At 27.0% G+C, this 122,896-nt stretch overlaps 7 protein-coding genes and 1 pseudogene across 11 annotated transcripts; 6 read left to right on the top strand and 2 right to left on the bottom strand.

Annotated features, from left to right (window-relative positions):
- Nucleotides 1-3,220: 3,220 nt before the first annotated feature.
- On the bottom strand, nt 3,221-12,074 carry LOC132941064 (phosphorylated adapter RNA export protein). Of its 3 annotated transcripts, XM_061008919.1 has the most exons (8): nt 11,582-12,071; nt 11,252-11,454; nt 10,674-10,745; nt 10,354-10,595; nt 8,755-8,846; nt 8,456-8,648; nt 5,629-5,692; nt 3,221-4,399 (listed from the first exon to the last, which is right to left on the bottom strand). In XM_061008919.1, exons 1-7 carry the CDS (start codon nt 11,618-11,620, stop codon nt 5,676-5,678), a joined length of 858 nt encoding a protein of 285 aa, XP_060864902.1. In that variant the 5' UTR covers nt 11,621-12,071; the 3' UTR covers nt 3,221-4,399; nt 5,629-5,675. The 3 variants fall into 3 exon arrangements, with proteins under 3 accessions (XP_060864902.1, XP_060864901.1, XP_060864900.1); XM_061008918.1 differs by lacking the exons at nt 3,221-4,399; nt 5,629-5,692 and adding an exon at nt 6,169-6,794 and having other exon boundaries at nt 10,354-10,592; nt 11,582-12,074; XM_061008917.1 differs by lacking the exons at nt 3,221-4,399; nt 5,629-5,692 and adding an exon at nt 6,169-6,794 and having other exon boundaries at nt 11,582-12,070.
- LOC132941065 (6-pyruvoyl tetrahydrobiopterin synthase) lies at nt 4,285-6,001 on the top strand. Its single transcript, XM_061008920.1, has 3 exons — nt 4,285-4,485; nt 4,946-5,025; nt 5,631-6,001. Exons 1-3 carry the CDS (start codon nt 4,427-4,429, stop codon nt 5,906-5,908), a joined length of 417 nt encoding a protein of 138 aa, XP_060864903.1. The 5' UTR covers nt 4,285-4,426; the 3' UTR covers nt 5,909-6,001.
- A 6,154-nt stretch (nt 12,075-18,228) lies between the features above and the next one.
- LOC132941116 (breast cancer type 2 susceptibility protein-like) lies at nt 18,229-34,592 on the bottom strand. Of its 2 annotated transcripts, none has more exons than XM_061009019.1 (16): nt 34,474-34,592; nt 32,235-32,363; nt 31,226-31,377; nt 30,961-31,060; nt 27,887-30,895; nt 27,460-27,539; nt 27,211-27,399; nt 26,527-26,677; nt 24,884-25,060; nt 24,097-24,310; nt 22,871-23,106; nt 21,677-21,823; nt 20,537-20,688; nt 20,208-20,460; nt 19,953-20,147; nt 18,229-18,715 (listed from the first exon to the last, which is right to left on the bottom strand). In XM_061009019.1, the coding sequence occupies exons 1-16, from the start codon at nt 34,474-34,476 to the stop codon at nt 18,410-18,412; spliced, it is 5,493 nt and encodes a 1,830-aa protein (XP_060865002.1). In that variant the 5' UTR covers nt 34,477-34,592; the 3' UTR covers nt 18,229-18,409. The 2 variants fall into 2 exon arrangements, with proteins under 2 accessions (XP_060865002.1, XP_060865003.1); XM_061009020.1 differs by lacking the exon at nt 34,474-34,592 and adding an exon at nt 33,681-34,294.
- A 427-nt stretch (nt 34,593-35,019) lies between these two features.
- Nucleotides 35,020-41,262, top strand: LOC132940300 (deubiquitinase OTUD6B). Its single transcript, XM_061007813.1, has 2 exons — nt 35,020-35,459; nt 38,645-41,262. The coding sequence occupies exon 2, from the start codon at nt 38,651-38,653 to the stop codon at nt 39,494-39,496; it is 846 nt and encodes a 281-aa protein (XP_060863796.1). The 5' UTR covers nt 35,020-35,459; nt 38,645-38,650; the 3' UTR covers nt 39,497-41,262.
- Nucleotides 41,179-43,702, top strand: LOC132940563 (UPF0669 protein v1g209471-like). Its single transcript, XM_061008296.1, has 5 exons — nt 41,179-41,187; nt 41,272-41,414; nt 41,476-41,598; nt 43,369-43,564; nt 43,637-43,702. Exons 1-5 carry the CDS (start codon nt 41,179-41,181, stop codon nt 43,700-43,702), a joined length of 537 nt encoding a protein of 178 aa, XP_060864279.1.
- Nucleotides 43,543-51,209, top strand: LOC132940299 (DNA repair endonuclease XPF). Of its 2 annotated transcripts, none has more exons than XM_061007811.1 (17): nt 43,543-43,564; nt 43,795-43,983; nt 44,053-44,232; nt 44,417-44,597; nt 45,447-45,599; nt 45,669-45,782; nt 45,855-46,003; nt 46,131-46,285; nt 46,341-46,477; nt 46,563-46,790; nt 47,335-47,481; nt 47,543-47,680; nt 47,764-48,000; nt 48,061-48,234; nt 49,269-49,418; nt 49,609-49,704; nt 50,280-51,209. In XM_061007811.1, exons 2-17 carry the CDS (start codon nt 43,916-43,918, stop codon nt 50,550-50,552), a joined length of 2,580 nt encoding a protein of 859 aa, XP_060863794.1. In that variant the 5' UTR covers nt 43,543-43,564; nt 43,795-43,915; the 3' UTR covers nt 50,553-51,209. The 2 variants fall into 2 exon arrangements, with proteins under 2 accessions (XP_060863794.1, XP_060863793.1); XM_061007810.1 differs by lacking the exon at nt 43,543-43,564 and adding an exon at nt 43,637-43,672.
- Nucleotides 51,210-51,604: 395 nt separating this feature from the next.
- On the top strand, nt 51,605-52,568 carry LOC132940564 (uncharacterized; annotated as a pseudogene).
- Nucleotides 52,569-54,501: 1,933 nt separating this feature from the next.
- On the top strand, nt 54,502-65,275 carry LOC132941599 (flotillin-1). The gene is made up of 11 exons (XM_061009725.1): nt 54,502-54,867; nt 55,677-55,752; nt 56,936-57,026; nt 58,357-58,500; nt 60,218-60,337; nt 60,699-60,829; nt 60,900-60,984; nt 61,891-62,078; nt 63,750-63,960; nt 64,061-64,230; nt 64,607-65,275. The coding sequence occupies exons 1-11, from the start codon at nt 54,816-54,818 to the stop codon at nt 64,614-64,616; spliced, it is 1,278 nt and encodes a 425-aa protein (XP_060865708.1). The 5' UTR covers nt 54,502-54,815; the 3' UTR covers nt 64,617-65,275.
- The last annotated feature ends 57,621 nt before the right edge of the window (nt 65,276-122,896 follow it).

Genomic DNA, 122,896 nt, shown 5'->3' on the forward strand with positions numbered 1-122,896 from the left:
ATTTTTTAAAATAAAACAAAAAAAACTGTATTTTTTGTTTTAAATTGATTTTCTTAAAACATCGTTTTAAACAAAGTAAATTTTTTGAGTTTTAAACAGTTTAAAACAGTGTTTTAGACAGTATATTTAAAATAACTTAATTTTAATTTAATATGTAATTTACTAATTATACCTATGCCAACATGGCAATATGCGGTGTACCTATACTAGTATATACTATATTATGTATCACTGTTTATTTATTACTTATTTTAAATAAAGTACCGATTTTAAATGTATTTTAAATATTTTATGAATGGATGTTTTATGTGGACATTATATTGTGTATAATACATTAATTATTGAGTAAAAACATTTTAAACTTGATAATCAATTCAATAAAATTAAAAAAAAAAAAATTAAGAATGGTAATAGATATAATTATTAAATACTTAAACTTTTTTTCTAAAGGAACAAAAAAAACACAATATTCACTTGGATTTTACACTGTTTTAAACATATATTTATTCGTTTTAAACAATGTTTTAAATTCATGTTTTAAACAAAACAATCCTGCGTAGGATAGAAGATTGAGAGGGCTTGTGATTTTTTTTCAAGTAATATATTATTTTAAATATAATTTGTTAGGTTGCACAACGTCAGTGTTAGAAATAGTATCTGTCGGCCGGCCTCCTTTTGATATTCTAATGGATTCATATACAATCCTACCTAAGGTATATGAGTTGTGATAAATTAAAATAGTTATTTAATTAGAATTTAGTTACTTACATAACTTAAAAAAGAATTATTCAAATAATGAAAGATAACTCAAGGAATACAAATAAAAAAAATGATTTATAGAAGAAAAAAATATAGTGCTTGATATATTAAACCAAACTAGGTACTTTGGTTTGGGTGCAATAACAAGAATTTTTAGTTTGTCATTTAACACTTTTAGCGTTTTGTTTTCACTTAAACATATGAGGTACGTACAAAATACGAATATATAGGTAATACCTATATATCTACTATAAAGTATAAAGGTAACGTTCAACACTCCTAGTTCTTACAAATCTTACACGTCATATAATATTATATTTTTTCGAAACCATATAAACGTGATATTCTAGAACATGACACGCGTATACATTACCGTTATTCGACTGCTATTACGTAATTTAAAAATAATCCAGGCAGACATTCGATTTTTCTTTAATTTTAAAAACCCCATAAGGAGTTTCAACATTTTATAGTATGCACCCAATTTTTAATAGAAGTAGTAATATATTTAATATATACAGTAGAAATCATTTATAATGACACCGTGGTTGTATTGACATATATTATATCGGGTTTTATGAACTTAAAGTAAAAGACCCGAAAAATGCATAGGTAAGTTTTATAGGTATGTAAAAATTTTATCGGTAGTTATGACTATCGGTTATTACGACCTATTTTCCTTGGTCTCTTGAACGTCATTATAAAAATATACATACGGAGTCGTCTATATTACAGACATACTACAGTACCTAGTACAGTCAATACAATCGTGTAGGCTATAAGTATTAAGTACATGAGGATTCCCGATTCCTACATGTACAAAATCAGTGGGTACTACTTACTAATTACTACTAAATACTTAAATTATACATACGCGGTATTTAGGTATTATCCCAAAAATGTCTGAACGAATTGAGAATTAACCGGACTGATATACAAAAAAAACAGGATATAGGTAGTCAACATGACAATTTACACAAAAACGATTCAGCGTGAAGACATTTCGAAGGATATTTTGTGATTTATATACCTACATTACTAATAGCAGTTCATTTTTTTTATCCTACGTTGAACTAATTTTTACAAAGTTCATCGTATATTTTGCAGGTAATAATAATAATTATAATAATGTAAGTAATCATTAGTAATTATAATATTGTATTGATTATTATACAAATTTGACTTACCTACCTACCTACAACCTACATATTTGAATAGTCATAACTCATAAATATTATTAGGTAGTAGATACCTAATATATTAAAGTATAATATATTTATGCATACAATATATGGCTTAAGTATAATATATACTTCTTAAAAAGATAGTAATTAAGAACCTATATATTTTTTTAGTTTTAATGCCTAGGTAAATACTGTGTGGATTTTGAATACCGAAAAGGTAAAAATTACCAATCGTACTGCATCGATGATTATAATATATAGGTACCTATAGGTATACCTAGGTACCTAGGTATTAAGGTATCTATAATTCGGAATTCCTATCTATTATAATTTATAACTAGCTATTTGTGTCTTGTGAGTCGTGATTATTGTGTTGAAATTAAAAAGACGGTACTCTATAAATTTAAATACTTAATAGGTAGGTAGGTAGGTACTCATTGGTAGAAATCAGGGGGGGGCTTGAGTGGCTTAGGCCATCCCCAAAAAGCCCGTCAAGCCCCTCCACTTTTAGTTTTGTAGGCTCGAACCTCCCCCCCGCTCATATTAATGTAAATTATTTTTAGCCCCCCTAAAATTTTAATGGTTTTCCGCCTATGTAGGTACTTACCGGACTGATTACTTATTGACAAGTGACAACATTATTATTGATTGCTACATTGTTTTTATAAAATAATTCAAATTGTTATTTGTTAGTATCTTTACGACTTAGGTATACCTAGTACCTACCGGCTACTGTATACTACCTTATACAATTAATTTGTAAGTATATTTTGATAATGTTATATATAGGTAATCTAAAAAGGTAAAAAGGTCATAAGTCTTCACAAATAGTTGGTAATTACCAAGATATTTGCTTACTTTACATTAAGTAAAATATTACTATCCATATTATTTAGAAACATAACCATATATATAGATAGGTTAAGATGGTTGAGTATAGGTAAGTTATCAAAGGGGCGTGCTGGGAATAAAAATTGGCCCTGGGGATACAGACAATTTGGCCCAGTTTTGGGCTAATAACTAATAAGTAATAATAAAATATTTATAAGTTGTTGACCTAAATTGTACTCAAGCAGCTCAAATTTTCGCCAGGCCCAGGAGGGGATCCACCCGCCATCCTAGCCAGTTCACCCCTGGGTTATCTAGTAGGTAGGTACTAAGTATAGGCGTATAGTCATTTATATAGCCATATAGGTAGGTTTGTAAGTATGGTAGGTACCTTAACAGTACTGCTCAGTGGTCCTTAAATACGATAAAATAAAATTTAATTAGGCAGGTATGCAAAACAACTTTATTTATATTTTTAAATAGGTACAAAAACATAACAATTGGAGTTGAAAAACAGAACAAAAAAATAAGGAATAACAAAATGTTGGTAAACAAAATTTTTCTACATTTCTTACATAATAAATTACTAATTTACTTATTAGACGATCGATTTACGTCTACATTTGGTTCTTGCAAATGTGTCAATTAATTCTTTGCAATTCAATTTGCTGAACATTTAATTCTCTATTAAGAACAATGTTAAATTATTCAACTTGTCATCAGTTTGGGTAGACCTTAAATAGTTTTTTACGCGTTTGAGGCATGAATACGATCTCTTGACAGTACAATACTACAATAATTGGACACTGGTACACTCACGGAAATTCTCAATGCTGTGTTAATGTTTGGAAATATTTCAATATGTAAAGATTTTTCTCTCAAATACTGGCACAGTGTGATTGGAGTTAAATTATCTATGTTAATATCGATATCACTATTTAGTAAATAAGATTGCAAATGTAAGCATTCTGACGAAAAAGTATTATCCAAATCATTCGGGTACATTTTTTGCAATTTTTCAGCGAACTCAACTATTTTCAAAGAATTTAAAGATGTAATTTTTATTAGTAGGTACTTAAGTAGTACTTGTTGGCTGTTATGGCTATTAGTTGTGACTTTATTATATATAGTTGTGGCTATATATATATTATATTTTAAAATAACAGAAAAAGAATATAATAAGTCTATCGTTGAGTCAATATGCAATAGTACCATCAATATCGGAAAAATAATGAAATCTCTTGAAAAATTTGCCGCCGTAGGCACGTACCTATAGTGACTGCATATAAATACGCCACCGGTTATATTGTGTACGAGCATACGACGTATAAACTAAGTTTAAACTTTAAAATATATAGAGGTCTATGATGTAAGATCCCCTATTCCCCTCATTGATGTACAATGTGACATCGACTGATCAACTAGATGGCAGTGTTGCTTCGTTGAATATTACTTTCTATCGATTCTTGATAAATATTAAATTTCATACTTCGTCAAGACAGTGAGGCGTGGCGATAACTGTAAACTGGACATAGCCAACAGACCACTGACTGTTCAGTGTTCAGTAGTTACTAGTCAGTACTCAGTAGTCAGTACTCGCTGGCTAGTCTGAACTCTGCAGTAGTTACCTAATCAACAGACATTCAATTAAAACAATGCCTTTGGCGAACATAACTCGCGTTGAGAAGTTTAGCTCCTGTCACCGGCTCCACAGGTGGGTACTCATACTCATAATATTATTCGTTGTATAATTATGTATAATTTATTAACCTTATACAATTACAGTTACCTACCTATTTCCCTTTTAATGTATTAATGCTAGAAAATTGTTTTTATACAGATTAACTCAATTATTATTTATTACTCTAATGAGTATATTGAGTATTATAAATATTTATAATTCATAATATTAACTAATTATTATAATAACAACACTAAAAATAGATATTTTATATTTTTATGTCCTGTATTATTTTAAATGTTGGATATTTCTTTTTTAATCATACCCAATAGGCAATAGTGAATAGACAATATTTAGATCAAGCACCTACCTACCTACTTATTTATGTAAAATTAAACAAAATAATGTAGAAAAATATGTTTGTCTTTTTTAGATGTATCCAATAGTGAATACTAAGTAATTAATTATAAAAAAATTATTATTTATATTATAGCAACAATTTAAGTGATGAAGAAAATATAAAAATTTTTGGTAAATGTAACAATAAAAATGGTCACGGACATAATTATAAAGGTATTTCAAATGTTATTCTTACTATAAAAATTATTCTCAGAGTTTTCAAAATAATTATTTATTACAATACACATTTTAAATATTAAAACATATTTTGTGTAGGTACATTAGTGATGAAGTTTATGCAGACTTGGGTAAAATACTTTTAAAAAGTATTCCCAATACTTTTAAAATACTCTTTAATTTTTGTTTTAAATATTAAACCAATGATACTTTTTTCGGGAAAATTTTCTAACATTTATAATTTTATAATTCTAAATATAATATAATTTAAGTTGTTTGATACTTGATTTAAAATTTTAAAATGTGTGTAATATTGTAAAAATTTCCAGAAAAATGAGAAAACAATTATTATTGTAAATAATAAGTACTTTTTTATAGGATTAAAACACTTTAGTTATTTAGTTATTGAAAATACTGTTGAAAAAAGTATTTTAAAAGTATTCGGAATACTACCGAAGACTGAGTTTATGTACCTACCACTATACTATGTTAAATTATATTATAACAATTATTATATTTTACTAAACATAACCTTATTGTATTTATTATTGATTAATATTAGTTATGAAATTATTATTTATTACCCATGGTTATACTTACAGTTGAAGTTACAGTTAAAGGTCTAATCGATGAGAACACTGGCATGGTTATGAACGTGTCTGACCTAAAAAAGTATATTAACATTGCTGTAATGGAGCCATTGGATCATAAGAATCTGGATATGGATGTACCTTACTTTAAACATCATGTCAGTACAACTGAAAATGTAGCAATTTTTATATGGCAAAGTTTGAAAGATGTTATGCATAATCCTAATTTGTTGTATAAAGTTAAATTATTTGAAACTGATAAGAATATTGTTGTTTATAAAGGTGAATAATTTATTATTATTGAGTAAATACTTACCTGTTGGCTGTTGTAATAACAATTGTATTTTTATAAAATATATGTTTTTGTAGTTTAATAAGGAAAAGTTTATTTTTTTTTTTTTATCAGTACCAAAAATAATAATTAATAAAAAATAAAATTATTGTACTTACTATTTTCATATTTAATATTTTTAGATCTTATGCAATTAAATCTATTTAAATTTTATATTATGATTTATATGTAAGCTTTAAACCAAAATAAAATATAATGTTCAAAAAAATAAACAACAAAATTATATTATATTACAAATAACAAATAAGATTACTATATTATGAAAACCATTTTATTATATTCTTAGAACTTTTTGAAAATACAGTTGAATGTCTTGTCTACTACCTTGAATATTATTTTTAAATCAGTTTATAATCATAAAAGTAGAATATTTTACTGCACTTGGTTTACATTACTTAATATAGTTTTTAACATTGCGGACATAGGGGGCTCAGGGGTACTTATGCCCATATCCTTATCTATCTTGATGATTTTAATACAATACATTATAAATCTTATATTTTTGTTCACAGAATGTTGAAATCCACAGAAACTTATATATTGAGCTAACATAATCATTCTAAAAATTCTACTACAATTAATAAATGTATATAATGTTGTTTATTAAACAAAGTAAATTTAGTACAAGGAATAGATTTTTTTCTCAACTTTTAATTTTTGGAAAAAATTAATAGTTAACATATTATTATGTTGATAAGAAAACAAGTTATTTTTCATTTTAAGAATCATATATATAAACAATTAATCTGATAACTCTTCATTTTCAATAGTATAATTTGATGATAATGTTTCTAGTTCTTCATTTAATGTTTTCAAAATATCCACTAAAAACATAATTAAGTTTTTATGTATTAGTTAAATTAGTTAAACTACAAATGTTATCAACAACAAATTATAAATTAACTATTTCATATCTACAAAAATTAAACAAATAAAATGTTTATAATCATTGTAAATTAATTTTTTTTTATATACATTATAAGTTATAACTATGGCTCTTGGAAGTAGTAATTTTGTGAATTTGTAAATAAATCTTCCACAGTTGCATAAAATGGTATACTAGGTGAGATAGGCACTATTATCAAAGTGACAGAATTCAATATATGCCATTTTATTTTGTATATAAATTAATATTTTAAGATTTTTATCTTATTTCGCATATTTTGGAATAGGGAATCATGAATGTTTTTTATTTTTTGTGCATTTAAAATTAAAATGTTTTTAATTTTTAAAAGTTAAAGTTAATTCATTTTGATATATGACAATAATATGTTGCTGTATTCTTTCTTCTTAATATAAATCATATATTTTAATACTTTTTACTAATTTTGGTAAGGGCCAGATTTATTAAAAAGTAAATCAGTTAGGTACAATTTTTTATTTAGTGTAATTCATTATCATGTGTAGGTTACATTCAAAATTGTACACTACTTCTTTCTGTAAATGGTTTTAATGTAACTAACTTCATGAAAATGTTCATGTCTATATAGCTGAATCAGATGCTATTTGAACAATATCAAATATATACGACACTGTCACTACATATGGAATATTGAATGCACATTATAGGTGACCCCTTATCATGGTTATTTTTCAATATAATTTTGTAGTCAATGTTTTCTAATATTATTATTATTGTATCCCATTTCCCTTTTTATTTTATACAACAATACATATTATAAATTATAAATGCTCGTAAAGGTCATGCATAAGAAACCCTTGAAAACATAATTGAAAAAAAAATTATATTAGTGTATTTTTTAATTTATCAGCAAAACCGAATCTCATCCTAATTTTATTAATTTCAAATTTCAAATTTGAATGAATGAGTACATGTTTTTTGTTTAAGCGTTCGTTTATAATATTTATTAGGCTTGATTCTTGCACTAACATGAATTTACAAGCCCTGATAATAGCTCTATTATTATAATATTGTATAATACGGTTTGTTATATAAAATAAATGGTACACAAAATAAAAATATATTTAATATATACCTTGTGGCTAATATAATATGTGAAAATCATTGTCTACTAAGTAATATTGAAAAGCAACCATGTTAAGTTTAAGAGTCACTTACAATATGGATTCTTCTATAAATAGTAAGATGATACAGGCATAGAATAGATTAAATTTAATCTATTCCACGGTACAGGGTTGTTGATATTTGATATTTATAGCAACGAGACATGATAATGTTTCATAAAGTTAGTCACATAAAAATAATATACAGAGAATAAAGTAGTAAACAAATTTAAATACAACCTACACAAGATGATAATGAATTAAAAATACATTAAAATTAAGTAAACAAAATACTTAGCACTGAAAAAAAAAACATCCAGTGTTTTACTTTCTAATAAGTTTTTCCTTTACCAAAATAAGGAAAAGTATTTAAGTATATAATTTATATTAAGAAGAAAGAATACAGTTAGGTGTTATAACCACATATAATATGTTTAGTAAAAATTGTTTAGGCAATTACCTTTATTATCCTGAGCAATCATTTTTCTTAATTTTTCTTTTTTACGTTTCATTTTTTCACGCTTCTTTTTCTTTTTTATCTCTTCGTTCTGAGGACAGCTAAATAGATCTTTTTTTGCTGAATTTGGAATTGATTTATCTTCTTTAATTAAATTAAAAAATATTCCTCCAGATGTTCGTCTACGGTTACCATTCTAAAACAAAACTATAATAGCTAAACTACGATTCTTAACATCAAATAACTAATAAGTTAAATATAATAATAAATTAATATAACTATTAATTGAATGATTGTCAAACCTTTATCATTTGGCCACCATTAGCTTCTATTAAACAAGTTTTCTTATATTTTTCAAGAATGATTTTCCTGTCAATTTTGGATATTACAGATACTACAAAGAAAAAATTATAAATATTTCATATTGTAATACATATATATCAAATGCATACAATATATTGCATATAAGATATTGTTAAGAGGATGTCAGCGCATTATAATATGTTTTCTCTCTCTGGCTCACGTGCAACATAGATAAAATATATTTACGCAGAATCATTATTTTTTATGTTTTTAAGTAACCTTGAATAAAATCACCCATTAAAAAACCGATAGAGAATAATATTTTTGAGGTATGACAAATTGATTAGTCTAAACATTGTCTCAAAACAATTTAAACATCATTTAAATATACATTTTATTGTTTATTTTGAAAGTCAAATAACAATAAAATATAAAATCGATATCACACCCTCAAAAATATTATCTTCTATAATTTTTGTAATAGTTGATAAAAGTAATTACTAATTTGTAAGAGGTTTTTTTAAAAAATCATAAAAAAAAATAATTTTAGGTGAAAGCGTTTTATCTATGGTACGCGTGGATCTCAGAGAGAAAACAAATATTGGGCTGACAACCTTAGTATGGATTACTAAATACCGTAATATTATCATAACTATTTTTTGTATCATTAAACTCAAAGTATGATAAAATGTAGTTTGTACTAACATGTATGTTTTTTCAGGGCCGGCTCAAGCAAAAATAGTGAACAAGGCAAAATCAAATTTTATCGGACGTCTATGTGACTAATATTAAAATATTAAAAAAAGAACAGAACTATATTTGTTTGATTGATTGGGCTCAGGGCTGATCAGGCATGGCACTAGAATTTTTTTCCAGGGGTGGCAGAGTGGGGAAAATATTTTTTTTACATGGGCTTAGGTTTTTTCAACAAATGCTGAGGTTATTTAAATAAAATATAAGTATTTTCTTATCATATTATAACATAATATAGCTATTAGCTATTATACACATTTTTATATTTTATGCTCTAAAAGTCTAAATAGAAATATGTACCTACAAACTTTTGAATAGTTAAAAATATTTTAAGAATAATGTTAAATATTTTTTATGTACCTTATGTATTTACATAATGAATAATGATGTACAAAAATGATAATTTCTTTATACATTTTTTGATGTAGCTCTTTTAAAATGTTTTATGACTTTATTATATCGTACATATTTTTCAGTGGGAGAGCTGGCGAGAGAGCTTAACTGTTTTCTGGGGGGGCTAGGGCTCTTTGGCGCCATGCCTGGGGCTGATACTTAGTTATGGCCTCCTACTCCTTAGAGGTTTTTTACATGTGGTTATAAGTTTAAGGTATTTATGAAAAAACATGCATAATTAGCAAATATCAGCCTAAAAGAAAACATGAAACTTTCAAAATTCTACATTTATCACAAAATATGTAATTTAAAAATGTTATTAGAATTTATTAAAATTTGATTCAATTAAGTACTTTGAGTTTGAGTTTTAAATTAACTAAGCTAATATGATAGGAAGATAATAGACCTGAAAATATTAAATATAAATATATTTAACCTTTAACCTAACTTACACATTAAAATTTTATTGTGTTCATAAAGATTTGTGCACAACTCATCCAAAAACTGATCAATAGTCTTTTCTTCAGATTCACAAATATCAAGTAATATTCTAGACTTTGATGTATTGTCATTATCAGTTCTTTTTTCCTCAAATCCTTTTGTATTTCCATATTTGTAATGACATTTCTTAAAATCATTTCCATGTGAATATCTTTTTTTTACAACATGATCAGACTCCAAATCATATTCTCTACTGAAATAAAACAATATAATATTAATATCATTTTTTTATGATTCGTTTATGATAATTTCATAAATAATAATTACTTACTTTTCTGGTATACCAGTTTTTTTATTTGACTTATTTGATGAAAAAACACGTTTCCGTTTTGGTCCATTGTTCCTGAATTGAATTAATTTTTTTTAAATTAAATATTAATTATTATTAAAATAAAATGTAGAATTATGTGATATAATCAAGTTTATAATTATTAATACTTAATTCATATTTCTCAAAAAGTGTAATGGTAATATTGAAACAGATATGTTCAATAGTTTCTTATTAGAGAAAAATTTAATAAATGTTTTTTTAAATATTTTGAATTTTGATAACACAAAATTTAAAATGTGGAATATTTTTAAAATAGAAATGTTGGAAAAAAATTAAATAAAAACTATAGGTACGTAGGTATTATATTAATTGGGTTAGTTATTAGTCAGTGACTTATGTCATGCACATAATATTACATCACTGTGGGATTCACAATTAAAATCAAAATTAGTACCCATAAAAATGAATGGTTTTGTATAATTCATAAAATAGAATAACATTTTTTATTCACTTTTTGAAATTTTAAAATCTTCTTAAACATAACATAATAATTAATAAATAAATTAACATAATCATACTTGGGCTCATAGTTTGGATCATCCATATCAGTGTAAGCAGCTGTCTTAGGGGTTACTTCAAGACGGGTAAGGCATCCCTCCATCTGTTCTCCAACAACAATATCTCGCCAAACCGATCCCCCTTTATGGTTAACAGTGGTAGTTGCGTTTTCTTCAACATCGTCGAAATCGTCTGTATTCAGATCCAATACATCTGAAATGGACTAAACACAAAATTATTTAATACGAAAACAACAGGCAATATTTTAAACAATTACTAAGGTATACAAATGTATATTTTTACGGTTTATATAAATTGTGACAAAAAATCTAAGCACACTGTACATTTACCTCGTTATCAGAGTTGAGAACCGGAGATGCCGAATCCATTATAAGGTGTATGAAAATCTAAATATCATACAACCTATCTTTTTTATTATCAAACAAAGTTTAGGATATTATGTAAAAACGTATTTTGTACATTAATAAGTACAACAAATTAGATTCACAATTTCGGACTAGGTATATCATGGGAATTTCCGAACTTCGGAAGTTTTCAGTTGATACTTGAGATACTTTGATACGTTACGTCTTGATCAAAATTAATAACAATTAAGATTAAAATCATAGACTTATCTTAGTCCATGATTAAAATTAACGAAAAACTAATAACGATGACGAATAAATTCGTTCAAAAATCGACCATCAATGTGGCCATAAACTATAAAGGTATGCCGGTACTGCCGGCAATATTACATTGTTAGTTACAACAATTTCGTATATATTTCTTGTGCTGCAGCGGCGCCGGGCGCAGCCAAACACAGATGTATAGCACTTATCTTTTATCTATGCTAAAGTCTAAGATAATAAGATATAATATATAATATATTATTGTTCTATGATAATCAATGTAATGATGATAATATAATATGATTGGAACACGGACTAAGATATCTTAGTCCGTGGATTGGAACAATGTGGATTTATAAATAATTTATAATTTATAAGTCCACCTTGGATTGGAAACAACAAACCACACGGCGCATTAATTAACCATCAGATATCAGATAACAAGTATATAATATGATAACAACTTGGAATTTTTTTCATTTGAATTTTGTTATTAAATATTAATATTTTATGTTTATTAATTATTATTTTATTGAGATCTAAAATACTTAAGTTAAATTTACAACGAACGATGGAAGGTTTAAATCCTAAGATACCTGCTAAGATATAATTAATGATATTTAATTTGTATATCAGTTTTTGTGGATGACATTTCCATGGCTGTATTTGAAGATTTTGTGCCCCGGGGTAACATATTTTTCCGCCCCCCAAAAATTTTATTTCTTAAAATGTAAGGTTCTTATTATTTTGGGTCATAATTTATGACTCATAAATGTGGTTAGATTTTGAAAATTGGAAACCTTGGTTTTTCAATGAGTTAAGAACAATCAATGATGCAAACAGAATTTGTCGGTCGGACTTAGTTTCAAAGTTTGCAAATTCCCCTTCATCGGGGGTTTTTTTTTATTAAATTTCTTCATTAACAATATAATATACAGTAAGTATAATAGGTAATTTCCGATTTCACCAAAATTATAAGGATAAAAAACTTACATTTACAAACAAAAAAAATCAAAAATGTTATTTTTGGTATTTTAATAGGTAATAAGATTTTAAGGTTTTGAAGTTTTTTCAATCTTCTACAGAAAATTTGACCGACTTTTTTATAGTACCATCATTAAACGTAGAAAACACAAATTTTGAAGAAAAAAATGCACGAAAATCGATTTGCAGCTAAACCTCATTCCTTCCAATATTTCATATTTTTATTTATTAGTTATCTCTTAAATCTCTAAGAAAACCAATGTTAAATAAAGTATACATCTCATATATTTTATTAGCATACTTACACCTTTTTTAGTGAAGTTTATACCTTAGATGGCTAGATATAGGTATTAAATGTTTTACAATTATATATTTTACAATAATTATTATTTTTCATTATAATATAATATTACAATACACTTTACATTAAATTAGTTGTTATATTAAGACACACAGTCGTAAAACCAACTCTTTTCTAGACGTTTTCAAAACGGATTGTGCTTAAAAATAACTCGTGTGTCATAAATTAGGAAATATTCTTGTTTTTTTTAAATAATTTTTTCGAAAAATAGAGGAAAAATATATGTAATATGTAAATTGTAAAGCTCATACAATTAAGAATTTATAGTTAATAGAAGTTCGATGTTTATACTTCATAGATATTTTTTTATTGAAATCGTGTAAATAATTTAATTAAACAATCGGGTAGATACCCATCGGCCATCACTAGTATCAATATCATTATATTACGTGTAAAATCACCGGCACAAGGTGCAGACTGCATTTTAAAAATTAAAAAAGTAAAATAAAATATAAAATAATGTTGTAGTAGAAGCTGGAAACTGTAGTTTATTCTAATTTATAATCCAATTAATGTAACTATTAAATTCATTATTGAATTATTATTCAGAGATCACTTTGGGATAAATTATGCGAAACGTATAATATACATACATGTAAATTAAATTAAGAATAATTAAAAAACATTTTGTGAAAGGAACAAGATTACTGCTTCTTAATTGTCTTAAGTCTTAATTATTATTAACAAATAAATACAAATAATAGATATTTTAATAGCTTTTTACTATTAACATTCATATGACTCCATTTTAACTTTTTAAAATTTAATTTTCAATAATTTAATTTTTAACTTACCTTATTTTAATAATTGTTATAAACTTAATAAATAACGAGTTACTTTTAATCAAATTCAAGTTAAGTTAATTTATAAATAATTAAATAGTAAATATATAAAAATTGTTATAGATGTTGCATATTATTACATAACCATTTACTAGAATAGGAAATTAGAAATATAGTTAAATTAATTTCTTGTTCCATTAACCAGAATTTATTCTTCAAGAAAAATAACTTAATTAAATAGTAAATACATATTATAACAATAGCCATTTAGGTATATATTATATTGTAATATATATATATAGGTGTATTGTATATATATAAAGATATACCATATTACCATACTACAACCTAACCTACTACTAACCTAACCTTTTTTGTATATTGCGGCATACGGGCATATTGTAATAATAATAATTAATAAATACTAATAACTAATAAGTAATATGATATTATCTTATTATATTAATCTGGATACAAATCATAAATGTACAATTCTCATTCTCAAGAACATAATATAAAATATTTTCGCCATAAATATAAGTTATTTATTTACATATTTATAAATCAAAAGATTGTATTTATTTTGGCATTTTCAATTTCGTATGCTTTTGAGTTTTGGTACTACATAATTCTATTAATCCAGTACCTAATAATTTAATTCTATGTATAGAAAAGCTATTGGCTATTTCCTGTGTTCAATAATATTTATGATTTTTATTATTTAAAACCATATTACTAGGTATTTAAATAGATCTATAATATAATATTGATATTAAAAAAAAAAAAAACTTAACTGAGTTAAAAAAAAATAGGTTAACTGTTAACTTTAAACTTTTTAAAATGTTTTCCATCAACTTAACTTAACTCAGTTAAAAATTATCATTAACTTGCCCAGGCTTGCTTATAATATGTAAGTATCTTCCATAAAATCCTAACAATTTAATGCAAGGATTATCATAAATTGATCTTACAGCAGCCTATAACACCAAAAATACATTTGTACATCATTATTTTATACACACAGTACTACACCTACCAAATAAAAATTTTACAAAATTTTAGTTCCCTATTATGGTGTAGGTACTTATACAAATAATAAATTGTTATTCGAAAATACAATTTCGTATACTTATTATTATTTACTAAATACCTGCTACAACTAAACTAAAAATAAACATATGATTACATAGGTACTGAGTGCCTAAAATATAATATGAAAATTGAATCTTTATTACAAATACTTATCGTTTACACAGTCACAGACCACAAGAAAAAATAATTAAAAAAATTAAAGAACACATCATTGTAAAATCGATCTGCTCAGAATCTAAAATCTAAAATATATCCGATACATTTAAAATTAACATATTAAATCATTATTATATTAATTTCGTACTCTGCAGCAGTATTCGGAGAAAATGATAGACTTGGAATTTTACAAATCTAGTTGGTATTATAGTCGGTATTGTAAATTTGATGCATAGGTACCACGGAATGGTCAAGTGGTCAACTGCAACCTATCCTGACGTGCAGTGTGCGCACTTTTGAATAATATACTAATATACTCGTATAGGTACCTATATAAATAGTGTAATACATACACGAATGCGTTACCTATCATTACATATAGGGCTGACGGTATTTCGGTATACCGGTATTTTAAAATTATTTTGGTAAACGGTATACCGTAAAAAATTGAACTGTTTCGGTATACCTAAATACCGATATGGTACGGTATACCGAAATAATAAATACAATTTAACTAGTAACGATATTTTTTACTTTTATTGTTTCACATTATATACTTTATTATATACTATCATATATAATATTGCCATTGATATACAAGAAAACAGCACTAAAACCGCTCATTTGGTTTTTTACGGTATACCGAAAATACCTCGGAAAATACTGTCAGCCCTAACCGTGCCATATCGGTATTTAGGTGTACCGAATCATTTCGGTTTTTCGGTATACCGTTTCAAACCGGTATTGAAATCAATACCGTAATACCGAAAATTATTTTCAATACCGCCAGCCCTATCATTACAAGACTCTATTACTCTAATTAAAATAAAATTTATTTTTATTTTCTCGAACATAATGTTTCAAAAATTATTAATTAATATATAATGTACTGGTATAGTATTAAATAAATTAATGGATGGGGGACGGAGTGGCCGAGCGGACTAAGGCGTTGGTTGTGACGCACACTGGCGCTAGTTCAAACCTCGGTTCACGGGCGGCATTTTTCTTCGGGCAAGTCACAGTGTCCGGAGAGAAGTGCCGCCATCTCCCACCCGGGCATGGCAGATACCCACGGGTGCCCACTAAAAATCTGCCAAACTAAAAACACAAGTGTTTACTAACCTACAGTTCCTCCCCTACAGACAAAAAACAAACAGCTAATGGTCATAGTGTTACGTATTATTGTAAAGTCAAAACATTCATTGCTCCCGTAGTCCGCTCTAAAATACAAACTAATACATAATAGTGAGGTAGGTATAATAAAAATTAAACATTATACACATAAAATATAATATCTGTAACGCGTAGGTCATAAGAATATTGTTGAACATTTTACTGCAGGCTGCGTGTTATTTTAGAAATGGTATTCATCAGTAAAGATTTGTCAACTGGGAATAATATATCATAAGCAGACTGAAATGTGTGAACTTTGCAGTGTTCAAAGACTAAGTTTTGTAGCAGATTTTGATTCGGACACGGTGTATGTATTTTCTTATTTTTCAGAAGGTTTCTTTTTATTTTTCTTAATTGATCAAAGGATGTATTGCCCATGGGTGTATTTACGGGGGTGGATATGAGGACAAATCCGCCTCCATGGATCGTTAAATACATGTGTATTATTATATTATAATTATTACATCGTAATCTGTAAGCTAAAATTCTTGTCATCCCCCCCCTACAAAAAATACTAAATACACCACTGGTATATTGCCCGCAACTTTTCAATTATTTGTTAAAAATAGGTTATATAAATTTATGGTAAATATTTAGAATTTCTTAATTTTTTTAACAAAATAGAATTTGCTTATGTTAAATATATAATATTTTTAATAAAAACATTAGGTACTATCCTTAATAAATTGTATTCATTTTTATACATTTTTTAATACATATATTACGGTTATACACCTCTGATCATAATAACTGTTCGTTTATTTTAATATAAACAATATCTAGTTTTTGGATTGTAGTTAAAATTTACTGGAGTATTTAACTCCCAACGTATTCTTTTGTAAAGTATTATTATTTCACCCAGGTTCCACCTGGAGGTTATAGACTGCAGTACTTATCCTAACCTAACCTAGTCCATATAGCTATATATTTTTTAAGTTTTTTTAAGAGTATTTAAATATTTTAATTTTATCTAATTTTTTTTTTATTTTTTATAGTGCAGTTTCCTGCAGGTTTCATGTTCCCCTTCAATTTTTTTTTTTTATATAATTAACTTTTTTGATCTTTTTATATAGATTGTTTAAACATTGACATCCATGGGCCATCTAAATTTTTTATTTAATTTTTTTGAATAGTTTTTTCTGTTAACATTCTGTACATTTTAGTTTGAACCTTTTAATGTGTGTTCCTACTGGATTATTTTTTCTTAACAATTTTTTTGTTTTCTAAATTGCATTTGCCTGCGCCCACACATTACTTTCAATTTTTTTTTTTATGAATTTAACTTAAATTTCAATTTAGTCATTGTAATTTAGTACCTATATATATCTACTCATAGTATTACCCGACTTTATTGGGAATGGTTTTAAGCCCTGGTTATAGGTCTAATATTTGCTATTGTTGACACTTTGATAATATTTTGGAATTAATGTGATGATTTTTTTGTACATTTAGTATTAATTTTAAAATTTTTTTATAGATTTTCCCCTCCTCGTTGCCTAATCGATTTTTTATTCTATTCAGATATTCTCGTATTTGACTGTGTACACAATGTCAAACACAAGTATCATACTTATACTATGTTTAACGAGCAAATGTCGTTACTTTGTGTATATGAATGCGCATGTGGATTTGGTTGTTTGCGGCAAGGTGCCTAGGTACGACTCTTTTTGTATTCTGTGCAACCACTTTCTTCAGGGAAACAAATAGACTTGCAATGAACAAAATTTTTAAATCTTTAATTGGATTGTATATTCCAAATTGTCTATTAATATTTTATTAGGTAACTATTTACTTTTTAAAATAAATTAACTAATATTCCATTTGTTTTAAGAATTCAATTTTTGAATAACACAATTTTAATTAACATAAAATATATAGTATAGTTATGACTACAAATAATAATTTCATTATATTCCTACTTTTAAACAAAATAGTTATCATACCAACTATTATAACTTGAATTAATAGTTGAACTTATGAAATATCTTCATTTATAAATTTCTACAACCGGGTTGGTGTTTTGAATTGACCCATCAATTTTTTATCTGGTGGTTTAGTGTGAACAATATTTAACGGTGGTGTTTTTCCAAAAGCATTTAACATTTTTATTCGTTTTTGAGCTGGAGAAAATTCAGATTGAGATGTACTAGAAGTTCTTACCACGGCGACGGGTAATTCACTATATGACTTATGCAATGCATTTCTTGATTTGTTTAAACATTGTTCATTATTTATTGTCGCTGTTTCTCCATGTCTATTACAAATTTCACTAAGTTTAGTTTGGCAGCATATCAGAAAATTTTGATTCTGTAAATTTAATTTAAAATTAATACATATTATTTTATACTGAATATTAATCCGTATAATCAACAAATTATAAATTCAAAATGTGAAGTAATTTTATGTTATTTAAGTTTAATAGTATGTATCATATTTTACTGAAGCATGTGCAAATATAATATTATTTATTCAATTTATTATAATAAACATTTATAAAGGTCAGCTGTTAAACAGGTTTTTACCAGCCTTTATGCTGTTTAAAAATCAAGGATAGAAAAATGTAGAAAAACAATTTAGACTATAAATATAACTTGCATTACTTTTTTAAATGTTTAAACATTTAATTCAAAATATTATTCATATAGTAGAATAATTAAGTATTACAATTTGAAATATATAGTTAAAAAAGTTATAACTATTGCAAAATGTTGCATTAAAAAAGATAATTTGAAAAAAGTATATGCTTATAGCAGGGATGGAAAACGTTTTTAAAAAACGTTATCAAACAAAAAAAATCATTTAATAAAATAAAAACAAAAGACAACTGTAAAACGATAATGGAAAATCCCAAAAACAGAAAAATATAACAACAAAATCAAAAACGAAAACGAAAATAAATTATAAAATTATACCACAAAAAATAAATAAATATATTCATGCTATTGAAAAATTGATAACCGATAAATAATAAATAATTGGTGACAATAAATTTTATTTTTATCAATGTTTATCTTTATTTTGATTTTTAGATGTATTTTATATTTTTATTTTGTATTATATTGTATATTTAGGATTGTTTTTATTATTTAATTATTTACTCTAGAAATCTTAAATATTGTTTCACTTTACGTCTTTAGCCGTAATCAATGCACTTTTAAAAAAAAACCTTGCAACTTGAAATTTTTAATTTTCATATAAATTATAATTTTGGTTTAAAATTTAAATACTAAGAAAAATTTTTTTTAACTTTTAAGTGCATTCCAGTATTGCGCGTTTCTATTGTAACTTATAAGTTATAATTTATAAGAATATATATATATAAAAAAAAAACCAAAAATCAAGTTATCAAAAATGTTATTTGGAAACATTATAGAAATATAATGTTTTTCAAAAACGTTAAATCAAAATAAAACCAAAAAAAATGAAAAACGTTTTCCATCTCTGGATTTTAGGACAATCTGAAAACCTATATATCATACAATAATTTTTAAAACATTTAAACATAGGTAATTAAATAATAAATTATATTTTTTAAGCCACTTACTTCATGTTTTTTCATAAACATTTTATAATCATTAAAAATATTTAAAATATATTCAGTCTTAGGAATTGTTGTAAATAAAGATTGCTCTGTATTATACAACTTAGGTATTGGAGATATTTGATTAAATCCTTTAAATTGAATATTAATCCCTGATATTATACTACCCGGGTACATCATGTCATCATATCCATATTCCTAAACAATATTAAATTATATTCTAAATTATAAAAATAGTTTTTAGTTCTAATAAGCTACCTTAATATTTCCTCGGAACAAAATACTGATTATATTCATTTCTTTGTCTGATACATAGATTTCATTATACGCATTATTTTTATTAACATCTGATACTACAATACCAACTAAATCTATTTCACCAAACAATGGTAAAAATGTACCGGAACAAATACTTTTAAAGCTTACTACATCACGTTTGACATATTCATTTTTATACCCTTTAAAATCAAAGCGAGTATTTTTGTTAGCTGATAATTGAAGTTCACCATTCCTAAACAAAGTGTTATTAATATAAATTAAGTTAAATCTATACAATATTGATATATTTAAAAATTTAGTTTTCATACATAAACCCATTAGTAGTAATATGGTGAAGTGTACAACATTGACCTTCAGTAGATTTATTCAAGATTTCAGTGACATCTTGTGACGGATTCCAAATTGTAAGTAAAGCAGCTTTAAAACCAGTAGAAACATATTTTTCATCAACCACACGTAACTATAAAATTAAAAGCAAAATTATGTAAATATTAAAAGTGATAAAGATTTCTATGACTGAATATAAAATTTGAATAAAAAGTAATGATATGAATCACACATTCAAAATACAATTTTAAGTTATGTCGGTACATTTTTACAATGCTTTGAAAAACCATTGAGAAAATGGAAAAACTATAATTTAAAATACCATTCAGCTAAAATTTACATTATAATATATTGGCTGCATTAAATTAAATTAAATCCATTTAACCCTGTTATGAGTAAATTGTCAAATCATAAAATTTTCAAGTAAGAATATTATATAGTGAATCTTAAAGCTTTTTTTTTAATAAATTTATTTTAAAGGGAGTTATGCTAATTTTAAAATGTACAAGTAATTTAACATATTTAAATGCTAATAATCCGCTTTAAAATTAAAATATAAATGTTATTATGATATTTTTGGTAATAGTATGAGGCTAGCAGGATTTTTGGAATTTTAAGGTCTATGTACTTATAAGGTAAGGTTTTTACCAAAGAGCATTAGTTATAAGAGGAAATCATATTAATGAGAAGAAATGAAAGGTACTAGAGTCTAGAATATTGATTTATTTCATTGTTTAACCTTTTGTAAATATACATTCATACATGATACATACACATAACATACATAATTATTATTTATATACATATAGTAACATATAGTATACAATTATTGTTGTTTCAAAAATGTAGTTAATTTCTTTAACGTAAAACATAGTTATGTAGATATATACCGCATATTTAACAGATATTGCAGGAATGATCCAGATAAAACAGCTCGCACAAAAGGTGATTAGACACTACAGCAACACATAAGTGTGGCACTTGAAGATTAACCGAGAAAGGCGGTTAATCGTGGTTCTACACTTCTACTGTATATATAGTTAGATGTAACCAATTTATTTAGAAATAACACATTAATGTCTAAAGTTAAATAACAAAAAATATATATAAATTATATTTACCTTTATCATAGGTATAACTTTACGAGAATCTTTAAATTGATCATTAAACACTCTATTGACCCTATTTTGAAGTTCATTATAGAATCTTTCTTGCTCTGAATTTTTAAAATCTTTAAGAGCTTCCAATTTTTCTTGACTGAGCAATGACTATAAATAATTTTTAAGTATAATATTATATATATTTTAATATAGTATTTCTTAATGTGGGGAGGAATTCCTCCCTAGGGTGGTATTGAGGTAGCTACTACATGGGGGGGGGGGGGAAACAATTAAAAACCTCGCATTAACCTGTCGTTGGTATCGCTATGACATTGGTATTGAGTGAGCGCTGCGCTCATCTTGTTGTTTTTTCATCTTTATTTATTATATAATGAACATAAAATATTGAAACCAACAACAAATTATTTATAGTTTAATCTATTACAAAAAATTTTCTTACAATTTTTCTTGATTATTAATTGTTAACCACTAAAAATTAATTTATACTTTTTTATACATAATTATATAATAATATAATCATTATCATTCATCTTGGCCTAGTGGTCTGAAATATTTTGCTGATTATTATTCAGTACGCATATGAACGTTGTGTACTCCTTAAAAATAGGTCTGAGTTTACAAAAAAGTATTTGGTTGATCTATTGAGTGAGTGCAATGCTCAATTTATGGGTATTAATAACATTGCATGTCGATATCTAATCAAGAATTATTCATAAAATTATTATATTTGCAAAAGTATATTTAAACATGTGTCGATTGAAGGTATAAAATATAGTATCAGATGAATCAGAATGCGAGCAGACGATACCTATTATAATTATATTTTCAAGTGTATTAATTGTTTTGTTTGCAAATAAATTCTAATTCTAAATTCTAATTCTAAATTCTAAATCAAGTAATAAATAAATAAGTGACTCTCAAAATACTAACGAGGTGAGCACCGTGCTCACATCATGACCACTGACGGGTTAAAATAGAAACTTTTTTACATTAGTACCTAATATTAATAATGAAATCATATTGTATAGTTTAAATTTTAAAAGAAATTAAAAGTTACTAATCAAGAAAAAAATGATTACATATTTTTAAATTTAAAACGGGGGAGGTGTGCGATTTTCGAAAATCTACAAGTGGCGTTGAATTAAAATTGGAAAACACTGGTTTAATACTATAATTAAAAGATAAGTAAATTACTTGGATTTCCAAAGGATCAGTGGAATTATCTATTATATTGCTCAGTTCATCTAAATTTAATTTATCTAAATTTTCTTTTTTCATACACGAAAAGTATTTTTTTGACACTTTAGTTTTGGAAGCCATTTCAGCAATCAATTCAGTTTTTATCTTATTTGAAATTATTTCTAATGACTTTTGTTGGTATGCTTTATACTTTTCTGCTTCAATAGTTTCCATTTTCTCATTCCTAAAAACTAAATTAATAAATTAATACAGTTCTAATTATCATACCTATACATATTCAGTGGTGGGCCAAAACTCTTTATCCAACTCTTAGGTCTTACATCATACATGTACAATTATTAAAAAAAAATTGCTAGAGCTTATCTATATTTGTTTCATATACAAATACATGATTATATTAATTTTTTTAAATAAACAGGCAGATGTCCAATTACAAAGTATTTTAATTAATTTGATAATAGTAATAGTTATGGTATACAACAAAAATAAATATAGAGTAAGTATAAAGGCAATATGTTTAAGACAAGTAATAATAATATAATATTGATATTGACATAAAACTACTAAGTTAATTTTAGATTATTTCAAAGTTTTTAAACATGTTATAATCGGCAAAAATGAAAGAGTATATTCAGTTAATCAATATGAGTCATAATACAAATTGCATGAGACCATGTGGCGTAACTTAATTGTAAAAGGAATGTAAAATATGCATACATTGAGTAGAACACTTGTGTTGGAATGTGGATGGTCACAATGAATCAATAGTCATAAAAAGAAATTAATTACACTCAATTTGACCAAAAAGCACTTTATAATGAAAAAAAATCCTGCTTTAAGCTTATAATTTTTTAAATATTATGTTTAAAAGTTTGCAGTAGATGCTCGTATGGATCAAAAAGCTGTCTTGAGATAGTACATAATAACTGCAAAAAATGATGCTGCATTCCTAATATCATTACGACCTCAAAGATTCATGCATTTCCATTAGCTTGTAAACATGTTACACATATGATATATATATATTATTTTTAATTGAGTACTCATTTTTATTTTACTTTGTAAATTAATAGGATATAAAAATCATCTATAAATTCTTTAGGATACGATAAACTGGCACTAATAACTAGGAACTTGCCAATAACTTGCCTGGCCATAAAAGTAGAAAATCTTGGCACCACCACTTAACATATTTATTTTGCAATAATTACTATACATACTAGATTTTGAATTTGTTTTCTTTTCAAGAAACATTATAGGGTATTTTCTAAGTATTACAAGTGAAAGAGATCCTATTATTCCGCCGTGTGGTAGAACTGATTCTAAAGTAATAGGTATAGGTAATGTAGAGTTTTTGTAGAATCCTAATTTGGCATACCAGCGTACTCTTCGTGTACTGTTTGTTGATATTTTAAGCTTTACACTATTGTGAACCTTACATACACAAAAAAAAATTTAAAAAATTGTATTATAATTTAATGAAATTAAGGGCTAGCAGTATTTAAATTGTACAATATAGCTATATTAAATTTATTAGCATGACAATATTCAAGATTATAATATAAAAGTTTGGTAATACCAGTATAGTATAGTATGAATATTATTAATACCAATTTTAGATATTTTAGATATTTTATTCAAGATATTTTAGTTCATCAATATTATATGATGCAAGTATGCAACACTGAATAAGTACTAAAATTATCGAATGTTAAAGCAATTTTTGGTTAAATATTGGTAAATTGATAGTTACATTTAAATAAAATGTAATTTTACAATAGAAAAAAAATATTAAAATACCAACAAAAATCATAGTACGGCAGTAAGGTTACTAACCTTACTATTTTTGTAGGTATTTAAATATTTTTTTTCTATTGTAAAATTACATTAAAATGTAATTATCAATTTACCAATATTCAACCAAAAATTGATGTGTAACTAAGTGTAAATAAATTAATTGAAGTAAAAATATGTATTTTTATTTATTTGTAATCATAAAATATTTACATCTAATGGATCAATTCCTTCTCCAGCACCAATAAGTTCTGCATTATATATTATAAGTTTAGTACCAACTTTTATAATGCCTTTATGTAAAAGCATATTCATCTCATAATCAATAATTCCTTGAACACTATACCAGCCATCAGTTAGTTCAATAGTAAAAGTTTCAGCTAAATCTGTCTAAAATACATAATACAATTAAGTTACAATAAAGATATATTATTCTTTAGTTAATAAATTAAAGTTATTTTATAGTTTGTTTATTTTAATTATAAATAGAATCTGACATTTGATTCTGAGCGTATCGAAATAATGTATTGTATTTACAACGATGTGTGTTTTATTGTTATTGCCTGTCATCAACATTTAGAGTTATAAAAATGCTCCGATTTTCGACATCAGTATCTTTTCTGATAGGAGAGTGAATCTAGTTGGCAAATTCTCGGTGATTTTAGAAAGCGTCGGGAAAAACAAAAAAAAATGTAATTTTTACGCAAAACCAATTTTTGATATTTTATTGGAACTCAAAAACTTATAAGTAACCAGACACTTGAAATTCTCACCAAATATTTATATTAGCATTTTCCATACATGGAAATATTTTTTAGCAATTTATAGCCATGAGAATTTTTTATTTTTTTAGAAATTCATAAGTTTTTCTTTTTTAGCTAATATTAGAAATTTTAATAGAAGATTCCCAACAAGTTTTTTACCTTTATCAAACAAATAAAATGTTCACTGGAAAGTTTTGCTATTTATAGCCATGAGATATAATTATTAATTTTATATTTAATTATTAAATTTGATTATTTATACAAGTATGCTAAAATGACATTAAGTCTCGGCTCAGAATCGTTTTTTGTATGTAACAATTTATCATTGAATTCAAATATAACACATTTATTGCAATGACATACTTGACAACTACTGTACAGCAGCTCAGTAACTTCATCTCCACCTTTTTTTTAAAATTGATTTTAAAATAGATGTTTCAAAACGTATTACATTTTATGTTTTTTCATTAGTCAAATAACTGGGAATTATTTTAGTTAAAATAAAAGATAAATGTATTGTATGGTGTAATGTGTAACTAAAGTTGTACTTAGATGGATACCTACATTAGATTTTAAATATGATGTGTAAAACAAGAATTTGGCGTTAATTTATAAAAATGTTTTACCAATTATTTTTTGTATGCACAATATTTTAAAATATCAAACATTGTATATTATACAAAACCAGGTATATTGTTTATTAATATGCAATATATTGATTTAAAAAAAAACCTCTAAGTATAATAGTAATACATTTAAAAGTTACATATTATTTAAATGTATTTTTTATAAATGATTGCCAGAAATATATATAGATTCATAATGATTGTACTATATTTAAAAATATCTAGTTCCTACTTATATGTTCTCTTTCATAGAAATTAAAAACAATGTACTGAAAGTTAGTAAAACTATACGGTTGATAAATCTAAAAAATAATGTTTAACTTAAATATGATTAAATTTAATAAAATATGTTGACTGTAAGCTAATACAAGGGCCATAAAAGGTAAAACTATCCAAAGTCATTCAATATTGAAAAAACTGCCGTTTTCATAAAAATATGCTTAGTGAAAGATTATAAAATACTTACTTTATTAACTTTTGAAACACATAAAATTATCCTTTTTGATGTAGTTTCATCTTTTTCGAGTATCTTTTTTAATGCAGATCTTTGGCATTTTTCTATTTCTCTATAGTATCTATATAATAGTTGATGAATAATGTTTTTTGCAGTTAATAATCTAAACATTTATAAACCAATTAATCTTTAACTTAACAATAAAATGGTGAAAATAGTTTTCGTTATAACACTAGTTGTGGAATGGTAATTAAAATTAGACTTAGTAATACTGGACATTGAATGTACAAACCAAGATTATAGTCAAAAGTCAAAACAAATAACTGTTTTACACATAGTGATATTAAGAGATAAGCGATATTAAGAACTGAACATATCAAAGTTTTTTGGAGGATTTTGAAATCTTACTTCAACTTAAAATGTTTAGTAAATAGCCCAGCAGAAAAAAAATTATGGTAGAATTTGTGACGAAGTGCCATTTATGGACGGTAGTAAGTTTTTTTTTAAATTTAAAATTTATTTTTTAATAATCTAAAGTTAAATGATTTCCCAAAAATATTTTAATAAAAACATAAATATTGAGTAAGTACCTATTGAATAAAAAGTATTTTAAACATTTAAAGCTTGGATGATCAGATTAGTGGAATTCAAGTAAAAGAGCTTTGACTCAAACATAATAATTGTATACATATTTACTTGTTTCCAAAATGATCAGGAAAACAAATTTCAGTAGCAGCTAATTTCCATACTATAAAACGAAAATGGTTTTCTATCCATCCTTTAGGAATAAGTTTGCCATCAACAAAATTGTGTGATAAAAATAAGTATTTTAAATCTTGAAAATTGTACATTTTATTTTTATGACCACCAGATGATTTATAATTTCTGTAAAAAAAAAAATGTTATTATGTATTAAATTTAAAACCAAAGAAACTTAAAATATACTTTTCCCAATACAACTTCAACTGTATAGCATTATCAACATTCAATTTGATTAATTCTTTTGCTACACCATTCTCAGGAAACTGAAATCATTATATAATTATTAGTTAATACAATTATATGTTAAATTGTTATAATAAAAAAAGTTGTAACTAGGGATGGAACTTAATAGTTTTAATGGGATATAGAATAAAATTCATAGTAATTATACAACCCGAGTAGTAACATAATAAATCTATCTTTGATAAAATACCTCACATCACATGCTAACATTATAATAACTCATCTTTAATATATTTATAAACAATAAATTGTTGCATGAATGTGACATATTATATAACTATTTATACTAATATAAATATGAAAATATATAATAAAATATACTTTAATTGAAATACTATTACATTAATATTACATTATAAATAGATACCTGTTTTATAGAAAATACTTTTGGTAAGACCCAATCAACAACTTCTGGTAATGATACTTTGGGGCCATTCAATTTGTTTGATAAGTAAACACTAAATGAAGTATTTAAATCATCAATTTCCCATCCATCATTATGTACTGTTTTTTTAATTTTATAATTTATTTTTTGTGTATTTATAGGGCTTCCTGGACGTTTATTTCTTAGTACTGGCTTACAAATAATTTGATCTCTTTCAAACTTTTCAACTGTGTTAATCAAAGACAAATCATCTTCGAATATATTTTCTTCCACTTGTTTTAAAATTTCAAAACAGTTTGATTTTGTTTTTAGGTCATTAGTTAATTTTGAGCCTTTGTTAGAACTACTGCATACACTTGAAATGGTCATTGTTTCCAGTGAACTATCAAATAATTGTGTATCATTTTTAAATGTTAGTTGATTATTTTTTAATGAGTTATCTGATTCTTTAATAGATTTATCTCCACCATTCAAAAATTGATTACAAATGTTAGACTTTGAATTAGTTTTGTCCTTGGTAACTGATGATGAATATTCATCATTTAATATTGTTTGAACTTTTTTTAAAGCCACATCTGATACTTTGATAGATTTACCTTTTGCAGTTGCAAAACCTTTACATAGATTAGGATTTATAACAATATTGTCCTGAGTAACAGTTGAAACTTCATTCAATTCATCTTTTAACATTGTTTGAACTTGTTTTATGGCCTTATCTGATACTCTAATAGTTTTACCACCTGCAGTTGAAAAACCTTCATGTTTATTAGGGTTTGGGACAATATTCTGTTTAGTAATTACTGAGGATTCATTTAGTTCATCTTTTAACATTGTTTGAACTTTTTGTAAGGACTTATCTGATATTTTAATAGATTTACCTCTAGCAGTAGAGAAGCCTTTGCATAATTTATTAGGATTTATAACAATATTGTCCTGAGTAACAGTCGAAACTTCATTCAATTCATCTTTTAATACTGTTTGAACTTTTTTTAAAGCCACATCTGATACTTTAATAGATTTACCTCCAGCAGTAGAGAAGCCTTTACATAATTTATTAGGATTTATAACAATATTGTCCTGAGTAATGTTCAATGATTTATTCAGTTCATCTTTTAACATTATTTGAACTTGTTGTATGGCCTCATCTGATACTTTAATAGTTTTACCACCTGCAGTTGAGAAACCTTCATGTTTATTAGGGTTTGAGACAATATTCTGTTTAGTAATAATTGAGGATACATTTAGTTCATCTTTTAACAGTGTTTGAACTTTTTGTAAGGACTTATCTGATATTTTAATGGATTTACCTCTAGCAGTAGAGAAGCCTTTGCATAATTTATTAGGATTTATAACAATATTGTCCTGAGTAATGTTTGAAGATTCATTCAGTTCATCTTTTAATATTGTTTGAACTTTTTTTAAAGCCACATCTGATACTTTGATAGGTTTACCTCCTGCAGTTGCAAAACCTTTACATATATTAGGATTTATAACGATATTGTCCTGAGTAATGTTTGAAGATTCATTCAGTTCATCTTTTAATATTGTTTGAACTTTTTTTAAAGCCATATCTGATACTTTGATAGGTTTACCTCCTGCAGTTGCAAAACCTTTACATATATTAGGATTTTTAACGATATTGTCCTGAGTAATGTTTGAAGATTCATTCAGTTCATCTTGTAATATTGTTTGAACTTTTTTTAAAGCCACATCTGATACTTTGATAGGTTTACCTCCTGCAGTTGCAAAACCTTTACATATATTAGGATTTACAACGATATTGTCCTGAGTAACAGTTGAAAATTCATTCAATTCATCTTTTAACATTATTTGAACTTGTTGTATGGCCTCATCTGATACTTTAATAGTGTTACCGCCTGCAGTTGAGAAACCTTCATGTTTATTAGGATTTGAGACAATATTCTGTTTAATAATTATTGAGGATTCATTTAGTTCATCTTTTAAAATTGTTTGAACTTTTTGCACAGCCTTATCTGATATTAAAATGGATTTACCTCCAGCAGTAGAGAAACCTTTATACATATATTCATTTGTTAAGGTATCATCCTGAGTCATTATTGGAGATTCATACAGTTCATCTCTTGCGATTAATTGAAATATTTTTAATCTTTCATTTGAATTGTCTTTTAATTGATTACTTTTTATTATATTCACTTTATGATCAATAAAATCTATTGGTGTGCTCATCACTGCATCAACATTTTTATTCAAATTATTATTTTTTGGTTTATTGCTTAAATTAGATGCATTACTAGTATATTGTTGTGTCCAATGATCATCAAATGATTCTAATGGTTCTGTTATATCAGCTATTTCACACATTTGTGTATTTCCAATAGGATTCATTTCTTCGTGATCTAAAAAGTTACATTTGGAATCACTTATACATGTGTTCAACCTACTACTTTTAGATTGTTCACTGTCATTTTTAGATAAGTTAGTTTCCTTATTTTTAAGTTGATTTAAAGAAGTAAATTCTCCTTCAAAATATAATTTATTCTTTAATTTAGATTCAGTTAATACATTGTCTTCCATACTTAGTGCCAATTGTAATAATTTGTTTTCTTCTTCCGTGTCATCAAGTTTAGTGGTGCTATTGCCGTAAAGAAAAGAAGCTAATTTTTTTCCCTTTTTATCAGTATCAACACTTATTTTTATTTCTTCAGTTAAACTATCATCCAAAATTTCTGACATTTGACACACTTGTTCTAATATATCCAAAGAAATGTTAAGCGAATCTTGATCTGTTTCCAAATTAGACATACTAATTGCCTTTTCTTTTTCAAATAAGCATCTTTTAGCTTTTTCATTCACATTATCTTCATTTGTTCTTCTCGTATTATCTGGTACAATTGGAGAATCAATAATAATACTTTTATGAGATGGTCCAATTAAAGTTTTGTTTGTTTTCCATTTGTTTAATTCATGTTTTTTACAAAGATTTGATGAATTCCGGTATTTTAATGGATTCTAATTGAGAAAAATATATAGTATATTAATAATATTTCCGAGTACAAATATAAATATATGTTTACCAATGAAAAATCAATTTCTGCATGTGATTTATGTTGAAAAATATCTTTATGATTATATAAATTTGTTTTTAAAGATGACGTAGACATTATTGGACTGAGGCTGAAAAATAATTAAATAATATGACTTACAAGATGCCATTATTAGAAACTTCTATAGTTCTACACTTAAGTACTACCTTAGACTATAACTTTAAATATTATTAACTCAATTAAGACAAATTAAGGACTAGATGATTTTTAAAAATTTTAAATATAAAAATCTTACTTCATTATTATTCTTGAATCCATTTCTGGTTTGTTAAATTGTCGAGTATTTGGTGTTGATTGTAAATTACTAAATAAACTCAAATGTCTTAAATTGTTTGGTGGATGAACAGATGGAGTTGACAGTGTTAGGACTTCTGTTTCTTGATTTTCCTAAATTATATTAATTTTAACATTACACAATCACTTATATAATCATAATTATAATAATTAAGCCACATAAATTAGATTTCTACAAAATAATTTATTGCTGATGAATAAAGCTTAAAGAAGAAAACAATCTTTAATATAAAGAATATTATATTATAAAAATTAAATTAACACAGCACGCATCTTAACAACTTAACCTCAAGAGTCTTGGGACAAGAGTAATAGTAACTATCACTCTTAGGAGGAGACGGAATCAAAAATAGTCTTGGAATATTATTGTGCAAATTTACCGAGTTTCAAATAGAAGTGTTTTAATTGAGAGTCTAACGTGTTTAGACTTTCTGAAAAATGTAATATCTGTAATTATTTTTAAATTTTTTTAATGTATATTTTTAAATATTTAAGTTATATTATTATTTATATATATATTTTCTGTACCATTGTAATTTTTAATGTTTAAAATTATTTTTTTTAGATATTTTGACGTTTAAACAGAATATTTACCTAACTAATACGATAAATATCTAAAGTTTAAATAGTATTAAATTAACTTTGCAATATAATGCAACAGCATTTTGTGGAACATTCCATTATAACACAATTTCACATGTTAATTTCATGAAATATGTAATGTACTTATAATTTGTAATAGAAAAGTTTATAATAATATGTGTTATAAATTCTTAAATATTCTATGTAGGTTACATGATTTCAGTGGCGTATCCAGGGGGGTATAAAATTGTTAAATAATAAAAAAAATTTCATTAATAAATCATGTTCAGATAAAATTTGTCAAAAATTAATTCTGGATATACCACTGCATGAGATATAAATACTGTTTAGTGTTTACTATTTCATACCTTTATTATTGGATTTAAGTCAAGAGGATTTGGAATAGATAGTACACTACAATCCAATAAAGCTGATTTAATTGTAGGGCTTTTAGCCCTTAAACTTTGTTTAAGTTCTTGACTTTTTTGATTTTCCATCTATAACAGACAATTTTAAAACTTATGAAAAAATAACAATAACAATAAATAAAACATAGTTAAGATTTTCATAAAACCACTTTAGAATAACTAATTACATTTCTTAATTTTGCAATAAAAACTCAAGTACAATTATATTAACTTTACAGTATGAATAGACTCGGCAGTAACATAGCCAGAAATCCATTAAAATTTCTGGGGACTAACGATATTAACATCAATGTGAGTGAGGAGGGGGGCTTCGATCCTACAATACTAAAAAAGAAGGGAGCTTCACGGATTTTTAGGGGTGCTAAGCCCCCTCAATTGGCATTAAACAGTTACATGTATCAAAGTTATATTTGTAACTTGTAATCTGTTATAAGTGCATCATTATGTAATATGGTCTAACAGTCTAACCAGGCTTATTACTTACCTATTACCATTGATTATAAATATTATTGTTTCATAATATTCATAATCAATGCTTTTAACTACATTTTGTGACAATAGGCGCAACTAGAGAAATTTGGGGGGGGGGCTTTAGCCTACCTAACAAAATTATTAATTTAAAATAATCCATAGGCGGCTTATATCTAAAGCAATAAGGAATATTTTTCTGGGGGGCTAAATTGTAGTCGGGAGGGGCTAAGCCCCCTAGGCCCCTCTAGTTGTGCCACTGTTTATAACCTATTTTATTATTAAAAATTTTAATATTTCAATATGTTTAAATTTTAGTTATAACTAGGGCTCAAAAGTTGATAACTTTCCAAGCTAAAAATGTGTTTCAATAACATACAAATCTAAATAACTTATTTTTTTGATTGTTTTACGGTACTTTTTGTTATTTTATATGTATTTATATAGTAATTTCAACTAATTTTTAACCAATTCCCATTGTTAGAAAGAAAAACAACAACTTTTTTTTTTTTACTTTGTACAATTTTACAAATAAAATAATTTTTATAATTTGAAAATCAAATAATTTTAAATTTATTAATTTGACAAGATATTTGTATTTCTAAACATAACAAATAAATATTAACTAACTCTTTCATAAAAATAGAATTACGTAAACTGTATTAATTTGATAATTTGATTTACTTATGAATTGAAATAGGTATGTTAAAATTAATTAAAAAAAGTATTGTTTATCTTAGAATTATAATAATTATTAGATATTTTCCAGGACATCGACTTTCAAGCCCTAGTAGTAGTTGATATTAGCATTTACATAGAAACATAGGTAGTACATATTTTTCGTGAACCCCTCATACAAACAAATATTTAGTAGTAAATATCATTATTTACAGAATTTATATTAAAATCAATTATTACCTTATCGTCCTTATTTATGAATGATAACTTATAAACAAATTATATAACGGCAATTTTTTATTATAATTTTTTTTGAAGTATTTGGGATAATAAATAAAACATTTAAAAATTATTCGTCATTTTACTCTTAAACATTATCCACAATAAATATTTATTCAATACTTATTAGTTTCGTAATGAAATATTGATATATAGATACTTCTGAGTAATAAGCAATGAGAATTGAGTAAGTACTGACATTTGACTTTAGTCTTTAGATTTTAAAATTAGAATATATAAGTATTGAGTATTGAATAGAAATGATAATCAAATAGTTTAAATTCATTAATAGAGATAAATAGAGATTAGAATAAATAGTAATAATAAATAGTTATAAATCATAAATAACAGTAATTCTGTATGCGTTTTTTGCATTTTGAAACATATTTTAAACAATATTGATACTACGGTAACCGATAATATCGTAATAATTTGTTACTGATATGATCACGATTTAAGATAGTACTATCTTAAGCCATGAGATGACTGATGGGCACATAGATATACAAAGTGTAACAAAAAGAACTGACCAAAAAAAAAGAATTGATGCTACTTGAACGTATGACAAAAATTGATAACATTATAAGATTAGTAAATACTAAATAGTTTTAGAAATATACCCATGTTGGCAAATTTCCAAAAATAATATTTTTTAAATAGTTATTGCGTTCCAAATTAATTTATTCAAAAAAATATTGATATTTAAAAAAAATTCTAAAAAATAAACTACTAAGACTTAGATAAATGTTTTTACCATCCAAATCGTTCTTATAATGAGATTCACAAATTGGCTATTTTGAGTTTATTCAAAAAAATTTAAATCAAATTTAAAATGTTTCGTTTTCAGTATTAAAAAGTAAAAATAATTTTTTTTATACACGTGTAACGCAAGTGGCTATAAATTATATATAAAAAAAAAATTTTTAAATATTGATTAGAACAAGTTATTCTAAAAGTCAGTTTTATCTGTAGTTACACTCTGTATATAATAACATAGATATATATAATAATATATTATATATTTATATATATGTGTGGATATGAGCGACCAGCAGTATAATATTATCGTGGCGACGAGTCTCCGAATTAGGTGAGCGATGTGCGCATGTGCGAATGAGCGATGCAACTTCTCGCATAATTATCCTTAGGCAGTGATGTTATATTGTGGGAAATTTCCCTCCAGAGCACGTTTTGTTAATTTTCTTCTCTGATGGCCAATAAACGAATCTTTACATAAGTATATCTAAAGTCCGTGCTGTTAATTCTGTTATCAATACAAATAAAGTTTTTGGTTAGCGTTATATTTTAATATCTATTATCTACGGTGGATTGTGATTGTGTACTGTACGAAGTACAACTACACCTAAAAGTTACAACTTACTGTTGCCATGATTCACATGATACTGTTCTAAAATAAGTAATGCATAATACAACTTTATGAGAGAACATTCTATTGTTTTATGATATTGTGTATTTGTGTACTTACCTATAACGTTGTAAAAAAAACCTGTGAAGGTACATATTGTCGTTTTTATTTGGATGTGTTACCGTACCTATTGTAATCCATATTTTACAAATATATCTAAATTGTTTCATGAATTTAATTTTTTTCTAAAAAATTTATTAAATAAGACAACACTTCAAATAGTTTTATGAAAATGTTTCTTTAATAATATATCTACCATTGGACTAAGTTGAATTATGTCAACTTTTTCATTGTTCAATTGCACATTAATTCATGTAAGTATATATTAAAATACTTTAAAGATAATAAATTGTTTATTTTACTTTCAGTTTTTACTGTATACGGGATTTTATTAGGGCTGGGCCATCATTACATATTCATTCTAATCTTAAATTAGAATTAAGGATAATGATGGTAAAAATTATTAATTATTATGATTTAAACCAGTGGTTCTTAACCAATGTTCCACGGAACATAGATGTTCCATGAACTTAAAGAAAGTATTCCACCCTCATTTGAAAATCAGTGAACAAATAAAAATGTTTGTTAAGAAGAATTTTTAGTTTTATTGTTTACAATTATATTATTTTATATTGACTTACCTATATGTTAACTGTTATTTACCTACCTATATAATTTTTAATTTATCAGGCGATTACTGTTTTATTTTATACCTATAAACCACAAAAATCTAAAAAAGTGATACCGTTATTCAAAAACAGTTAAGAACCATTGGTTTAAATAATTAAATTAATTTACTTGTCTTTAATATAAAATAGCGAATGTGTAAATAAAAACTAATTAAAAAAATCTTTTATATTTACATAGGTAGGTAGGTAATGTTAAATCAATAAATACATACTTCTATCTGGTATCAAAACCTAGTTAGCTAGAAAATCATAGCTTATATATACTATACTCCGGTCCATGAGAGATCATTACCGTTTTGCTCATGTAAACTGATGGCATTCTCCCACTTTGTGCCATTCAGTGTATATCAAATACGTGGGGATGCCCGGAATTGATCGTGTTTCGGTTGGGACAAAGTAATGATCTATTGTAGGCCGTAGTAGAGACATGTATAAAATATTATATTTTGATTATAGTTGTAATTAATGTATTATTTATTTAATATCTATATTATAACACATATAAAATACATATAGGTAATTAGAACCTATTTATATAAAAATCAATGTTTATTTGTCCTGTATAGACCCAAAAACTACTGGACTGTTTTCAATTAATTTTATATCAATAGTTTCCTTGAGATTCTGGGGATGTTAGTACCTTAACCCCTAGGTATAGAATAGATCACACAAGTAATACATTTTGGCTCTCAAAAATTGATTTTTTTTTTTTAAATTTAAATAATTGTCATTGGGTACAAAGTATATTACTATTATAATCAAAATAAATATTATGTTGAACAAACATTTTAACAAATATATTTTTAATAAAACATATTTAAATCAAATATTTATGAATACAATGACAATGATTATTTTTATAATTTGCTTTCTTAATTTTGAACATATTTTTGATTTTTTTATGTAAACATATAAAGTCAAATATCAATATTAACAATATTTGATTTACGTCAACCATTCATTGAATCTGTCTTCAGTTTTTTATGTGAAGTGGAAGTGAAAAATCATTGAATTGTTCATTGTAACTATGTTTCTATTATATAATACAGCTGAAGCAAAACAAACAAAAAAATATAAAGATAGATTAAATTTAGCCCGGGCGAAGTCGGATAATACAACTATTACCTATTCTATACAAATTGAAAAAAAAAATGTAGTTTATAAATAATATGCCCTTAGTTAGTTAATAGTTGTACTATTAAGATTTTTACTATGATAACACTTTATATCTATATTGAAGTTGGTATTATGGGTTTAAAAAAATGTCAACTCTTATTATGATTGTATGCCAGGATCAATTTTTTCTTCAGTCTAATATGCATATATTAAGGTTGGAAATTAAATCTAATTAATCCCAAGGTCTTAGTAGGTACCTATTGAAAAAAAATTAAATCTGGATTAACAGATTTCCTTATTATAATTTATATATTTCTCAAATAAAGAATACTGGGTACCTCACTGAGTATTCTTGTGTGGAGGCCCAGGGAAATAGGAAATATTATTTTATACATTTTCTGAAATTAAATTTAAAAAAAAAAAGGAAGGTCGGTACTTACTTACAAAATAATTGGTTTATTATTTATAGGTACAATAAATATTATTTGGTTTATTCTTATCACTAATGTTAGATGTAATGACCTATTAGATTAATTATTAAAATTATTTTTATTCAAATTAATATAAAGAATTATAATTTATTGATAGTTATTGAAATCTAATAAAAATTTAGATAACATTTTATTTTAATTATATTAATATTATAAATAAATATAATATACTATTGTCAAAGAAATTTTACATTATTGTGAAAATTATATAGAAAAATAAAATAAAATATAAATTTTAAATCAAAGTTTTTAAAATGTTGGTTATTTTGAAATATATTTTAAGTATCCAAATATTCCCATCCCTAGTACCTAGGTTTAAAAATAGCAATATTAATATTTTATTTTTGTATTAAGCTAGAGTAACATTAATTAAAAACTATATTATTCAAGCTTTTATTAAATTATTTATGGTTGTTTAAAAGCTAATACGTAATAATCCAATTATTTGCTAAATATACAAAAAAAATAATTTAAAGTAGTATAAATATAAATTATTCGTTGTTTTAACATAACAAAAATAATGTGGTAAAATAAAATGGTTCAGCTCAGTTTAGGCTCACTTGACTGATGAAAAAAGTATTCATTGACAGGCGTTATAAAATAAAATAATTGAAAAACATTTTTTTTTGCTTAACTATTGTAGGATAAATACATTTTTTGACTCTTACATATATTATGACGTGTTGTTTCTTAGTATGGCAGATATATTTTATGATTTAAAATACCTACTATTGTAATAGCTCTAGAGAAATAATCCAAACATAAAAATATTGTCTATACAGTTTTTACAATTTACCCAACCAAAAGTGTAATTTATTTTATATTATTTATGTTTAATAAATGGAGCTTAACTTTTCAAATAGTTTTAACTTATTACCTGATCATGCTAAAAAATGGCAATGTATTATGCTTTAAAATTTAAATAGAATTATCTTATATTGTATCATTAAGAATACATTTTTCAGCAGCCATGTAAACTAAAATAATTATTAAAATTGCAAAATTATGTTAGATATTTAGTAGATTATTGAGATTTGCGTTTATATATTTAATACATTGGCTAAGTTAAAGCCCAGCCCTAAATAACAATGAAATTTAATTAAATGTGATATTTTAAAATTACACTTATTCTATTGGAAATTATTATTTAAATTTTAAATTATTTAGTGATTTATATTATAAAGTAACATACTATATATCTAGTGCTAAATGGAATCAGTAAACGTCGAAACTAAAGAAGACATTTTGCAAAGACATAGAAATGAGAAAAAAGACATGCAATGTAAGATTCAATCAATGAAGAAGTCTGTAGCAAAAGGTGATCGGAAGAAGAAAAAAGAAGTTGCTGAGCAAACAGCAGAAATTGAAGCCAAATTAAAGCATAAACATTTGGAAGAACTAAATACATTTACAGAGGAAGAAGAAACACCATCTCTGATAAAAAATTTACAAGAAGTTAAAATTAATGATACTGCTGCTAAAGTTAGTAGAGCTGAAAAACGGCGATCGAAAAAAATCACTCAATTGAAAGAGAGGCAAGCATTAATTGAAGAACATGATATTAAAAACATTGGTGGTATACGACATGTAGAAACTCAAACATTAGTTAAGAAACTCAAAAATCTAGGTTTTGTTATTTTTGATATTCCTTCAGACGGCAATTGCTTATATAGTGCTATTGTACATCAGCTTAAAGAAATATGTGGACAAACTTTTACTGTACCTGAAATTCGACTTAAGACGTCTGACTTTATCAAATGCAACAAAGATGACTTTATACCTTATTTGAGCCATCCAGATACTGGAGAAATGTTAACTGATGAACAATTTATTGAATATTGCTTTCAAGTAGCAAATTCAGTTCAATGGGGTGGTGAAATTGAACTAAGAGCTTTATCCCACATATTCAAAATACCAATCAAAGTAATTCAAGCTGAAGGATCTGATATCACTATTGGAATAGAGTATACTAATTGTAACAAAGCATTAGTTTTAGTGTTTCATCGACATATGTATGGTTTAGGTGAACATTATAATTCGGTATGCTCAATTTAGTGTGTATTCATGATGTATACTGAATCTAAAATTCTAATATTGATTAAATACATAATTTATTTGAAAATATATTGCATTTCTTAATCTAAAATTATTCTTATTCTATATTTTGAAAAATAATTTGTTTATTATTCTTCACCTGATAAACACATTGTATAAATAAATGATCCGTATTTACTGCATAGTAAGTGAAGTTTTTATGTATAAAAAAACAAATCTTGTGTTAATATTTTATCTATTAAACATACTCATTGATAGCATTATAGCTATACATTACAAATTTTTTTCATATTGTTTTTAAGCCTGGACTGAGAGTAGGGCTGGCGGTATTTTAAATTTTTATACCGGTATATATCATATTTTCGGTATACCTCTGAATATACCTCCAGACCTAACTAAGAGTATGTAAAAGATTATTAATTAATATTCATAAAAATGCAAGATCATTTTTGTGATTTTCTTAAGCCAATAATAATGATTAGATAATGGCAAGTGAAAACATTTTTTGATTTTGTAACTAAATACTATTTTAAAAGTATAATCCTCGTTGTCTTTGTCAGTATTTATGCTATATATATAAACTTTTTAACTATTAATCACATAGTTATTATATAAGCAATCAGTGGATTCTGTGAATTGCAAAAAAAAATCCCTGTGAAACAACAATATCCTCACATAACATTTTTCAATGAAATTGATTCAATAAATGATTTTAAAATATTGAATAAATATAACATTATTGTTTTTAATTTACATACTTATGATTAATTAATGTATCAAATTAAATATTGTATAACTTCATTAATTATTAAATTGAAAACAGGCTAGATCAAGTTTTAAAGAACCAATGAAAATTAAAAAACCTAGCTATATCTTATGTTGAAAATAAACATTGAATAAATTATAAATTATAAATAATTTGATTTACTTTTATGAATATTATATTATTACTTTCAAACATTAACAATATATAAATAAATAACACTAATAATATTTTGTTATGTAATACAATACCAAAATTCTATAAAAAATAAATAAAAAGAGTTTTGTTACTTATAAATAAGTCTGTTGTTAAAAGAAAAAAACATTTTTTAAATCATTGAATTAAGTAGGTATATATATTGAAATTATTTGTTAATATTTATCAAAGAATTAATTGTATTCCGAGGATTTTTTTTTCTAGTGTGAAATTCCTACTCACAATTTATTTTTCAGATAACCGGGTTCTGTACATGGTGCAAATCCCTAAATTGTGAATAATGATATATATAATATTGATAAAATTACTTACTATCTTAAAAATCTAACCCTAGATCTGAAAATTATTATAAATTTGAATTCTTATTTATGTACCTAAATTGTAATTATTACTTATAAAATTTAATATTAAATAACTATAGATTTTTGATGATAATTTGCTATTGGTTTACATTTTATACAAATTTGGTATATTTTATTTTTCTATAAGTAAATATAATTATATTTTTAGTTACAATTTTATTAATTGGTTTTGCATAGTCACATTTATATGTATATAATATGTATTTTAATGATCATGCAAATAAAGAGGTTTTATTGTTTTAAAAATATTTATAATAAGAAATTATTTTAATTATTTTTAATATTAATTAAAATACATTTTTAATTAAGTATAAATTATTTACATAATTTGTATTTCTTTTATGCATCAGGTTTATGTTTCATAATTTGTATAATCTATATTTAGTGGTAATACACATTATAGTTAGGAAACAAGAAAATGATTTATTTTTCAGCTTTTAGTGTTGATATTAGTGTCTTCTACAAGTTCTTTCCAAAATAACCTTCTACACTCAATCACTGGTGTTGTTTCAAAAAATAATTTCTCATATTATACACTACAAAATAGAGGATATATTTCTATTGTATTAATATCTAAGTAAGTAGTCTCTAACATGTTATACTAGTATATTAAAATATATGTATTTCTTATAATTTAGAGAGGGTGACGCTGATTTATACATATCTCAGCCTCATATTTCACATCATCCTACTTTTGATCCAGATACATATTGCCTTCAATCTACTACATGTGGAATTGATATTCTTCATATACCTAAATGGTAATTAAAAAATAAAACCTTGATTACTTACCATTATAATAATAGTTACACAATAGAATTGTAACTTGATAATATGTTTTAATACTATTTTTCTTTACCTATTTGTATCAGTCCTTTGACAAACAATGCCGATTATATATATTTTTAAAAGTTTTACCATTAGGTACCATGTTGATGTAAATCAGGCATGTCAAACTCAAAGTAATAACTGGGCCAAATATGTTGAATAGTTTAGTTTATGAGCCGCACATATAAATGTATTGAAAAAAACAATTACTAATTACTATTCCTTAACGATACTATACAATACTTATTAAATTACAGTTTATCAGAAGATAGTCAAAAAAGTAACATGATACAAAATAAAAATTCTATGATTTTTTTTACTAATTTATTTTTTCAATTAATTGTTCATTAATATTGCTTTCCACGGGCCATTAAAAATGAGCTGAGGGCCACATGCGACTCGCTGGCCGCATGTTTGATATGCTTGGTGTATGTATACATTTTTACTTCCATTGTTTTTTTTTTTTTTTTTTAGGGTTTTATCTTATAAACTGACTTATTTTTCATATATTTATATAGGATTTATTTTTACTTCAAGACAAAAATTAGAAATTTATAATTTTTTTTTTCCATTCCTAATTTACTTTATAAATAGCACATGTGATCAGAATATTCTTAATTTAGTCCTCTAAATATAAAGTAAACAATGAAAACGATAAACATTTAGCTATTCCAGTTACATTAGTTAATATTTCTTCAATTTAAGTTCGAAGTATAATATATTAATACATACAAACATACAATTTACTAACAAAAATTTTAAAATAAGTTATTAACTGAGAGTAATTAGTGGCAGATTTAGGAAGGGGCCTAGGAGCTAAAGCACCCACCGTTCGGTTTATTCAACTTTTATTTTTATAACAAATTACTCAGTTATCACGTAGAATTAAACATATTAATGTAGACTACCTACTACCAAAAAATAGGTTAATTTTATTTTACCCCAAAGTTGTTCATGACAAGTAGGAACTTTATTATCAACATAGCGTCCACCCACTAAAAAAAATTCTAGACCCGCCACAGAGAATAATAATGATGTATAATATACTCTTTTAATACTTAAAAAGTTATTGTTTTACATGTTACCAAATAATTTTTATAAAAAGAAAAACTTTAAAAATACCATAAATTCATTAGTTTAAATATGAATGAACTTTGGTTATTTAATCAGGTACTTACATTGAAATGTTTAATAAAAAATATTAATTAATAGTTATACATTAATTGTATTTTTTTTTAACATTTAACATATTTGTATATTGTTTATAATTTAACAAGATAGATTTAAATTAGTTTTACAATTCCAGAAACCAGAATCTGAAATATAATTTAAATATGAATGCACAGCATTATATAATAAATTATGTTCTATTAATTTAACAGAAATTAAATTTGATAAAACAATTGGTCAAATATCCCTGTAAATTTACTTAAACAATATTATTTATTTAAAAAAATAATAGATTTTAGGAATATTAAAAGATAACAAGTAAAATGTCACAATCTCATAGAATATCATAACCAAATATTTAGAATCAATATATTACACTCGCAAAAAAAGGAAAATGTCGTTTTTATTTAGTCTTTGTTAGTTAAAATATTACTTTTATTGTTTACCTATTTCTATGTAAGTTCTTTTTTGATTTAAATGTAAATTTAATAAACTTATTTTATGTACCATTAAATATATTAAATTAATTATAGGTTTAAACGGCCTATATACCTTGGTATTTATGGTCACCCGTCTAATGAAATTGCCAGTTATACATTAGATATAATTCAAAATTCAGACCCTGGTGAAGAATTTAACTTGAATTTATTTGAATCCGAAGAAGAAAATGAAACTCTATCTATAAATAATGACAAAGCTAACGACAAAGATAATGACAAAGATAAATATGTAAGAAATTAAATTAAATTAAATATCTGTTATACTATTACTAAAAAATAACAATTGCAAATATTTCTTTAGAAAAATTACCGTGGTGTTTCAGATATTTTATTTGAGGTAAATAATATTGAAAAAATATTTAAATAAAAAAAATGGTTTTTGTTGTGCAACAACATCATATTCTTACTAAGTACCTAAGATAAATTATAAATTAACTTTTATCATTATTATTATTTAAGCAAATGGGTTTAACATTTGAACATATGTTATACTCCCTTGGAATAACACTACAATTAATTTGGAATTTTATTGGTATCATCATAGAAGTATTATTTTTATGAACGTTGATAATTGAACAAAATGCTCCCATATGAAAATCAAATGTTTCTGGATATATTACATGAGGATGGCCTAATAATATGTGCTAAGTAAATTTAACATTTATTTTATATTTTATCATAAAATTATATTATTTTAATCATAAAATATTTGTGTAGGGGTCTTGGATTGGAAATTGTGTTATTGAACATAATTAAAGTGTTTTGTGACCCTGGTAACTTAGTATTAGTTGTTGGTTCATCCACTCCCGAAGAAGATTTTTGGATTACTCAGTTAAAAAAAGATGGTATTAAACCATTACCAAAAATACTATCTGCTGACACTTCAATAGCTGAAAGGTAATTCAATATAGTATACAGAATTATTTTGATCCGTATATTCATATATCAGGCGAGTTACCTTGTTTTCCTGTTTCCTTAACTTTATGGGAAAATGAGAAAACATGGTATGGTGGCCACCTTGATAAATACAAGAAAATAGTAATATACATTTATTTCATATCATTATGTATACATTTTTTAGAGAAAAAATCTATCTTCAAGGTGGAGTATTGTTTGTATCATCCAGAATATTAGTTGTGGATCTTTTAAAACACAGAATTCCCATACCTCAAATAACTGGATTTTTGGTTTGCAGAGCTCATAATATTTTAGAATCTTGTCAAGAAGCATTTGCTCTAAGATTGTACCGTATGGAAAACAAAGTAATATTTATTATTATTATCAGTTAATTCTGTAATAAAATTACTACAGTTTTCTTAAAAGTTTTGAAAACTTTTAACTGTTATTACTGTAATATCTTTTTTTTAATATGTGTTGTTAATATTGGAGTAAATGGATCTATAGTAATACAATTTTCTATGTTTTTTCCAATATATTAATTTTGAAGTTAAATATATTTTTAAATTTAAAATTTGTAGTATTTTACATACTTATTACTAATTTTAAAATTAAAGTATTGAAAAAATAAATATGGTTGTGGTAGTCTCTTAAGAGGATGTAACACTGGTATTTGTTGTCTCCGTTTTACCAGTGCGTAACAGCAAATTTACGCTCAGCAGAACACTTGTAGCTTCGTTAGTTTAAACATTAGAGTAATATACCTATTATGAAACTTGATGGTAAGAACATTATCTGTGTTTGTACGTTGGTTTTTTACAATAATTCAGTTTTTAGGTGAGTTATAGGCATTTTTAATTTACGGTATATTATATACGCATAACTTGCTGAAAAATTGAAGTATCGTAAAAAACCAACATTCAAACACAGATGATATTCTAACCATCAAGTTTCATAATAGGTCAATTCACTCTAATTTTTAAACTTATGAAGCTACACGTGCTCTGCTGATCGTAAATTTGGTATGTTACACACTTATAAGACGGAGACAACAAATACCAGTGTTACGTCCTCTTAAATGGTAGGTAGTGCTATTATTATAATATTCCATATTTAGTTCTCAGGAAAAAGCCAACAAAACTTAAGTTTATTCTTACTATCAAAATTCATGTAATACATTTAAATAAAAAATAAATTTGGTAATTTTTTTTCAGAGTGGATTTATTAAAGCTTTTTCAGCCTCGTCACAAACATTTACTTATGGATTCACTAAAATTGAAAGAATCATGAAAACTTTGTTTGTTCCTAAATTATATCTTTGGCCCAGATTTCATCTCGCTGTTAAGTCAAGTTTAGATAAAACAAATGTAATATAACAAAGTTCTGTTATAAATAATTATTTTTAATTTTAATTTTAAATTTATTTATAATTTTAGCCTGAAGTTATAGAGTTACATGTAGAATTAACTCCTGCAATGATAGAAATCCAAACATCTTTACTTGATCTTATAAATTATTCAATTAAAGAGCTAAAGAGACTCAATCCTTCGGTAAGCATATATATCTGTTTTGGTATCATTATTTTAAAAGATATTTTTGGCTTGATATTATTTTATGAATAGCTTGACACTGAAGAAATTACAGTTGAAAACAGTTTATCAAAATGTTTTCATAAAATATTACAAACCCAATTAAACCCAATTTGGCATAGATTAAGTAGCACAACTAAGCAATTGGTGTCTGACCTTAAACTTCTACGGAATTTAATGATGTAAGTGAACAAATATATTTGTAATTTATAACTATTTATTTTGAACATGACATGTTATTATTGTTTGTTTTTATTCACGTATCAATTGTTTATTTTAAAAAGTTGTTTAAATATGAACATTTTTTAGATCTGTCACAACTTTAGACGCTGTTCGATTTCAATCCATGTTATCAAATTATTATTCTGTAGATTACGTACATCGTAGTTCAGGATGGTTATTACTTGACGCTGCAGAAACATTATTAATTACAGCTAAACGTCGTTTGTTTAATTCTAAAAAAGGTATTTAAAAATGTCTAAATAACTAAATGTCATTAATGCATTTTATTTTATTTAGAAATTTGTCCGGAACATAATCCCAAATGGGGAGGATTGACTGAAATTTTAAAAGAAATTGGACAGAGTTCAAAAGATAATGGTGAAATTGTATTAGTACTTGTACAATCTGCAAAAACATGTTGCCAATTGAAAAATGTAATAGAATTAATACATTCTTTTAGCAAAATTATGGTTAATACAGTATACTTAATATTTTGAAAATACTTTGTGGTTTATATAGCTTCTTGTCAAAGGAGCGGATGATTTACTCTTACATTTGTATAAAACTCATATTAAAGATAAGCCAATAATATCTACGCAAAAAAATACAACTAATGAAGAATTGGAAGTATATGATAATTTAAACAATGAGGAATTGGATGAAGACAATTTTAATAATTGTTTCACTTTAACTCAAAGTAAAAATGAAGATGGATTGACGTTCACTGAATGTGCTAATGAATCTCGGGTATACAATAATATTTTTATTTGAATAATAATATGGCAAATGCCTAACTATTAATTATGATTTGAATTGTTTAATGTATACTTTATAACAGGGGTCGTTAACATTTTTCTACAAATGAGCTATTATAAATATCTGGTGATTGGCCACTATTTATTTAGGTATATTATTTATATTATTACGTGTAGCATAATAATAAATTATATAATAAATAATAATATTCTTCTGTTATTATTTATCTATCGGAAAATTTTTTTTTTTCTTCATTTATAAATACTTTACTTTGTATATGAAAAGTATTAAAGATTATATATATGATCAAACGATATTGGTATAATTAATTTTTAATACAATTGTTCAATATTCCTCAAAAGATCAACCAGTCGTTTGCAATTGACTTTTTGGCGACCCCTGGGCCCTGATTTATAACATTATACTGTATCATGGTTTTTTTTTTCTTTAATATAATATATTATATTATACAAAATTAAAAAGTATATGGTTTATGATAAATAATCATAATAATAATAATTAAAATTTGTTATAGAATGAAACATTAAAAGAACCAATTATAGTATTACAGCAGTATAAAAAAGATGGGGATTTTTTATCCCTTCCTCGCACATTAAGAGAGTTACAACCTAAGTATATTGTTATGTATGATGCAAATATGACAGCAGTTAGACAAATTGAAGTGATATTTATTCTTTTTAATATAATTACAATATCTAGAATATATAAATATTATTTTATAGGTATTTCAAAACTCTGATGCGAAATTGAAGTTGGTTGTTTATTTTTTAATATTTGGAGGATCCACTGAAGAACAAGCTTATTTAACCACTCTTAGAAGAGAAAAATTACTTTTTGATTTTCTAATCAAAGAAAAAGCAGTATATATAATTAAATTACTAAATAATATTTCATTATTATTATTAACATTATTGTATTCATATTACTGTTCTTTCAAATGTAGGTTATGGTTATACCCAAAGGTCAAGATGGTAAAGATGAAGATTGTCCTGAACTAACTCGTGATCTGGGTGTTCACCCTTCAGATATGCTGGATGATGATGATAAAACATATAAACCAGAAGAAAAGATTCCTAAAAAAGAAATTCCTAAAGTTATTGTTGATATGCGGGAATTTAGGTCGGATTTGCCTGTGTTACTTCATCGTCGTGGCATTGACATAGAACCAGTCACTTTACAAGTTATTTACATTATTAAAATATTATTTTTTTTTGTGTATTATTTTAATTATTTGGTTTAGGTTGGTGATTACATTTTGACACCAGAAATGTGTGTAGAACGAAAAAGTATTGATGATTTAATTGGTTCTTTGAAATCTGGTAGATTATATCATCAAGCTTTAATGATGTGTCGTCATTATACAAAACCAATATTACTTATAGAGTTTGATCAAAACAAACCATTTGATTTACAGGTAATTTGTTTGCTTTATCATGTTTATATTGGTACTTCAATTATTATTATTTTCATCAGACTGTTAGGTATAATTGAGGGGTGAAAACCCAAAGCTTACTATTGCCAAAATACTGATTTTTCAGGAGAAGCGATTTTCCGTATCTTAACATTTCCAATAAAAATAAACCATTTACAACCAGACAAATCAATTTGAAAAAAAAAGGTTTTTTTTAATTATTTAATAATATTTTTTATTTAAAACGATTCAAATGTGTTAAATATTCTAGAGTTATATTTTTAATTTAATTTAAAACTACATTTTAGTACGTTTTGGCATAACAAAAAAAAAGCAGGTAAGTAGATGTCACTCTGCTGTACAGTAGGTTACAAGTAGGACAATGTATAATGGATTGTATTAAACTTGAATTCAATGATATAAAATCATTGTATAAGAATAACGATTCTGAGTGAAGACAGTTTATCAGTCTGGATTTTTTAAATTTTTATTATTCATTAAAGCTTTTAAGTAAAATTAATATTATAATATTATAATTTTGGTCAATTTTGGTAATAGTACGTTTTGAATTTCCACCCCTCAATTATTAATCCAAAATATTATTTAATATGCTTGTATAATACATATTATATGAATACAATTAATATTATGTTTCAATTTGGTAAAACATTTATTTTATTTTAATGTTATCTATATTCTATACTCTGTTCTACATAAAAAAAATTACTCGTTCGGCTGACTAGTGTACATATTGTGTACATGGTCTTACTACATGACAGGCGTACATATACAGATGACTACCATACAACAAAAACTGGTTTGCGCCTGGGTTGCTTCTTATGTTAAACAGAGTATAGAAAGGTAATATATTTTATAAAAACATATTAAATACTTATACTAAAGAAAAAATTCAACGAGTTTTGAATGCCTATGAAAATTTATTGTAAATTCATATTTTTAATGTTATAAATTATAGTAATTATATATAAGTTAGTATGTAAATAATAATCAAATTCAAATAAATATTTAAATTTCAGGGAAGATTTTATCTTAGCAAAGATATGACAACTAGTCATAGAAATGACATAACTTCTAAGTTACAATTGTTAACTTTGCATTTTCCAAAACTTCGATTAGTATGGTCTCCTAGTCCTTTTGCTACATCAGAACTATTTCAAGAACTTAAGGTATTATAAATTAAAAATTAAATAGTTCTAATTTTAATTAAATTTACATTAATATAATTATGATGTTCCCACTAGAGCTAACTAATTAAAAATATTATGTAAATTCAGTTATTAAATCAGAATAAGAGATCTTTAGTTTCATATATCAACTTTCATACGTCATTACTTACCTTAATTGTTTTTTTTATAGGAAGGAAAAAGCCAGCCAGTATCAGCAGAAGCTGCCGCAGTTGGTTTAGAGGCAGGACAAAATTTTGATGAGGAAATATACAATGCCATTATTAAGGTTTATAATAATTATAATTACCTAATATACAAGTGATGTACAAGTGTGAATTAAATATTATTGTGATTTTGGTTATAATTTCAAACCATCTATATATTGTTTTTATTTTTAAGAATTGGACTCATTTATAGGTTCCATATATGTAATTTAATATACATATTAATGATAGAAATGCTAAATGATGTACCCTCAAAAATAACTTTCAGGGGAGACTAAAGCATTAATAGTTTTATTATGTTTACAGTATTCTTTTAATAACAAAAATTGATTTTAGCATACCATTAAAAATGTAAAATAATGATTTGAGGGTTTGAATACTTATGCCAATATTATAATCACCGAAAACCTCAAATTTCTTATAGGTAGTGTGGGAAAATCACTTGTCTTTTCTACTTCTACTATAAAATTATTTAACTTGTAATGTGAAAAATAAGGTATTATTCCCTTGAATGAATTTATTTGCTTGGATATTGTTAAGATATTTTAATTTGAAATGTTACATTAAATCGATAATAATAAGTATCATATTATGATTTATAAATAAATAATATTATTATTAAAAATGTTTTTTTTAGGATTTTATAAGTAAATTGCCTGGTGTAACTACTCAGAATATATTAAACTTATTGAATAAAGGACAGTCGCTTACACATATGTTGAAAATGCCATTACAAGAATTAAAAACAATTGCTGGTAACTCTCTAGATGCAGAGACTTTGTACAATGCACTTCATAAAAAAGTAAAACCAACCAATGAACAATCTAGTGGTAAACCTCAATCGAATAAAGGTTTTCGAGCAACAATGAATAAAAAACGATTTAAACATACAAATCTAAAATCCAAATAGTCCAAAGAATATATATTATTTTTATGTTTACAATTTATCTATTCCTATATGAATAAAAAACATTCAATTATCATGTATTAACATTTAACATATTTTTTTTTTCAATAGCTTACTAAATAGTGTCATGTTTTTTATTATTTGTTGAAATTACATATCTTATATTTTTTTTATCAACATTGTTACTAAATTAAATGTAATTGATGTACTTGATATTTTCTGTGCTTAAATTTTTTTGGTAGTTTAGGGCGGGCCAATGTTTTCCCATGCACCTAATGCAAGATAACACTGGACCACCATGTAAACATATTATAATGTTAATATTCTTATTTTATTTATGTTCACTAAATCACAGCAACTATATATTTAAGATAGTCCGTAAGATGATTGATCTATATATCCCATAAGCTCTGCATTGTTAATTTAATTTAAAATGTCTATTTCTACCTCAAAATAAATGATTTGAGCTTATTTTGGAATAGAGAGTTACATAATCTATTTAAAATAAATTTAAGTTTGAACAATTTACTTGTGAACATAATACTATAGCTTGTGAGATTGTAAGAATATATTATATTATTATGTGTACATAAAAAAAATACATTTTTATAAGCTGAAGTGTGTAAATATATTGCATTCAAATATTCAATCACATCAAAACATCGTACAGGATACTTTGTAGAAGTTGTTTAACAGATATTTAAATAGATACCTACACCTTCCTATTCTTTATTCAAACCTTTACCAATAGTTTTATTCAAAGTTATAAATTTGTTTTACTACCTATGGAGATTATAAAAAAAAATAAAGTTGGTGACAAGTTATATCACAAAGGTTATACCTATCTGTTATAAAGTATAAACAGTAGAATCCGCTTATTCGGGACACCTGCTTAATGGGGACATTAATGATAGTCCCGAATGAATGTATTGTATGTAAAAATTTTCGGTTAATCGGGACAGTGGTTAATGGGGACAAATAGGTCACCGCCTGATGTGTCCCAATTAAGCGGATTTGACTGTATTGGGAAATCTAAAATGACTTGGTAGTGTTCTATGAAATGTACCGGAGAATTATACACCAATCTTGAAAGACAAGACCCCGAATTAAAAACAGAGCATACAGTAATTCAGTATTATTACACAATAACCAACAAAATATTTTATTTTTGGAAAATGCAAGGCTTATGAAATAGTCTAGTCGGGAGAATGAAAAGTGGCCGCTGGTGATATGTTAGCAACCTTTTTTTTTCTTCGGAAAGCAGGGATACTAAAAATCATATACAATATCATTCTATAATACATTTGTATTAGAAATTAATAAATTATATCTAAATCTAATATTACAAAATTCTCGCTCTGCAAAACCATCTCAGAAATTCACTACCAGATTGAACACCTAATCTTTACTCAGGTCTAAGGTCTAACCATGTTAAGTCCAGGAGTTAGGTTTACAAACAATATATATGAATGATGACAAAATTAGTCATTTTTGTTCTATTATTGATGGTCTGGAATTCCTGCCCCTTGAATGGGTTTACGAGGGAATGGAGATTTTAAAACAAACTAATATCCTTGAAGCGAATGAATTATTAAATTACTTCGACATCACATGTGTAAATGGTTCGTATAAAAGGGTTGGTGATGGTATGAATATAAGGTTAAGAAAAACTAAACCCTTATTTCTACCAAAAACGTGGAATGTCTTTGAAGCCACTTTAAAAAATGAACACAGAACGAATAATACATGTGAATCGTGGAACAATCGCTTCACACACTTAGTAGGGCATAGTCATCCAACAATATGGGTGCTAATTCGCAAAATTAAACTCGAGGTTGGAGCCGATAGGGCAAAGATTGCATTAAGTAGAGCATTGGACAAGCAATAAAAAAATCGAAAACCAGTCAAAAAAATATGAGGCTCCAAACATTATGCGAACGCATTAAAAACTCCGAGTTAAGTGTCGAAGAGTTTTTAACTCAAGTTGGAAACAATATTAGGACACGGCCAAGGTTATAGGGTTTTTATTCAATGAATTATTTATTTTTTATCATATATATACTTTTATTCGCGGACTTTTATCTCATAATATAATATGTACCTAATATTATTATTTTTTATTGTATTACAAGATATAGCAGGTAAATGTAATTTTACGATAAAAGGAAATTGTGTACATTTACAACAGCAGCCTGAATGTATTCGTATACTTGTAAAATGCATTTTTAGATTTCAGTATGGCCTAATTATTCCATTTCAATTAATATAATTTTCAATATATTTATTTGAATTTTATCAACGACTAATACGATTTTGAAAATTTTATGAATTTATTTATTATATATATACAATAGCTGATCCCGCTGGCACTTCGTTGCCCGTTAAATGTACTAATTCCATATGACTCAAACTTTGTTCAATTCGTTATTTAATATTCGGTGTATGGTGTATGGTGTTCAACATTTATCTTAACTTTTCTGTTGCCCGGAATAAAAATTCTGATTCGCAGCAGTATATTATCAGGTAGGCAATCTACCTGCGGTAGATCGCGGACCCCGTGCAGCTGTTTGTGCGTAAGTGTATGATTTAACTCTAAAGTATCAAAATTGTACCAAGTTTGTCATTTTTACTTAATTTCAACTACGGAGGATTAATATAATCAATTAATACAAAAGCCTAACGCAACCGTACTAAAATCCGATGAATAAAAAATAAACAAATTTAACACTTTTTAAATTAGCCCATCTTCTTTCCAGAGGTCTATCACACACAAACATTCATTTTTATCTATACTAATATATAAAATGATAGCGTTTGTTTGTATGTCCGGGATAAACTCCGAACTACTGAACCGATTTCGAAAATTCTTTCTCCAATAAAAAGCCACATTCTTTGTGAGTGTCATAGGTTAATTTAAAAAGGGAAGCGATCACCCCCGGTGATCAAACAGTAGGTGCTCAAATAGGAATTTTGAGATTTGCGATAGAAATATTTTTGTTTTTTAATGGTTGCTAATGGGTTATATATATAGATAAAAATATTAAATAATTGTATAGACGTAGTTGTTGTTTTTGGCCATGTCGCCAGGTGTGCACTTAAGAGGCTATAACTCCGGAACCACTTATCGCACAGCGTACAAACTTCACAGAAATCATCTACATATCAATCTTAATATGCCCTGAAATTTTTATCAAAATCGGTTTGGTGGATCTTGAGTTATAAAATTTATTCAACATGTACACTTTTTTATATATATATAGATTACTGTGTAAGTTCCAACTAGATTTGTCATTAACATTGATTGATTAAACATATTGATATATTTTTTAATGTATTAATACTGTGTATTTGGTGTGTAATATAAATGTAAATTTTTACCCGAATTTTATTCGTGGAATTTTTTTCGTCGGACTTTTTTTATCGAACTCTTTTTTGCCGGACTTTTAAGTACAATATCATTAATAATTTGTCATGATTAATAATATATTTATTTATATGTCTATGAAGTATGAACACTATGAACTATGAATGGTGAACAAGCCGACCCCGCGTAGAATACCCCCAAATAGTCTTGGAACCGTTTTCATAATATTGGTAACCATGGGTCTAACATCATGTTGGTGCGTGGAACTGTTTTCATGTTTTTCGTAGGTTCAGACTTCAGATCATAGGTAACCAAGACCCCAATCAGCTGATCGAGTTTCGCTTCAATATTGTTCTATGGTATGACGTCACCCAAACAAGAACGCGATATAGGACGTTAGGTAACGGTGGTACCACAGAATAGGTGAAATGGTATCATCTTAAATCGTGGTTAGTACCAACATGCACAGCCGCATCATCATGTGCATTTCAGATAGTTTTTTGGAAGGGGTGTGTGCCGCGGGGTCGCGGGTACCGCAATGCTTATCGTAATATCGCTTACGATTACGACATTCTCATTGAATTTTGTTTGTTGTTTTGTTTACTAATTCATATTTCGATTTTCGAGATAGCGGTGTTCGTGATTTGTTTGGTATTTTTATATTTTATGTTATATCAATTAATTTTTTTTCATTTTATGTCAACACTCAACTTAAAAACAAATTATATTGATTAATTAACAATTCTACATTTTTTTTTATCGAAAATCGTTACTGACAAGTTTATAATTTGGAATTAGTTTATACTGGTTAATTGTCTATAGTCCTGTAGAATATAGTAATGTGACTTGATTTGATACTATATTTTATATTTATGTTACATTGAATCTAAATATTTATAAAAATGACTTGGGGTTTTGTCACTTGTGGCCCTAACGAGGCATTGGTTATATCAGGTAATTTAAATGTATTTCAAGTAATTGTATTTTTTTTTTTTTTGTTCCTTTATTGATATTTTATACACCATATTAGTTTTAACTTTGTATGACACGTTCAACGCCGCCCGTGATTTCAGAAACGACGGAAATAACAAAAACTAAAACCACTTATACTTTTAAAAAAAGTTAATTGTCAATAGCCTATCTAAGTTTAAGAGTATTAAAAAAAATCCGATTTAATTATAGCGTATATAAACGTATACGTTTTTAACGCTTCAACGCGTTACCAGCCTGTTGGAATAAACTCAGTTGCCGCGTATACGCGTCAGCGGCGTTGAAAGTGTTAAGTAATTTAATTTTCTTTTAATATACCTATATGAACTTACATACAATAAATCTTATTACTCTTTATACATCACTATTTTAGACTTCTATGAGAATTATTGGGGATAATAAATAGGTAGATCAGAAATTAATGGTTGTATTCAGCTGTGTGGCAAAATTACTTTATTTACTATTAGCAATAACAAATATTACAGTGAATGCGCCTTTATTATTAATTGGCGCTACAGGATAAGTGAAATATTAGACTAGCCTCTTAAAATTTCAAGATTGCCACGACATTGTTTTATAGACTTCTGTTGAAGTGTTTATCTTGTAGTTTTGCTATGTTGGTTCTGTTGTGAACTTTTGAGTATGGAAATAATGATAGAAAACATAAGAAGGTACATTTTGATATAGAACCGAGACTTACCGTTAGAAATTTAAATTACTATTTAAACAATTTTTACCAATTTAAATTTGAATTTTTTTTGTTTTTTTTCAAGGATTTTGTTATGGTAAACCAAATTTGGTACCTGGTGGAAGAGCATTTGTTTGGCCTGTTATACAATATTGTCAGAGGTAAATATATTATTGACATATTTTATAAATATATCTTCATTTTGTCATTTACTCATGTCTTATAGGGTGAATTTTGGATGAAAAGTATGAATGTTATTACTAATTAGGTACCTTTACAATAATTATATAACTCAATAACTAATAGTAAATTAAGTAATCATGATTTTTACTAAATATAAATAATAATAACTGTAAATAGCTGAGTAATAATTGACATAATGTTTGAAAATGGACGAAATCTCCCCAGACAAAAATTTTCCTAGATTAGTTATCCCCATTCATTCTTACCAGGAGGACAAAATCTGCCAATTCATTTATACTCAATATAAATAGTAAATACCCATTATATGTTAATTTTAAAATTTAATATTAACCTATTTTTTTACGGATCTATAGTGATAATACTTTTACATCTTAACGTTTTTTATTTTACACATACACATCATATTATATCACCTGAGTCTACAACCTTTTTTGTTGTGTATTAAAAAAATATTCTCTTAGAAGTTTCTGATTTTCCTTTATTTAATTAAATAGATTCTATTATAATTAATAAATTAATATTTAGTTTACAACTAAGTTTCACAGTATTAAGATTTGGATAAGGTATTGCATAAACCTTCATCTAATATTAGAAAATATCAACATTAGAATTACAAACACAATATAATATATTATTAATTTCAGTCAGTAAAGAAGTTGAGAATTTATTGTTGTTGACAGAGTAACATATTATGTATTATGTATACAGTATACATAAAGAAATTTAAACTAAAAAAATAAATCAATGCGAAGATTTTATCCTAGATCCGTTTATTATACATAGTTATAATATTTCATACATAGTTTTATTAATTTACCTATTCATTTTAAATTATTTATCTTGACTAAAATATAATTGTAATGGCATTACTTATACCTTGATTTATCATAATTATTATTTTATTGAATATTTTTCATAAAGAGTAAAGACTGTGTTATTTGTAAATATTATTTTAAATTAAATCATTGCTAATATACAAGTTTTAATTTAGACAATGGACAAATATGAGAATATTTTAGTTAATATATTGTTGATTTTTTTTATGTATGCACCCAATTTTTAATTTGATGTATTGACATGTTATACATTTATTATTGTTATCTGCTGTTTGCATTATTAATTAATTTTAAATATTTTTAGAATTTGTTTGAACACTATGACAATACAAGTTGATAGTCCCAAAGTATATACTATCCAAGGTGTGCCATTATCAGTTACTGGTATAGCTCAGGTATAGTACCTTATTGTAAATAACAATAATTACCTATATATTTTACAAATTAAAAATTCAAACTGTTTCTTTTTTATTAAGAAGATTAAAAGTGATCAACAAAATAGAAGTATTATATAGAACATTATTCTAGGTTGTTCATTTTTGACTAAACTAAAATTAATAAAAAAAAATGAATACCAAACTTATACACCCACAATAAATAAGCAGTATACTGGTTATAAATGAGATTTTAAATTATCTTAAACTGACCAATTAGTTGTTATTTGTTTGAATCCCAGCAAGAAACCATATTCTATAATTAATGGATATTGATAAAAAAATTGCACATAATATTGAACAATAGTTATTTGGTATGGAGGAAAATACCTAAATACTAGTAGTAACTATAAGTAAATATAAAAACAATAATTCTTAATATAATGTTTTGCATTTTCTAATTTACATTGAAACCTAGTACCTTGTACTAAAAGTTCATAAAATGGCCGGGAAGGCTGGTAATGCAAAAAAATAATGATCTACAAGTAACAAACACCGTAAAATGGTAAATAATAGTTTTACCTTAGATGTATGTACTTGGAATGCATTATCCTAGAGCATACAAAAAGAAAAAAGTAATGTACTTTGTATTGAAATCCAGGCCCTTTTTATTAGTTATGACCAAAGAACGGATTTTTAAGTTCTTAAAAGTTTAAAATATGAAAAAACCTCAAATATACCTTAATAATCCTAAAATTGGTAAAATATGCTTTATTTTAGCTTCAAAATTCAAATAATTTAAAAATCTATATAGTTAACCAGTTAACATATTATGTACAATTTATAGTAAAAATTAAACTGAATAAGTTTGTAATATTTATATTTATCACCCATCCATTATCATGCAATAATATGCTTAAACTTGAAAATATTTATTGCTCACCTTTTCTTTGGTAAATCAATTAAAATATGTTATTATGTCCTATAGAAAACATTTAAAATAGATTACAAAATTACGTGATGGATTAAATATTAGAATAATAAAAAACAATTAATACAAATCTGTAAATTAATAAACTATTATTTTATAATAATAGTAATTTTATTTGTTTATATATGAAAAAAATTCCCATCAATAGTTTATAATAGAGAAAAAATCAAATTCTTCGTTTTAAACATTTTATTTATATGGTTAAAAATCCAATAGGATTAGTTTGAATTATTAAAAACATAAAAATGTTATAATTCTTAGTTAATTTTTTTTAAATATTAAGCTATTAAAGTAAGATTTTTTAGTATAAGTGTCCTTAAATTATTAATTACTTAAATTATTAAATACTTAAATTTTAAGGTAAAAATACAAGGGCAAAATGAAGAAATGCTTTTAACAGCATGTGAGCAGTTTTTGGGAAAACCCAAGCAGGAGATACATGAAATTGCATTGCATACTCTTGAAGGTCATCAACGAGCAATTATGGGTTCTATGACTGTAGAGGTTTGTTTATTTAAAAATGTCTATTCATTATATATATAAATAAAATAATATATGAAATATAAATTAGGTATTTTGCTAAGTCTTAAATTTTAAATCAAGATTTAAAATAATATAAAAAATAAAATTCTATTGAATCATGTGAGTTCATTGTTAATAAAAGAAATGTTCTTCTTCCCAGTTTTAATTTAGATTGTTTTTATTTAAATTGGTTTTTTTACAAATTCCATAAAATTATTTTTATTTTCAAAAGAGTTTTTATCTTTTATGCAATTTTGTTTAGTTTATTATTTGTTTTTGATCTTTTGCAAAAAGCTTTCATAACTGACAACTTTTTACAATTTTTAAACAGTTCTCATATTTTTGTTCTGGTATCCCAATTATCAACACATTTTTAGAATGAATTTTTGTTTTAATTTAATACCTTCCTAGATAATAAGTTGACTTCATACAGTTGATATTGTAATGTAGAGTTTTATCATTTTTTCTTCTTCTTTTATTACAGAGTTTAAAACCTCCTGTAGTTGTTTTGAAAACCTGAAAACCCATCAAATTGTCCACTCATAAATATTACTGAGTCCGTTAAATCAGATAATGTCAGAGCCCACAAAAGAGTTGCCCTTCTCCATATTTTTGTTATTAACCGTAATTGTCTAACGACTTACACTTTGCACAGCACCTCTTATTCTTGAGTTGAACATTCAATTTTTTAATCTAAAGCTCTGAGACTGGCATAGGCAAATTGTTAAAATTATTTATAGTTAAACATGGGCGTTCTCAAGGGAGGGGGGGATACAGGGGATAGATGCAATTAATTTGTATATCCCCCTCAATGAAGAATCCCAGGAACGCCACTGTAGTTCAAGAATTTTATATCATCTCCTTGAAAAACACTAAGCAGATCATTTTTGTTTAAAAGTAAATTTATATTGATGGATTTCACACAAGAACATTGAAACACAGATATTAAAAAACAACCATAAACATACCAATAAACAACCTACTACTTTGGTCACACTAATGAGAATTAATAAATATTTAGTATAAATATGAGTCATACATTTTTTTCCTAAAGTTAATTTTCAAATTTTCTATTAGACATTTGTAATTTTAAGAAAAATATAGTTGGTAATCAGCTATTAACTATACAAGAATAACATTATCAACAATGTTAGTTCTATTTCTTAAAAAGAAAATTATAAATAATGAATATATTATATATATTACTAACTATTAAGTCTATTTTTTTTTTTACAAAATTCCAAATTAATATATAATAATATTGTCTACATTTTTAATTTAAAAAAAATGAATTATTAAGTTACTGAATAGTGTTTTATACTCCGGCGCACGAGAGTACATACCATTTCGCACATGTAGACTAACGACAGTGACCAGTCCGAGGCACAATTTCCTCCACTTGTGCCACGACGGCATATGTTATAATATATATAAATTATTTTGTTGAGAATTGCCGAACGTACCGAACATTAACGAACCTTTATCGTTGAGTAGGGGATGCGTTGGATTGGAAGTGATAGTAATGTTCTCTCGTGAGCTGGAGTATAGTGTAAATTATATTAGGTGTAGGATATTTTACATTCAAGTTATGCTGTTAAATCATTTTAAACCTAGAATTTTTTTAAATGTATAATAATTTAAACATTGTATACCTTAAGAACTGTGCGTTTTTATAATTTAACAATTTTTATAATTTTAGGAAATTTATAAAGATCGTAAAAAGTTTAGTAAACAAGTATTTGAAGTAGCATCTTCAGATTTGGTTAATATGGGTATAACTGTTGTTTCATATACAATAAAAGATATACGAGATGAAGAGGTAAGATATATTTACATTAAACATTTTTTAAACTGTTTTAGTTAGCACAGTAGTAGATTTTATTTGTTTTGTTTATAATTTGTATACTTTGATATTGCTGCTCAAAATACAATATTAAAATTTTTATTTGTTTCCAAGGTAAATAATTTTATAGTACCTATTCAGGCTATTTATGTTTAAAACATGTGTCCAATAAACATAATTTAATATAGTAATACATTTTTGACCATCGATATATTATATTTTTTACCACTTATTACTAGGTCTAATTTGAATGCTCTAACAATGATCTGTATTTACTTCGTACACTATTTTCATATTTTAGTAAATTGATTGCATAATAATTAATTACTATATTTAGGGTTATCTTAGAGCTCTTGGGTTGGCAAGAACTGCGGAAGTAAAACGCGATGCTCGTATTGGAGAAGCTGAGGCAAAAAGAGAAACAACAATTAAAGAAGCAATGGCAGAAGAAGAAAGAATGGCAGCCAAGTATTACCATTTTCATATGATTATAAAAAACTTGTTATAAAAATATTATTCAATCAATATTGTTTTACAGATTGATCAATGATACAGAAATTGCCAAAGCTCAAAGAGATTTTGAACTTAAAAAAGCAGCATATGATGTAGAAATTCAAACAAAGGTATATTATCAAAAATGTAAATTATAAATATATATTTATTTTGACTTGATATAAAAAAAAAAATTATGTATATACTCAGAAATTAGTAGTTTAAATAGGTGTTAAATTGCTTGGTAGTTGATTAAATTTTCTTATACCAGTTTTGTTTTATATTGTAAATAAATAGTAACATTTTTAAGGTGAAGAGAAATTGTTATGATAGTCAAGATTCTTACTATATTATTTAAACAGTTTGTTAATATTTTTTAAGTTAACCATTTTTTAACTTTTGTATTCTTTAAGCTGCGTTATTCAGCATACATTTCTTGAAATCACCTTATAGTATTTTAATTAAAACAAATACAAACAAATAATGTTTTATGTCAACCAATCGCTAAATCATATTTTAAATTAAAAATGTATTATGTAATTCAAAACATAATAAAATTAAATTTACCAACAATCCTCTTTAAATTTACAATATATGTGAAAATCAATAACAGATTTGGAGAATTAATTCAGTTAAGGAGTTTTTATAAATTCTTCAAAAATAATTAATTTAATGTAACCAGTATGTGTATTCATCATTACAACTAATATTTTTGATAGACTGAATTATATTTATATTCTAATGTTGAAAAAATAATATATTATGCAAAGGCAATAAGAAATTGAGTTACATCTAAGAGTATTACAATTAATTGATGAGAAGCCTAAATGTATGCTACTTAAGTAAATGTTATATAATATGTTTATTATACAGTTCATTTAAGCTATTTGGTACTAAACTGGTATTATTATGGCAACCTATCAGGTTTATCCTAATAATATACAGGCCTAACAGTAAAGTACTGTGTTCTCTTGATTAAATAAGAAAATATATTTGGTTTCCTAATATTTGTATACTCAAGTATTTAAATATTTTAGAAAGCTGAAGCAGAATTAGCTTTTGAACTTCAAGCTGCAAAAACAAAGCAACGTATAAAAGAAGAACAAATGCAAATTGATGTTGTCGAAAGAACACAACAAATTGCTGTCCAAGAACAAGAAATTCAAAGGCGAGAACGTGAGTTAGAAGCAACTGTAAGAAGACCAGCAGAAGCCGAGAAATTTCGGTAATAAATAATTGAACTAAAAAATGTATAAGTTGTATTATAAGCTATTACAAAGAGGTGATTTAAGACTTTAGGTGTTGTTTCCAGAATTATTTTTGGATAGCAATGTAGTATTCAGAAATATTTATATTTAATGGGAGTAAAGTTTGTAGCAATCATAGCAATAGGTATGGTTGTTCAGGTTCTAGGTCTCAATCATCAAAATTAGAGTAAGTAATTAGACATGGGTGAATTGTAATTTTGCCTTGAAAACAAAGCCTGTGGTTTAAATTTTGAATTTTTACACAATGTGGCCAATTTCATTAATCATTAAATCATATAAGTTCATTTATATATTTTTGTTTGTTTTAATATAAGACTTGTGTCTATGAGGTATGGTGCAAACGCATCTAATACATTGTTAATTATATTCTGATAGTAAAACAAAATAATAATATATCATCAGGATGTGAAATCACATGTTCTTAAACATAAGTTCTATATGTTCTTTATTAATATAGTTATTAAGAAAAATTGCTAATCTAAAATTGAATCAATGTGCAATATAGTGCTAAGTTAAATCTCCAGTGTCTAACTAACTATGAATTTTATATGTATAGTGGAGTGTGTTTTTGTGTTTCATGGGTCCAATCGAGAAATTTTTTCAATTATATTTTTTGTCTTACTAACATGCATTGAAATATTATAATATAAATTATGATAATACTTATTAATTACTAGCCGACCCGTCACAGCTTCGCCTGTGGTTGGTTGTTTATTTTGCCTTTGGACGATGATGTGTATAATTTTTTATTCAAATTTTATCTGATCGGCAAGTAAATATAAAAAAACGGTAGCGCTTCATAACAGCGACATCCATTTTTCACGCAGGGTAAATACAAGCCAGTGAGCGGTCCATGTATTTATAACCAATTTTAATATTTATTTGTGTTTTAGTTTAGAGGTTATCTCTGCAATATTTATTTTCTCAGTCTGACCAATTCCCAGCAAAGCAAATATGCGTTTAGCAGAACCAATATTGTTTTGTTAGCATTAATATTATAATGTTTGCCATATGACTGTATCTGTGCTGTTAGTTGCATGTAGAGCGGACAAATGATATCACTTAAAAACTTGCTCAGTACTATCAAGTTTAGGATCATGTAAAACATGATTATGAATCAATAAGATGATAATATAAATTATTTTCTTTTTGATAATTCAATACAGGTACGTTTATGAGTAAAAAATAAGGTGTACCATCATGAGGAGCTCGTGCAATTATCTAAGTCTAAGTGCAAGAAACTAGCAGAGTGTGCACACATATGAAACATAAAAAACTGCACTAGTTATGAATTGATATTCCATATGAAACATAATAATTACAAAGTGCAGTCATATGGAAAACAATATTAAAGTGAATTGATCTATAATTATCAAACTTAAAATTAAGAACATTATTTGTGTTTGTTTGTTGAATTTGTACAATATTTAAATATGTAAATTATGAGTACATAAAATATTACTATTTAAAAATACTCATGACTTGTGCATAATATTTTTATAACTTCAAAATGTTGACAATAATAACTGGTGACATCTAACCTTGTTTCACCAATGTGTTAAAATCTGCCATGGTGGCATTGGGATATTTTTAATAATTTATTAACATAGATTTATTTATAAAAATAGACTAGAAAAATTGGCTCAAGCAAATAGAACTCGAATTATATTGGAAGCTGAAGCTGAAGCTGAAACACTCAGGCTTAAAGGAGAAGCAGAATCATTTGCCATCCAAGCAAAAGCCAAAGCTGATGCAGAACAAGCAATGAAAAAAGCAGAAGCATGGAAAGAATACAAAAAAGCTGCTATTATTAATATGGTTCTCGAAGCATTACCAAAGGTGATTTATAAGAAAATATGTACATTGTACAATTGATTTCGCATAAATGCTTCAATATTATACTCATAAAATTACGTTTATTTTTTTAATTTAATTTTAGCTTGCTGCGGAAGTTGCAGCTCCTTTTGAGAATACCAAAAAGGTTACAATGGTGGCCAGTGGTGATGGGGATGTGGGGGCTGTAAGATTAACAAATGAAATTATTCAAATTGTTAATAAAGTACCTGAAATGGTTACTACTCTAACTGGAGTTAAAATAAATGATGTCATGTAAGTCTTTTGGAGTTAAGTAAAACAAAAATATTAAAACTCTCATTAATCATAATATGTAAATTATTAATTAAATTTAATCATTTGAGATAGATTTGTTAGACATATCAAACTCTATTTAATATGAACACACGTAAAAAATATTTATATATGTATATTATATTTTGTATGTAATATATAATTCTAATTCAAAAATAACATCTTCCAAAAAATAATTAAATTAAAATAAATCAAACATTAGTTTTATAAATTGATTGAACTAATTAAATTATAAATGAAATATTAGATTAATTTATTATACTAGTTTTTAACCTAATTAATTAAAGTGTAACACATGATTATTATATGTATATTTATTTATTTTATCTTGTAACAGGAATATGTAAGAAAATGGGCTGGAAATTCGATCAATTTGTTAGTATCACTGTTTTTTTATGCTTATGACCTTTATTGTCTTCCTATGCTCCTCAAGTAAATAAAGAATTATATTATTTACCCTTTATAATTAATCAATTGCTTTATATCTTACATTATGGTAGGTAGGTCTACCTTTTATATTCATTTTCTTATGTCATTACTATATTTTAATTATAAATCATTATTTATTATTTCTTTTATTATTAATCATAAACAATTTTACATTATATATTTTTCTTCCAATAAAACATACAATGTATTTATTTATTATATATAAAGAATATATCTGATGCTTTTTTATTGCTTTCTATAAACTTTTAACAGGCCATGGTACAAAAAATCTTACATTTTGTTTTGCTTAAAGCTACTAGCAGTGTTTGGGAGTAGCATGTTAATTGTAGTGACGCTACTTTGTTTATAATGATTAACGTAGCATCGCTACAATACACCTAATGTAACGATATACTAAATACATTTTTGGGGGGGGGAATAGCTGTACCATTGGCATGCTACAAAAAAACAGGAATGTCTCGACCACTGGTTACTAGTCATACCAATTAAACAAGATATAATGCAATATAATTATATACATTTATATATATTCAAAATAAAAATATACTTAACATTATTTATTTTTGTTTTTTTATTAAACTGTGGTTATGTTTTTTTTTTACATTTTGTTTGTTTTATTTAAGTATGTTGACTTTACGAGTTATTATTTATCTTATTTTTATCAACTATGCTTTAATGGGTAGTATTGAATGGATGTGTTTGTATTTGTATTTAAATACAATTTTAAAAGTATCTTTCAGAAGACTGGGCCAAGTTATGACTTTATGAGTAAAAAATCTACCTAATAAGCAATAGGTAATTTTTGAAAAAAATCATTTATAAGAACCGGAATTAATCGGAACCCATATTTTGTAATTTTAAGAACCGGATCGGAACCGGAACTTACTATATTTTTTTTATAAGAACTGAACCGTAACCAGAACCAGGAAAATCCTAAAAGTTCCAGTCCCTGCTTTAAACACGAAATAATATTTATTAATATAAAAACATATAAATATTTTAGCACAAATCATATTCAATATTATTTTTATACAACAAAATATTGTTTTTAATAAAAAAAAATAATTCATTTTTGCGTATGGAGCTGGAGAGCCGCAACTTTAGGTCGACAGAACCACGTGTGACGTGTGGCTCGCGAGCCTCAGGTTGCCGGCTCCTGACAGTTGATAGGTATAAATAATGTATAATACAATAATTTTGCATTGGGTCCATTGGGGCAATTTTTTCGGGGCATGTTGTCATGTTGTATTTCATTTTTAATGATAAAATAATGATCACACATCCACACTGCGCCATTGAGTAACTACTTAATTAATTACTCAATGCACTGCCCGGCGTCCAGGATAGATAAATTAGTTACACGATAACCGTGTGTCCATTTTTTCGATATTTTAATATTCTAATTCTGATATTGACTATACGAGTACGCACTCATGTACGTGATTTTATTGTCTTACGAACATTGCGAATTTGCGTTCAGTAGAACCAAATCTGGAACTTTTCTACTTTACCGGACGCCCCTTTTTTGCAATTTTTTTTCTAAACTTATGTTAAGTACACTGAAAACGATGGTGAAGTCAGAATTTGGCACACGGACTTAGTTTTGAAGTTATGGCCTAATGAAGTTCACTATTACTATTTCGCGATATTAACGCATTCGCGCATTCACCTCGGGTGAATTTAGGTTTTTAAAAATATTGTTTTAAACCATTAAGTACAGATCTTTATTTATCGGTGTATTCCCAGTTCGACGACACCCAATTTGACGAAGTACAGTTCAGTTATAAAAATATATTACATAAGTTAAATATTAAATATTACATACTACATAGTCGTTATAATGATAAAAAGTATAAAATCAGTTACGTGTGCACACCCGACCGAACAACACGCTTATCGTTATCGCGGTCTCGCATTTATAGCTCTCGTAAGCGTACTGAAGCTCTACGTGTGTACAGCCGTACAGGTAATATGAATAAATATTTAACCGTTGATCCATATTCACATTTTAACATTATAAATTAATAAAACACCCAAAAAAATGGGTGAACCACATACCAAAACTAATATACTCTATTTACCGAGAGTGGACCCACTCGCCCGACCAAGAATACCCTGTGAATGTATGCACGGCGGCAACTGCCTACTACGACAAGCGCCATCGGTCGCCGAACACCGCCGACCAATCACAGACCGCCGGTCTCCTACTCGGGGGGTCTGAATGTTCCGGCGGCTCAGTATGCATGCGTGGAAGTGGGTCAACTCTCGGTAAATAGAGTATAGGTTTAATGAAAAACTTATTGCCTCATCTAAAGTTTCAACTAACAAACAAAATGTCACAATAATATCTAAAACCGGACCCTCCTTTGTCATAGCAGATAAGGCGACTAATGAGCCTCTTTCATCTCAACACTCCGATAATGACTAAAATAGCGACGCAATTAAGACCACCGACAAAAATATTTCTAATCACGATTACATCAACAATACCAACCATATACAGAGCGTGCATAGTATAAATTCCTCATCGCAACAAAACACCAATAATGAACCAGAAAAATACGATTTTGGAAAAAAATCTTTCCACTCTCAACTCTACACTACCCAAAAAATAACACGCAATAGTCTTCGATTCAATCGACAACATACCCCAGATTGAATACATAATTGCAATTAGCAAATTAACTCCACCAAAAAACATAAAATTTGCCTCTCGGATAACCAACAACCGATTCTGTATATATCTCAATGACAAAAACACGGTTGATTTTCTTGTAGATAACCATTCCTACATCAAAATTAGACGGTTAATAAATCCGGCTAAAAGAATAATCATATCTCATGTCTCACCCGATATACCAAACGAATACATTATATCACACCTAGAATATCATAAAATCCAAATATTATCACCAATTACACATATCAATGCGGGATTTAACATCACAGAACTAGCTCATATCATAAGCTTTAGACGCCAAGTTTACATCAAACCCGACGATTTCGAAAAACTACCAAAATCCATCCTGATCAATCTCGAAAATACATCTCACAGAATATTCTTGGACGACGACTCGATTCACTGTTTCCTATGCAAACGCAAAGGTCACACAACAAAACAATGCAAAAACACACCAACAGAAACCATAAATACAAATATAAATGAAAACGTATGCAATACGTCCGCAGATACAAATGTTGACACCTCTACAAACAACATCTCACAAACCTCAACTCAAACGTCCCTTCTCGAGGACCCATTCCCGATGGAAACAACATCAAATGACATCACATTATTGACTCCAAATTCAACTGATATCAAAAAAGACCAGCACTCTCTTCAACTTCATCAAACCTAACCAACGATCCGCCTTCCTCCAAATCCCCTACTCAAGATAATATATCAAAAGAAACTACGTCCAAACCAAATAAATCAAAATATCGCAACCAGCAACCAAAAAATTAAAACGAAATCAATCCATAGAAAATATAGTCTTAAAGCTCGATGAAATTCTCGAACCCACCAAACCCAAGTTTGAAGAAATGCCCAACAAAAAAATTAATTATGAACAGTTTAAGTTCATAATTGAAAACTCGCTCGGCGTATCCACCCCAGCTTCAATTTTAGATGATTTTAACATTACATGTCTTGAAATGATCGAGGTCATAGAAAAAATCAAGCCTACAATTAATACTCCAGGCATAAACAACCAATTGACGCGACTTTGGAATTCTATCCTCGATAAAGCGCTGTCCACTAAGCCCTCCCAAACTGAATAAAAATAACAATTAATAATACGAAGCCACACAAACATCGAAACGATAGTGATGGCAACATCTAAGTTAACAAATAAAATAAAATAAAAAGTAATGAAAATATTGCAATGGAACATGAATAGCTTCTATAAAAAGCTAGATTAACTTAAGATTTTAATATCTGATATCTCACCTGATATAATATGCCTACAAGAAACCAATTTCACTGATTTAAATGCCGCTAAACTCCCTTATTTCAACGAATATAGTAAATTCAGAATCTCCGGACTCAGAGCCAGTGGCTCAACAATATACATTAGTTCTCTATACCCTTCCAAACAAATCTTTATATCAACTCATCTTGAAGCAATAGCAGTATCAGTAAAACTTATTGATATAGAAGTTAATTTATGCAATATATACCTTCCATACCTTTTCGGAAAAAGACCTCGAAAATATAATTAAGCAACTACCTAAGCCCTTCATTATAACAGGCGACTTCAACAGTCACAACATCATATGGGGCTCTCAAAATACAGACAATAGATGAAAAGCAATAGAAAAAATCCTAGAAAGCGAAAACTTGGTACTACTTAACAATATGGAACCTACGCGCATAAACCCAATTAACGGTAACCTTTCAAACATTGACCTGACATTTTCAAATGCTTCCCTCGCTCAAAGACTCGACTGGTCGGTATCAAACAATATTACCAGCAGTGATCACTTCCCTATTGTCATACAACTCATTACCCGTCATAATGACAGTACCCCCAAACTCGAGAGATGGAACTTAAAAAACCCCGATTGGCTACTTTTTTCCCAATTGCTCGAAGACAAAGTAACTAATATAAATTTATCTGAGATCAAAAACACTGAAGAACTGGTCGACGAATTCACAGAATCAATAATCTCAACTGCTAAATTAAGTATAGGAATATCAAAATCCAAAACTCCAAAACCAAAAGTTCCTTGGTGGAATCTAGATATAACAAAAGCAATTAAGGACAAAAATGATGCACTTAAAAAATTCCAAAAAACTAATAATCAGGAGGACTTCAATCAACTTAAACAGTTAAGAGCTAAATCAAAATTCTTGATAAAATCAAGCAAAAAGTTGACATGGGAAAAATTCACTAGTAGCATAAATAAAAAAACTGACTCCAAACTAGTTTGGAATAAAATCCAATCACTTAAAGGACTCCGAAAAATTAATCTAATCAACACTAACACAAATCTATTATTAAACAACATCGAACAAATATCCAATAACCTAGGTGAATATTTTTAAAACAACAGCAGCGATAAAAACTACAAACCCAACTTTCTAGCTCATAAAGATAAATGCGAGAAAGAAGATATACTTAATACCGCCAATCAAAACCATGCAGACCAAATCCTCATCAACAAGCCAATTAACCTTCACGAAATAACGAATATGCTAAAAAAATGTAAAAGCAACAGTCCTGGACCCAACTCTATCCCTTACTCGTTCATTCAAAATTTTAGCATTAAAACTCGAATTTCTCCTAAGTATATATAATCGAATATGAAATGAGGGACACTGGTCAAAAAAATGGAAAACAGGTACCATAATACCAATACTCAAACCCGAAAAAAACCAATTTAAAACTGAGGGATATAGATCCATAACTCTTCTCAATACCATGTGCAAACTATTTGAAAAATAATAAATCACAGACTTTCATGGTTTTTAGAGAAAATATCTTTTTTCTCTCCAAAACAAAATGGGTTTAGGAAAAATAGATGCACTATGGATAGCTTACACGAAATTAACGAAGACATCAAACTAACATTAGAAAACAAGCAACTCATGGGCGTAATTAACTTAGATATAGCCAAAGCATATGACACGACTTGGAGGCACAACATTATTATCAAACTAAACACAATCCTATGCCAAGGTAGACGGCTCAACATTATAACCAATTTTACCTCAAACCGAAAATTCCAAGTAAAAGCCAATAACCACTTATCCAGGGAATTCACCCAAGAAAACGGAGTTCCACAAGGTTCTGCTCTTTCAGTAACACTTTTCCTGCAATTAATGACATCACTCAAAATTGCAACCCTCCAGTAAAATGCAACTTATCCTACACTGAGAAGAATAGAACTATCCATTAAAAACATCGCTAGACTTGCTAGTCGCAACGGAGACAAATACAGTAACATAAACAATGAAATTGTCAAGCTGAACAATGAAATCGAATTATCCTCAGTCAAAATCATCCCTCATGAATCGTATATAGCCCCCCCTTGGGAAAACAATTACCTAACCAATACCGAGCTAAGCGCCTTATCCAAACCGAACACAGCCCCCGAGATATTTAAAAGACACTTTCAAGGAATCCTAGATGACTTCAAGAACTTTCAAAAAATCTATACCGACGCCTCAAAGTCATGCAATGGGGTTGGAATTACAATCATACTTGAAAATCAAAACTTAACTTTCAAGCTTCCCAATGATTGTTCAATATTTTCTGCGGAAGCTCTGGCAATTATAAAAGCCATAGAAGTAATAAACACCTCACCACACTCCAATTTTTTAATTCTCAGTGATTCCCTCAGCGCCATAAACAGTGTTAAAAACAAAACCCACCCTGGTGACATTGCCATCCTCCTCCAAAATAAAATTGACGAAGCTAAACAAAAAAAAAACAAATTATACTAACATGGATTCCAGGGCATACCGGTATCTCAGGTAACGAAACTGCGGATACATATGCTAATATGGCCATCTCCGACATGAACACGCCATTACTAGACTTCATAACCTACGATGACTTTAAAACTCATTGAAAACATATAATAGAAAAAAATGGCACATATCCTGGAAAAGCTAGAATACTAAATTAAACCAGATCGAGTCAACAACTTTCAGATGGGATAAAGCCAACCTCAATCGAAAAGAAGAAACCGCCTTAAATCGTTTAAGAATAGGACATACTAGACTTACCCATGGATATCTCATGTCCAATGACGAACCTCCCCCCCCCGCATCATGTGAAGCCTGCGGCCTACAACTCACCGTAAAACACATCTTGACTGAATGTCATGCTTACGAAAAGGAGCAAATGGACCTCAACTTAACCGAAAAACTCGAGATACATGATTACACATTACAAAGTACAATCTAAAATACCCAGAATATTAAACAGAAAAAACTATTTAAAATATTTATTTCATTAAACAAGGATTATTCAAAGGGTACCAGATTGTCAATGTTTAAAAAATTTGGCCAGAGGTTAAATAATAAAAAAAAAATTGAAGGAGGGTGTTGGCGCCCGCAGGCAAATGCATTTTAGGAAACCAAAAAAAAAAATTTGAATAAATTTAACTGTATGATTACACATTACAAACTACAATCTAAAATACCCAGAATATTACACAGAAAAAAAATATTTAAAATATTTATTTCATTAAACAAGGATTATTCATAGGGCACCAAGTTATCAATTTTCAAGTCAATACAAAATATTCAACTAGAGATACAATACTAAAAAAAAAAGATTGAAGGAGGGTGTTGGCGCCCGCAGGCAAATGCATTTTAGGAAACCAAAAAAAAAAATTTGAATAAATTTAACTGTATGATTACACATTACAAAGTACAATCTAAAATACCCAGAATATTAAACAGAAAAAACTATTTAAAATATTTATTTCATTAAACAAGGATTATTCAAAGGGTACCAGATTGTCAATGTTTAAAAAATTTGGCCAGATGTTAAATCATAAAAAAAAAATTGAAGGAGGGTGTTGGCGCCCGCAGGCAAATGCATTTTAGGAAACCAAAAAAAAATTTTGAAAAAATATAACTGTAGGAATACACATTACAAAGTACAATGTAAAATACCCAGAATATTAAACAGAAAAAACTATTTAAAATATTTATTTCATTAAACAAGGATTATTCAAAGGATACCAGATTGTCAATGTTTAAAAAATTTGGCTAGAGGTTAAATCATAAATAAAAAATTGAAGGAGGGTGTTGGCGCCCGCAAGCAAATGCATTTTAGGAAACTAAAAAAAAAATTTTGAATAAATTTAACTGTATGATTACACATTACAAAGTACAATCTAAAATACCCAGAATATTACACAGAAAAAAATATTTAAAATATTTATTTCATTAAACAAGCATTATTCATAGGGCACCAAGTTATCAATTTTCAAGTCAATACAAAATATTTAACTAGAAATACAATACTAAAAAAAAAAAAATTGAAGGAGGGTGTTGGCGCCCGCAGGCAAATGCATTTTAGGTAACCAAAAAAAAAAATTCGAATAAATTTAACTGTATGATTACACATTACAAAGTACAATCTAAAATACCCAGAATATTACACAGAAAAAACTATTTAAAATATTTATTTCAATAAACAAGGATTATTCAAAGGGTACCATATTGTCAATGATTAAGAAATTTGGCTAGAGGTTAAATCATAAATAAAAAATTGAAGGAGGGTGTTGGCGCCCACAGGCAAATGCGTTTTAGGAAATCAAAAAAAAATTTTGAATAAACTTAACTGTATGATTACACATTACAAAGTACAATGTAAAATACCCAGAATATTAAACAGAAAAAACTATTTAAAATATTTATTTCATTAAACAAGGATTATTCAAAGGATACCAGATTGTCAATGTTTAAAAAATTTGGCTAGAGGTTAAATCATAAATGAAAAATTGAAAGAGGGTGTTGGTGCCCGCAGGCAAATGCATTTTAGGAAACTAAAAAAAAAATTTTGAATAAATTTAACTGTATGATTACACATTACAAAGTACAATCTAAAATACCCAGAATATTACACAGAAAAAACTATTTAAAATATTTATTTCATTAAACAAGGATTATTCATAGGGCACCAAGTTATCAATTTTCAAGTCAATACAAAATATTCAACTAGAGATACAATACTAAAAAAAAAAAATTGAAGGAGGGTGTTGGCGCCCGCAGGCAAATCCATTTTAGGAAACCAAAAAAAAAAATTTGAATAAATTTAACTGTATGATTACACATTACAAAGTACAATCTAAAAAACCCAGAATATTACACAGAAAAAAAAATTGAAGGAGGGTGTTGGCGCCCGCAGGCAAATGCATTTTAGGAAACCAAAAAAAAAAATTTAAAAAATTTAACTGTATGATTACACATTACAAAGTACAATCTAAAATACCCAGAATATTAAACAGAAAAAACTATTTAAAATATTTATTTCATTAAACAAGGATTATTCAAAGGGTACCAGATTGTCAATGTTTAAGAAATTTGGCTAGAGGTTAAATCATAAATAAAAAATTGAAGGAGGGTGTTGGCGCCCACAGGCAAATGCGTTTTAGGAAACCAAAAAAAAATTTTGAATAAACTTAACTGTATGATTCCACATTACAAAGTACAATCTAAAATAACCAGAATATTAAACAGAAAAAACTATTTAAAATATTTATTTCATTAAACAAGGATTATTCAAAGGGTACCAGATTGTCAATGTTTAAAAAATTTGGCCAGATGTAAAATCATAAAAAAAAAATTGAAGGAGGGTGTTGGCGCCCGCAGGCAAATGCATTTTAGGAAACCAAAAAAAAAAATTTGAATAAATTTAACTGTATGATTACACATTACAAAGTACAATCTAAAATACCCAGAATATTACACAGAAAAAACTATTTAAAATATTTATTTCAATAAACAAGGATTATTCAAAGGGTACCATATTGTCAATGATTAAGAAATTTGGCTAGAGGTTAAATCATAAATAAAAAAATGAAGGAGGGTGTTGGCGCCCGCAGGCAAATGCATTTTAGGAAACCAAAAAAAAGAATTTGAATAATTTTAACTGTATGATTACACATTACAAAGTACAATCTAAAATACCCAGAATCATAAACAGAAAAAACTATTTAAAATATTTATTTCATTAAACAAGGATTATTCAAAGGATACCAGATTGTCAATGTTTAAAAAATTTGGCTAGAGGTTAAATCATAAATAAAAAATTGAAGGAGGGTGTTGGCGCCCGCAGGCAAATGCATTTTAGGAAACTAAAAAAAAAATTTTGAATAAATTTAACTGTATGATTACACATTACAAAGTACAATCTAAAATACCCAGAATATTACACAGAAAAAAATATTTAAAATATTTATTTCATTAAACAAGCATTATTCATAGGGCACCAAGTTATCAATTTTCAAGTCAATACAAAATATTCAACTAGAGATACAATACTAAAAAAAAAAAATTGAAGGAGGGTGTTGGCGCCCGCAGGCAAATGCATTTCAGGAAACCAAAAAAAAAAAATTGAATAAATTTAACTGTATGATTACACATTACAAAGTACAATGTAAAATACCCAGAATATTAAACAGAAAAAACTATTTAAAATATTTATTTCATTAAACAAGGATTATTCAAAGGATACCAGATTGTCAATGTTTAAAAAATTTGGCTAGAGGTTAAATCATAAATAAAAAATTGAAGGAGGGTGTTGGCGCCCGCAGGCAAATGCATTTTAGGAAACTAAAAAAAAAATTTTGAATAAATTTTACTGTATGATTACACATTACAAATTACAAACTAAAATACCCAGAATCATAAACAGAAAAAACTATTCAAATTATTTATTTCATTAAACAAGCATTATTCATAGGGCACCAAGTTATCAATTTTCAAGTCAATACAAAATATTCAACTAGAAATACAATACTAAAAAAAAAAAAATTGAAGGAGGGTGTTGGCGCCCGCAGGCAAATGCATTTTAGGAAACCAAAAAAAAAAATTTGAATAAATTTAACTGTATGATTACACATTACAAAGTACAATCTAAAATACCCAGAATCATAAACAGAAAAAACTATTTAAAATATTTATTTCATTAAACAAGGATTATTCAAAGGGTACCAGATTGTCAATGTTTAAAAAATTTGGCCAGATGTTAAATCATAAAAAAAAATTGAAGGAGGTTGTTGGCGCCCGCAGGCAAATGCATTTTAAGAAACCAAAAAAAAATTTTGAAAAAATATAACTGTAGGAATACACATTACAAAGTACAATGTAAAATACCCAGAATATTAAACAGAAAAAACTATTTAAAATATTTATTTCATTAAACAAGGATTATTCAAAGGATACCAGATTGTCAATGTTTAAAAAATTTGGCTAGAGGTTAAATCATAAATAAAAAATTGAAGGAGGGTGTTGGCGCCCGCAGGCAAATGCATTTTAGGAAACTAAAAAAAAAAATTTTGAATAAATTTAACTGTATGATTACACATTACAAAGTACAATCTAAAATACCCAGAATATTACACAGAAAAAAATATTTAAAATATTTATTTCATTAAACAAGCATTATTCATAGGGCACCAAGTTATCAATTTTCAAGTCAATACAAAATATTCAACTAGAAATACAATACTAAAAAAAAAAAAAATTGAAGGAGGGTGTTGGCGCCCGCAGGCAAATGCATTTTAGGAAACTAAAAAAAAAATTTTGAATAAATTTAACTGTATGATTACACATTACAAAGTACAATCTAAAATACCCAGAATCATAAACAGAAAAAACTATTTAAAATATTTATTTCATTAAACAAGGATTATTCAAAGGATACCAGATTGTCAATGTTTAAACAATTTGGCTAGAGGTTAAATCATAAATGAAAAATTGAAGGAGGGTGTTGGCGCCCGCAGGCAAATGCATTTTAGGAAACTAAAAAAAAAATTTTGAATAAATTTTACTGTATGATTACACATTACAAATTACAAACTAAAATGCCAAGAATCATAAACAGAAAAAACTATTCAAAATATTTAGTTCATTAAAGAATGATTATTCATAGGGCACCAAGTTATCAATTTTCAAGTCAATACAAAATATTCAACTAGAGTTACAATGCTAAAAAAAAAAATTGAAGGAGGGTGTTGGCGCCCGCAGGCAAATGCATTTTAGGAAACCAAAAAAAAAAATTTGAATAAATTTAACTGTATGATTACATTTTACAAAGTACAATCTAAAATACCCAGAATATTACACAGAAAAAACTATTTAAAATATTTATTTCATTAAACAAGGATTATTCAAAGGGTACCAGATTGTCAATGTTTAAAAAATTTGGCCAGATGTTAAATCATAAAAAAAAAATTGAAGGAGGGTGTTGGCGCCCGCAGGCAAATGCATTTTAGGAAACTAAAAAAAAAATTTCGAATAAATTTAACTGTATGATTACACATTACAAAGTACAATCTAAAATACCCAGAATATTACACAGAAAAAAATATTTAAAATATTTATTTCATTAAACAAGGATTATTCAAAGGATACCAGATTGTCAATGTTTAAAAAATTTGGCTAGAGGTTAAATCATAAAAAAAAAATTGAAGGAGGGTGTTGGCGCCCGCAGGCAAATGCATTTTAGGAAACCAAAAAAAAAAATTTGAATAAATTTAACTGTATGATTACACATTACAAAGTACAATCTAAAAAACCCAGAATATTACACAGAAATAAAAATTGAAGGAGGGTGTTGGCGCCCGCAGGCAAATGCATTTTAGGAAACCAAAAAAAAAAATTTGAATAAATTTAACTGTATGATTACACATTACAAATTACAAACTAAAATGCCAAGAATCATAAACAGAAAAAACTATTCAAAATATTTAGTTCATTAAAGAATGATTATTCATAGGGCACCAAGTTATCAATTTTCAAGTCAATACAAAATATTCAACTAGAGTTACAATGCTAAAAAAAAAAATTGAAGGAGGGTGTTGGCGCCCGCAGGCAAATGCATTTTAGGAAACCAAAAAAAAAAATTTGAATAAATTTAACTGTATGATTACACATTACAAAGTACAATCTAAAATACCCAGAATATTACACAGAAAAAAATATTTAAAATATTTATTTCATTAAACAAGCATTATTCATAGGGCACCAAGTTATCAATTTTCAAGTCAATACAAAATATTCAACTAGAGATACAATACTAAAAAAAAAAAATTGAAGGAGGGTGTTGGCGCCCGCAGGCAAATGCATTTTAGGAAACCAAAAAAAAAAATTTGAATAAATTTAACTGTATGATTACACATTACAAAGTACAATCTAAAATACCCAGAATCATAAACAGAAAAAACTATTTAAAATATTTATTTCATTAAACAAGGATTATTCAAAGGGTACCAGATTGTCAATGTTTAAAAAATTTGGCCAGATGTTAAATCATAAAAAAAAATTGAAGGAGGTTGTTGGCGCCCGCAGGCAAATGCATTTTAAGAAACCAAAAAAAAATTTTGAAAAAATATAACTGTAGGAATACACATTACAAAGTACAATGTAAAATACCCAGAATATTAAACAGAAAAAACTATTTAAAATATTTATTTCATTAAACAAGGATTATTCAAAGGATACCAGATTGTCAATGTTTAAAAAATTTGGCTAGAGGTTAAATCATAAATAAAAAATTGAAGGAGGGTGTTGGCGCCCGCAGGCAAATGCATTTTAGGAAACTAAAAAAAAAAATTTTGAATAAATTTAACTGTATGATTACACATTACAAAGTACAATCTAAAATACCCAGAATATTACACAGAAAAAAATATTTAAAATATTTATTTCATTAAACAAGCATTATTCATAGGGCACCAAGTTATCAATTTTCAAGTCAATACAAAATATTCAACTAGAAATACAATACTAAAAAAAAAAAAAATTGAAGGAGGGTGTTGGCGCCCGCAGGCAAATGCATTTTAGGAAACTAAAAAAAAAATTTTGAATAAATTTAACTGTATGATTACACATTACAAAGTACAATCTAAAATACCCAGAATCATAAACAGAAAAAACTATTTAAAATATTTATTTCATTAAACAAGGATTATTCAAAGGATACCAGATTGTCAATGTTTAAACAATTTGGCTAGAGGTTAAATCATAAATGAAAAATTGAAGGAGGGTGTTGGCGCCCGCAGGCAAATGCATTTTAGGAAACTAAAAAAAAAATTTTGAATAAATTTTACTGTATGATTACACATTACAAATTACAAACTAAAATGCCAAGAATCATAAACAGAAAAAACTATTCAAAATATTTAGTTCATTAAAGAATGATTATTCATAGGGCACCAAGTTATCAATTTTCAAGTCAATACAAAATATTCAACTAGAGTTACAATGCTAAAAAAAAAAATTGAAGGAGGGTGTTGGCGCCCGCAGGCAAATGCATTTTAGGAAACCAAAAAAAAAAATTTGAATAAATTTAACTGTATGATTACATTTTACAAAGTACAATCTAAAATACCCAGAATATTACACAGAAAAAACTATTTAAAATATTTATTTCATTAAACAAGGATTATTCAAAGGGTACCAGATTGTCAATGTTTAAAAAATTTGGCCAGATGTTAAATCATAAAAAAAAAATTGAAGGAGGGTGTTGGCGCCCGCAGGCAAATGCATTTTAGGAAACTAAAAAAAAAATTTCGAATAAATTTAACTGTATGATTACACATTACAAAGTACAATCTAAAATACCCAGAATATTACACAGAAAAAAATATTTAAAATATTTATTTCATTAAACAAGGATTATTCAAAGGATACCAGATTGTCAATGTTTAAAAAATTTGGCTAGAGGTTAAATCATAAAAAAAAAATTGAAGGAGGGTGTTGGCGCCCGCAGGCAAATGCATTTTAGGAAACCAAAAAAAAAAAATTTGAATAAATTTAACTGTATGATTACACATTACAAAGTACAATCTAAAAAACCCAGAATATTACACAGAAATAAAAATTGAAGGAGGGTGTTGGCGCCCGCAGGCAAATGCATTTTAGGAAACCAAAAAAAAAAATTTGAATAAATTTAACTGTATGATTACACATTACAAATTACAAACTAAAATGCCAAGAATCATAAACAGAAAAAACTATTCAAAATATTTAGTTCATTAAAGAATGATTATTCATAGGGCACCAAGTTATCAATTTTCAAGTCAATACAAAATATTCAACTAGAGTTACAATGCTAAAAAAAAAAATTGAAGGAGGGTGTTGGCGCCCGCAGGCAAATGCATTTTAGGAAACCAAAAAAAAAAATTTGAATAAATTTAACTGTATGATTACACATTACAAAGTACAATCTAAAATACCCAGAATATTACACAGAAAAAAATATTTAAAATATTTATTTCATTAAACAAGCATTATTCATAGGGCACCAAGTTATCAATTTTCAAGTCAATACAAAATATTCAACTAGAGATACAATACTAAAAAAAAAAAATTGAAGGAGGGTGTTGGCGCCCGCAGGCAAATGCATTTCAGGAAACCAAAAAAAAAAAATTGAATAAATTTAACTGTATGATTACACATTACAAAGTACAATGTAAAATACCCAGAATATTAAACAGAAAAAACTATTTAAAATATTTATTTCATTAAACAAGGATTATTCAAAGGGTACCAGATTGTCAATGTTTAAAAAATTTGGCTAGAGGTTAAATCATAAAAAAAAAATTGAAGGAGGGTGTTGGCGCCCGCAGGCAAATGCATTTTAGGAAACCAAAAAAAAAAATTTGAATAAATTTAACTGTATGATTACACATTACAAAGTACAATCTAAAAAACCCAGAATATTACACAGAAATAAAAATTGAAGGAGGGTGTTGGCGCCCGCAGGCAAATGCATTTTAGGAAACCAAAAAAAAAAATTTGAATAAATTTAACTGTATGATTACACATTACAAATTACAAACTAAAATGCCAAGAATCATAAACAGAAAAAACTATTCAAAATATTTAGTTCATTAAAGAATGATTATTCATAGGGCACCAAGTTATCAATTTTCAAGTCAATACAAAATATTCAACTAGAGTTACAATGCTAAAAAAAAAAATTGAAGGAGGGTGTTGGCGCCCGCAGGCAAATGCATTTTAGGAAACCAAAAAAAAAAATTTGAATAAATTTAACTGTATGATTACACATTACAAAGTACAATCTAAAATACCCAGAATATTACACAGAAAAAAATATTTAAAATATTTATTTCATTAAACAAGCATTATTCATAGGGCACCAAGTTATCAATTTTCAAGTCAATACAAAATATTCAACTAGAGATACAATACTAAAAAAAAAAAATTGAAGGAGGGTGTTGGCGCCCGCAGGCAAATGCATTTCAGGAAACCAAAAAAAAAAAATTGAATAAATTTAACTGTATGATTACACATTACAAAGTACAATGTAAAATACCCAGAATATTAAACAGAAAAAACTATTTAAAATATTTATTTCATTAAACAAGGATTATTCAAAGGGTACCAGATTGTCAATGTTTAAAAAATTTGGCCAGATGTTAAATCATAAAAAAAAATTGAAGGAGGTTGTTGGCGCCCGCAGGCAAATGCATTTTAAGAAACCAAAAAAAAATTTTGAAAAAATATAACTGTAGGAATACACATTACAAAGTACAATGTAAAATACCCAGAATATTAAACAGAAAAAACTATTTAAAATATTTATTTCATTAAACAAGGATTATTCAAAGGATACCAGATTGTCAATGTTTAAAAAATTTGGCTAGAGGTTAAATCATAAATAAAAAATTGAAGGAGGGTGTTGGCGCCCGCAGGCAAATGCATTTTAGGAAACTAAAAAAAAAAATTTTGAATAAATTTAACTGTATGATTACACATTACAAAGTACAATCTAAAATACCCAGAATATTACACAGAAAAAAATATTTAAAATATTTATTTCATTAAACAAGCATTATTCATAGGGCACCAAGTTATCAATTTTCAAGTCAATACAAAATATTCAACTAGAAATACAATACTAAAAAAAAAAAAAATTGAAGGAGGGTGTTGGCGCCCGCAGGCAAATGCATTTTAGGAAACTAAAAAAAAAATTTTGAATAAATTTAACTGTATGATTACACATTACAAAGTACAATCTAAAATACCCAGAATCATAAACAGAAAAAACTATTTAAAATATTTATTTCATTAAACAAGGATTATTCAAAGGATACCAGATTGTCAATGTTTAAACAATTTGGCTAGAGGTTAAATCATAAATGAAAAATTGAAGGAGGGTGTTGGCGCCCGCAGGCAAATGCATTTTAGGAAACTAAAAAAAAAATTTTGAATAAATTTTACTGTATGATTACACATTACAAATTACAAACTAAAATGCCAAGAATCATAAACAGAAAAAACTATTCAAAATATTTAGTTCATTAAAGAATGATTATTCATAGGGCACCAAGTTATCAATTTTCAAGTCAATACAAAATATTCAACTAGAGTTACAATGCTAAAAAAAAAAATTGAAGGAGGGTGTTGGCGCCCGCAGGCAAATGCATTTTAGGAAACCAAAAAAAAAAATTTGAATAAATTTAACTGTATGATTACATTTTACAAAGTACAATCTAAAATACCCAGAATATTACACAGAAAAAACTATTTAAAATATTTATTTCATTAAACAAGGATTATTCAAAGGGTACCAGATTGTCAATGTTTAAAAAATTTGGCCAGATGTTAAATCATAAAAAAAAAATTGAAGGAGGGTGTTGGCGCCCGCAGGCAAATGCATTTTAGGAAACTAAAAAAAAAATTTTGAATAAATTTAACTGTATGATTACACATTACAAAGTACAATCTAAAATACCCAGAATATTACACAGAAAAAAATATTTAAAATATTTATTTCATTAAACAAGGATTATTCAAAGGATACCAGATTGTCAATGTTTAAAAAATTTGGCTAGAGGTTAAATCATAAAAAAAAAATTGAAGGAGGGTGTTGGCGCCCGCAGGCAAATGCATTTTAGGAAACCAAAAAAAAAAATTTGAATAAATTTAACTGTATGATTACACATTACAAAGTACAATCTAAAAAACCCAGAATATTACACAGAAAAAAAAATTGAAGGAGGGTGTTGGCGCCCGCAGGCAAATGCATTTTAGGAAACCAAAAAAAAAAATTTGAATAAATTTAACTGTATGATTACACATTACAAATTACAAACTAAAATGCCAAGAATCATAAACAGAAAAAACTATTCAAAATATTTAGTTCATTAAAGAATGATTATTCATAGGGCACCAAGTTATCAATTTTCAAGTCAATACAAAATATTCAACTAGAGTTACAATGCTAAAAAAAAAAATTGAAGGAGGGTGTTGGCGCCCGCAGGCAAATGCATTTTAGGAAACCAAAAAAAAAAATTTGAATAAATTTAACTGTATGATTACATTTTACAAAGTACAATCTAAAATACCCAGAATATTACACAGAAAAAACTATTTAAAATATTTATTTCATTAAACAAGGATTATTCAAAGGGTACCAGATTGTCAATGTTTAAAAAATTTGGCCAGATGTTAAATCATAAAAAAAAATTGAAGGAGGTTGTTGGCGCCCGCAGGCAAATGCATTTTAAGAAACCAAAAAAAAATTTTGAAAAAATATAACTGTAGGAATACACATTACAAAGTACAATGTAAAATACCCAGAATATTAAACAGAAAAAACTATTTAAAATATTTATTTCATTAAACAAGGATTATTCAAAGGATACCAGATTGTCAATGTTTAAAAAATTTGGCTAGAGGTTAAATCATAAATAAAAAATTGAAGGAGGGTGTTGGCGCCCGCAGGCAAATGCATTTTAGGAAACTAAAAAAAAAAATTTTGAATAAATTTAACTGTATGATTACACATTACAAAGTACAATCTAAAATACCCAGAATATTACACAGAAAAAAATATTTAAAATATTTATTTCATTAAACAAGCATTATTCATAGGGCACCAAGTTATCAATTTTCAAGTCAATACAAAATATTCAACTAGAAATACAATACTAAAAAAAAAAAAAATTGAAGGAGGGTGTTGGCGCCCGCAGGCAAATGCATTTTAGGAAACTAAAAAAAAAATTTTGAATAAATTTAACTGTATGATTACACATTACAAAGTACAATCTAAAATACCCAGAATCATAAACAGAAAAAACTATTTAAAATATTTATTTCATTAAACAAGGATTATTCAAAGGATACCAGATTGTCAATGTTTAAACAATTTGGCTAGAGGTTAAATCATAAATGAAAAATTGAAGGAGGGTGTTGGCGCCCGCAGGCAAATGCATTTTAGGAAACTAAAAAAAAAATTTTGAATAAATTTTACTGTATGATTACACATTACAAATTACAAACTAAAATGCCAAGAATCATAAACAGAAAAAACTATTCAAAATATTTAGTTCATTAAAGAATGATTATTCATAGGGCACCAAGTTATCAATTTTCAAGTCAATACAAAATATTCAACTAGAGTTACAATGCTAAAAAAAAAAATTGAAGGAGGGTGTTGGCGCCCGCAGGCAAATGCATTTTAGGAAACCAAAAAAAAAAATTTGAATAAATTTAACTGTATGATTACATTTTACAAAGTACAATCTAAAATACCCAGAATATTACACAGAAAAAACTATTTAAAATATTTATTTCATTAAACAAGGATTATTCAAAGGGTACCAGATTGTCAATGTTTAAAAAATTTGGCCAGATGTTAAATCATAAAAAAAAAATTGAAGGAGGGTGTTGGCGCCCGCAGGCAAATGCATTTTAGGAAACTAAAAAAAAAATTTTGAATAAATTTAACTGTATGATTACACATTACAAAGTACAATCTAAAATACCCAGAATATTACACAGAAAAAAATATTTAAAATATTTATTTCATTAAACAAGGATTATTCAAAGGATACCAGATTGTCAATGTTTAAAAAATTTGGCTAGAGGTTAAATCATAAAAAAAAAATTGAAGGAGGGTGTTGGCGCCCGCAGGCAAATGCATTTTAGGAAACCAAAAAAAAAAATTTGAATAAATTTAACTGTATGATTACACATTACAAAGTACAATCTAAAAAACCCAGAATATTACACAGAAAAAAAAATTGAAGGAGGGTGTTGGCGCCCGCAGGCAAATGCATTTTAGGAAACCAAAAAAAAAAATTTGAATAAATTTAACTGTATGATTACACATTACAAATTACAAACTAAAATGCCAAGAATCATAAACAGAAAAAACTATTCAAAATATTTAGTTCATTAAAGAATGATTATTCATAGGGCACCAAGTTATCAATTTTCAAGTCAATACAAAATATTCAACTAGAGTTACAATGCTAAAAAAAAAAATTGAAGGAGGGTGTTGGCGCCCGCAGGCAAATGCATTTTAGGAAACCAAAAAAAAAAATTTGAATAAATTTAACTGTATGATTACATTTTACAAAGTACAATCTAAAATACCCAGAATATTACACAGAAAAAACTATTTAAAATATTTATTTCATTAAACAAGGATTATTCAAAGGGTACCAGATTGTCAATGTTTAAAAAATTTGGCCAGATGTTAAATCATAAAAAAAAAATTGAAGGAGGTTGTTGGCGCCCGCAGGCAAATGCATTTTAAGAAACCAAAAAAAAATTTTGAAAAAATATAACTGTAGGAATACACATTACAAAGTACAATGTAAAATACCCAGAATATTAAACAGAAAAAACTATTTAAAATATTTATTTCATTAAACAAGGATTATTCAAAGGATACCAGATTGTCAATGTTTAAAAAATTTGGCTAGAGGTTAAATCATAAATAAAAAATTGAAGGAGGGTGTTGGCGCCCGCAGGCAAATGCATTTTAGGAAACTAAAAAAAAAAATTTTGAATAAATTTAACTGTATGATTACACATTACAAAGTACAATCTAAAATACCCAGAATATTACACAGAAAAAAATATTTAAAATATTTATTTCATTAAACAAGCATTATTCATAGGGCACCAAGTTATCAATTTTCAAGTCAATACAAAATATTCAACTAGAAATACAATACTAAAAAAAAAAAAAAATTGAAGGAGGGTGTTGGCGCCCGCAGGCAAATGCATTTTAGGATACCAAAAAAAAAAATTTGAATAAATTTAACTGTATGATTACACATTACAAAGTACAATCTAAAATACACAGAATATTACACAGAAAAAACTATTTAAAATATTTATTTCATTAAACAAGGATTATTCAAAGGGTACCAGATTGTCAATGTTTAAAAAATTTGGCCAGATGTTAAATCATAAAAAAAAAATTGAAGGAGGTTGTTGGCGCCCGCAGGCAAATGCATTTTGAGAAACCTAAAAAAAATTTTGAAAAAATATAACTGTAGGAATACACATTACAAAGTACAATGTAAAATACCCAGAATATTAAACAGAAAAAACTATTTAAAATATTTATTTCATTAAACAAGGATTATTCAAAGGATACCAGATTGTCAATGTTTAAAAAATTTGGCTAGAGGTTAAATCATAAATAAAAACTTGAAGGAGGGTGTTGGCGCCCGCAGGCAAATGCTTTTAGGAAACTAAAAAAAAATTTTGAATAAATTTAACTGTATGATTACACATTACAAAGTACAATCTAAAATACCCAGAATATTACACAGAAAAAAATATTTAAAATATTTATTTCATTAAACAAGCATTATTCATAGGGCACCAAGTTATCAATTTTGAAGTCAATACAAAATATTCAACTAGAAATACAATACTAAAAAAAAAAAAATTGAAGGAGGGTGTTGGCGCCCGCAGGCAAATGCATTTTAGGAAACCAAAAAAAAAAATTTGAATAAATTTAACTGTATGATTACACATTACAAAGTACAATCTAAAATACCCAGAATCATAAACAGAAAAAACTATTTAAAATATTTATTTCATTAAACAAGGATTATTCAAAGGATACCAGATTGTCAATGTTTAAAAAATTTGGCTAGAGGTTAAATCATAAATGAAAAATTGAAGGAGGGTGTTGGCCCCGCAGGCAAATGCATTTTAGGAAACTAAAAAAAAAAATTTTGAATAAATTTTACTGTATGATTACACATTACAAATTACAAACTAAAATGCCAAGAATCATAAACAGAAAAAACTATTCAAATTATTTAGTTCATTAAAGAATGATTATTCATAGGGCACCAAGTTATCAATTTTCAAGTCAATACAAAATATTCAACTAGAGTTACAATGCTAAAAAAAAAAATTGAAGGAGGGTGTTGGCGCCCGCAGGCAAATGCATTTTAGAAAACCAAAAAAAAAAATTTGAATAAATTTAACTGTATGATTACACATTACAAAGTACAATCTAAAATACCCAGAATATTAAACAGAAAAAACTATTTAAAATATTTATTTCATTAAACAAGGATTATTCAAAGGGTACCAGATTGTCAATGTTTAAGAAATTTGGCTAGAGGTTAAATCATAAATAAAAAATTGAAGGAGGGTGTTGGCGCCCACAGGCAAATGCGTTTTAGGAAACCAAAAAAAAATTTTGAATAAACTTAACTGTATGATTCCACAATACAAAGTACAATCTAAAATACCCAGAATATTACACAGAAAAAACTATTTAAAATATTTATTTCAATAAACAAGGATTATTCAAAGGGTACCATATTGTCAATGATTAAGAAATTTGGCTAGAGGTTAAATCATAAATAAAAAATTGAAGGAGGGTGTTGGCGCCCGCAGGCAAATGCATTTTAGGAAACCAAAAAAAAAAATTTGAATAATTTTAACTGTATGATTACACATTACAAAGTACAATCTAAAATACCCAGAATCATAAACAGAAAAAACTATTTAAAATATTTATTTCATTAAACAAGGATTATTCAAAGGGCACCAAGTTATCAATTTTCAAGTCAATACAATATATTCAACTAGAGATACAATACTAAAAAAAAAAAATTGAAGGAGGGTGTTGGCGCCCGCAGGCAAATGCATTTTAGGAAACCAAAAAAAAAAATTTGAATAAATTTAACTGTATGATTACACATTACAAAGTACAATCTAAAATACCCAGAATCATAAACAGAAAAAACTATTTAAAATATTTATTTCAATAAACAAGGATTATTCAAAGGGTACCATATTGTCAATGATTAAGAAATTTGGCTAGAGGTTAAATCATAAATAAAAAATTGAAGGAGGGTGTTGTGCCCGCAGGCAAATGCATTTTAGGAAACCAAAAAAAAAATTTGAAAAAATATAACTGTAGGAATACACATTACAAATTACAAACTAAAATGCCAAGAATCATAAACAGAAAAAACTATTCAAATTATTTAGTTCATTAAAGAATGATTATTCATAGGGCACCAAGTTATCAATTTTCAAGTCAATACAAAATATTCAACTAGAGTTACAATGCTAAAAACAAAAATTGAAGGAGGGTGTTGGCGCCCGCAGGCAAATGCATTTTAGGAAACCAAAAAAAAAATTTGAATAAATTTAACTGTATGATTACACATTACAAAGTACATTCTAAAATACCCAGAATATTAAACAGAAAAAACTATTTAAAATATTTATTTCAATAAACAAGGATTATTCAAAGGGTACCATATTGTCAATGATTAAGAAATTTGGCTAGAGGTTAAATCATAAATAAAAAATTGAAGGAGGGTGTTGGCGCCCGCAGGCAAATGCATTTTAGGAAACCAAAAAAAAAAATTTGAATAAATTTAACTGTATGATTACACATTACAAAGTACAATCTAAAATACCCAGAATATTAAACAGAAAAAACTATTTAAAATATTTATTTCATTAAACAAGGATTATTCAAAGGGTACCAGATTGTCAATGTTTAAGAAATTTGGCTAGAGGTTAAATCACAAATAAAAAATTGAAGGAGGGTGTTGGCGCCCACAGGCAAATGCGTTTTAGGAAACCAAAAAAAAATTTTGAATAAACTTAACTGTATGATTCCACATTACAAAGTACAATCTAAAATACCCAGAATATTACACAGAAAAAACTATTTAAAATATTTATTTCATTAAACAAGGATTATTCAAAGGATACCATATTGTCAATGTTTAAAAAATTTGGCTAGAGGTTAAATCATAAATAAAAAATTGAAGGAGGGTGTTGGCGCCCGCAGGCAAATGCATTTTAGGAAACTAAAAAAAAAATTTTGAATAAATTTAATTGTATGATTACACATTACAAAGTACAATCTAAAATACCCAGAATATTACACAGAAAAAAATATTTAAAATATTTATTTCATTAAACAAGCATTATTCATAGGGCACCAAGTTATCAATTTTCAAGTCAATACAATATATTCAACTAGAGATACAATACTAAAAAAAAAAAATTGAAGGAGGGTGTTGGCGCCCGCAGGCAAATGCATTTTAGGAAACCAAAAAAAAAAATTTGAATAAATTTAACTGTATGATTACACATTACAAAGTACAATCTAAAATACCCAGAATCATAAACAGAAAAAACTATTTAAAATATTTATTTCAATAAACAAGGATTATTCAAAGGGTACCATATTGTCAATGATTAAGAAATTTGGCTAGAGGTTAAATCATAAATAAAAAATTGAAGGAGGGTGTTGTGCCCGCAGGCAAATGCATTTTAGGAAACCAAAAAAAAAATTTGAAAAAATATAACTGTAGGAATACACATTACAAATTACAAACTAAAATGCCAAGAATCATAAACAGAAAAAACTATTCAAATTATTTAGTTCATTAAAGAATGATTATTCATAGGGCACCAAGTTATCAATTTTCAAGTCAATACAAAATATTCAACTAGAGTTACAATGCTAAAAACAAAAATTGAAGGAGGGTGTTGGCGCCCGCAGGCAAATGCATTTTAGGATACCAAAAAAAAAAATTTGAATAAATTTAACTGTATGATTACACATTACAAAGTACAATCTAAAATACACAGAATATTACACAGAAAAAACTATTTAAAATATTTATTTCATTAAACAAGGATTATTCAAAGGGTACCAGATTGTCAATGTTTAAAAAATTTGGCCAGATGTTAAATCATAAAAAAAAAATTGAAGGAGGTTGTTGGCGCCCGCAGGCAAATGCATTTTAAGAAACCTAAAAAAAATTTTGAAAAAATATAACTGTAGGAATACACATTACAAAGTACAATGTAAAATACCCAGAATATTAAACAGAAAAAACTATTTAAAATATTTATTTCATTAAACAAGGATTATTCAAAGGATACCAGATTGTCAATGTTTAAAAAATTTGGCTAGAGGTTAAATCATAAATAAAAACTTGAAGGAGGGTGTTGGCGCCCGCAGGCAAATGCTTTTAGGAAACTAAAAAAAAATTTTGTATAAATTTAACTGTATGATTACACATTACAAAGTACAATCTAAAATACCCAGAATATTACACAGAAAAAAATATTTAAAATATTTATTTCATTAAACAAGCATTATTCATAGGGCACCAAGTTATCAATTTTCAAGTCAATACAATATATTCAACTAGAGATACAATACTAAAAAAAAAAAATTGAAGGAGGATGTTGGCGCCCGCAGGCAAATGCATTTTAGGAAACCAAAAAAAAAAATTTGAATAAATTTAACTGTATGATTACACATTACAAAGTACAATCTAAAATACCCAGAATCATAAACAGAAAAAACTATTTAAAATATTTATTTCATTAAACAAGGATTATTCAAAGGATACCAGATTGTCAATGTTTAAAAAATTTGGCTAGAGGTTAAATCATAAATGAAAAATTGAAGGAGGGTGTTGGCCCCGCAGGCAAATGCATTTTAGGAAACTAAAAAAAAAAATTTTGAATAAATTTTACTGTATGATTACACATTACAAATTACAAACTAAAATGCCAAGAATCATAAACAGAAAAAACTATTCAAATTATTTAGTTCATTAAAGAATGATTATTCATAGGGCACCAAGTTATCAATTTTCAAGTCAATACAAAATATTCAACTAGAGTTACAATGCTAAAAAAAAAAATTGAAGGAGGGTGTTGGCGCCCGCAGGCAAATGCATTTTAGGAAACCAAAAAAAAAATTTGAATAAATTTAACTGTATGATTACACATTACAAAGTACAATCTAAAATACCCAGAATATTAAACAGAAAAAACTATTTAAAATATTTATTTCATTAAACAAGGATTATTCAAAGGGTACCAGATTGTCAATGTTTAAGAAATTTGGCTAGAGGTTAAATCACAAATAAAAAATTGAAGGAGGGTGTTGGCACCCACAGGCAAATGCGTTTTAGGAAACCAAAAAAAAATTTTGAATAAACTTAACTGTATGATTCCACATTACAAAGTACAATCTAAAATACCCAGAATATTACACAGAAAAAACTATTTAAAATATTTATTTCATTAAACAAGGATTATTCAAAGGATACCATATTGTCAATGTTTAAAAAATTTGGCTAGAGGTTAAATCATAAATAAAAAATTGAAGGAGGGTGTTGGCGCCCGCAGGCAAATGCATTTTAGGAAACTAAAAAAAAAATTTTGAATAAATTTAATTGTATGATTACACATTACAAAGTACAATCTAAAATACCCAGAATATTACACAGAAAAAAATATTTAAAATATTTATTTCATTAAACAAGCATTATTCATAGGGCACCAAGTTATCAATTTTCAAGTCAATACAAAATATTCAACTAGAAATACAATACTAAAAAAAAAAAAAAATTGAAGGAGGGTGTTGGCGCCCGCAGGCAAATGCATTTTAGGATACCAAAAAAAAAAATTTGAATAAATTTAACTGTAGGAATACACATTACAAATTACAAACTAAAATGCCAAGAATCATAAACAGAAAAAACTATTCAAATTATTTAGTTCATTAAAGAATGATTATTCATAGGGCACCAAGTTATCAATTTTCAAGTCAATACAAAATATTCAACTAGAGTTACAATGCTAAAAACAAAAATTGAAGGAGGGTGTTGGCGCCCGCAGGCAAATGCATTTTAGGAAACCAAAAAAAAAATTTGAATAAATTTAACTGTATGATTACACTTTACAAAGTACAATCTAAAATACCCAGAATATTACACAGAAAAAACTATTTAAAATATTTATTTCATTAAAGAATGATTATTCATAGGGCACCAAGTTATCAATTTTCAAGTCAACACAAAATATTCAACTAGAGTTACAATGCTAAAAAAAAAAATTGAAGGAGGGTGTTGGCGCCCGCAGGCAAATGCATTTTAGGAAACCAAAAAAAAAATTTGAATAAATTTAACTGTATGATTACACATTACAAAGTACAATCTAAAATACCCAGAATATTAAACAGAAAAAACTATTTAAAATATTTATTTCATTAAACAAGGATTATTCAAAGGGTACCAGATTGTCAATGTTTAAGAAATTTGGCTAGAGGTTAAATCACAAATAAAAAATTGAAGGAGGGTGTTGGCGCCCACAGGCAAATGCGTGTTAGGATACCAAAAAAAAATTTTGAATAAACTTAACTGTATGATTCCACATTACAAAGTACAATGTAAAATACCCAGAATATTAAACAGAAAAAACTATTTAAAATATTTATTTCATTAAACAAGGATTATTTAAAGGATACCAGATTGTCAATGTTTAAAAAATTTGGCTAGAGGTTAAATCATAAATAAAAAATTGAAGGAGGGTGTTGGCGCCCGCAGGCAAATGCATTTTAGGAAACTAAAAAAAAAAATTTTGAATAAATTTAACTGTATGATTACACATTACAAAGTACAATCTAAAATACCCAGAATATTACACAGAAAAAAATATTTAAAATATTTATTTCATTAAACAAGCATTATTCATAGGGCACCAAGTTATCAATTTTCAAGTCAATACAAAATATTCAACTAGAAATACAATACTAAAAAAAAAAAAAAATTGAAGGAGGGTGTTGGCGCCCGCAGGCAAATGCATTTTAGGATACCAAAAAAAAAAATTTGAATAAATTTAACTGTATGATTACACATTACAAAGTACAATCTAAAATACACAGAATATTACACAGAAAAAACTATTTAAAATATTTATTTCATTAAACAAGGATTATTCAAAGGGTACCAGATTGTCAATGTTTAAAAAATTTGGCCAGATGTTAAATCATAAAAAAAAAATTGAAGGAGGTTGTTGGCGCCCGCAGGCAAATGCATTTTAAGAAACCAAAAAAAAATTTTGAAAAAATATAACTGTAGGAATACACATTACAAAGTACAATCTAAAATACCCAGAATATTACACAGAAAAAACTATTTAAAATATTTATTTCAATAAACAAGGATTATTCAAAGGGTACCATATTGTCAATGATTAAGAAATTTGGCTAGAGGTTAAATCATAAATAAAAAATTGAAGGAGGGTGTTGGCGCCCACAGTTAAATGCATTTTAGGAAAACAAAAAAAAATTTTGAATAAATTTAACTGTATGACTACACATTACAAAGTACAATCTAAAATACCCAGAATCATAAACAGAAAAAATTATTCAAAATAATTATTTCATTAAAGAATGATTATTCATAGGGCACCAATAGTTATCAATGTTTAAGAAATTTGGCTAGAGGTTAAATCATAAATAAAAAATTGAAGGAGGGTGTTGGCGCCCGCAGGCAAATGCATTTTAGGAAACCAAAAAAAAAATTTTGAATAAATTTAACTGTATGACTACACATTACAAAGTACATTCTAAAATACCCAGAATCATAAACAGAAAAAACTATTTTAAATATTTTTTTCATTAAACAAGGATTATTCAAAGGGTACCAGATTGTCAATGTTTAAAAAATTTGGCCGGAGGTTAAATCATAAAAAAAAAATTGAAGGAGAGTGTTGGCGCCCGCAGGCAAATGCAATTTAGGAAACCAAAAAAAAAATTTGAAAAAATATAACTATAGGAATACACATTACAAAGTACAAACTAAAATGCCCAGAATGATATACAGAAAAAACTATTCAAAATATTTAGTTCATTAAAGAATGATTATTCATAGGGCACCAAGTTATCAATTTTCAAGTCAAAACAAAATATTTAACTAGAGTTACAAAACTTAAAAAAAAAAAATTGAAGGAGGGTGTTGGCAACCGCAGGCAAATGCAATTTAGGAAACTAAAAAAAAATTTTGAATAAATTTAACTGTATGATTACACATTACAAATTACAAACTAAAATGCCCAGAATCATAAACAGAAAAAACTATTCAAAATATTTAGTTCATTAAAGAATGATTATTCATAGGGCACCAAGTTATCAATTTTCAATTGAATACAAAATATTCAACTAGAGTTACAAAACTTAAAAAAAGAAAATTGAAGGAGGGTCTTGGCGGCCACAGTTAAATGCATTTTAGGAAAACAAAAAAAAATTTTGAATAAATTTAACTGTATGACTACACATTACAAAGTACAATCTAAAATACCCAGAATCATAAACAGAAAAAATTATTCAAAATAATTATTTCATTAAAGAATGATTATTCATAGGGCACCAATAGTTATCAATGTTTAAGAAATTTGGCTAGAGGTTAAATCATAAATAAAAAATTGAAGGAGGGTGTTGGCGCCCACAGTTAAATGCATTTAAGGAAAACAAAAAAAAATTTTGAATAAATTTAACTGTATGACTACACATTACAAAGTACAATCTAAAATACCCAGAATCATAAACAGAAAAAATTATTCAAAATAATTATTTCATTAAAGAATGATTATTCATAGGGCACCAATAGTTATCAATGTTTAAGAAATTTGGCTAGAGGTTTAATCATAAATAAAAAATTGAAGGAGGGTGTTGGCGCCCGCAGGCAAATGCATTTTAGGAAACCAAAAAAAAAATTTTGAATAAATTTAACTGTATGACTACACATTACAAAGTACATTCTAAAATACCCAGAATCATAAACAGAAAAAACTATTTTAAATATTTTTTTCATTAAACAAGGATTATTCAAAGGGTACCAGATTGTCAATGTTTAATAAATTTGGCTGGAGGTAAAATCATAAAAAAAAAATTGAAGGAGAGTGTTGGCGCCCGCAGGCAAATGCAATTTAGGAAACCAAAAAAAAAATTTGAAAAAATATAACTATAGGAATACACATTACAAAGTACAAACTAAAATGCCCAGAATGATATACAGAAAAAACTATTCAAAATATTTAGTTCATTAAAGAATGATTATTCATAGGGCACCAAGTTATCAATTTTCAAGTCAAAACAAAATATTTAACTAGAGTTACAAAACTTAAAAAAAAAAAATTGAAGGAGGGTGTTGGCAACCGCAGGCAAATGCAATTTAGGAAAACAAAAAAAAATTTTGAATAAATTTAACTGTATGACTACACATTACAAAGTACAATCTAAAATACCCAGAATCATAAACAGAAAAAATTATTCAAAATAATTATTTCATTAAAGAATGATTATTCATAGGGCACCAATAGTTATCAATGTTTAAGAAATTTGGCTAGAGGTTAAATCATAAATAAAAAATTGAAGGAGGGTGTTGGCGCCCGCAGGCAAATGCATTTTAGGAAACCAAAAAAAAAATTTTGAATAAATTTAACTGTATGACTACACATTACAAAGTACATTCTAAAATACCCAGAATCATAAACAGAAAAAACTATTTTAAATATTTTTTTCATTAAACAAGGATTATTCAAAGGGTACCAGATTGTCAATGTTTAAAAAATTTGGCCGGAGGTTAAATCATAAAAAAAAAATTGAAGGAGGGTGTTGGCGCCCGCAGGCAAATGCAATTTAGGAAACCAAAAAAAAAATTTGAAAAAATATAACTATAGGAATACACATTACAAAGTACAAACTAAAATGCCCAGAATCATATACAGAAAAAACTATTCAAAATATTTAGTTCATTAAAGAATGATTATTCATAGTGCACCAAGTTATCAATTTTCAAGTCAAAACAAAATATTTAACTAGAGTTACAAAACTTAAAAAAAAAAAATTGAAGGAGGGTGTTGGCACCCGCAGGCAAATGCAATTTAGGAAACTAAAAAAAAAATTTTGAATAAATTTAACTGTATGACTACACATTACAAAGTACAATCTAAAATACCCAGAATCATAAACAGAAAAAATTATTCAAAATAATTATTTCATTAAAGAATGATTATTCATAGGGCACCCATAGTTATCAATAATTAAGAAATTTGGCCAGAGGATAAATCATAAATAAAAAAATTGAAGGAGGGTGTTTGCGCCCGCAGGCAAATGCATTTTAGGAAACCAAAAAAAATTTTGAATAAATTTAACTGTATGATTACACATTACAAAGTACAATCTAAAATACCCAGAACATTAAACAGAAAAAAATATTTAAAATATTTATTTCATTAAACAAGCATTATTCATAGGGCACCAAGTTATCAATTTTGAAGTCAATACAAAATATTCAACTAGAAATACAATACTAAAAAAAAAAAAAATTGAAGGAGGGTGTTGGCGCCCGCAGGCAAATGCATTTTAGGAAACCAAAAAAAAAAATTTGAATAAATTTAACTGTATGATTACACATTACAAAGTACAATCTAAAATACCCAGAATCATAAACAGAAAAAACTATTTAAAATATTTATTTCATTAAACAAGGATTATTCAAAGGATACCAGATTGTCAATGTTTAAAAAATTTGGCTAGAGGTTAATTCATAAATGAAAAATTGAAGGAGGGTGTTGGCGCCCGCAGGCAAATGCATTTTAGGAAACTAAAAAAAAAATTTTGAATAACTTTTACTGTATGATTACACATTACAAATTACAAACTAAAATGCCAAGAATCATAAACAGAAAAAACTATTCAAAATATTTAGTTCATTAAAGAATGATTATTCATAGGGCACCAAGTTATCAATTTTCAAGTCAATACAAAATATTCAACTAGAGTTACAATGCTAAAAAAAAAAATTGAAGGAGGGTGTTGGCGCCCGCAGGCAAATGCATTTTAGGAAACCAAAAAAAAAAATTTGAATAAATTTAACTGTATGATTACACATTACAAAGTACAATCTAAAATACACAGAATATTACACAGAAAAAACTATTTAAAATATTTATTTCATTAAACAAGGATTATTCAAAGGGTACCAGATTGTCAATGTTTAAAAAATTTGGCCAGATGTTAAATCATAAAAAAAAAATTGAAGGAGGTTGTTGGCGCCCGCAGGCAAATGCATTTTAAGAAACCAAAAAAAAATTTTGAAAAAATATAACTGTAGGAATACACATTACAAAGTACAATGTAAAATACCCAGAATATTAAACAGAAAAAACTATTTAAAATATTTATTTCATTAAACAAGGATTATTCAAAGGATACCAGATTGTCAATGTTTAAAAAATTTGGCTAGAGGTTAAATCATAAATAAAAAATTGAAGGAGGGTGTTGGCGCCCGCAGGCAAATGCATTTTAGGAAACTAAAAAAAAAAATTTTGAATAAATTTAATTGTATGATTACACATTACAAAGTACAATCTAAAATACCCAGAATATTACACAGAAAAAAATATTTAAAATATTTATTTCATTAAACAAGCATTATTCATAGGGCACCAAGTTATCAATTTTCAAGTCAATACAAAATATTCAACTAGAAATACAATACTAAAAAAAAAAAAATTGAAGGAGGGTGTTGGCGCCCGCAGGCAAATGCATTTTAGGAAACCAAAAAAAAAAATTTGAATAAATTTAACTGTATGATTACACATTACAAAGTACAATCTAAAATACCCAGAATCATAAACAGAAAAAACTATTTAAAATATTTATTTCATTAAACAAGGATTATTCAAAGGATACCAGATTGTCAATGTTTAAAAAATTTGGCTAGAGGTTAATTCATAAATGAAAAATTGAAGGAGGGTGTTGGCGCCCGCAGGCAAATGCATTTTAGGAAACTAAAAAAAAAATTTTGAATAACTTTTACTGTATGATTACACATTACAAATTACAAACTAAAATGCCAAGAATCATAAACAGAAAAAACTATTCAAAATATTTAGTTCATTAAAGAATGATTATTCATAGGGCACCAAGTTATCAATTTTCAAGTCAATACAAAATATTCAACTAGAGTTACAATGCTAAAAAAAAAAATTGAAGGAGGGTGTTGGCGCCCGCAGGCAAATGCATTTTAGGAAACCAAAAAAAAAAATTTGAATAAATTTAACTGTATGATTACACATTACAAAGTACAATCTAAAATACACAGAATATTACACAGAAAAAACTATTTAAAATATTTATTTCATCAAACAAGGATTATTCAAAGGGTACCAGATTGTCAATGTTTAAAAAATTTGGCCAGATGTTAAATCATAAAAAAAAAATTGAAGGAGGTTGTTGGCGCCCGCAGGCAAATGCATTTTAAGAAACCAAAAAAAAATTTTGAAAAAATATAACTGTAGGAATACACATTACAAAGTACAATGTAAAATACCCAGAATATTAAACAGAAAAAACTATTTAAAATATTTATTTCATTAAACAAGGATTATTCAAAGGATACCAGATTGTCAATGTTTAAAAAATTTGGCTAGAGGTTAAATCATAAATAAAAAATTGAAGGAGGGTGTTGGCGCCCGCAGGCAAATGCATTTTAGGAAACCAAAAAAAAAATTTTGAATAAATTTAACTGTATGACTACACATTACAAAGTACATTCTAAAATACCCAGAATCATAAACAGAAAAAACTATTTTAAATATTTTTTTCATTAAACAAGGATTATTCAAAGGGTACCAGATTGTCAATGTTTAAAAAATTTGGCCGGAGGTTAAATCATAAAAAAAAAATTGAAGGAGAGTGTTGGCGCCCGCAGGCAAATGCAATTTAGGAAACCAAAAAAAAAATTTGAAAAAATATAACTATAGGAATACACATTACAAAGTACAAACTAAAATGCCCAGAATGATATACAGAAAAAACTATTCAAAATATTTAGTTCATTAAAGAATGATTATTCATAGGGCACCAAGTTATCAATTTTCAAGTCAAAACAAAATATTTAACTAGAGTTACAAAACTTAAAAAAAAAAAATTGAAGGAGGGTGTTGGCAACCGCAGGCAAATGCAATTTAGGAAACTAAAAAAAAATTTTGAATAAATTTAACTGTATGATTACACATTACAAATTACAAACTAAAATGCCCAGAATCATAAACAGAAAAAACTATTCAAAATATTTAGTTCATTAAAGAATGATTATTCATAGGGCACCAAGTTATCAATTTTCAATTGAATACAAAATATTCAACTAGAGTTACAAAACTTAAAAAAAGAAAATTGAAGGAGGGTCTTGGCGCCCACAGTTAAATGCATTTTAGGAAAACAAAAAAAAATTTTGAATAAATTTAACTGTATGACTACACATTACAAAGTACAATCTAAAATACCCAGAATCATAAACAGAAAAAATTATTCAAAATAATTATTTCATTAAAGAATGATTATTCATAGGGCACCAATAGTTATCAATGTTTAAGAAATTTGGCTAGAGGTTAAATCATAAATAAAAAATTGAAGGAGGGTGTTGGCGCCCGCAGGCAAATGCATTTTAGGAAATCAAAAAAAAAATTTTGAATAAATTTAACTGTATGACTACACATTACAAAGTACATTCTAAAATACCCAGAATCATAAACAGAAAAAACTATTTTAAATATTTTTTTCATTAAACAAGGATTATTCAAAGGGTACCAGATTGTCAATGTTTAAAAAATTTGGCCGGAGGTTAAATCATAAAAAAAAAATTGAAGGAGGGTGTTGGCGCCCGCAGGCAAATGCAATTTAGGAAACCAAAAAAAAAATTTGAAAAAATATAACTATAGGAATACACATTACAAAGTACAAACTAAAATGCCCAGAATCATATACAGAAAAAACTATTCAAAATATTTAGTTCATTAAAGAATGATTATTCATAGGGCACCAAGTTATCAATTTTCAAGTCAAAACAAAATATTTAACTAGAGTTACAAAACTTAAAAAAAAAAAATTGAAGGAGGGTGTTGGCACCCGCAGGCAAATGCAATTTAGGAAACTAAAAAAAAAATTTTGAATAAATTTAACTGTATGACTACACATTACAAAGTACAATCTAAAATACCCAGAATCATAAACAGAAAAAATTATTCAAAATAATTATTTCATTAAAGAATGATTATTCATAGGACACCCATAGTTATCAATAATTAAGAAATTTGGCCAGAGGTTAAATCATAAATAAAAAAATTGAAGGAGGGTGTTTGCGCCCGCAGGCAAATGCATTTTAGGAAACCAAAAAAAATTTTGAATAAATTTAACTGTATGATTACACATTACAAAGTACAATCTAAAATACCCAGAATATTAAACAGAAAATACTATTTAAAATATTTATTTCATTAAACAAGGATTATTCAAAGGGTACCAGATTGTCAATGTTTAAAAAATTTGGCCAGAGGTTAAATCATAAATAAAAAATTGAAGGAGGGTATTGGCGCCCACAGGCAAATGCATTTTAGGCAACCAAAAAAAAATTTTGAATAAATTTAACTGTATGATTACACATTACAAAGTACAATCTAAAATACCCAGAATATTAAACAGAAAATACTATTTAAAATATTTATTTCATTAAACAAGGATTATTCAAAGGGTACCAGATTGTCAATGTTTAAAAAATTTGGCCAGAGGTTAAATCATAAATAAAAAATTGAAGGAGGGTATTGGCGCCCACAGGCAAATGCATTTTAGGCAACCAAAAAAAAATTTTGAATAAATTTAACTGTATGATTACACATTACAAAGTACAATCTAAAATACCCAGAATATTAAACAGAAAAAACTATTTTAAATATTTTTTTCATTAAACAAGGATTATTCAAAGGGTACCAGATTGTCAATGTTTAAAAAATTTGGCCGGAGGTTAAATCATAAAAAAAAAATTGAAGGAGGGTGTTGGCAACCGCAGGCAAATGCAATTTAGGAAACTAAAAAAAAATTTTGAATAAATTTAACTGTATGATTACACATTACAAATTACAAACTAAAATGCCCAGAATCATAAACAGAAAAAACTATTCAAAATATTTAGTTCATTAAAGAATGATTATTCATAGGGCACCAAGTTATCAATTTTCAATTGAATACAAAATATTCAACTAGAGTTACAAAACTTAAAGAAAGAAAATTGAAGGAGGGTCTTGGCGCCCACAGTTAAATGCATTTTAGGAAAACAAAAAAAAATTTTGAATAAATTTAACTGTATGACTACACATTACAAAGTACAATCTAAAATACCCAGAATCATAAACAGAAAAAATTATTCAAAATAATTATTTCATTAAAGAATGATTATTCATAGGGCACCAATAGTTATCAATGTTTAAGAAATTTGGCTAGAGGTTAAATCATAAATAAAAAATTGAAGGAGGGTGTTGGCGCCCGCAGGCAAATGCATTTTAGGAAACCAAAAAAAAAATTTTGAATAAATTTAACTGTATGACTACACATTACAAAGTACATTCTAAAATACCCAGAATCATAAACAGAAAAAACTATTTTAAATATTTTTTTCATTAAACAAGGATTATTCAAAGGGTACCAGATTGTCAATGTTTAAAAAATTTGGCCGGAGGTTAAATCATAAAAAAAAAATTGAAGGAGGGTGTTGGCGCCCGCAGGCAAATGCAATTTAGGAAACCAAAAAAAAAATTTGAAAAAATATAACTATAGGAATACACATTACAAAGTACAAACTAAAATGCCCAGAATCATATACAGAAAAAACTATTCAAAATATTTAGTTCATTAAAGAATGATTATTCATAGGGCACCAAGTTATCAATTTTCAAGTCAAAACAAAATATTTAACTAGAGTTACAAAACTTAAAAAAAAAAAATTGAAGGAGGGTGTTGGCACCCGCAGGCAAATGCAATTTAGGAAACTAAAAAAAAAATTTTGAATAAATTTAACTGTATGACTACACATTACAAAGTACAATCTAAAATACCCAGAATATTAAACAGAAAATACTATTTAAAATATTTATTTCATTAAACAAGGATTATTCAAAGGGTACCAGATTGTCAATGTTTAAAAAATTTGGCCAGAGGTTAAATCATAAATAAAAAATTGAAGGAGGGTATTGGCGCCCACAGGCAAATGCATTTTAGGCAACCAAAAAAAAATTTTGAATAAATTTAACTGTATGATTACACATTACAAAGTACAATCTAAAATACCCAGAATATTAAACAGAAAATACTATTTAAAATATTTATTTCATTAAACAAGGATTATTCAAAGGGTACCAGATTGTCAATGTTTAAAAAATTTGGCCAGAGGTTAAATCATAAATAAAAAATTGAAGGAGGGTATTGGCGCCCACAGGCAAATGCATTTTAGGCAACCAAAAAAAAATTTTGAATAAATTTAACTGTATGATTACACATTACAAAGTACAATCTAAAATACCCAGAATATTAAACAGAAAAAACTATTTTAAATATTTTTTTCATTAAACAAGGATTATTCAAAGGGTACCAGATTGTCAATGTTTAAAAAATTTGGCCGGAGGTTAAATCATAAAAAAAAAATTGAAGGAGGGTGTTGGCGCCCGCAGGCAAATGCAATTTAGGAAACCAAAAAAAAAATTTGAAAAAATATAACTATAGGAATACACATTACAAAGTACAAACTAAAATGCCCAGAATCATAAACAGAAAAAACTATTCAAAATATTTAGTTCATTAAAGAATGATTATTCATAGGGCACCAAGTTATCAATTTTCAATTGAATACAAAATATTCAACTAGAGTTACAAAACTTAAAAAAAGAAAATTGAAGGAGGGTGTTGGCGCCCGCAGGCAAATGCATTTTAGGAAACCAAAAAAAAATTTTGAATAAAATTAACTGTATGATTACACATTCCAAAGTACAATCTAAAATACCCAGAATATTAAACAGAAAAAACTATTTAAAGTATTTATTTCATTAAACAAGGATTATTCAAAGGGTACCAGATAGTCAATGTTTAAAAAATTTGGCCAGAGGTTAAATCATAAAAAAAAAATTGAAGGAGGGTGTTGGCACCCGCAGGCAAATGCAATTTAGAAAACTAAAAAAAAAATTTGAAAAAATATAACTGTAGGAATACACATGACAAAGTACAATCTAAAATACCCAGAATATTAAACAGAAAATACTATTTAAAATATTTATTTCATTAAACAAGGATTATTCAAAGGGTACCAGATTGTCAATGTTTAAAAAATTTGGCCAGAGGTTAAATCATAAATAAAAAATTGAAGGAGGGTGTTGGCACCCGCAGGCAAATGCAATTTAGGAAACTAAAAAAAAAATTTTGAATAAATTTAACTGTATGACTACACATTACAAAGTACAATCTAAAATACCCAGAATATTAAACAGAAAATACTATTTAAAATATTTATTTCATTAAACAAGGAGTATTCAAAGGGTACCAGATTGTCAATGTTTAAAAAATTTGGCCAGAGGTTAAATCATAAATAAAAAATTGAAGGAGGGTATTGGCGCCCACAGGCAAATGCATTTTAGGCAACCAAAAAAAAATTTTGAATAAATTTAACTGTATGATTACACATTACAAAGTACAATCTAAAATACCCAGAATATTAAACAGAAAATACTATTTAAAATATTTATTTCATTAAACAAGGATTATTCAAAGGGTACCAGATTGTCAATGTTTAAAAAATTTGGCCAGAGGTTAAATCATAAATAAAAAATTGAAGGAGGGTATTGGCGCCCACAGGCAAATGCATTTTAGGCAACCAAAAAAAAATTTTGAATAAATTTAACTGTATGATTACACATTACAAAGTACAATCTAAAATACCCAGAATATTAAACAGAAAAAACTATTTTAAATATTTTTTTCATTAAACAAGGATTATTCAAAGGGTACCAGATTGTCAATGTTTAAAAAATTTGGCCGGAGGTTAAATCATAAAAAAAAAATTGAAGGAGGGTGTTGGCGCCCGCAGGCAAATGCAATTTAGGAAACCAAAAAAAAAATTTGAAAAAATATAACTATAGGAATACACATTACAAAGTACAAACTAAAATGCCCAGAATCATAAACAGAAAAAACTATTCAAAATATTTAGTTCATTAAAGAATGATTATTCATAGGGCACCAAGTTATCAATTTTCAATTGAATACAAAATATTCAACTAGAGTTACAAAACTTAAAAAAAGAAAATTGAAGGAGGGTGTTGGCGCCCGCAGGCAAATGCATTTTAGGAAACCAAAAAAAAATTTTGAATAAAATTAACTGTATGATTACACATTCCAAAGTACAATCTAAAATACCCAGAATATTAAACAGAAAAAACTATTTAAAGTATTTATTTCATTAAACAAGGATTATTCAAAGGGTACCAGATAGTCAATGTTTAAAAAATTTGGCCAGAGGTTAAATCATAAAAAAAAAATTGAAGGAGGGTGTTGGCACCCGCAGGCAAATGCAATTTAGAAAACTAAAAAAAAAATTTGAAAAAATATAACTGTAGGAATACACATGACAAAGTACAATCTAAAATACCCAGAATATTAAACAGAAAATACTATTTAAAATATTTATTTCATTAAACAAGGATTATTCAAAGGGTACCAGATTGTCAATGTTTAAAAAATTTGGCCAGAGGTTAAATCATAAATAAAAAATTGAAGGAGGGTATTGGCGCCCACAGGCAAATGCATTTTAGGCAACCAAAAAAAAATTTTGAATAAATTTAACTGTATGATTACACATTACAAAGTACAATCTAAAATACCCAGAATATTAAACAGAAAATACTATTTAAAATATTTATTTCATTAAACAAGGATTATTCAAAGGGTACCAGATTGTCAATGTTTAAAAAATTTGGCCAGAGGTTAAATCATAAATAAAAAATTGAAGGAGGGTATTGGCACCCACAGGCAAATGCATTTTAGGCAACCAAAAAAAAATTTTGAATAAATTTAACTGTATGATTACACATTACAAAGTACAATCTAAAATACCCAGAATATTAAACAGAAAAAACTATTTTAAATATTTTTTTCATTAAACAAGGATTATTCAAAGGGTACCAGATTGTCAATGTTTAAAAAATTTGGCCGGAGGTTAAATCATAAAAAAAAAATTGAAGGAGGGTGTTGGCGCCCGCAGGCAAATGCAATTTAGGAAACCAAAAAAAAAATTTGAAAAAATATAACTATAGGAATACACATTACAAAGTACAAACTAAAATGCCCAGAATCATAAACAGAAAAAACTATTCAAAATATTTAGTTCATTAAAGAATGATTATTCATAGGGCACCAAGTTATCAATTTTCAATTGAATACAAAATATTCAACTAGAGTTACAAAACTTAAAAAAAGAAAATTGAAGGAGGGTGTTGGCGCCCGCAGGCAAATGCATTTTAGGAAACCAAAAAAAAATTTTGAATAAAATTAACTGTATGATTACACATTCCAAAGTACAATCTAAAATACCCAGAATATTAAACAGAAAAAACTATTTAAAGTATTTATTTCATTAAACAAGGATTATTCAAAGGGTACCAGATAGTCAATGTTTAAAAAATTTGGCCAGAGGTTAAATCATAAAAAAAAAATTGAAGGAGGGTGTTGGCACCCGCAGGCAAATGCAATTTAGAAAACTAAAAAAAAAATTTGAAAAAATATAACTGTAGGAATACACATGACAAAGTACAATCTAAAATACCCAGAATATTACACAGAAAAAACTATTTAAAATATTTAGTTCATTAAAGAATGATTTTTCATAGGGCACCGAGTTATCAATTTTCAAGTCAAAACAAAATATTTAACTAGAGTTACAAAACTTAAAAAAAAAAAATTGAAGGAGGGTGTTGGCAACCGCAGGCAAATGCAATTTAGGAAACTAAAAAAAAATTTTGAATAAATTTAACTGTATGATTACACATTACAAATTACAAACTAAAATGCCCAGAATCATAAACAGAAAAAACTATTCAAAATATTTAGTTCATTAAAGAATGATTATTCATAGGGCACCAAGTTATCAATTTTCAATCGAATACAAAATATTCAACTAGAGTTACAAAACTTAAAAAAAGAAAATTGAAGGAGGGTCTTGGCGCCCACAGTTAAATGCATTTTAGGAAAACAAAAAAAAATTTTGAATAAATTTAACTGTATGACTACACATTACAAAGTACAATCTAAAATACCCAGAATCATAAACAGAAAAAATTATTCAAAATAATTATTTCATTAAAGAATGATTATTCATAGGGCACCAATAGTTATCAATGTTTAAGAAATTTGGCTAGAGGTTAAATCATAAATAAAAAATTGAAGGAGGGTGTTGGCGCCCGCAGGCAAATGCATTTTAGGAAACCAAAAAAAAAATTTTGAATAAATTTAACTGTATGACTACACATTACAAAGTACATTCTAAAATACCCAGAATCATAAACAGAAAAAACTATTTTAAATATTTTTTTCATTAAACAAGGATTATTCAAAGGGTACCAGATTGTCAATGTTTAAAAAATTTGGCCGGAGGTTAAATCATAAAAAAAAAATTGAAGGAGGGTGTTGGCGCCCGCAGGCAAATGCAATTAAGGAAACCAAAAAAAAAATTTGAAAAAATATAACTATAGGAATACACATTACAAAGTACAAACTAAAATGCCCAGAATCATATACAGAAAAAACTATTCAAAATATTTAGTTCATTAAAGAATGATTATTCATAGGGCACCAAGTTATCAATTTTCAAGTCAAAACAAAATATTTAACTAGAGTTACAAAACTTAAAAAAAAAAAATTGAAGGAGGGTGTTGGCACCCGCAGGCAAATGCAATTTAGGAAACTAAAAAAAAAATTTTGAATAAATTTAACTGTATGACTACACATTTTAAAGTACAATCTAAAATACCCAGAATCATAAACAGAAAAAATTATTCAAAATAATTATTTCATTAAAGAATGATTATTCATAGGGCACCCATAGTTATCAATAATTAAGAAATTTGGCCAGAGGTTAAATCATAAATAAAAAAATTGAAGGAGGGTGTTTGCGCCCGCAGGCAAATGCATTTTAGGAAACCAAAAAAAATTTTTGAATAAATTTAACTGTATGATTACAAATTACACATTACAAACTAAAATGCCCAGAATCATAAACAGAAAAAACTATTCAAAATATTTAGTTCATTAAAGAATGATTATTCATAGGGCACCAAGTTAACAATTTTCAATTGAATACAAAATATTCAACTAGAGTTACAAAACTTAAAAAAAGAAAATTGAAGGAGGGTGTTGGCGCCCGCAGGCAAATGCATTTTAGGAAACCAAAAAAAAATTTTGAATAAAATTAACTGTATGATTACACATTACAAAGTACAATCTAAAATACCCAGAATATTAAACAGAAAAAACTATTTTAAATATTTTTTTCATTAAACAAGGATTATTCAAAGGGTACCAGATTGTCAATGTTTAAAAAATTTGGCCGGAGGTTAAATCATAAAAAAAAAATTGAAGGAGGGTGTTGGCGCCCGCAGGCAAATGCAATTTAGGAAACCAAAAAAAAAATTTGAAAAAATATAACTATAGGAATACACATTACAAAGTACAAACTAAAATGCCCAGAATCATAAACAGAAAAAACTATTCAAAATATTTAGTTCATTAAAGAATGATTATTCATAGGGCACCAAGTTATCAATTTTCAATTGAATACAAAATATTCAACTAGAGTTACAAAACTTAAAAAAAGAAAATTGAAGGAGGGTGTTGGCGCCCGCAGGCAAATGCATTTTAGGAAACCAAAAAAAAATTTTGAATAAAATTAACTGTATGATTACACATTCCAAAGTACAATCTAAAATACCCAGAATATTAAACAGAAAAAACTATTTAAAGTATTTATTTCATTAAACAAGGATTATTCAAAGGGTACCAGATAGTCAATGTTTAAAAAATTTGGCCAGAGGTTAAATCATAAAAAAAAAATTGAAGGAGGGTGTTGGCACCCGCAGGCAAATGCAATTTAGAAAACTAAAAAAAAAATTTGAAAAAATATAACTGTAGGAATACACATGACAAAGTACAATCTAAAATACCCAGAATATTACACAGAAAAAACTATTTAAAATATTTAGTTTATTAAAGAATGATTTTTCATAGGGCACCGAGTTATCAATTTTCAAGTCAAAACAAAATATTTAACTAGAGTTACAAAACTTAAAAAAAAAAAATTGAAGGAGGGTGTTGGCAACCGCAGGCAAATGCAATTTAGGAAACTAAAAAAAAATTTTGAATAAATTTAACTGTATGATTACACATTACAAATTACAAACTAAAATGCCCAGAATCATAAACAGAAAAAACTATTCAAAATATTTAGTTCATTAAAGAATGATTATTCATAGGGCACCAAGTTATCAATTTTCAATCGAATACAAAATATTCAACTAGAGTTACAAAACTTAAAAAAAGAAAATTGAAGGAGGGTCTTGGCGCCCACAGTTAAATGCATTTTAGGAAAACAAAAAAAAATTTTGAATAAATTTAACTGTATGACTACACATTACAAAGTACAATCTAAAATACCCAGAATCATAAACAGAAAAAATTATTCAAAATAATTATTTCATTAAAGAATGATTATTCATAGGGCACCAATAGTTATCAATGTTTAAGAAATTTGGCTAGAGGTTAAATCATAAATAAAAAATTGAAGGAGGGTGTTGGCGCCCGCAGGCAAATGCATTTTAGGAAACCAAAAAAAAAATTTTGAATAAATTTAACTGTATGACTACACATTACAAAGTACATTCTAAAATACCCAGAATCATAAACAGAAAAAACTATTTTAAATATTTTTTTCATTAAACAAGGATTATTCAAAGGGTACCAGATTGTCAATGTTTAAAAAATTTGGCCGGAGGTTAAATCATAAAAAAAAAATTGAAGGAGGGTGTTGGCGCCCGCAGGCAAATGCAATTAAGGAAACCAAAAAAAAAATTTGAAAAAATATAACTATAGGAATACACATTACAAAGTACAAACTAAAATGCCCAGAATCATATACAGAAAAAACTATTCAAAATATTTAGTTCATTAAAGAATGATTATTCATAGGGCACCAAGTTATCAATTTTCAAGTCAAAACAAAATATTTAACTAGAGTTACAAAACTTAAAAAAAAAAAATTGAAGGAGGGTGTTGGCACCCGCAGGCAAATGCAATTTAGGAAACTAAAAAAAAAATTTTGAATAAATTTAACTGTATGACTACACATTTTAAAGTACAATCTAAAATACCCAGAATCATAAACAGAAAAAATTATTCAAAATAATTATTTCATTAAAGAATGATTATTCATAGGGCACCCATAGTTATCAATAATTAAGAAATTTGGCCAGAGGTTAAATCATAAATAAAAAAATTGAAGGAGGGTGTTTGCGCCCGCAGGCAAATGCATTTTAGGAAACCAAAAAAAATTTTTGAATAAATTTAACTGTATGATTACAAATTACACATTACAAACTAAAATGCCCAGAATCATAAACAGAAAAAACTATTCAAAATATTTAGTTCATTAAAGAATGATTATTCATAGGGCACCAAGTTAACAATTTTCAATTGAATACAAAATATTCAACTAGAGTTACAAAACTTAAAAAAAGAAAATTGAAGGAGGGTGTTGGCGCCCGCAGGCAAATGCATTTTAGGAAACCAAAAAAAAATTTTGAATAAAATTAACTGTATGATTACACATTACAAAGTACAATCTAAAATACCCAGAATATTAAACAGAAAAAACTATTTAAAATATTTATTTCATTAAACAAGGATTATTCAAAGGGTACCAGATAGTCAATGTTTAAAAAATTTGGCCAGAGGTTAAATCATAAAAAAAAAATTGAATGAGGGTGTTGGCACCCGCAGGCAAATGCAATTTAGAAAACTAAAAAAAAAATTTGAAAAAATATAACTGTAGGAATACACATGACAAAGTACAATCTAAAATACCCAGAATCATAAACAGAAAAAATTATTCAAAATATTTATTTCATTATAGAATGATTATTCATAGGGCACCCATAGTTATCAATAATTAAGAAATTTGGCCAGAGGTTAAATCATAAATAAAAAAATTGAAGGAGGGTGTTTGCGCCCGCAGGCAAATGCATTTTAGGAAACCAAAAAAAATTTTGAATAAATTTAACTGTATGATTACACATTACAAAGTACAATCTAAAATACCCAGAATATTAAACAGAAAATACTATTTAAAATATTTATTTCATTAAACAAGGATTATTCAAAGGGTACCAGATTGTCAATGTTTAAAAAATTTGGCCAGAGGTTAAATCATAAATAAAAAATTGAAGGAGGGTATTGGCGCCCACAGGCAAATGCATTTTAGGCAACCAAAAAAAAATGTTGAATAAATTTAACTGTATGATTACACATTACACATTACAAACTAAAATGCCCAGAATCATAAACAGAAAAAACTATTCAAAATATTTAGTTCATTAAAGAATGATTATTCATAGGGCACCAAGTTATCAATTTTCAATTGAATACAAAATATTCAACTAGAGTTACAAAACTTAAAAAAAGAAAATTGAAGGAGGGTGTTGGCGCCCGCAGGCAAATGCATTTTAGGAAACCAGAAAAAAAATTTTGAATAAATTTAACTGTATGACTACACATTACAAAGTACAATCTAAAATACCCAGAATCATACACAGAAAAAATTATTCATAATATTTATTTCATTAAACAAGGATTATTCAAAGGGTACCAGATTGTCAATGTTTAAAAAATTTTGCTAGAGGTTAAATCATTAAAAAAAAATTGAAGGAGGGTGTTGGCGCCCGCAGGCAAATGCATTTTAGGAAACCAAAAAAAAAATTTGAAAAAATATAACTGTAGGAATACAGTAAAGAATACGCTGGAAGCTAAATACTGCAATACACATTAACTACAATCCAAAAACTAGTTGTTGTTTACATTATAATAATGCGAACAGTTATTATGATCAGAGCTGTATCACGGTAATATATGTATTAGAAAATGTATAAAAATGAATGTAAATTATAAAGGATGCAAAGAAATTAAATGAGAAAAGGTCCTGCACGGACTCTACTATGTGATTGTAATTTATGAAGGACATAAAATGTTTAATTTAAAATAATATTGTGTTTGGTGGGTCTACAGTCAATATTAAATTACAAACTATAAAGTCTAAATGCAAATAAAGACATAGTCAGATATGTGTTTTAGTCTTTGTAAAAATGTGCGGAAAAAAATTAAACCCTGAGGGCCTGAGAATTCTTTGACAATAGGATATTAAAACACAAAACCATATATTAAATTAAAACTATTGATTTTATACATTTTCTATTTACAAAAACAAATAAGTATTGAAAACCTTATAAAACCCTGATAAAATAATATTTTGTTATATTTTAAAATACATTTTATAATTTGTTGTGGTAAAAAAATCATTATTAATGTTGGCTGTATTTAAGTTTTTAATAACTATACTGGTACAACTCTTGCTGACAGTCTTTAAGACCGTGTTAAAAACTATGATTATTAGTTAACATCTAATTTCCTGCCCTATCTAACCTAACCTAACCTAACCAAATTAATAATATTTAAATATTTTCTTTCATTGTTATGTTTACAATATCGATTACCTAGATAGTTAGTAGGAAAAGATCATCGCAAAGCTCACGACCGGTGATGATAGTCGTCTATCATTACCATAGCTTCAACTAACCATAGGTTTACCTAACTAACCTTCTTATGACTTATTAGGACACTTTGAATAAAAAGATCCTGATTTGCAGGTTGCTGAACTTAAGTGTTTGATTATCAAGTTTATCCTTAGATTGTTGACACCTTAATCCATGCTATGGTTGAAGCCCATAGATAATAAAGATATGGATAGTCCACGCCTATGTTAAATACATTTGAGGCCGCGTTCCCGCGGAAGGCAATTGAGGCTCCTTTATATTGATAGTCGATACTCGATATAGGTATACTTTTTTGGCCTCAATTGTTCCCCTCGAAGACCGCTGATAAGACCATTATGTTATATCTTTATTATCTATGATGGAGCCATACCCAGCTCACTCGTGTAAACAATTTGAAGCACATAAAATTATTGGTGGACGGCACTTTAACTACGGTCCCTCAACTTACTGAGGCAACCTTGAGGCATTTCCTTTTAGGAAATTAATTAAATCCTCAAACATAACTCTTAATTCAAGAGTTTGTAACTAATACAATCATAATATAATATGAGTATAGTACCTTTTGTAATATTTTTTTATAATATTTACTGTTAGTGAAATATTAAGTTTGTATTTCTAATCTGTACCTATATATAAAAATTTCGTGTCACGATGTATGTTCGCGATAATCTCCGAAACTACTGGACCGATTTTGATGAAATTGTTTACACCGTGTGTAATTTGGTCCAACCTCAAAGATAGGATAGTTTTTATTTCATTTTTTTTAATATTTTAAATATTTTAATTGACTCTTTAATAAATTTGTATAATTGCATGGTGTATTTCGGGTTTTCCCGTGACCGACCGCGAGAGTATCTATATAGCTAACTGTAATCTGACTTCTTTTCTATTGTGTGTGTTTTATCGTCGGCGGCGTGTAGATATGAATTGTTCCGAGAATTATCTCCATAATATATAGGATAGTTTTTATCTCAATCTGTATATATAAAAATTTCTTGTCACGATGTATGTTCGCGATAATCTCCGAAACTACTGGTAATATATAGGATAGTTTTTATCTCAATATTAGCAGTCCACGGAACATGCAGGAATACATACAAGATGCGATGACTTATGTACGTCATTACAGTCGACCTGATTTGTTTGTTACATTTACGTGTAATCCAAATTGGGAAGAAATAAAAAGTTTGTTATTACCAGGCCAACAATCAATACATCGTCACGATATCGTTACACGTGTGTTCAAACAAAAGTTAAAATCTTTAATTAATTTAATCGTAATATATTCAGTTTTTGGTAACACACGTTGCTGGCTGTATTCTATTGAGTGGCAAAAGCGAGGTTTGCCTCATTCTCATATTTTGGTTTGGCTTGAAGATAAAATCCGTCCAGAAGAAATTGACCAAATAATTTCTGCCGAAATTCCGGATCCACTAACTGACTCAGAATTGTTTGATATTGTTACCAGTCACATGATCCACGGACCATGTGGTGCTTTTAACATGACATCACCATGCATGGAAGAAGGAAGGTGTAAGAAACGTTTCCCGATACCCTTTACCAATGATACTATTACGGATATCGATGGTTATCCATTGTATCGCCGCAGAGACCCTGAACATGGTGTTCACACATTTACAATGCGAAAGCCGAATTCTTTAAATGAAGTTGAAATTGATAATCGGTGGGTAGTTCCGTACTCACCATTGCTGTCAAAAGCGTACAAGGCTCATATTAATGTCGATTTTTGCAGTTCCGTCAAATCCATTAAGTACATTTGTAAATATGTTAACAAAGGTAATGATTTGGCCGTATTTGAAATACAAGATATAAACAAAAATGACGAAATAGCAAGATACCAAATGGGTAGATATATACCTAAGCAGCAGCGAAGCTATCTGGCGTATTTTCAGTTTTTCCATACATAGTAAGGCCAAACAATGTATATTTGCGGTTTGGATTTGGAAAACACATGTTTCTCACATGGACAGCTATATGTTGCCTGCTCACGTGTAGGAAAACCATGAAATCTCTTCGTGTTAGCGAAAGACAGGTTAACCAGGAATGTTGTACACAAAGTAGTACATAGATAATTTTTAGTTTTAATAATTTAATTTATTTTTGTATGTTTTTAATATATATAGTATATTTTGTAACTAGGACAAAAAAAGAATTTTTTTTGTAAACCAATTTGAATTATAATTTATTAATTTAAAAAAATTTTAATAAAAACGTTTTCATTCAGTATTTTTCTGAATTTTATGTGCATATTTTTGAATATTTCAGTGCATATATTTGCCTGTTTTTAGTGCATACATGCAGGCAAATATTTAACACTTTTTCATTGCATTAAATTCACAGCCCTGATAATTACTTTTACTTCCAATCGTAATATCTACCACAGTTAATGTTATATGTCAAATTGTCAACAATCAACTGCTTCTTCAACTTGATAACACTAAGAGGATGTCAGATTTTAGCGCACCATTTATTTCTCTCTCCGACCCACACACAACCATTTTAGTGTTTTCTTAATCGTACATTTGGTATGCTACGCGTGGGTCAAAGATGGAAAATAAATAGTGCGCTGACATCCCAACCGGCAACAAGTTTACACGAGTGAGCTGGGTATGGCTCCATCATAGATATACTCTGTCCCACGAGAGATCATTTCGCGCACCGACCAAAACTAGTCCCCCCGCGCTTCATACCCGTCAAAGGGGAACCAGTTTCGACAGCAGGGTGACGCAGGGGGATGCGCAGAACCGGCATGTTCTCTCGTAGGACAGAGTATAATAAAGATATTGATAGGACATAATAGTCTTATCAGCGGTCTTATTATCTATGGGCTTCATCCATAGCATGGATTAAGGTGTCAACAATCAATGGATCAACTTGATAATCAAACACTTAAGTTCGGCAACCTGCATCTCAGGATCTTTTTATTCAAAGTGTCCTAATGAGTCATAAGAAGGTAAGTTAGGTAAACCTGTGGTTAGTTGAAGCCAAAGAGTCAATAAGGCCTTTGCAATTCAAGATCTTTTCCTACGTATTCGGCATTGTTAACATAACTATTCTACCTTTACACTTTTTCTTCCCCCGTCTCTCACAGCTATATACAGGTTCAGCCACTCTCATTCCACACCTCCATATGATCGGTATTCTGTCTATCCATCTCTTCTTCAGTCTTCTCGTCCATCATTTCTCCGTTAAATTAACTTCTATAGCCACTCTCACTATATCTTATCATACAGTGACCGAACCACCTAAACCTATTCTCTCTTGTTTTCACTACAATATGTACACTACCCTACACTACCCTTAATTAATTAATTTCTTATTCTATCCTCTTTTGTACCTTAACACCTTCCTTATTATTCTCATATCTGCTACTCTCACTCCACTTACCTACCCTAACCTTACATTTCTTTTTCATCTTTCCCTTTCATACACCAAACATTCTGAAATCCTGTTGACCCATTTCCTTATCTTCGCCATATCACACACTTCCTAATTCCTAATCACTCAGTCTCTAGTTACCTACAAGTCATCGTACTTGATTATCGGTGAAAATATTTAAATATCATTGAGCGAATTCCCTACTCGAAAGAATTGCTTAAAAAAATATCATACCTCACCAATTTTCTAATTTTGAACACGACTTTATTGATAGCCCGAATAGTGTAATACCAGTATAGTTACAATACGAATATTGAAAATTTTCGGGCAATACATCCCCTGATCAAATAACTATAGTAAAAAAAAACCTAGTGAGAAATAAGAAAATACATACCCCGTGACGGAATCAAAATCTGCTACGAAACTTAGTCTTCGAAACACTGAAACGGTCACACATTTCAATCTGATTGTGATATATTATTCCCGGTTTGAAAATGTTCACTGATGAATACCATTTGTGAAATAACACGCATCTTATGCAGTAAAATGTTCTACAATATTCTAATGACCTATGCGTTACAGTCTACAGATATTCTATAAACCTACCAATAAATACCTAATATTTATTTTTATGACACAGAGTTTGTATTTTTAAATGTTGTATTCAAGGATTTATTAGTTTTATTTTTATACCTAACAAAAATTACATTTATTCACAAGTCAGTTATCAACTAGAACTCGACTACGAGTAAGACAGCGTTTGGATTGTTCGGACTGACGTATAATTTATTAATATTATACATTGCGCCTTTGGTAGGCAGTAGTAAACGTATATGCTTCTACGTTACTTAGTTAACAGATTTTCCGCGACAATAAATATTTAATTCAAGTCTAAAAAGTAAATGTAAGACCAAAATAATATAAAAACAAACTTACGCATAAACATCGACTCTTCCAGTGAAACCTAGCTGTACTGCAGCACACACTGTCGTCGAAGAAACAGCTATCTTCATCCATCTACATCTCGCTCAATCTCCATCTCTCTCTACATCTCGCTAATTGAAACTTATCTAGTATACAATACTAGTATCTTTATGATCTGTAATATATTCTGGTGTTCGATGAAAAAGATTGAAATAAAATAAAAATACATATTTTTTTGGTTTTTAATATGAAAGCTGTGAGATGATCGATATGAATTTTGTGAGAAATCTAGAGGTACTAGAAAACTGAGACGAGTGTGTTGAATGAAATAAATTAAAAAATTGATTAACACAACAACCGCTTAAAAATTAATTTAATTCAAATAATGAGATGAACCTTATTAAATCATTTAAATTTTCCAGAACAAGCCCCCAGTTGTTGGTCGCATGCCAATTTTAACCATATACTAGACCACAAGTTTATAGACATTCTATAATGCATTCTGCTGCTGGTGGCCCTAGACACTGTTGGGGAAATAATATTTATTTAGTAATTAAATTACGATACGAATTATAAGTTACGTAGGTACTTGTCCAATACTCGACTACCAGAATTTAAATTAAAGAATGTGATATACATATACCTAGGTAACCTATCGATCGATTCTAAAACAGAAACTTAACCTAGGTACAAATAATATCATAATATCAAATAGAGAAATGTGAAAATTTGAAGAAAATTTCCTATAGGTATATCCCGTAAAACCCCCAAAATAAAACGTACGTTTGAGGTGTTCTCTTAAAACCCAAATGTTTAATACCCGTATCCCGCATGCGTCGAAAATGTATGTTTCACATTTAACGAAAACTAAAACTATCGTGACGGAACGGAATTACGAAGAACGTATAAGACAAAAATAATCGTCACCAAGTGGTAGGTTTAATCTGCTATGTACTTACAAATTATATTAAATAACATTAATCATTATGTATTTTCTTATTTTATTTTATTTAGGTATAAAAACCTACCTTCCTACTTATAAAAGCATTGCCTAATCATTGATTTCAAATTTTAAAAATTATTCTACTATAACAATAAATTAACAGTTGTCGGCAAAGTATTATAATTTAAGGTATTTTTCATAATATCCTAATTTTTGTACACCTATAACAACTGGATTTTAAAAACTACTCTACGTCTAGCGGGTATATACGTTTGTCTGACAATAAATATTTACATTAGGTCTACCGCGTCAACAGAGTAGTAGGACAAAACTTACGTAATTATTTATTCTTCCGGCGAAACGCGTTCCCTTTGAGTGTATAATATTGTCTAGTGTCAGAGCTGTGCGTCTCCGCCAAGCAAAATGCAGCGCGCGTCTTCATATCTCCGATCCAAAAGTTCAGTCTGGAAGTATTGAGATTAATGACATTTATAAAAATAGGCACGTAGCTTAATAACCAGAATGTAACGAAATATGTGAGTACGTATTGGAATCGCTGTTCGTCTCAAACGATTGTCATGTGCTATAGATTATTTATAATTATAACCTAACCGTCCCAATCATAGAAAATATATATATTCTCCTAACCGATGGATGATGGATATTTTTACATTATCTTCCAAAAATATTTATTTGTTTCTACTAGACGCAAATGCGGGAAATTGAATTCAAATTTATAATATAGATAACGGTTTTAGATTCTGAGCGAAGCGATGAATGTATTGATTCTACAATGATGTGTGTTTTTTTTTTTATTTTTTTTATTTCTTATTTTTTTATTTTTGTGTCTGTCATCACCTTTTAGGACAGTAAAAGTGCTTGGATTTTCTTCAATAGTAACTTTTCTGATAGGAAAGTGAATCTAGTTGGTACTTTGGGGGGTCAAAAGTAAAAATTTCCCAGTAGTTTTCACAAGCGACGTGAAAAACAAAAGAAAAATTAAGGAAAAACGGGAATTTTCATGCAAAATCTGTTTTCGAGAAAATCGATTTTGGTTTTTGGTGTAACTCTAAAACAAATGACCGTAGGGACATGAAAATTTGACTGAATGTTTATATTAGCATTTTCTATACACCATAAAATTTACAAAATATTTTGACTCTTTTTGAGCTGTTTACGGTCATTGTCAGTTTTCAATTTTTTTAGTTTTTTTTTCTATAAATATCAATAAAACTTTATCTGTTGAGTAAAAAAGCTTGAAAATTTAATAGAAGGCTCCTAGGTTATTGTTTCAAAGGCAGATGAAAGAAATTAAAAATCCTTAGTCACAGTTTTTAATTATAAGCATTTAAAGTTCAAATTTTGACAAAATACGGAAAAATCACGAAAAATAGCAAATTATTTTGATGAGAATTCATAAAAATTTTTCTTTTTAAATCTAAGATTTGAAAATGTAATATAAGATTACTCATAAGTTTGTCTACCTTTATCAAAAAAAAAAATGTCTAGAAGAAACTTAAATTAAATTTTTATGAGCGTCTGAAATTTATATTCTTACAACATTTGATATTTACTTGATTTCTCATGTAACAATTTTCTTATTTTATTGTAATTAAAAAACGAATGACTGTAGATACTTGAAAATTTCACTGAATGTTTATATTAGCATTTTCTATACACCATAACATTTTGAAAATATTTTGACTCTTTTTGAGCTGTTTACGGATATTGTCAGTTTTCAATTTTTTTAGTTTTTTTTTCTATAAATATCAATAAATTTTTATTTGTTGGGTAAAAAAGCGTGAAAATTTAATATAAGGCTCCTGATATATCGTTCTAATAGCAGTTGAAAAATATTAGAAATACATAGGCACAATTTTTTTTTATAAGCATTTAAATTTCAAATTTTGACAACATTTATCAAATTTATAATTTATTAATTATTTTGTGGTTAAAAATGTATAAAATGTTTAACTTTTATGGCTAAAGATTGAAAATTTAAAACAAGGCTCCGAGTAAATAGGTTATATATAAATTACTTTATTCACAATAATTTCATCAAATATACTTGGTAAAATCATAGGCTGACTGACCGTTTTCGCTCAGAATCGTTTTTCTTATACAATGATATTATATCATTGAATTCAAATTTAACACCATCCATTACAGTGACCCACTTGTAACCTACTGTACAGCAGAGCGACATCCACTTATCCACCTTTTTATACATTCTTCCTCATTGACCAACCTTTTTACTACACCCGGAAATTTCAACTTAATTTCACTCAAACAAATTCTAATTGATATAAAATAGTAATTATATAAAAATAGTTTTATTGATCCCAATATTTAAAAATAATGTTTCAAATAAAATAATAAAAAAATTTAAGAAATACCTATTAATTAATAGGTATTACCTAAATAACAAAATAACTAATTAAATTCGTGATTTTTTTTAAACATTTAACGCCCCCCCCCCCCCCCCCCCTTACGAAATTGTGTCACTCCTCCTTAGAGTGGTGCGCCCCTTAGGTTAAGAGCCCATGAAATAGTGCATGTTAAAAAATCAGCCATATACTCCCCCCACCACTTGACAAAATCATTTGACTCATTTAGCTACTTTTTGAATTAAGAACGATACATTGAAAGTACAAAACTGTACCTACCTACATAATAGTTATCAACCTATTAACCCATCAATTATATTATATTTTTTATTGTGTACACTAATCGATTGGTATATACAAAATAACGTTAATTTATAAATAGGACGTGGATTTAAATGCATTAAAAATAAGAAAAATGCCTTAAAAATACGATTTAATGCATATATATTACAAAGCTTAATAAAATGGCCAGAAAAATTAAAAGTCCAATTTAAACGAATATAAAATAGAATTTAGATAAGACGTGTATAGGTAGTGTATTCATTATATTTTGAGTTTCATTATAGCACATCAGTCAATCAGATGCTATTTGATATTTTAAAATAAAAAAATTCGACAGTAATTCCATATTGGCAAGTGTTGTTTTCTATAAATGAAGACTGAAGTTAGAGTAGCGAACATAATGGGTACGTAAAAAAATAGAAATATAAGAAAAAAAATTACCTTTATTTAATTGTATTTAATTTTTTTCTAATACATTTTTATAAAATTGACTTTATCCCATATAAATGTTCTAATTTCATTTTTAAATTCGTTGATAATATATGAAACGAATTCTTTGCTTGGAAAGCAATGTTTTAGAAAATTCAGAAAATGCAGTTTATATTTAAATATTAAAAATAATAATTTATGATGCATTGATGCTGCAGAGTGAGGGGGTGGACAATCAGCCGAACCGAAATCTAACATCTTAAACACTTAATATAAACAATTTTTCACACACGCGTCATGGTATGAAAATAAAAAAAATATTTATGATTCATATTTATACCGATTTTCTACCGAAAAAATAAATTACTTTAATCTCAATATTATTGATTAGTTAACGATATCTTTGCTCAGAATTGTTTTTCGTTTGTTCGTTTTGTATTTTAATAATTTAGTGGATATATTATACGTGGATATATTATTATTACTAATAATTATAGTAGTTGTGTTTGTTTTATTTCATTAATTTATTTAGTACAATACCAATAAATTATATATTAATTAATAATTTTTAAAACATTGTGTTCAAAAAAATAAAAAAAAAATGTGATTTTAATTAGAGTCTTGTAATGTACCTACCTATATTTAAAAAATAAATAATATAATAATAACTGTTGAACTTTTAGGGACATAATAGGTAACACATTCGTGTATGTAGTATTACACTTTTTATATACCTATACGAGTATATGAGTAGGTATATTATTCAGTGCGCACACGTCAGGATGGGCAGTTGACCATTCCGTGAATATACTTTTATGTGTACATGGTTATACATCCCTAATCCCTATGATATAGAATATAGATATTAGTTGAACAATAGAAGTTAAGTATGTGACACTAAATTAATAGTTACCTATAACTTATAACGTTGTATTTGGAAAAAAAATTACCAGTTATTAATTAAAATTCTATCTTATGACTATTATCAGTTATAAGTCATAACATATATTTCTATAAATGAAACCAAAATATTTATATATTTATATTAAGTACCCTGTATAGAGGTATGCACCTATTAATTATAATTATTCTACAAACAGGGACTGGAAAAAACGACGACGTCGTTTATATCTCGCGTATTTTATACATTTCTAGTCTGGAACTAAAATATGCGCCTACAACACTTGGATAGCACATTTTTCGTGACATTAAATATTTGTTTTAAATCTTAAAAGTAAAATAAAGCCCCAAAAGAATATAAAAACAAACTTACTTTAATTATCGACTCCTTCGGCGGAATCCGTGACGTGTGTGAACTGCGATGCCCATGAGGAAACACTCCAGAATACAGCCAGAACTTAGAATATTGTGATTTATGAAAAATAAAATTATACGAAACGCAGTAAGATTTTTGCTCATATCTTCTTTGCTTATTGAAATTTTATAATTTTTAACAGACTGTGTCTTCTGCAACGACTTTGAGATTTGCCATAGATTAAATAAATGATAGATATTATACTAGGTACGTCAATATGATGAATCCACGGATATAATATAATGCAACTTTTTATATCAAAGAGTTCTGTGTTAAGGACCAATTTGTTCATTGAAGTTTGCTATGACAATAAACCAAAATAGTTTATAATTTTGAATTTAAATTATAATAATATGATATAGGTATTATTTAAATTATTATTTTCGTTTATCAATTTAATTATTGATTAAGGTGGTGAATAGATATCAGAAGCACAAGAATATTTTTATAAGAGCATATTGTATTTTATGAATTATTAAATAAAAATGTGATTACTGGATTTTAGAGTTAACATAAAGCCATAAACGTATACAGTAAATTCATCAAATACTATATTACCAAGTCCAAAACTCCAAGTCTATAATTTTAGATTATGAGCGGATCTATTTTTAATTATTTTTTCTTGTGGTCTGTGTAAACGATAAGTATTCGTAATAAAGATTCAATTTTCATATATAATATTATATTATAGGCACTCAGTATGTAATCATATGTTTATTTTTAGTTTAATTTAATTGTAGGTGTTTAGTAAATAATAATAGGTATACGAAATTGTGTTTTCGAAGAGCAATTTATTGTTTGTATTAAGACCTACACCATAATAGGGAACTAAAATTTTGTAAATGATTTACAAATGTATTTTTGGTGTTTTATGGCTGCTGTAAGATCAATTTATGAGAATCCTTGCATTAAATTGTTAGGATTATTTGATATGAATAATTATTTTATTACATATAGGTTTATTACATATAGGTAAGTGGATCAGAAAATATATTTACACTGAATGTTAATAGTAAAAAGCTATTAAAGTATCTATTATTTGTATTTATTTGTTAATAATAATTAAGACTTAAATATTAGCAGTAATCTTGTTCCTTTCACAAAATGTTTTTTAATTATATCTAATTTAATTTACATTTATCCCAAACTCCAAAGTGATCTCTGAATAATCATTCAATGATGAATTTAATAGTTACATTATCGGTTACATTAATTGGATTAGAAATTAAAATAAACTACAGTTTCCAGCTTCTACTACAAAATTATTTTATATTTTATTTTATGTTTTTAATTTTTTAAATGCAGTCTGCACCTTGAAATTAATAATTATAGTAAAATATATAATTGCAAGACATTTAATACCTATATCTATAGCCATCTAAGGTATAAACTACACTAAAAAAGGCGTAAGTATGCTAATAAAATATATGAGGTGTATAACGTATTTATGTATATAAAAAAATAAAATATAAAGATTAATAACATTATATTGTTTTAAATACTTCGCGCAAACCTAACGTATTTTATACATTGCGCTATTGTGATTAAACATATAAATGCTTCTACGTCACCTAGTTAACAGATTGTCCGTGGCAATAAATATTTAATTTAAGTCTAAAAAGTAAATGTAAAATAGTAGGTAATAATATGAAAACAAACTTACTCGTAAACATCTACTCTTCCGGTGAAACGTAGCTAGAGTGCCGCCATCGCCGAAGAAACAGCTATCTTCATCCATCTTTATCTAATCATCTCACTCCGATGAGCTGAAACTTGAAAGTATCGAAATATTTTATAAAAATAACCTGATCAAACGAAATTTGCGAGTTTGTGTTACAAGTTACAACTTATCCGGTTTAACGAACCGTCCGTTTATATTTGTGGCCTATTATTTTTTTGTTCACTGAAATCAAAATATACAATAGTATTGCTGAAATTATTAGAATTGTTAACCATCGCCGACGAATTTCGACAATTGACGATTG

The sequence above is a fragment of the Metopolophium dirhodum genome, chromosome 3 (genome assembly GCF_019925205.1).
Source record: "Metopolophium dirhodum isolate CAU chromosome 3, ASM1992520v1, whole genome shotgun sequence".
Classification (NCBI taxonomy): domain Eukaryota; kingdom Metazoa; phylum Arthropoda; class Insecta; order Hemiptera; family Aphididae; genus Metopolophium; species Metopolophium dirhodum.

Excerpts from the sequence above, each read along its gene's own strand:
- LOC132941599 (XM_061009725.1), top strand. The coding sequence starts at position 54,816 with ATGACTTGGGGTTTTGTCACTTGTGGCCCTAACGAGGCATTGGTTATA. Across the intron at positions 57,027-58,356 it reads CAGTTACTGGTATAGCTCAG|GTAAAAATACAAGGGCAAAA; the intron begins GTATAGTACCTT and ends TTAAATTTTAAG. Across the intron at positions 62,079-63,749 it reads GCAGAAGCCGAGAAATTTCG|ACTAGAAAAATTGGCTCAAG; the intron begins GTAATAAATAAT and ends TTATAAAAATAG.
- LOC132940563 (XM_061008296.1), top strand. Across the intron at positions 41,415-41,475 it reads TCTATTGTATTAATATCTAA|AGAGGGTGACGCTGATTTAT; the intron begins GTAAGTAGTCTC and ends CTTATAATTTAG. Across the intron at positions 43,565-43,636 it reads ATAATGACAAAGATAAATAT|AAAAATTACCGTGGTGTTTC; the intron begins GTAAGAAATTAA and ends ATATTTCTTTAG.
- LOC132940300 (XM_061007813.1), top strand. The coding sequence starts at position 38,651 with ATGGAATCAGTAAACGTCGAAACTAAAGAAGACATTTTGCAAAGACAT.
- LOC132941064 (XM_061008917.1), bottom strand. The coding sequence starts at position 11,620 with ATGGATTCGGCATCTCCGGTTCTCAACTCTGATAACGAG. Across the intron at positions 11,455-11,581 it reads TTCTCAACTCTGATAACGAG|TCCATTTCAGATGTATTGGA; the intron begins GTAAATGTACAG and ends TTTTGTGTTTAG. Across the intron at positions 8,847-10,353 it reads ACACAATAAAATTTTAATGT|TATCTGTAATATCCAAAATT; the intron begins GTAAGTTAGGTT and ends TTTTCTTTGTAG.
- LOC132941065 (XM_061008920.1), top strand. The coding sequence starts at position 4,427 with ATGCCTTTGGCGAACATAACTCGCGTTGAGAAGTTTAGCTCCTGTCAC. Across the intron at positions 4,486-4,945 it reads TCCTGTCACCGGCTCCACAG|CAACAATTTAAGTGATGAAG; the intron begins GTGGGTACTCAT and ends TTTATATTATAG. Across the intron at positions 5,026-5,630 it reads TCACGGACATAATTATAAAG|TTGAAGTTACAGTTAAAGGT; the intron begins GTATTTCAAATG and ends TTATACTTACAG.
- LOC132941116 (XM_061009019.1), bottom strand. Across the intron at positions 20,461-20,536 it reads ATTACTACTAATGGGTTTAT|GAATGGTGAACTTCAATTAT; the intron begins GTATGAAAACTA and ends CACTTTGTTTAG. Across the intron at positions 18,716-19,952 it reads TGTTTATGAAAAAACATGAA|AATCAAAATTTTCTGATATG; the intron begins GTAAGTGGCTTA and ends TTAAATTTACAG.
- LOC132940299 (XM_061007811.1), top strand. The coding sequence starts at position 43,916 with ATGCTCCCATATGAAAATCAAATGTTTCTGGATATATTACATGAGGAT. Across the intron at positions 45,783-45,854 it reads TAAAGAGACTCAATCCTTCG|CTTGACACTGAAGAAATTAC; the intron begins GTAAGCATATAT and ends TTTTATGAATAG. Across the intron at positions 47,482-47,542 it reads CAGCAGTTAGACAAATTGAA|GTATTTCAAAACTCTGATGC; the intron begins GTGATATTTATT and ends ATTATTTTATAG.